General features: G+C 40.5%; 13 protein-coding genes and 1 long non-coding RNA gene across 20 annotated transcripts in view; 3 read left to right on the forward strand and 11 right to left on the reverse strand.

Annotated features, from left to right (window-relative positions):
• Positions 1–1085: 1085 nt before the first annotated feature.
• Positions 1086–2461, reverse strand: npffl (neuropeptide FF-amide peptide precursor like). Its single transcript, XM_089009823.1, has 3 exons — positions 2308–2461; positions 1842–1954; positions 1086–1452 (listed from the first exon to the last, which is right to left on the reverse strand). The coding sequence occupies exons 1-3, from the start codon at positions 2458–2460 to the stop codon at positions 1341–1343; spliced, it is 378 nt and encodes a 125-aa protein (XP_088865949.1). The 5' UTR covers position 2461; the 3' UTR covers positions 1086–1340.
• Positions 2462–4985: 2524 nt separating this feature from the next.
• hyal1 (hyaluronidase 1) lies at positions 4986–9175 on the reverse strand. Of its 3 annotated transcripts, none has more exons than XM_089009820.1 (5): positions 9060–9175; positions 6953–7842; positions 6761–6850; positions 6202–6539; positions 4986–5123 (listed from the first exon to the last, which is right to left on the reverse strand). In XM_089009820.1, exons 2-4 carry the CDS (start codon positions 7838–7840, stop codon positions 6213–6215), a joined length of 1305 nt encoding a protein of 434 aa, XP_088865946.1. In that variant the 5' UTR covers positions 7841–7842; positions 9060–9175; the 3' UTR covers positions 4986–5123; positions 6202–6212. The 3 variants fall into 3 exon arrangements, with proteins under 3 accessions (XP_088865946.1, XP_088865945.1, XP_088865947.1); XM_089009819.1 differs by having other exon boundaries at positions 5039–5179; XM_089009821.1 differs by lacking the exon at positions 4986–5123 and having other exon boundaries at positions 6266–6539; positions 6787–6850.
• An 886-nt stretch (positions 9176–10061) lies between these two features.
• LOC148890468 (hyaluronidase-2-like) lies at positions 10062–19124 on the reverse strand. The gene is made up of 4 exons (XM_089010392.1): positions 18977–19124; positions 16559–17531; positions 12463–12552; positions 10062–11151 (listed from the first exon to the last, which is right to left on the reverse strand). Exons 2-4 carry the CDS (start codon positions 17486–17488, stop codon positions 10747–10749), a joined length of 1425 nt encoding a protein of 474 aa, XP_088866518.1. The 5' UTR covers positions 17489–17531; positions 18977–19124; the 3' UTR covers positions 10062–10746.
• A 496-nt stretch (positions 19125–19620) lies between these two features.
• Positions 19621–35567, reverse strand: LOC148890469 (tumor suppressor candidate 2-like). Of its 2 annotated transcripts, XM_089010393.1 has the most exons (5): positions 35495–35567; positions 34369–34607; positions 33371–33491; positions 31799–31858; positions 19621–19674 (listed from the first exon to the last, which is right to left on the reverse strand). In XM_089010393.1, the coding sequence occupies exons 2-5, from the start codon at positions 34515–34517 to the stop codon at positions 19636–19638; spliced, it is 369 nt and encodes a 122-aa protein (XP_088866519.1). In that variant the 5' UTR covers positions 34518–34607; positions 35495–35567; the 3' UTR covers positions 19621–19635. The 2 variants fall into 2 exon arrangements, with proteins under 2 accessions (XP_088866519.1, XP_088866520.1); XM_089010394.1 differs by lacking the exon at positions 19621–19674 and having other exon boundaries at positions 29436–31858.
• A 1118-nt stretch (positions 35568–36685) lies between these two features.
• On the reverse strand, positions 36686–49148 carry LOC148890470 (ras association domain-containing protein 1-like). 2 transcript variants are annotated; one of them, XM_089010748.1, is made up of 7 exons: positions 48880–49148; positions 47075–47430; positions 45219–45343; positions 41244–41348; positions 39119–39410; positions 38910–39025; positions 36686–37912 (listed from the first exon to the last, which is right to left on the reverse strand). In XM_089010748.1, the coding sequence occupies exons 1-7, from the start codon at positions 48918–48920 to the stop codon at positions 37766–37768; spliced, it is 1182 nt and encodes a 393-aa protein (XP_088866874.1). In that variant the 5' UTR covers positions 48921–49148; the 3' UTR covers positions 36686–37765. The 2 variants fall into 2 exon arrangements, with proteins under 2 accessions (XP_088866874.1, XP_088866875.1); XM_089010749.1 differs by lacking the exons at positions 47075–47430; positions 48880–49148 and adding an exon at positions 43879–44423.
• A 1788-nt stretch (positions 49149–50936) lies between these two features.
• zmynd10 (zinc finger, MYND-type containing 10) lies at positions 50937–60056 on the reverse strand. Its single transcript, XM_089010891.1, has 12 exons — positions 59347–60056; positions 58384–58492; positions 58195–58311; positions 57563–57616; positions 55900–56052; positions 55732–55820; positions 54664–54758; positions 54393–54565; positions 52510–52635; positions 51526–51647; positions 51288–51413; positions 50937–51221 (listed from the first exon to the last, which is right to left on the reverse strand). The coding sequence occupies exons 1-12, from the start codon at positions 59433–59435 to the stop codon at positions 51116–51118; spliced, it is 1359 nt and encodes a 452-aa protein (XP_088867017.1). The 5' UTR covers positions 59436–60056; the 3' UTR covers positions 50937–51115.
• A 154-nt stretch (positions 60057–60210) lies between these two features.
• nprl2 (NPR2 like, GATOR1 complex subunit) lies at positions 60211–64915 on the reverse strand. The gene is made up of 11 exons (XM_089010892.1): positions 64400–64915; positions 63951–64042; positions 63702–63870; positions 62973–63081; positions 62420–62556; positions 61820–61917; positions 61478–61514; positions 61161–61254; positions 60790–60907; positions 60542–60684; positions 60211–60461 (listed from the first exon to the last, which is right to left on the reverse strand). The coding sequence occupies exons 1-11, from the start codon at positions 64469–64471 to the stop codon at positions 60394–60396; spliced, it is 1137 nt and encodes a 378-aa protein (XP_088867018.1). The 5' UTR covers positions 64472–64915; the 3' UTR covers positions 60211–60393.
• Positions 64916–65203: 288 nt separating this feature from the next.
• Positions 65204–70992, forward strand: hemk1 (HemK methyltransferase family member 1). 2 transcript variants are annotated; one of them, XM_089010090.1, is made up of 11 exons: positions 65204–65430; positions 66078–66251; positions 66325–66416; positions 66500–66593; positions 67142–67258; positions 67808–67872; positions 67973–68022; positions 68201–68234; positions 68324–68419; positions 68606–68716; positions 69755–70992. In XM_089010090.1, exons 1-11 carry the CDS (start codon positions 65368–65370, stop codon positions 69813–69815), a joined length of 957 nt encoding a protein of 318 aa, XP_088866216.1. In that variant the 5' UTR covers positions 65204–65367; the 3' UTR covers positions 69816–70992. The 2 variants fall into 2 exon arrangements, with proteins under 2 accessions (XP_088866216.1, XP_088866215.1); XM_089010089.1 differs by having other exon boundaries at positions 68129–68234; positions 69755–70985.
• A 2194-nt stretch (positions 70993–73186) lies between these two features.
• On the reverse strand, positions 73187–80157 carry cisha (cytokine inducible SH2 containing protein a). Its single transcript, XM_089010092.1, has 3 exons — positions 79494–80157; positions 77830–77996; positions 73187–73985 (listed from the first exon to the last, which is right to left on the reverse strand). Exons 1-3 carry the CDS (start codon positions 79511–79513, stop codon positions 73483–73485), a joined length of 690 nt encoding a protein of 229 aa, XP_088866218.1. The 5' UTR covers positions 79514–80157; the 3' UTR covers positions 73187–73482.
• Positions 80158–93405: 13248 nt separating this feature from the next.
• Positions 93406–101708, reverse strand: twf2 (twinfilin actin binding protein 2). Its single transcript, XM_089010366.1, has 8 exons — positions 101400–101708; positions 98492–98670; positions 98034–98129; positions 97846–97950; positions 97001–97126; positions 96781–96931; positions 96056–96177; positions 93406–95820 (listed from the first exon to the last, which is right to left on the reverse strand). The coding sequence occupies exons 1-8, from the start codon at positions 101494–101496 to the stop codon at positions 95653–95655; spliced, it is 1044 nt and encodes a 347-aa protein (XP_088866492.1). The 5' UTR covers positions 101497–101708; the 3' UTR covers positions 93406–95652.
• A 2369-nt stretch (positions 101709–104077) lies between these two features.
• On the reverse strand, positions 104078–109723 carry wdr82 (WD repeat domain 82). The gene is made up of 9 exons (XM_089010367.1): positions 109319–109723; positions 108710–108807; positions 107747–107813; positions 107575–107674; positions 105978–106094; positions 105748–105903; positions 105297–105366; positions 104447–104589; positions 104078–104237 (listed from the first exon to the last, which is right to left on the reverse strand). Exons 1-9 carry the CDS (start codon positions 109477–109479, stop codon positions 104208–104210), a joined length of 942 nt encoding a protein of 313 aa, XP_088866493.1. The 5' UTR covers positions 109480–109723; the 3' UTR covers positions 104078–104207.
• Positions 109724–110275: 552 nt separating this feature from the next.
• aurka (aurora kinase A) lies at positions 110276–118956 on the forward strand. The gene is made up of 9 exons (XM_089010191.1): positions 110276–110515; positions 110737–110802; positions 111267–111648; positions 111722–111764; positions 111843–112034; positions 114562–114700; positions 114799–114947; positions 116015–116189; positions 118460–118956. The coding sequence occupies exons 2-9, from the start codon at positions 110740–110742 to the stop codon at positions 118640–118642; spliced, it is 1326 nt and encodes a 441-aa protein (XP_088866317.1). The 5' UTR covers positions 110276–110515; positions 110737–110739; the 3' UTR covers positions 118643–118956.
• A 1788-nt stretch (positions 118957–120744) lies between these two features.
• slc32a1 (solute carrier family 32 member 1) lies at positions 120745–128097 on the reverse strand. The gene is made up of 2 exons (XM_089011050.1): positions 127370–128097; positions 120745–124341 (listed from the first exon to the last, which is right to left on the reverse strand). Exons 1-2 carry the CDS (start codon positions 127763–127765, stop codon positions 123154–123156), a joined length of 1584 nt encoding a protein of 527 aa, XP_088867176.1. The 5' UTR covers positions 127766–128097; the 3' UTR covers positions 120745–123153.
• Positions 128098–128482: 385 nt separating this feature from the next.
• Positions 128483–140075, forward strand: part of LOC148890479 (uncharacterized) — a 22707-nt gene continuing 11114 nt past the window's right edge. For both annotated transcript variants that reach the window (XR_016116756.1, XR_016116755.1), the window contains exons 1-2: positions 128483–128591; positions 136021–136130. This is a non-coding gene — a long non-coding RNA (uncharacterized LOC148890479). The remainder of the gene's footprint in view (positions 128592–136020; positions 136131–140075) is intronic.

A 140075-nucleotide genomic window follows, 5' to 3' on the forward strand; every position in this document is an offset into this window, starting at 1 on the left:
GATGGATGAAGTATATCACACAATACAAACAAACATTTTTTAAAGCCAAGCACAGTGCCACCCTTTCCACTCTCTCTTTCCTTTGTCCTATTTGACTCTGCATTTAAACCCCCTGTAACAGAAAGCGTTACAAAGTGTCAAAGAAATGTTTTGTATTGTTTTTTTTTTACTTTATATTTTTTTCTTTGTTTCATTTTGTAAAAATTCTAGGCTACATTATATTGTAATGGGGTAATATATGTTGAAAAAATCCATTACACAATGAAACATCCAAAATTGATCTGCGATAATAATTGTTTGTTTATTACTTTTAATTGTTACTGTTTTACTCTTTGTTTTATTGCATTTTATTTTAGTTGTTCATTGATTGATTGATGAAAAGGTTTCTTCAGCCGTCATCTGTACTTCTTTGAAGGTGTCGGACGTTTCGCTTCTCATCCAAGAGGCTTTGTCAGCGAACTAAAATTTTGCTGGTAGCTCTGGCCCTATATATATAAAACTCTACTGTCCAGAGGTGGTGGTGTCAGACCTCTGACCTCTGTCCGACACCTTCAAAGAAGTACAGGTGACGACTGAAGAAACCTTTTCATCAATGGACCACTCCTGTATGACTGAGAGCTTACACAGACTCATGTATTGATTGGATTTTTATTTTGTTTCTTTTTTTTCCTGTAGCTTAGCAATTATTTCTGAATTAACGTATAACACTGAAGACAAAAGAAGATGATGTATTTTTTTTACTGGATTTCAACAATTGATAAATCCCCGTATTTTCAATACAGTAAAGTCTCGTTATATCGATATCGGATATATCGATAGTCCCGGTTATATCGATACTATTTCTGTGCACGCACGGAGAAAATTACATGCAAACAGGGTCGGATATATCGATAGTCCCGGTTATATCGATATTTTTCGGACTCCCTTGAATATCGATATAACGAGACTTTACTGTATTTTTACTCTGTACCTTTGTTTATCTAGACTTTGACAATGGAGAGGTGCCTGGGGGAATACTTTTTTAACAATCATTTATTTGTTGCTATGGTTTTCTCATACGAGAATGAACACATGGAATATACTCCTGCGGGTTCAATGCCTTTATTATTATTTAATTGATTTATGAAATAAACACTTGCCTTTTTTGGCCCAAGAATTTACTGCAATCAGTATCATGTTGGCGACATTCAAGTTTTTTTTTAAGCTTTGTTTTTTTAGCTAAATATATGTGCGGTTTCAAGGGAGGAAAAAAAGTGAATTTCCATTTCAGTTTCATTTGATGGACAGAGGTCGCCCTTGTCAGCTCGTTGCCCTTCAAGTGTTCTCTTTGCAGCAGGATATTATTTCTTGCCAAACCTCTGGGGCACCGCCATGCTCCAGATATGGCCGGTAGCCTCCTCCCAGTCAGGCGAGTTGATGTGGTCCTCCAACACGATAGGCCCTCGGGGCAACCTGCCGTGGAGGTGAGAGGTGAGGGGTGAAGGGTTTGGGGCCGCAGGAGGATTTGGAGACACATGGGAATTAAAGGGTGATGAATGATGGGAAGATTAAAATGAAAAATGCTTTTGTCTCTTGATGGATGGTAAGAAGTATAAAAAATGATTTTGATGAGTGAGTCGTGCAGCTGTGAAAACAAACTTGGCCAACCATCTTTTCAACATGGTTGTCCATACCCCCTTATTTAGTAATAATAATAAAATAATAATAATAATAATAATAATAATAATAATACATTTAATTTACAAGCGCATTTCAAAGCACCCACAGACTACTACACCAGTGTTTAACCACTTTTTTAATGAAAATTTGTGTAGCTGGGAGAAACAAGAATTTGCACCAACCTCTGCGACTCATGGAGCGCAGACCTCCGGGCTTCCCTATGAGATCCCAGCAGCAGAGCTCTGAGCATTGCCATCAGCAGATGATCCAAGCTCCTGTCCGCTTTGAAGCTCTCCTGATGGTTGGAAAAACAAAAAAGACATTGGAAACAGTGATATCACAAATAACAGATGTCACGAAAACACACTTTCTCAATGTGTAATCTCGTAATGTTGGCGCTGGATATTCAAAACAAAAAATCGTGCATTCCGTGTTGCATCTGAACTTAATTAATTGAAATATATTTCATGTATTTTTATAATCACGCCATATGGGACATGTAATTGTCCATTTTTGAATTGTTTCGACAGGAAAGCAAGTTTAGCTATGTTTACACTAAAGTAATTATTTGTAGCTATTTTTGAGAAATAGTACAGATGCAGCCGATGTACATGCAGATGATGTGAGGATTTTGATTGGTTGTCTCACCATTGCCAGCAAGCGGTTGTCCATGCTGTGCACTGAGCTAGCCCCTTTTATATCTTCGCGCTCCTCCGGTGGACCTCCAACGCGAAGCCCGTGGCTGACGCCCGCCAGTGCCATTAGCACCACCAGAATGGTCACCGCTGCACCCGTGTCCATATTGGCTGACCAAGGGAAGAAGACAACTTTCCAGAATCTCTGAAGGCCTTACAGGCAGTAAGTGAAGGATGAGGGGCACTGACCTTTTATACACCGTTTGCCCATATGCCATCAAACCTCAGGAGAGCTGAGGAAAGATGTCACGGTGCAAATGGGGGCGAGGGATGGGATGGAGGCTGGAAGCCAGGCCATTTAAGCTCAACAACGGAGTATTTAGTGACGACAGGAGACAGAGGACAACCCGCGGCACAATAGTCAAGACTTATTAAATAGAGAAATCCTCACAAATAGACTGTGATCCATTAACCCCCGATAGCAGAATACAAGCCAGGACACGGTGGAGGTAACTGTTCCATTCATCAGTTCCGTAATCAGCACATACTGTCGGTAGCGATGTCGGTCTGATCAAAAACAAAGCTGGAACATTGCCTTCTGATTTCAACGAGGCCCTGTGGAAGGGATCGGGGAAATGGGAGTTCATGTGTTTCAAAGTCTTGAGGGACCCATGCCCAGCAGAAAGTTATTTTGGTCTGAGTGCTGGCATGCGATCATTGCCCAGTCAGTTTTTAGGTCATCAGTGGGTCAGTGTGTGCGTGGGTCGTTCAGTCGGTGGGTAGATTGGCGCGTTGGGGAGTCTGTGAGTTTGGGCTGGGAGGGTGGCGGTCTGTTATTTGGTCGGTGGGTCAGTTGCAGGGTCAACAGATATGGCGTTCAGCCTGTGGGTGGGTTGGTCGGTTAATGAGTCGCAGAGTCTGTGATTTTTGATCAGAAGTCAGTCTGTGGGTGACTGGGTGAGTGGGTCGGTTGGTGGCTGGTCGGTTAGAGCTTGATCAGTCAGTCGGTCAGTCAGGGGGTTGTGGAGAGGTAGGTCAGTGGTTGTTCAGTCTGTAGGAAGGTGGTTCAGTGTCTTGATCAATGATTCGTTCATTTGATGGGTCAGTCGGAGAGAGTCGGTCAGGCGGTGGCTTGACTGACAGGGGTTGGTCAGTCATTTCTTCAATTGTGTGTTGTAAAGTCAGTGAGTGGATTGAATCTGTCAGAAAGTGTGTCGTCAGTAAATCAGTCAATGGTTCCGTGAATGAGTCGGACAGTGATTTGTACAATAGGATGGTCAGTCGGTGGAACATTGGGGGAGTCGTCATCTGTGGTTAGTCTGTTAGGAGTCAGTCAGTCTGTCTGGCTGGTTTTTGGGTCAGTGGATGAGTCGGTCAGGCTGAGGATTGATGTGTTGGTGGGTTGGTTGATTAGTCGGTTGGTTAGTTACTGGGTTGATAGGCCAGTTGTTTGGTCGGTTAGTCCAATTGCTTGGTCAATTGGACATTCAGTGGGTCAGATGGATTGGCAAGGGCTCATATTTTGGCTAATTCAAATAAGTGCAAGTGTAGGCAGTTTAGGGCCTAAACTAACTGTACAAATCACTCAAAAGCAGCCCCCTTGCAAGAAAGTTACACGCTAAAGCCATGTTGCTCATTCTGCTTGTTCGCCATCACATCACTCAACATGAGTAAAATGGCTTTGAAGCTTGACCAAGGAAATTACTTTAGGTATTGCATTTGTTTTTAAATAATACACAGTATGTCATTATTTAGACTCCAGTATGTGCTAATAATTCCAGTAGCTCACAACATATTGTGAGCTAACAATTCAGAAAGAAAGGTTTTTAATAAGCAATGTCATATTTGTAGGAGAAATTGTGTTGATAGTGTGTGCACTGCGCGGTAATGAATAATCCCCAGTGTCCATGCTTCCCTGTCACACGTCTAATGGTTGACAATCGGACGACACAAACGCGCACACACAGTCAATGTTTAACTGCCATGGCAACCAGCATGTCATCAACACTTTCTATTTTAAATTACAGATCATAAAACTTGGCGTGAGATAACATTTTAATTTCCCCTGACACAATAATAAAAAGGTGTCTGTCTTTGAATTATTTTTACTGGCAATGCTAAGATTTCCAGCAACCACTAATAAGTAATTATAATAATACATCAAAGCTGAATCACTAGAGCAAACAGTAAAAGATAAGATTGTTTGGACATTTTGGGAAAAAAATGAAAGTGTGCACCGGTTTAGGTATTAAACTCCGACCAAAACGTAACAAATAAACACCCGGTTGCTTCCCAGAATGAAGTAAAATGACAGACAACTGTGCCAATGAGATCAAATGTGCATCACTTGGTAAATTTTGTTTACATTGGAAATAAATGAAACAGTTGATAGATAATATTCATATACAATGAAGATATAATATTTTCAGGGCAGCTGCATCTTGTATGAAGGCCTGCTTGCGCTGAAATTAATTAAATAGGAATATAATAAATAAAATGTATATGTAGTTAAAAGCTGGATTGATGAAAAATCAGCTTCAATTGTCCGTTAAAATAAATAAATAAATGCAAAAAAAAGCCTAAATGTTCAAGTTGCTGAAAAATCATGAGGTCCAACGGTAGTGGGAAAACCATCTTTCGGACACCATGGGGTCCCCCCCAAAAAAAAATACAAATAAAATGCTGACCTGACTCGGATGCATTTCCGTGTGCTTTATGACATCACCACCTGCTGGTCAACAACAATTCTACACAGTCTTCAGCAGTCGTACTCGTAGAAAACCCACACGGGAACGGAAGGGGCGAGCATGTAAACTCCCCACAGGAACGCTGGAGACCAAACACATGCACTGTAAGGTCGACACGTCAACCACTGAAAGGCTGAGCTGCTCAGCAGTTAAACAAACAAACAAACATTAGGAACGTGTCCATGATAGCCATTAAGTGCAGCGTCCTCAAGTAAAAATATTGATATTATCGTTCAACCATTTACATACATTATCTCCACATTTAAATTTAAAATTTTAAATGTTTGTTTTTCATTTTCAGCATTAGAGTGCAATAAACCATGACACATCACTTCAAGAATCTAAGAATGTGACAGAAAATAGCTCCCAAAATTGACAAATCATGTAAGCTGGTTGAAATGTATGTGGAACTGCTGCAGCTTGGAATTGAAGCGGATTTACGTGGGACAGGTTCATCAATGGAGGCTACAGTTTTGTGTTTGCTTTCAACATTTAGCTTGAGGCAGACACGCACATTCCACCATCACGTCCCAGATTCACAGGTGAAAAGGACATCTCGAACTGCTTCATGCAACAAAGAGAATGCAGAAAGTGCTGAATGACTGGTTGTGTCTTTTCTGTTGTGTCACATTATTTATTTATTTATTTATTTATTTATTTATTTATTTGGGGGGGGGGGGGCTTCAAGATGGCACTGAGAGAGTGGCTGCCTTTACAGCAGCTCCTGTATTTTGTTTTTTGATTAGATTGGATTTACCTTTATTAGTATTACAGTGGAGACATTTACATTTGACAGCAGCAATGTTATGAAAGGAAGATAAAAGGAAAGAAAGAAGTAGAAAAAAACTACTTATTTTCTTTTCTTCTTCTTCCTTTCACTTCACAGCAGCAAAGTAATGAAAGGAAGATGAAAGGAAAGAAAGAAATAGAGAAAAACCCGACTTGTTTTCTTTTCTACTTCTTCCTTTCCTTTCCTCTTACTTTCATAACTTTGCTGCTGTGAAATGTAAATTTCTACACTGCGAGACTAATAAAGGCTAATCTAATCCAATCCAAAAAAACACACAGCACGTATACATACACATTAAGGAAGCATAGTAAGAGAACGCACACGTAATGAATGCTGGCAAACTGGTCCCATAAATATCAGCATCACTTACTGGATAGGCGTTTATCCAGGTCGGGGCGTGGCGCATTTATCGCCAACCCATCCTGGGTAGCACTTGCACTCAAAGTGGGACATCATGAACATTTCCTCCTGCCTGCTGAGTTGCCCTTGGACCGTGTAATGACGTCCGCCCTGCATCCTTTGCTCGGACGTCACCTTCCAGTGGGAAGGGTGAAGATGGAGGTAAACCTGCGACTCAGCATCCCGCCTGGCGCACCTGCCCTTGGATGAGCACAGGGTCTGACTGCAGAGGACGGCCGCCGACGTCACGTTGACCAAATAAGGGCCGAGGGTCTCGTCTATGTACCACTTGACGCCGTCGCAAGAGGCCTGAGGAGAAGGAATCATGGATTTGTCATTGTGGTGGTTTTAGTTTGATAACCAAGTGCGGGAATAATAGGATTCGACCCAATCTGCCTTGAATTAGGTGCTGATATTTCACCCTGTGACTCCCAAACGGGCACCAAAGACACTTCCTTCCATAACTTTGCCGCTGTGAAATGTAAATTTCTCCACTGCGAGACTAATAAACGCTAATCCAATGGTAAAACCTTAGATTTGGAGAAAACATGGTCACCCCAGAGCACAACCCCTGCAGATCCCAAGGCAGCGCTCTCTCCAACAGTGTAGACCAGATGCTCCTGCATGAGGCAAACAATCGGGTAATATGTGTTCAAAAAACATTTCTGTTCATTAAAACCTCCTGATATTAAAAATCAGGACAATATTCGTATTGAACTCACCTGGGAGAGAAACTGGAACGAATAGGTGTAGACAATAGTGGCGTAGGGAAAAATGGGCCGAGGTTGTGCCGCCACTCTGAAGGCCTCCAGGATGCGGTGACGAGTATAGAGCGACACGACCTTGTCCAAGTTTCGCAACTCCAGGCTGAGGTAGATGTCAGGATAAAGCGCAGATGAGACGTTCCACAGCCACGTTAACTCGTCATTCCTCTTAGACTCCACAGTGGGACATTGGCCTGTGTAGTTGCTGCTTTTGTAATAGTTGTAACAGTTGGGGAATCCATAAAAGCCCCACAGTCCACCAGGGCGTTCTTTCTGACCCAATTTCAGCGTCTCCTCCATGAAGTTTCTGCCTGCCGCTTCAAACTCCACATGAGCTAAAGTGTCCACCTGCTCAGGCTTCCAGTCTGGATGCCTGGAGCGGACCAGTGCTCGTGATCCTTCCCAGTAAACTTGCTTGGTGTCCCAGTTCCTCTCCCACACCGGCCTCCAGTTTTCCCAGTCGACCACAGCCAAGCCCTGGAAATCCCCATCAGGGATGTACTTGTGGATATCATTTCTCGCTGCCTTCAGATGCTCATCGAGGCTAGCGTTCTGCGGGACGCCGCCGTTTACGGCCTTGCCTTGGCTATAATACGGGTATGCACCCAGCTTCTCAGTGTAGAAGATGGTTATAGCGTCACCCATGAAAGTCTGGTTTTGGTTCTGGTCGATGCTGAACGTGCCAAGGTCGAGATCCACGTCGTATTGGGATAGGCAGGCGGCCGAAGGAGCGTTCCACACAGCCGTGAATGGGAAATGGGAGATGGGCGATGGCGCCATGGTGATGCCTGGAAGGTTACTAAATAAGCTGCACAAGAGCAGCAGGATAGGATGAAAGCAAGGCATGCCTATGAGGGAAAAAATAAAATAAAATAAACAACATAGGTAATCCTGTAATAATTTGTAATATCACCCCATCAGTGAAAATCCTTGTATTGTAGTCTCGACATTTGGTCACAATTCAAAGGCGCTTTTAAATTAAATGTATTATTATTATTATTATTATTATTATTATTATTATTATTATTATTATTATTGTTGTTGTTGTTGTTGTTATTATTATGAATTGAAAGTAATGTCATTACGCATTATTTGGTATGCAAGCAAGTTCTCAAATTTAACTCCTACTATTAACAATTTGGGATTTTTTTTTTCACTAGTTTGATTTTTTTTTTCACTAGTTTGTCAAAATGTTTTTTTCACTAGTTTTTCAAAGTACGTCAAAATGGCCATCTCCGTTGTATACTCTTTTTCATATAAGTTGTTTTCATATAAGTAAATACTGCATTTATTGCTTCACGGCTCTGAATGCTACATTGAAAAGAAAATCACGCTGATTATGTTGTGGGTCATTTTACTCCTGTGTAAAAATCCACACAAAACAGTCAAATAATGGGTGACATCAACAACAACTGTTTCTGAGATGTTATAAACATATGTAACGGAGTTGGTCAGATGAGTGACAATAACACAGCATTCTTGTACATCCTTGCCCGATAACCTTGTCTATTTTGCCTGTTGGTCTTTCTATTGTCTTCCGTGTGTATGTTGCCTCACTTCTGCCATAATTTAATAATCTAGTCCACAACTCCGTTACACATACTTGAAAAGAGAGACAACATATTTTCGATCCCATTGGGATATTTTACAACTGTTTTGAAGAAATGAAAAGGACAGGATATCCAGTGCTTTCGTTAACACAAAAATGGAAACGGGTCAAATTGAACTATTAACATAATATGGGGGTTAAAGAACAGAACTGCGTCGTAAAACAAGAAAATCATAGTTCAACCACAGCTACTCTGTCAAAGTTCATGACATCAAATGACCATTTCTTGTGGTCGAAAGCGTTGGCGGAGTACTTTTTCTTCTTAAAGAGTGGCGTTGCTAAATAAGGCAATTTTTCGTCTTCTACTTCTTAATTAATCAAGTCGCAGTGTTTTACTTTGAAAGTTCTCGTTGTGACGAACCTTTGGAGTAAATACACACTTGTCAAAAAGTAACTCAAGAGAGGAACTTAAAACGAAGTACAGGTGTTGTGTATTTTCTTCAATTTCGCACTTACCTACATTCGATAAAAAAGTATTTGAGTGGATAAATTAATAAATATCATCAACTCATGCTGGAAAAACAAACAAAAAATATCACAAGACTCGTGACTGGAATAATACTGTTTCCGGAACAGGAAAAGGGGAAGAGGAACAAAAACAGATGTGGGTTGATGGGATTTGTCACAACCAATCAGAATGGTCCTTGCTTTGTCTTAAACCCCGCCCTTCGACACGCCAATCAGAGGGGTGGCAAAATGCAGTTGAGTAGTTGAGCCTTTATTTATGTGACGGACAGCCCAAAAACGAGTCGGATCATTCAATATTTATTAGTGATTATACTATTTGCGTACACAAAACCAAAAATATATATTCTTACATTCATTCAGTGATTATCCCAACCGCCTTATTCTCACGAGACTACGCACATTCCTATCCCAGTTGATGAGCTGGTGCCAAAAGTGGAGCATATTCAATATAAAATAATGCACGGTACATTCATTTGTCATCTGAGCAAATGAACAAACAGAATTCTAATCAATAAAAGAAAAATATGTTATTAAATACAACACTTGAACTCTCTCTACCCAAAAATGGAAATGGAAAACATTTTGGTTCGTAAGGGGAACAAGGGAAGTTGGAGCAAACTATAGCTCCCTCTACTGGTCATGGGTCGTCTTATCTCCTGTATAAGATAAGAATTATTACTCATTCATTTCATTTATTCCTCACTCGGGTCGCGGGGTAGGGGGTGCTGGAGCCTATCCCAGCGGTCTTCGGGCAGTAGGTGGAGGACACCCTGAACCGGTTACCAGTCAATCGCAGGGCAGACAGAAACAACCATTCGCACATTCATATCCATTATTTTTTAAACCTTATTATTATGATTGTGGTTGAATAAATGATCATACAGTGGTCATGAAAATTGTCATTAAATTAAAAAAACACAGTGACCCTTGTGAACCCATCATTGATGAACGGATTTAAAAACCGAAATATGATGAATACAAAAAACTCAGTTATCTCAATGAATCTATTTATTGCTCAGAAATGCATTTGCTCTTGACAAAAGTTGTGCTTGATTTGAATCATCTTTGTTTTAAACAATGTGCTTTTACAATGTCACTCTGAAGTAGTAAATTAGTAGTCGTCATGGCGTTTCAGGCACAGAATGTGAAAACAGCTAAAATACATTCAAATAAATACTGCAATGGCCTCCATCGAAATCAACTCAGCCACTGACCGCTTATCTTTCCCTCAGCAAACATCAATTCATCTCATCCGCTGTGGGGAACGTGGAATTTGACACCTTTGGGAGACACAGCAAGGGCCAGGAAACCTCGAGCTCTCGCTCGCCGTAAAAAAATATTACACTTCCCTCACCCTTCCTTCTCTCCATCTTGTGTAACAGTGTTCTCAAGATAAAAATTCACTTTTCCATCCATTTTTTACAGCATTTGAATGGCATCAGACAGGTGTGGGTGGGTGTGTATATATATATATATATATATATATATATATATATTCACAAAAATATACAAAATTCTCAATTTAATACCATAATTGCATTGTTTTCAATGTTGAATATTTCCCATGTTCCTCGTCTTAACTTTCCATGAAAATTTACAGTAACATTTCCTAAGGTCGCCCACATAGCATCATGGTAAGTGATCCTGGGACCCAAAAACTTGAAGAACCCCTGGTCTACAGTATGTGTCGCACCCAAACATAAAAAAGCAGAAAGATAGCACACTGTAGAGCCGACCCCGAGGTTAGACTCGCCGCTCCTTTCTGATACAGAGGGTCCATCTTCTCGCATCGCTCCCCCTCAAAACCACGATAGCATTGGCACCGGAACATGGAGCCGAAGCCCACCAGCTCCTCGCGGCCCGGCTCGCCGACCACCTCCAGTTTGCCGCCCGGTCCGACCCGCAGGCTGTGCGTGGCGGGGTTTAGGTGCAAGTAGACGTCGGCGTCGGGGTCTCGGCGTAAGCAGCGGCCGTGGGAAGAGCACAGAGTCTGGCTGCATACCTCGGCTGCCGTGGAGACGTTGAGGAGGTATTTGCCTAGTGGACCCCGGAGATACGCATCCAGCTCCGAGCAGGTGGTCTGAAAAAGAGCAAAGACAAAGGGGACAAAAGTTACAGCTTGTGGACAGGGTACTTGATTTATGCACTGGGAAATAAATGTTGGCATTGGACAAAAATAAAATAGTCACACTCCGAGTTATCTGGATTTTTTATATGACATGCAGTGTCTGAAACTCATGACAAAAAGTTAGTGGACACCTGGGCAGACAACTCTGAAAAGTTGCCTACCCAGCCATAAAGTTGCCTGTCCCATTTTTCACAACTTGAAAACCAATAAGACGACTATCGCAAAAAAAAAAAACAACAACAATTGTTGCAAAGTATAAAGGATTTTTTAAATTAAGGAAGTACCTACCACAAATGCTCCCTTGCTTAATTTGTGGTAAATATTCCTTGCTGAAGAGTTTGCTCCAGTTGTCGTTTGTTGTCATGGTGCACAATGCAATGTTTACGTTGCATTGTCTGCTCAAAGCCATGTGGCCTCCTCTTTCTAAGCGGCTTTCAAAACTCTCAAGGACACTTTTCAGTCACGGTATAGTCCGAAGCACGAAACAGGCTTCTGATTGGCTGCCATGCAGAGTATGCAAATTACCAAACAAACAAACGTTCGTTTGGCAATTTGCATACTAGGCACAGCAGCCAATCAGAAGCCTGTTTCGTGCTTCGGACTATACCGTGACTGAAAAGTGTACTTGAAAGTTTTGAAAGCTTAGAAAGAGGAGTCCACGTGGCTTGTAGCGGTTCGCTTGTAGTTTTTGTTTTATTGAACAAAACAAACGTTTGATTTGTTTTTTCTTGAAGACGTTGTCGGCCACCCGCGCCGAGACGTTTTGAAAGTTGTACGCCCGACATAAAAGTTGTACGCCCCGGGCCTCCGGGCAGACGTTATTTCAAACACTGGACATGTTTCAGTTTCAGACATTTTTTAATGCTGTTTTTTTCAGTGTCAACTTCCACTTGAGCTTTTTTTCATTTTTCATGTTACATTTTCAAGACAAAAAAACATGGCAAATTTCAGTTTTTAATTTCTCCTGCTTTCCAACATTAAGACACATCAAAGCCGAATCACCCAAGCGGCATTTATTTTATTTATATCTTTCTACATTTGAAGTATCCTGCCAAGATTAAAGTTTGTTTTTCTCCCAAACAACTAAAGCTCCGGCCATCAAAGAAACGTTCGGCATTACCATGTGACCCTTTTTCTTTGAAGTGGTGACCCCAAAGGAAAAAAAAATCAGCCAATTTGACAAGAGCAGCTGCTTGAAAGCGATGACATCACATTGCATTTACACAGCACACGTGCGTCATCGCGAGTTTGTCTGAGGCTTACTTTGTTGCTGGCGTAGGCTGCGTCTCCCCACAGGATGATGCCAGCTGCTCCCAAAGCCACGCTCTCACCGATGGTGGACACCAAATCCATCTGGGACACAAGAACCATGATGGATCAAGCTCATACGAGCAGCCAATCATTCTTCCAAAAGAAGCTTCAAAACATTTGCTGTCGATCCCACTTCACTCATTCACTACCATTCATGAATTTATTTGGGAATTTAAAATATGACGTAGAGCGCAATTCCCGAATTTGTTCGTTTTTTTTTTCATGCTTGGGTGCCGATAAAGTGCTGGCCATGGCCTCTAGCAGTGTTTTTCCCTTCCACAAGGGGGCAACATTTAATTGAAATGTTGAATATGTATTTACCAATTTTAATGTGAATTGATGAAATGATCTAATGAGAGCAGCTGGTATAACTTGGGACTGACTAATATAAATTTTGTTTTTGTTTTTTTCATGCTTGGGTGCCAATAACGCGCTGGCCATGGCCTCTGCAATGTTTTTTTTCCATTCCACAAGGGGTCAGCATTTCCCTTTTTTCCATGTTAGCGCTTTGTTCCAGCATCAGCTGCTGTTAAAGCGCTATATTAGCTTGTAGTAGACGTGCACATTCCACCATGACGTCCCTGATGCACTGCTGAAAAGGACGCTTTGATCATCTCCTCTTTCATCTAGAACTGCTTCATGTCACAAAGAGGGTGTATTATTATTATTATTATTATTATTAGTAGTAGTAGTAGGAGTAGTAGTAGTAGTAGTAGTAGTAGTAGTAGTAGTAGTAGTAGTAGTAGTAGTAGTATTAGCATTAGTATTAGTATTATTGTACAGGTAACATCCGACTTACGACCAGTTCGACTTACGACCACAACCTCCAGACCTTATTTTTTAGATTTTAATTCTACGCTTGGCCCCGCAACGCGCTAGCAGGCCGGCAACGTGTACAACAACCAGCCAGCATCTCACTCTCGCACAGCAATCGACCATGTGATGGCACCAGAGGGGGCAGTTTGTGAGTCATTTAGCCTCTGAGTCTCTATTCAACATTTTTTACATGGATTTCGACTTACGACCATCTTGACTTACGACCGTTTGGTCGCAACAGAACTCGGTCGTAAGTGGGATGTACAGTATATGTATTGCATTGTATTTTGGGAAGCCGTCCAATTTCAAGCTCATATAACTCCAGACCCATATAATTTAGGAATTAACTCATTCTTTCTAATGAAAGAAGAAAGTCTAAGGCAGGGGTCGGCAGCCTTTACGACTCAAATAGCCATTTGGACCCATTTCCCACAGAAAAGAAAACACTGGGAGCTACAAAATCCTTTTGACATTTAAAATGAAGACAACACTGCATCTTTTCATCATCGTTTTTTACCTTTATATATGCATAAACAAACTATAGTGTGTTGCATTTATGAATCAATGAACTGTTACAGAGAAGCGAAATTACATTTCTGCACGCAACAAAAACATTTTAAACTCCGAAAAAAAGACGTTGGGTTGAAGATTACTTTTCCCTGATTTTCTGCACAATTTCACTCTTGTTTTTAAAGTCTGTGAATAGATGTTCTGACATCTTAATGAATGATTCTTTTATATATTCTCCGTCTGTGAACGGCTTCCCGTGCCTGACTATTTCCTGAGCGGCCACAAAACTAGCACGTGTAGCTGAATTTGTAGATTTCATCCATTTCATAAAATGATTTTTGCTCTGATCAGCCTTCCGCATCAGTTCCGAAACGGCTCTTTTTCTCTCATCTCCATCAGGATATTTTTGAGCAAATGCTGTGTGTTTGTTCTGGAAATGTCTTACGACATTTGACTTTTTGTTGTTTGCAAACTTCTCATTACATATGAAGCATACCGGTAAACCCGTCTCGTCAGCAGTGAAGGCGAACGAATCTGCCCACGTATCATTAAACCTTCTGTTTTCTTCAGACACTTTTCTTTTCTTAGATTTATCCATAGTTGGCCTACCTGGGGGTCGAAAAATTCAAGAAATGTTGCGCAATTTGGCGGTTGTGACCAGATATATGTCCACTGTCGATGGTTGTGACGTATATTATGAGCGACAAAAAAATTGAATACGTTTTATTTTATATTATTTATAATCACCATAATCTTCAAATTTAGAATTACATTTTAAAAACGAACGAACTAAAATAATATACATTAAATTAAATACTCATTATTTATTTTCTAAAGCCGCAGGGAGCCGCAGCTGGGGGGGTGAAAGAGCCACATGCGGCTCCGGAGCCGCGGGTTGCCGACCCCTGGTCTAAGGTTTCTAATGCTGTATTGAATGTTTATGTAGTCCTAAAACTCAATATTCTCTGGGTGCTGCAATGTAAGTGAAAATGACAAAAACCATGGCACTGGAGTGGACACATTTTTGCATATGTCTGCCAGTGAATGAGTTAAGCAGAATATGCTACCAGGAGGAGTTACCGGAAGGTCTCGGTGAATGTCATGAAACATGACATCACGCTGTGGTCTTCAAACAACAAACAAGGCCTCATTTAATTAGGATAAGCATCCTTTTTTTACCCTCCTTCGCTACTACATGTGACCTTCTGTTTTTTGTTCTCCTATCCTAAGGAAGCCATCAACAGGGTGTTAGCGAGCTTTTCAAACGGACCAACACCCATCCGCGCACAAATGTGTTGGATCAGCACAGGAAAGGACTGCGCTGGCTGATAAAGTCGTGTGAAGCTCCTCCAGATCAGATGAGCTGAGATTTCAATTGGTGGCAGAAAAACTGAGTCAGAGAAAGCCAAGTTTTGTTTGCCCAAAAGGTCAAAAGGAGCAAATACACACCATTTTGGAATTGATGGGAAAACCTACAGGAAGGAGTGGTATCGTAAAGAGAATCCTGAACTTCAAAACTTTGAGGTTCAAATTTCAGCTCCAGCTTTCATGTGTGGAATTTGCACTTTAGGTGTAAATTGGAGTCTGTATTAGGCCAGGTAGATTTTGAAAAATGACCCATTGTTTTGTTTTTTATAACTTCTCATTCACTGCCAGACGACGTGCAAACATGTGTCCACTCCAGTGTCAGGGTTTTTGTCATTTTGACTCAAATTGGAGGATCCACAGAATATAGAGTTTTACGACTACATAAACATTCAATTGCAACGTAAGAAACCTTACTCTTTTCTTTCATCACAAAAAAAAGTTAATTCCTAAGTTATATGAGTCTGGAGTTATCTGAGCTTGAAATGGGTGCAGCGGTACAAAAGGCAATTGCTGCCCCCTCGTGGGAGGGAAAAACATTGCCAGAGGGCTGACCAACGCTTTATCGGCCCCTCCGCAAGAAAAACCAAAACCCGAACAGATTCGGGAATTCAATTTTCGGGAATGGCAGTGAATGAGCGAAGATTATGATTGTGGTTTAGTATGGATTCTTTTTTCAAGGTTCTCTTTTTCTCGATTCAATTTTATAAATGATGCTAAATAAAGGCAAAAAAATCATGATTTAATATGAAAAAACATTGACTGTCTTTGAATATAATTAATGTTTCAGTCATAGTGTGAATGTGACTCGGAATTGGAGCGGATTTACGTGCGACAGGAAATGTGAAACAATCTCTTTTCGTCAACGAATGCTACAGCTTCATTTTGCTTTCAACATTTAGCTTGTAGCAAACATGCACATTTTACCATGAGGTCCCTGATCCACTGGTGAAAATGACGCTTTGATCCTCTTGTCTTTCATCGAGAACTGCTTCATACGACAAAGAAGGTGCTTAAGATTGAATGACTGTGTCTTTGCGTTGTCATATTATTTGTTATTTAGTTATTTTTGGGTTATTTTGACGTCAAGATGGCACCGCCAGAGTAGCTGCCTCTACAGCATTTCCTATATTTTGTTTTTCTACTTCTTCCTTTCCTTTCATGACTTTGCTGCTGTGAAATGTACATTTCTCCACTGCGAGACTAATAAAGGCCAATCCAATCAATCCAATAGTCTCGTCATCTGTATATCCTGCTTCACGTGTCCAAAATGTATTGGAATAGGCTACAGCTCACCCGTAACTCTTAAAGGTGCTTGCTATAAAAAAATGAAGCGATATTATAAAGAAGTTCTCACCTCTGTCAACTGCTCCAGAGAGTTCATATAAGTGGGTCGAGTGTACACAAAGACGGGACGCGCTAGCCCATCTCCAGATGATGCCAATCGCATGCCCTCCTTCACTCGATTCCTCACGAATTGGCGTCCGGAATCAGACGAGCGCAGAACTTTGCCCATATAGATGGACGGGAAGAGAGCAGTACTCTCGGTCCACAGCCAATTGAGCAGCTCGTTACGGGCCACCTCCACGTCGGGGCAGCGACCGGTGTAGCTCTCCAGGGTCCACCTGTAATCGTGGTTGTAGCAGTCCGGGAACAGGTAGAAACCCCAGAGCTGGTTGGGTCTCAGGTGCTTGGCAAGCTTCAACGTCTCCAGCATGAACTTCTTAGCAGACATCTCAAACTCTTGAAGGGCAACTTTGTAGACCCTCTCGAGCGGCCAAGTGGGGTTCTTCTGGCGCACCAGCTCTCGAGAATGTTGGCGGTAAATGTCTTTGGCCTCCCAGTTGCGTATCCAAAGGGGGCGCCATTCTTCCCAGTCAATAACTGCCAGGCCTTTGGCATTGGGCTCACGTATGTACTTCTTCACCCCTTCTGGCATCTTTTCCAAGTGCTGTGACAGACTGGCAATCTGCGGCAGACCGCCATTGACAGGCGTTCCGTCCGGCTCAAAGTGGGGGTACAGTCCCAGGCGGTCACTATAAAAGATGGTGAGGTTCTGCCTCACGAAACCCTCATTAGGGGAGGCCACTATCTGGAACTGGTCCAATTGAAGAGAAACGCGATGCCGTGGGGAGCAGTCCTCCGTCGGGGCGTTCCACGCTAACAGCAGGGGCTTCTGAGCGTACAGAGGCCATACTGTGGCTTTAAGTCCCAAGGCTCTGGTTTCATCCCATAGGAGAACAATCAGCAGCAGCAGAGCTTTGCAGTCGGCCACCGTACAGTGCATGTCTCCAGATGGGAACGGCCCGAATTCACTGTCACTCTCTGCTCTGTAATTAGCACAAGACAGATACAGTCCATGAGGCTTTTTTTTCCGCTCAGGTACAAGTGACCTGATATCTGAGTTTTTAAACTTATTCTCTGCTTTGACTTATGAACACAACCTAGGGATACAAGTGCTGTATGAAGGCAAGTGGTTCTGTCTAATCACTTCGCATCAAGTGGCAGTTTGCAGAGAGTAAACAAGTCTTGAAAAAGTAGCTTCAAGCTGTTTATCGCAACTCTCAAGTGAAGGCTACTGTTAAACTAAGAATAAAACAGAGACAATTACACCTTGTCTAACTGAAAGAACCACATAGCTCCTACTCGTACAGGACATAGAATTAGCATCTGGAGATGGTGTTACCGTTCAAGCAACGGATATTCTGAACACAAAGGGTGGAGCAACACGTGCAAAGCGATGGTAGAACAATATTCAAAGATAAACATTCTTAATCTTTGGGGAAGAACGACTTGTGAGTGTGAATGGCTGTTAGTTCAACTGCGCACCGCGATTGGCTACCAATCAGTTCAGGATGTATGTCACCTACTTCCCAAAGACAGCTAGGATGAGCTAAAGCAGGCCTCGTGAGTATAAGCAATTAAGCGATGTGTATGTGGAACTGCAGCGGCTTGGAATTGAAGCGGATTTACGTGTGACAGGAGATGTGAGACAATCTCTTTTTGTCAATGGATGCTACAGCTTTGTCTTTGCTTTTAACATTTAGCTTGTAGCAGACGTGCGCATTCCACCATGATGTCATTGATCCACTGGTGAAAAGGATGCTTTGATCCTTTCATCTTTTATCTCAAACTGCTTCATACGACAAAGAGGGTGAAGAAAGTACTGAATATTGAACGACTATGTCTTTTATGTTGTTTCACATTAGTTGGTATTTTGACTTCAAGGTGGCGCCATGAGAGTGGCTGGCTGCCTTTACAGCAGCTATGTATTTTGTTTTTCTACTTCTTTCTTTCCTTTCATATTCCTTTCATCACGTTACTGCTGTGAAATGCAAATGTATTCACAGACTAATCTAATACAACCCAATTCAAAAATAAATATATTTAAAAAAACGTTGTTGTTTTTTTTTGGGGGGGGGCTTCAATTGAGTTTTAATTCATTTAAATGTGGAAACACGAGTAGCCAGGACAATGCTGCGTTTCCACTTGTTTAAAAATAGAAATATTTATTACATATTTTATCACGGAAACATGACACTTGCATCACTATAGTGCTGGTTTCTCATAGATTTCAGCTTTTGTTAAGGCATGATCTGCAAATTTTCCCAATGTGGGACAATTAAAGGCTTTCTGGTTCTGATTTAAGACTGATCTTGAATTGAATCTTAGTACATTCAGAAGACTTTCGCTTGTTGATCACAAAATACATGTTGTTATATTCCACACATCAATGCAAAATTAAGTCTTTACCGGTTCGCTGGGCTTCACTCACCTTTCCCGACACTGTGGACGAGCATTCCCCCCAAAATCCCCAACAAGTCACGGCGCTTATTTGGGGATTGTTGATCGGCTCAAAGCATGAAAAAAGAACAAATGAACATCGCTGCTCCTTCTTTTGTGTGTAAAGAATCTGGGGAAGTGTCGTCCAGGTCGAGAGGCTGATCGGTTGGCCTCCCAGCGGGTTGAAGACACGAGCTGCTGCCCCCCTGCGAGGATACCAGAACCACCACCACTGGACGGTACCATTCAGCTACAAGAAACGGGGTGAGCCGTAGCTTATCAAAATCATTGAATCCTATAAAAACACGTCTTATGTCTAACATCAACACAATTCGTATTCTTGAGTTGCTACAATTATTCAGCTTCAGAATTAGACGCCATTGATGTAAAAATAATTATCCGAACGCCCCCGTGGAATAACGGCAGAATGGGCTGCTCCGAAAAGTTTGTCACTAGCCATATGAAGAAGATAACGTGAGATTCATGCGAGGTCACAGCCACGCTGTCTCATCCCTAAAAATAAAAAAGCAGGGTCAGAAATGAGCAGTTGTTCCGGGGTGGCTTTTTAAGTATAGGTATACTCATTTACAGTCAGATAAATACATGGTAAATTGGGTTAAAACTTGCCTCAAAGACCTCGGGACAATGTATTCATGCTTTTCCTATTACTTGGGGAAACAGTGATTTTGCCTAAAATAAACACAAGACAAATGGTTGCAATTTGTTCAGTTTTCACAGCAGATTTCTTCAGGAAAATTGAAATGTTCCTTTACAGCAGGGGTTCTGTGCTCCGGGGCTTTTTGTAGTTCATAAAAAGACAAATCAGCCCAGTTAATGGAATAGGATGTGGAATCTTTTTTTTAAGTCATGGATGTTGTCAGTGCAAAGTGAAAACCTTCCATTTCAAAATGTCTACTTTTCCACAAATAAAAATAGTTACATTTTGTTTGGATTATGCATCTTTTCATCAATTTTTCTGAGACATTATGTCACCTCAAATTCAAAAGTCTGGATGCTTTATAAACAATAACAAGGTAAAATAGTCCCTTCTGATTTCCACTGGGAGACATTTTGCTGTCAATTACTTACAAAGAGCGTCTTTTTGAGAAAAGAAAACAGATAGTTTAGCATGTCACACTGCTAAAATGTAGCAATGTCACACTGCTAAATAACATTGCGACAGTGTTGAAAAGCAGCGGTGACGTCACGCCCGCAGGTAGACGAACATGGCGGCACAATAAAGACGTTGACAAAGCAAGAGTTCTCCTCTCGTTCCTTCGGACACAATAGATACATTGAATGCTTTGGGGGCAGAGGGAACTTGTCAGCCACAAAGATTTGTTTCATATTACAGGATCGTCAGCTCATTGTTTTATTTATTGGATCGCCCATGATTGTTAGGCGTTGGAAAATTAGTTTGAGATGATGGTGAGCCCTTAGCATAAGCACAGATTGACGTTGATAACTTCCACCATCTTCAACTTTTAACTTTTAATCCATGACAACAATACAAATTGGTGAATATTAAATTTGTGATGAAACATGATTTTGGAGTGGTGTTAAATTGATGTTGGTATGTAATGGCATATCATCGCAATGTTAGATACAAAAACCAACTTGAATTACACTGCATCTGTGATTCAAGCAAGATGGCCTCCGTTTGATTTGATGAAAAGTTGCCATTTTGAAAAAGTGATCATTTTCTCTGTTAATATTAATAATACATATCATTTCTAAGCACCTTTCAAAACTCTCAGTCACTTTACAGTCACAGGATAAGTTTTTCTGTGGGTGAACAGCGGTAACTCAAACAGTTAGAAAGCTACCTCGCAAGATAATAGATAGCCACCTAGATAGCAAATAGAGAGCTAGATTGCGAGCTCTGTATTTGCGAATACTAGCTATGTATCTAGCTATTAGAGATCGAGCTAGCTAGCTAGCTCTCTATGTACTTGTGTAACGGAGTTGTACACTTAGGTTATTAAATTATGAAGGAAGTGACGCAACGGCGCACAGTGTGGCACTATGTCCCGCCCATAGTTTCCAGAACAATCTCGAGGAGATTCAGGGTGAGTCGCAATTTTCTGTTGGTCTTGATTAACGCGCATTTTCATGACAATATCTTATTTTGTTTCCCCTTTTTTACTGTCTAGTGTTATCTAATTAGTTCCCTTATTCATTCGAGTCCAGATTACTTTTTGTGTCATTATTTACTTCACGTTTTGTCGAGTGGAACTTAGCTTCATAGTGCTTTTCTACTGCGCAGTTAATCACAAGACGAAACCCATGCGACTTCACCCATCCCTTCTGCCATACTGTGTTGCAGGTAATAATTGTTTCATTTCGTTTTTATTGAACAATATTTAGTTTCTTGTGTCGTGTCTCATTTGCCCGTGAGTGTCCGTGGCTGGTTGAACTGTGCGCCAGCCATCACAAGCGCACCGCGTGTTCTGCTGAGTCTCCGCCCATGATGCGTTCAGGGACATCTTGTAAATAACAGTGAATTTGTGTTGTATTCTCTTTTTCTGTAAATAACCACTATACGATCACACGTTGTTAATTCTGTTTTGTTATCTACAATGTTTTGCATTTGAGAACAATCTCGAGGAGATTCAGGTTAATCACAAGACGAAACCCATGCGACTTCACCCATCCCTTCTGCCATACTGTGTTGCAGTGTTGCAGAAATAAAAGAAATAAAAAGACACATCCACGCGTCTCGTCTTCATTAATACGGCAGCATCGTGGAGATGAAGACAGTCACTGTTGTGACACCCGTCACATTGGTGCCGTGACCCGGATCACAAGTGACTCTCCACTTCGGACCGGGACCGCGATGCTGCACAGTGTCTTCATCCCATCACTCGGTGGACGGTGTGTCGACCCCGTTCTTTAAATTGTGTGTTGATTGTCTGAGCTGCTGTTTTGCAATTGTTGTGCTTCTTTTTTTTCCTGTAAGTTTGTTTTTGTGTGTGAAGGCTAAGAATGAGCTCCTTACATGTAACAAGTAGCACACCTTTGAATGAGTGTGTTGGTAGAGGTAGAGGCTTCCCAACCGTGTAACAGTTGTGTGGTGCAATCCAGAGTGGTGTAGGTTGTACAGAGGGGTATGGGCAGGTTCAAGCTGAGGCCACTTATGTTAGTGGGGACAGAGTTCCTTCCCAGACCCAGTGCAGTGCATCTACGACGAGCGCACAGACAACTGATACACCAGCAACAGATCCCTTTCTCCAGTCTGTCACAGTTATGTAGTGCTATGCAGGGTGATGTAGTTTGTACAGAGGGGAATGGGCAGGTGCGAGCTGAGGCCACTTATGTTAGTGGGGACAGAGTTCCTTCCCAGACCCAGTACAGTGCATCTCCGACCAGCGCACAGACCCTGACACACCGGCGACAGATCCCTTACTCCAGTCACCTGACGTAGTTGGTCAGATGAGTGACATAATTAGACAGCATTTTTGTACATCCTTGCCCGATAACCTTGTCTATTTTGCCTGTTGGTCTTTCTGTTGTCTTCCGTGTGTATGTTGCCTCACTTCTGCATAATTTAAGGGGGGTGTATGTAACGGAGTTGTACACTTAGGTTATTAAATTATGAAGGAAGTGACGCAACGGCGCACAGTGTGGCACTATGTCCCGCCCATAGTTTCCAGAACAATCTCGAGGAGATTCAGGGTGAGTCGCAATTTTCTGTTGGTCTTGATTAACGCGCATTTTCATGACAATATCTTATTTTGTTTCCCCTTTTTTACTGTCTAGTGTTATCTAATTAGTTCCCTTATTCATTCGAGTCCAGATTACTTTTTGTGTCATTATTTACTTCACGTTTTGTCGAGTGGAACTTAGCTTCATAGTGCTTTTCTATTGCGCAGTTAATCACAAGACGAAACCCATGCGACTTCACCCATCCCTTCTGCCATACTGTGTTGCAGGTAATAATTGTTTCATTTCGTTTTTATTGAACAATATTTAGTTTCTTGTGTCGTGTCTCATTTGCCCGTGAGTGTCCGTGGCTGGTTGAACTGTGCGCCAGCCATCACAAGCGCACCGCGTGTTCTGCTGAGTCTCCGCCCATGATGCGTTCAGGGACATCTTGTAAATAACAGTGAATTTGTGTTGTATTCTCTTTTTCTGTAAATAACCACTATACGATCACACGTTGTTAATTCTGTTTTGTTATCTACAATGTTTTGCATTTGAGAACAATCTCGAGGAGATTCAGGTTAATCACAAGACGAAACCCATGCGACTTCACCCATCCCTTCTGCCATACTGTGTTGCAGTGTTGCAGAAATAAAAGAAATAAAAAGACACATCCACGCGTCTCGTCTTCATTAATACGGCAGCATCGTGGAGATGAAGACAGTCACTGTTGTGACACCCGTCACACTTGCGCACCAACATAATAAACAATACTTCCTGATAGTTATGTCACCAATCCTTAGTTGAGCTATTCAAATGTTTTTCGTGTACAACGCAAACTTCGGCATCATTTCTCGAACAGTGTACAAGTTAGGATGTGGACACAGTTAAACGAATGAATGCCGCTACGCTGCAAGCTAGGTCGAGCGTCTCTCAGCCATCTACAATTAGTGGCGGAAGAAGCATTCGGAGGGCCTCACTTAAGCGTAAGACATGAGGTAAAAAAGTTTCGATTATCGACCAGCATGAAGCACAAAGTTAAAGTGAAGTTAAAAACAGTTCACTTTCCCTAAAAAAAAACTTAATGGACATACTAAATAAGAAAATGGCTGAATGGCTCCTTTGTTTGAGATTTCCGATGCCGGTGTTTTATTGCTCTATAATTAGCGGTTCTTTTTTTTCCCACTTTTAATAGACTTGCAACTTAAGTGGTTGTTGTTTTGCCACCTCTGCATTGAGACAGGGGGCATGTGTTATGCACATGTCCTCCATTTCTGGAGGGCGGCGATGACAGCCGCTGGCATTAGACCAGCAAAATCAGAAGATAAGAAACTGGACGTTGTGTGCAGTGGTAGGGAAGAAACTTGACCAATGAAGCACATTTTATGTTGACTTTTTTATTGCTGATGAGTCCACTTAAAGGACAACCGACGGCAAGTTGTGTCCATAATTTGTAAAATCACTTCAAATGACTTCTACTGAGCATATTTTACAAAAACTCCACGGGATATAGCTATTTTTACATTTTAAGACTTGCGTTGAATATTCCGGAAGTTTTGTTTTCGAGTTGATGACGTGACGTCACGAACAAAGGACCTTCTGAAACTCGTCATCTCCGAGGTCATATTGAAGTAGTTTTGGGACACTAACTCATTTTTATTGTTGTTTTGCATTTGACTAAAAATATCAGCCTGCGTGTTTTGGGTATTTTAGATGCATGTCAGTTAGGAAACAAAAAAATAGTGTCCTTTAAAGGGCAACCAACGTAACTTTTTTTGTTTTTTAACTGACATCAGAAAAACGTTTTATAGCATCTAAAATACCCAAAACACGCAGTATGATATTTTTATTCAAATGCAAAACACCAATAAAAATGACTTAAAGTGTCCAAAATCTGCAAAAAATTGAGCTGCGAATTGGGCATTTTCAGAAAGTCCGGCCCCCAGTTCGTGACGTCACTCCAAGACATTTGCATTGCTGGAGAATAAAAACAATGGCTTCAGATTCGGAGAATATGCTTTCTTGTTACACATCCAGTTATGAATATGATTCAAATAGTTCTGAAGAGGAAAGCATACATGTTTGCAATCGATTAAAGAATTTATTCCGTGTCATTTTGAGGCAAACGGGCGGGGGCGAATGTCTCACCCAAAAAGAGGCAAGAAAATGGCCACCAAGCTGTGAGGAATGAATCAGCCTGTTTCCACAGGCTGATAAATTCGTTCCATGGAGTTTGGACTCCCTCTGCTGGCGGCTTTTGGATGTAACACACGGTTTAAAAAAAAAAAAACAGTACAGCAAAATACATTGACGTGATGGAAAGACGCTACAATGCGTCTTCTTTACGGTCAGGAGGTGGTCCTTTTCTGACGTCACGTGAGGACTCGTCACCAACTCAAAAACAAGACTTCCTGAATGTTCAGCGCGAGTCTTAAACCGTAAAATATAGCTATATGCGGTGGAATCTTATCAAAATACGCCCAGTAGAAGTCATTTGAAGCCCTTTTACAAATTATGGACACAACTTGTCCGGGGACGTCGGTTGTCCTTTAATGTTGCTGGAAGGATTAAAAAAATGTTAACTCATAGAAAATAAAAGTTCATAAATTGATTTTTATAATTAAATAAAATAGTAGACTTATTTAATCAGCATTTATTTAATGCAGTGGTGGGCTGTGGTTTTTCATCGCCGGGCCTTCAGTAGTGCTATGTCTGAATCAATTCCATCATTACTCTTGTCAGTTTTAGATGTTACAGTAGTTCATGGAAATTCTAAATATGGTTGATTTTTATTTGTAGTGATTTCACTGATAGGTATTTAACATACATTTTTAAATGTCAATTTTTTTTTTACACATTTAGATTTTATCATTTTATTTAATACATTTCCTAATTATTATATACTGCATTTTTAATGCATCATTTCAATGTTGACTTTTAATTTAATGCCTTTGTTATATGTTCATTCATGACATCTTTCTACTGTATATTCAATATTTCACTTTATTTAATTGTTTTTTTTTTTTTGGGGGGGGGGGGGGATAATATCATTTTATTTTAATTAACAGATTTTTACTTCACTTTTGTGAACTCAATTGGTTCCCAGAAAGTGTGTATAAGGCAAAAGGTGTGTCTTCCAAACATTAATTTCCCATAGCAAACCATTAAAAATGAGAATAATCCATTTCCAGGTCCCCATAAAACATAATTTTCGACTAAATACGCCTTAAAACTACACAAAATATACCTTATTTCATGTATAATAAATGTGCTATTGTGTTGTAATTAAAGAAATAAACTGTACTGTATAATAAAGTTGTTTTATTTACCTTTGTGATGGTAGTTGCCTCTTGATGTTATCCGAGTGAAGTTGCCGTGCTTTCTCGGCAATAATACCCTCACACACTGTCCCCTGCTAGCTGCTTTTCGTTAATCCAAATCAACTGAAGTTTCTCAACCTCTTCTATTGCCTGAGGCCGTTGCTTAGACAACACAGAAACACCCTTAGCCACACGTAGCAATGGTCGAAAGGGTATAAGGAAGAGTGGTCCTGCAGCCACGGTGGCACTGTTTGGCCGTGTGGTTTGGTGTTCTTCCGCCGAAAACTAGTCCGCCACCATTGTGGCGCTCCGTGTGTTTCCTGAAAACTAGTTCGTATGCGGAGATTATATTCTCGTGAATTTAATGTTCGTAAGGTGAAAAGTTTGTTAGCTAAAGCGTTCGTAAACTGAGGTATCACTGCATTTGCATTTGTTTATTTGATAGACATTTGTATTCAGATGGTAAGTTGTCATTGGTGTTGTTGGACACCGTTCCCTGTTGCTACGAATGAACCTGTGTGGAAAAACTGCGCCGGCAAGACTTTTTCGGAATGCACACGAGGTGGAAGTGAGACGTTTTCCGCCTTTTGTTTTTCAGAGCCTTTGCTGACTCACCTTAAGTGTCATCGGGGTCCCTCCCGTTGGGAGTGCCCTTTAGGAAAGAAAGTGCCTGTATGAATGGAAGATGGTTGAGAAAGGGAACAAAGGCATGTTTACTGGTTTCCCCTTGGGTGGAGGGTTTCTCCGCCTCCTCATTGGACCTCCGCTTCCCGAGTGTGACATCGGCAAAAGACAGGAAGTCCAAACAATGGCAGGGAAACGTGAAACACACCCCATCACCTTCACTTGGGCCCCCACCACTCGTTGATTGCATTGGAATGCAGATTTGTGGGAGGTGTTCATCCACTCAATGGAATAAAACATCTACGGGCACAGAGTTCCACTCTACTTAACACAAATGACAGATTGTTTCTAGTAAAAGTTTTAGTCTTAAAGGACAACCAACGCCAAGTTGTGTCTATAATTTGTAAAATTACTTCAAATGACTTCTACTGAGTGTATTTTACAAAGATTCCACCACATATAGCTATATTTTACGTTTTAAGACTCGCGCTGAATATTCAGGAAGTCTTGTTTTCGAGTTGATGACGATGCCTGACCTGACGTCACGTCTGGACCGCCCCTGACCGAGAAAGTGACACACAATGCATTTTGGGTACTTTGTTTGGTCTGAAAACATCGTGTTGATCGGTGTTGATGGCAAAATTAGAAGGAAAACACATAAATAACGCGATGGTGAATAGTTGTGTGTTGCACCAAGACTACTATTTGATACGAGTTGACACAAATTCCCAGCCGACAAATCAGCCCATTTCCAACAGAGCTTAGGGGCCATCTTGTGCATTTTCTGAGACGCTACATTGGAAAATGCAGAAGATGGCGCCAGAGCTCCGTTAGAAATTGGTTGATTTTTCACCTTGGAATTTTTGTCAGCGAATATCTAATAGTTGTCTCGGTGTAACATACAACGATTCACCATTGCGTTATTTATGTTTTCCTTCTAATTTCGCCATCAACACGGATCAACACGAAGTTTTCAGACCAAACAAAGTACCGTATAATGCATTGAGGGGATGCAAGGTATGTCCTTTCTCGCTCAGGGGCGTTCCTTCAGTGACGTAGGGTGAGGACTCGTCACCAACTCAAAAACAAGACTTCCGGAATATTCAGCACGAGTCTTAAAACGTAAAATATAGCTACAGTAAAGTCTCGTTATATCGATATTCTCGGGAGTCGGAAAAAATATCGATATAACCGGACTATCGATATATCCGATCCTGCGGCATGTACATTCTCTCCTATTTCTTCATAGAAATAGTATCGTAATAAGCAGTACTATCGATATAACTGATATCGATAGAACGAGACTTTACTGTATATGTGGTGGAATCTTTGTAAAATATGCCCAGTAAAAGTCATTTGAAGCCATTTTTAAAATTATGGACACACCTTGTCTGGAGACGTCAGTTGTCGTTTAAGCAGGCAAGAATCCTGGATGCACACTTCTGGACTCTAGACACAAACGGCCTGATAAAGCAAAATGACTTAATGTGACAATACTGGTCACATAATTTACATCCCGCGTTATGATAAAACTTTTTTTTCAGTTCTTGTCACTAAGCATGTGTCAACCCCACGAGCAGTTCCTATCATACGGATGTCACATATATCCAACGTGGTAATACCGGATGGCCCTCAAAGAACAGGGGGTTATCTTCCCCGAAGCACATCAAAAGAGGCTCGGAGAGGAAGCACATGAAAGTGAGTGACCTCTGGCACCGGACCACACCCAACCGCATTCCACCCAATTACAGACGGCACGGTAGCCTTGGAAAAGAACAGCGGGCCATTTATTGTCTGCGAAATAGGCTTGAGAATGTTTACATTGCCATTAAGCCTTGGTTTGCTGCCAAAGCGGTCACAGCCAGGCCACAAATTGTCATGGTTGTAGTCTTAGTGCGTGAGTTTGGCCCTATCATTACACATAGAGGCACAAAAGCAGAGGATTGTTATTAAGAGAGGAGGAAGCCAGCTCAGTCAAGGGGTTTGTTCAAAAGAGTGCTGCTACTGCTGCCATCTGCAGGTAAAACGGTAACCTCAGACATGAATGTCATAACAATTAAACATTTTCTTGATATTTTTTGGGGGTATCCAAGACAAAATTGCGTGTGAGGTGGAAAAAGTGTGACAAATTAATTGTTAAAGGGAAACTACAAAACCAGTTTTTGTGTTTTTTTGAAACACATTTGTCAGATTGATCCTTCTATCATTTTTTTACTCATATAGTGAGGAACATGGGTGCTTAAAGATCCACCCACATTACACAGCTTTAATGCTAATTGTTCTTAGTATAGCATTAAGTATTGAATTAATTGTATTTTGTATTTGGTTCATTAAAAATATTGTAATTTATTTATTTAATGAGTTAGTACGTTAGTTGGTTAGCTAGCGTAGCTAGCGAGCGAGTTAGCGAGCGAATTAACGAGCTTGTTTTGTATGTATTATTATTTAACATTAAAACATGTTTATAGTATTACTTGATGTTAACTGTTTTGTTAAGCACTTTGTTACAGCTTCAGCTGTTGTGAAAGCGCTATATAAATCAACATGTATTGGATTGTATTGTATTGTATTATTGATGTGTTTATTTGTAGAATAAAAATAATCATCATCATATTTTTTTAAACATCTTGGAAATATCAAAAGGCAACTAATGAAAAAAAAAACTAAATTTGAAATTAACTCATTCACGGCCACATGTGCAAAAATGTGTCCACTCCAGTGCCAGGTTTTTTGTCATTGTCACTTGAATTGCAGGACCCACAGAATATTGAGTTTCAGGACTACATAAGAGGTTGAAGAAATCGCACTTTTGAAAAATAAAATAAAATAAAAAGATGCATTAGACACAAAGTATGATCCAAGAAATTCAACTCATGAAACTATTTATTCAAGTATTTCCAACTAATGCATCAGAATTGTTGACAGTGTAACGATTTAACAAGTGCAGGTCTGAGCTCACGTGACTGAAAACGGCTCATATTATATCGAACGTTTATTACGATAAAACATCACTAGCCAGCCAGTTGCCAACGCTTGCACATTGACACATTTGTTCATTCAAAGATAAGCTGCACGCAGACATAATGCATACTCACACACACACACACTCACACACACGCACACACACACACACTGCCTTTGTGCAGCTCACTAAAGGCAGATACTAACTTGTGTTACCATTTTGTAGAAGTGACTATGGAGCCACATTGAAAAGAAGGAAAAAAACTGTAATATTACAAGTAGAATCATGTCTATTTTGGGGGGAGGGTGTTTAAATGTCATTATTGTTGTCTTTTGCTACAATGTGTTCACGTATAAAAATAAAAATAAATATATAAAAAAATCATTATTAATTATCATTATAAATAAATAATCTTCAATCAAAACGTTCTGCTGCCTTTTGCTAGTTTTAAAAGCGCAAATATGGACCAATTAAATTGGCCGGCCAACTAATCGGTCGAGTCTTACACAAACTATCTCGACAAAAATTGTTTATATGAAAACATAATTTTAATTAATTACACTATGTATTTCCTGATAAATCTGTAATAAATGATATTCTAAAAGAAGCCTAATATTTGGAGAACACTTTTTAAATATTTGCATTCATCTGTGATAGTCATAAAAAAATTGGTAAAGAAAGAAAACGAAAAATATTTCACAAGAAATGTTGGTAAAAAAATAACTCCTACACTTATGAGGTCAATGTTCAACCACAGCAAAAAAAGAAAAAAAGATGAATAAGTTGAACTATATCCCCCTAAAAAAAATAAAGACAGAATATTATAACATTAACTGGTAGGTAATAATATTGTAAAAGTGTCTTATCACAAAGATGTACAAAAAATAAAATAAGTGAAAATATTAACAAGTTAAAATTGTCTTTCTGGAAGAAATCTGCCAAATAGCTGCTTGTTGTAACATTAGTTAAGTTTACTCCTACCTAGCAGGGCTTTTGTTGAAAATTTTTGCTTATATAAAGGCACAACTGTACAAGAAATAGATAAGGGGAAAAAATGATGCTATGTCTTGACTATTCTTTACTCTTAAATGTATTTTTCCCTCCTTTCAGTGGGGCTCAAATACTCCTTTTGTATTTTTTCACAAATAACACCGCAGGGTAGAAATACAGCATAATGTGATGGGTTATTTTTAAAGGAGACATAATATGCCTTTTTTCCGTTTTATTATGTTGTCGAAACTAAATGATTGTACAATTTTCAGTCGTGTTTTCTAAATTTGAATTTTTTAAATTTTCCATATGTCCCATTTAATGTTGGCTTACATATTACAGTGATACCTCAGCTTACGAACTTAATTGGTTCCCAGAAAGTGTGTGTAAGGCAAAAAGTGTGTCTTCCAAACATTAATTTCCCATAGGAAACCATTAAAAATGAGAATAATCCATTTCCAGGTCCCCATGAAACAATTTTCCACTAAATAAGCCTTAAAACTACACATAATATACCTTATTTTATGTACAATAAATGTTCTATTGTATTGTAATTAAGGAAATAAACTGTTGTGAAGTTGCAGTGCTTTCTCGGTGATAATACCCTCATTCACACTGTCCCCTGCTAGCTGCTTTTCGTTAATCCAAATCAAGAGAAGTTGCTCGACCTCTTCTATTGCCTGAGACCGTTGCTTAGACGACACAGAAACAACCTTAGCCACACGTAGCAATGGTCGACTTAGCATATTGGTACTGGGACGCCAAGTCACACAAACGTACACCTCGTTCGTGTTTTTCGATGATCTCCTTCTTCTGATCGACCGTAATTTTCTTTTGTGTCCTCTTTGGCTGAACACTAGCCTGTGGTGGGGTCTTTTTCGGTTCCAAAAAAGCAAAAGTATCCACTCTATAGCAAACCATGTATGCGCTCAGAGAAAAGGATTGTGGAAACATAGTCCGGCAGCCACGGTGGCGCTGTTCGGCCATGTGGTTTGGTGTTCTTCCGCCGAAAATTAGTCCACCAGCCATTGTGTGTTTCCCGAAAATTAGTTTGTATTATTTTCTCACGAATTTAATGTTCGTAAGGCGAAAAGTTCGCTAGCCGAGGTATCGCTGTATATCATCTAAACAGAGAAAACGTTACAAACATATGTAGTACCTGCCGTCAGTTCATGTTTGAACACACAGATTAATTCAAGTCAGATTTCTTTTAGTTGAAGAGGAAGCATTTGCGGCAGTTTTTCAAATGAGATTATAAAAAAAAAAAAAATCACACCTCACAGAGGACGATGGGGAAGTCCACATGTATACAGGGATGCTGCAGCTTCACTATCCCCTATAATGAAAAATTACATCATTAATCATTAAAAATACCAACATCTGCCAACTGACTGATTAATCTGCTGGAAATTTTCATATTACCCCTTTTGAAAATGCCAATTATTTTTATTTTATTTCCATCACATTAAAACAAAGACAAATATAACACAATTCAAACATTGCCCAAAGTGCTAAGGGACAAAATATTGTAAAACAGTCAAATGTTGCATGAACTCATTCACTGCCAGACAAGTGCAAAAATGTGTTCACTCCAGTGCCAGGGTTTTTGTCATTGTCACTTGAATTCCAGGACTCACAGAATATTGAGTTTTAGGACTACATAAACATTCAGAATCAGAATCATCTTTATCGCCAAGTATGTAGAACACAAGGAATTTGTTTCCGGTAGAACATGGTCCACTAGTATAATAAAATTAAAAAAATGAGAAAAATGGAGCCACGATACAGTTCTATTTGGGTTACTGTTTAGAGAGTTCAATACAGCATTAGAAGCCTTTGACTCTCTTCTTTCATCAGAAAAAAAGTTACTTCCTAAATTAAATGGGTCTGAAGTTATATGATCTTGAAATGAGAGCGGAAGTCCAAAATACAATGCAATATTGGTTCATATAGCGCTTTAAAGGACAACCGACGTCACTTTTTTGTTTAACTGACATCAGAAAAACGTTTTATAGCATCTAAAATACGCAAAACACGCAGTATGATATTTTTATTCAAATGCAAAACTACAATAAAAATGACTTAAAGTGCCCAAAATCTGCAAAAAAATTGAGCTGCGAATTGGGCATTTTCAGAAAGTGGTTCTGAAGAGGAAAGCATACATGTTTGCAATCGATGAAAGAATTTATTTCGTGCCATTTTGAGGCAACATTGGGGGAAAATCTCTCACCCAAAAAAAGAGGCACAAAATGGCGACCTCCAGTGACCACCTCTGTTTCCACAGGCTGATAAATTCCTTATATGGCGCTTGAACGCCCTCTTCTGGCCTTCTGGCGGCTTTTGGGTGCAACACGAGGTCCCCAGACCAAACAAGTACAGCAAAATACATTGATGTGACGGAAGGACCGCTACAATGCGTCTTTTTAACGGTAAAGGGCGGTCCTTTAGTGACGTCACGTACGGACTCGTCACCAACTCAAAAACAAGACTTCCTGAATATTCAGCGCAAGTCTTAAAACGTAAAATATAGCTATATGCAGTGGAATCTTATTAAAATACACTCAGTAGAAGTGATTTGACGGCATTTTACAAATTATGGACACAACTTGTCTGGAGACGTCGGTTGTCCTTTAACAACAGATGAAGCTGGAACAAAGCACTAACATGGAAAAAGGGAAATGCTGCCCCTTGAGGAAAAGAAAAAAAACAATGCCAGATGCCATGGCCAGCGCTTTATCAGCAAGCATGTGTGCCTAATGGTCGTCTTGGCCATTCCCTCTTTGAGCACCATTTTCAAATATTTGTGAAGCGATGACCTTTAGATCCCTGTTACCAACACTGAGCTTACCTGTGGAATTAGATTCTTTTGAATCCTCTTCAATTTGGACTTTTTACGGCCGTTTTTTGTCACCACCGTCTCCTCGTAGAATTCATGGGCAAGGTCCCCATCCTCGTCGTAGTACAGTGAGCTGCAAAACACAACACTCACATGACACAAAATGCAACCTCAAACTTCAGAAAAAAGTTTAATCAACTTTGGGAATTCAACTGAAACCAGTTATTTTTTTTTAAAGGACAACCGACACCATTTTTTTGTTTCCTGACATCAGAAAAACGTTTTATTGCATCTAAAATACCCAAAACACGCAGGCTAATATTTTAGTCAAATGCAAAACACCAATAAAAATGACTTAAAGTGTCCAAAAACTGCCACCAATCAGCTCGAAACTGGGGATTTTCAGAAAGTCCCGCCCCCTTGTTCGTGACGTCACGCCAGGTCGTCTTGCCTTGCTCAAGAAACAAAACAATGGGCTCACAGAGTTCAGATTCGGAAAAGATGCTTTCTTGTTCCTCATCCAGTTATGAATATGATTGAAATAGTTCTGAAGAGGAAAGCATAAATGTTTGCAATCGATGATAGGAGTCCTCCCATATCAATTCGAGCCGTCAATGACACAATGTAGCGTGCCAGAAAATGCACAAGATGGCGCCCAAGCTCTGTTGGAAATGGGCTGATTTGTCTGTTGGGAATTTGTGTCAGCGAGTATCAAATAGTAGTCTAGGTGCAACACACAACTATTCGCCATTGTGTTATTTATGTGTTTTCCATCAACACGATGTTTTCAGACCAAACGAAGTACCCAAAATGCATTGTGTGTCACGTCAGGCATTGTCATCAACTCGAAAACAAGACTTAAAACGTAAAATATAGCTATATGCGGTGGAATCTTCCGCTCAGTAGAAATAATTTGAAGTGATTTTACAAATTATGGGCACAATTTATCCGGGGGCGTCGGTTGTCCTTTAAATCAATTTACAACAAACATTCATCCGTGTTGTTTTTACCTCCTTCTCGTAAAAACAAAGGGTGTTGCATTTCTGGCACTTTTGAGGCGGGTCACCGACTGTTCATTGCCATGAGCGACAGAGTCACCCCCGGCTCCGCTGCCTGAAAAAGGCCAAGAGCTTTTGGCTTTGGACCCGCTTCCTCCCATTATCTTCACGCATAAGGCATCGTTAGTTCTTCATGTGAAGCACTAATCTGGTTCTGGGCCAGTTTGGTGATTTCTTAAGGAAGGCAGGACCTGAGTAAGTAGAGAGAAGACATAAAATCAAATGTTATTCGTGCTCTGCCTTGGTATATAGGGTGAGAAGTTTGAACATCTGGGAAGTGCCCAGAGGAGCAAGATGAGGTGGCTCAGGTATCTTCTAAGGACGCCTATACGTGGCTTCCCTGGTCAGATGTTTCGGGAATATCCGATCGAAGGAGGTGGACGACATAGAATGTGCTGGAGGGTCTGTCTGTTTGCTTGCCTGGGAATGCCTTGGAATTCCTCAGAAGAACTCAAAGTTTATCTTTTTAAAGTTCCGAACGCCGACTGGACTTCTTTGAGATTGTAAAGCACTTATTTGATGAACTGTAATATGAGTTGTCAAAAAATAGCAGCGTTACACAAAGTACATAGTTGACATAGTGTTGAATTCAGAGAAATGCCCAGTGAGTGGGAACTAGTGCACACTTGACACAACACTCACTAAATGCAACTATTTCAAAGTACAAAATAACTACTTGTCGTCACATTGGAAGTCGTCTCTTGTTAAACCATAGGGTAGATTTATAATCAGGGGTGCTAACTAACCGGTACGTTAAACGCAGTACTGGTGTAATAATTATTAATTGCCACAATTTCAGGGATTTAACAACCACCCCAAGCCTTTCATATTTTTAACATACACATTATAATATGGACTCAAGTACTTTAACTGGAATTGTGGGACAGTTAGCAAGGTGGCTAACCGAAGCTACTGCTAGGTAAACCATGCTAGCTATCTCTTCAGCCTCCTATAACGTATTTGACCAACACAAGCGAAAGCGGACAAGGCACGTGTCATTTAAACCCCCTCTATTCTCCTTTGAAACAGAATTACTGTACAAAGTGGTGTCATCCAGTGTTTCCGTTTTAAAACCTACCTTCTTTTACGACCTTTAATCTCCATGATGGTAAGCATTTGTTGCTAGGGCGATTGCATTGATGGGATTACGAGAACACACCCCCAATGGCTCACTCGTGTATTTACTCATAGCATAACTTGATACATATAACGTGACACGTTTTTTAATTAAAAAAAAAACAAAAACATTCTGATAGAAATTGTATTTAAAATACTGCACATATGTCACATTTAAAGGATGCGATGAAGCCACTTGAATGTCCATTAGGCATTAGGTCAACAGTCCTGCTATTATTCTCTAATTAAAATATACTTTTTATCAAAAACATGTAATGACATCATTTCAATTTAACACTGTCATCGATTCTATTGCACCAATGCTCACATGGTTGCTAAGTGAGCTTGAGTTTACCTGGCGAGAGATGCACGACTGGTTTCTCTGGGTAACATTTGTTGAGAGAAAAGGGGCATAACACAGGCGAATCAGAAATGTACGTATAACTGGAATTGGAATTGAAGCGGATTTATGTGGGACAGAAGATGTTAGATAATTTCTTTTTGTCAATGGACACTACAGCTGCATGTTTGCTTTCAACATTTAGCTTGTAGTAGACGTGCACATTCCACCATCACATCCCTGATCCACTGCTGAAAAGGACATCGATCCTCTCCTCTTTCATCTAGAACTGCTTCATGTCATAGAGGATACAGCAAGTGCTGAAGAATGAATCACTATCTGTGTTTTTGTGTTGTCATATTTGTTTTATACTTCAAGATGGCACTGTCAGAGTGGCTGCCTTTCCAGCTGCTCCTGAATTTTGTTTTTCTACTTCTTTCTTTCCTTTCATACTATGCTGCTGTGAAATGTAAATTTCACAACTGCGACACGAATAAAGGTACATCCAATCCAACTCATATATCTGCAATTAAATAGCTTATATTATCTGTTGTATTGGCAATCAATGATTCTTGAAAGGATCTAAGTAATAATAATATTGTATTTATAAGAGCCTTGCAAAACTCTCACGGTCACAGGATGTTTTTCTGTGGGTGAGCAGCGGCAGCCACACGCGCCACCGTTCACTCAACCCGGAAAAACTCAAATAGCTAGGAAGGTAGCTACATACATACTACATACATAGCTAATAGATAGTTAGCCAGATAGCTAACTAGATAGCCAGCCAGCCAGCCAGCCAGTAATCATCCGCAGGACAGTTGCATTATTCTTTATGAACCTAATAGTATTGACCAACAAGTGCTTGGGTGAATTCAACGAATACAATCACAGTGAAGATATGAAACATGGAAAAAGTCAACATGAAATAAAGAACAGCTCTCAGTGAACTTCCACCCATTATATGAACAGCTTCATCCTTGTGTACATTAGAAGAAGAGATAGTCAAAAACATAAAATACAGACCTGCTTTAAGTGAGGTTGTACAGTAAATATTCATTCACAATCACAGTCGATCCAAGTGATTTTTGACACTGGTGCTTTGAGACATTCATCATCGCACAACAATGTCCAAACAAACGCCTCGCTCACAAATTGACAGTGAAAAAAAAACAACAGAGTTGCACCCTTGAAGGGTGATAGAGGACATGACAAGACTGGCTACTTCCACCAAAGAACACCTATTGATATTTAAGAATTTAACATTGCGCTTTTTGATTGTGTGTATGATTTTGTTTTCAAATTGAATGTGTGGTTATGTTGTTGTGGCACAATTGATGTGCAAAGAAAAGCGAATTAAATGAAATACAGTAAAGTCTCGTTATATCGATATTCAATGGAGTCCGAAAAATATCGATATAACCAGGACTATCGATATATCTGACCCTGTTTGCATGTAATTTTCTCCGTGCGTGCATAGAAATAGTATCGATATAACCGGGACTATCGATATATCCGATATCGATATAACGAGACTTTACTGTAATTAAAAACCGTTTACTGTAGGGTCATCGGGAAGTAGACCGACTTCATCCGCCGGTTAGTCTGTCAGTCCTCATTGCTCTCAACTCATTCTCTCAGGCGCATCAGACTCTCCAGGTGTCAGGCACAGCTCCTCGCATCATTTCACACGCACATTCGTGTTCTCTCGCGCACGCTCTCATCGTTTCGCGCCTCTTTCACACTCTCGTTCATCGAAAAAGGTGTTTTTAGTTTTCGTTTGGTTAACGGGAGCGTCACGTGCATCGGTGACTTGTGTTTTTTTTTTCCAAGGCCACGGTCATCCGGAGATGTGCTACGTTCCAGGTCTCCCCGTCAGCAGGGGTTAGGGTATGCTCATCCCGGCGTGGAGCCACTTAAAGCCTCTTGCATCTTAGCTCGAGCTACTTTGTAGCGCTCAATGATCTGCTTGATGTGCTCCTCTTCCTCGCGCTGGAGGATGAGCAGGAAATTCTTCAATTCCGGTGTGGTGAAAGCATCCCACTGCAAACAGAAGGAACACTGGATTAGCTGTAGCTAAGTGTTTTTTAAAAGTCATCGAAGGACAAGGTCATAAGGGTCTCCCATATCAAGGTACTTACAACCCCCTAGTGGTGTTCTCAAGGTTTTTATTTTATTTTTTTGCATCGGTCTTAAAAAAAAATTGGTGGGTGTGTGTGTGTGTGTGTGTGTGTGTGTGTGTGTGTGTGTGTGTGTGTGTGTGTGTGTGTGTGTGTGTGTGTATATAAGGTGCTTTGTTTCATGTTATTGATCTAAAATATTTATAACCATAAACCAAAAGTCCTAAATTTAACTCATTCACTGCCAGACACGTGGAGAAATGTGTCCACTCCAGTGGAGTTATATGAGCTTGAAATTAGGGCAGCTGTACAAAATACAATACAATACATACATATTGATTTATAATAATACTAATAATACTAATAATAAATACATTTAATATACAAGTGCCTTTCAAAGCACCCTAGGACACTACAATTAAAAGAACAACAAACACTAAAACAATAAAACCATAAACAAAATTATAAATAATAAAAGAGCTGATTAAACTAAAAGAGTTAATTCCTAAATTATATGGGTCTGGAGTTATATAAGCTTGAAATGAGGGTGGCTGTCCAAAATACAATGCAATACATACACATTGGTTTATATAGCGCTTTATCAACAGCTTAAGCTGGAACAAAGCACTAACATGGAAAGAAGGGAAACGCTGCCCCCTTGCGCAAAAGAAAAAACATTGCCAGAGGTCTGGCCAGCGCTTTATCGGCACCCCAGCAAGAAAAACCAAAACCCCGACAAATTCGGGAACGGCACTCGACGTCACATTTTCAATTACCGAATAAACTTGTGAATGGCAGTGAACGAGTTAATTTATATGCAGGTTAAGAAGTTGAAATATGAAACCATTCCCATCAAGACTATGCATTCGATAGCTATGAAATTTAATGTCAACCAATTTAATGAGCAATGAAACACTTACATTGACTTCTCCAGTCTCATTCTCCTTCAAAACAAAGCTGAGCACTTTCTCATTGGGTCCAGCACACAGTCGCAGAGGTAGCGGCCGCTCGTTGTCTGACAACTTGCGAATGTAAACTGCAAACACACAAAAAAACTCAGTTTAAAAACAATTTAAAGAACTAAAATGAGATTGAAGGTTGAATGATTCCTGGCGAATATGCGCAATACCTTGGTCGTGGCGCTCACTGCGCTCAAACAAAGCAAACTTGCCAGGGTTGTCGACCACGGTGAACTTTTTCAACAGGGCCTCGATGACTTCGCGAGCAGACGTGCGGGAGCTGATGTGCAGGTGCTTGGACGCGTCTTTGGGAAGGTAGAAGGAGGTGCGCCGCTTCACACCTGCACCTTTCTTGGAGCCGCCGTTCTGCGCACCTCCTGCTTTCTTCGGGTGCATCACCGACACAGGTCGCGCTAACTTGAACTGAACTTTGATGAAGCCGGTGTAGGAACCATCTTTGTTCTGTGGAAAGGAACAAACCATTATCACCGTGGTACAATCTTAACACTAAAATATATCCAGTAGATGTAAAGATTAGTCTCCACACACTTGTTCATATAGAGCACAGGTGTCAAAGTCAAGGCCCGCGGGCCAAATCTGGCCCGCCACATCAATTTTTTCGGCCCGCGAAAGCAAATCAAACGTATGAAATTCCATGATGCTTGCTAAATTCTTAACCAAAATGTCATATTTTTGGATATAAACCACAATAACAGTCATTATTCTTGACTTCAGATTTGATAACTAGTTATTCATTCATTTGTTGTGTGCTCTATATGTAATATGTGGATCGGATTAAACATTCTAATGGCTTCCCCAAATTCATAACAGCCCTCGGGAGGAAACCATACCTACAATGTGGCCCGCGGCAAAAAATGACTTTGACACCCCTGATATAGAGCTTCTTATAAAAAGTAAAATGACTCCGGGTCGGGGGATGAGATCTCACCCCAAGTTTGAGAACCGTATATTCTGGAATATAACGCGCACCTTCAACGAATGACATATTTAAAATCATTTTCCATACATAAAGTGCACCGGATTATGAGGCGCATGGTCAGCTTAAAAAAAACATATTTTCGGTGCGCCTTACAGTGCAGAAAATACGGTATTTTTGGCTGTTGTTCACAAGAGATGGCAGGATGGAGCGAGAGATTGAAAGTCAGATCAGTGCAGTATGTGCTTTGATGCCGACTTTGCATTGGTCTGTCGTGGTGAAGAAGGAGCTGAACTCAAAGACAAAAATGTCAATTTACCCATTCTGTTTTTTTTATTATTCATAAGCGCCTCTCAAAAAAACTCTCAAGGACACATTATGGTCACTGATACGATTTTTTTTCTACCGTTATCTAACGAAGAAAAGGTTTCTGCAGCCGTCATCTGTACTTCTTTGAAGATATTGGACGTTTCGCCCCTCATCCGGAGAGCTTCGTCAGCGAACTCAAGTTGTGCTTTTAACTCTGGCCCTATATATAGCCCTAATGGACAGAGGTGGCAGTGCCTGTCCATATCACCTCATCGGCATTATCAGGTGATACCAGAGCTAATGGGGCAATCAGAGCCAAGGATAGAACATTAGAGGTAATCAGACAGAACAAAAGATTAGCTTCAGGGAGTAGTCTACTACTCCCCTAACCTTAGAGCAACTATCAGAGCAGAGGTCTGGCACCGCCGCCTCTGTCCATTAGGGATCTATATCGGGCTAGAGTTCCAGCACAACTTTAGTTTGTTGACGCAGCTCTCCGGATGAGGAGCGAAACGTCCGACACCGACAAAGAAGTACAGATGACGGCTGAAGATCGATGGACCACTCCTGTACGACTGAGACTCGACACAGACGTACCCTAGTCTAAGACTTCAGGTAGATGATACAAGCTGCCAGAATGAGTTTCCGCCGGGCTCTGATTAGCGATAAAGTGAGAAGCCAGGTCGGTCATCCAGACGGGGCTTAGAGTCAAGCCACTTCTCCTTCACATTGAGAGGAACCGCCCAGATTAGGCAGGCATCAGATTAAAATGCCTCCTGGACGCCTCCCCGGTGAGATGTTCCAGACATGTCTCAGTGACAGGATGCCCCGGGGATGACTCAGGACAACAAGTAGAGATTATGTCTCCCTGCTAGCCTGAGAACGCCTTAGCATCCGCCGGAAAGAGGTGGAAGAAGTGCCTGGGAAGTGGGGAAGCTTGTGTTTCCCTACTAAAACTGTTACTCCCACGACCCGACCCCACATAAAGCGGTCGGAAATGGATGGATGGATAGGGTGTGTAGACTTTTTATATCTATTGAAACACTCACCATGTTCATGAACAGATTGCTATTGATCTGAGTGTTGTATTCCTTGACCTTCTTCTGGGTATCAGCTGTTGTCAACACCTGCTTTCCACATTCAGTTGGTTCATCCTAAGAAAGCAAAGCGAAAACAGGGATGACACAACACAAGACTTCAAATGTTTCATTTCCAAACAATCAGGAAATAGTATAATATATTTTTTTATGAAAATACTCCCATTGTTTTTTCATTTGATTTAATATTCACAAATGACAGAATTATGGTTATGACATTACAAGTTCTCACACCATATGTTGACTTCATTCTCACAATTACCGTATTTTCTGCACTATAAGGCGCACCTAAAAGCAAATATTTTTTTCAAAAGCTGACCATTTGCCTCGTATATGGAAAGTGTTTTAAAATATGTCATTCATTGAAGGTGCCCCTTATAATGTGGTGCACCTTATGTATGGTAAACATTTTAAAAAGTGTTATTCATTGAAGGTGCGCCTTATATTCTAGAAAATACGGTACTTTATTCTTGGATGTTTTTTTTATTTTACATGTGGTCAAAATACTCTCAGGTTTTTCGACTATGCATGACCAGAGTATAAACACAAAACCAATCATACTGTGTTTGTTTTTAAATGACTTCAAATTGATGGTTCCAAGTGGCGAATGGTCAAGTGTTTGTTACAAGACAATATAACGTCTTTGTAACATCAAGCATTGAAAAGACTTTTTTGTCTATTGAATCTGGCATGCACTGGTTGCATCAGACTCACATCCTGCCAACGCAGGCAAAAGTGACGCCATCCAATCTTGTTCTGCGCCTGCGCCTCACAGCTGTGGGAGGGCTAATGGGGAGGATGAGGGAAGGGCGGTGTTGCAGCTGTTTGCACGACTGTGAGCAAAAACTCGACAGTGCATTCCTCATGTAAAAATAGGCCCCCGCCGATGGGAGATACAAAGCCCGCCCTTGTACAGCAGACATCCTGTGAGGTCAGCTGACTCCTCGGCCAGTCACGTTTCACTCATTACTGCACCGGCAGTTTGGTGAGCATGAAATAGGCTTTTTCCTGTTTGCGCAAGCCGCATGGCATTTCCTGCATCGGAATACATCCAAACAGCACATTTTATTTCCACACAAGCTACTATGGTAGTAAAAATCCCAACAATATTCCTATTAAGAATGTGGGCAGGTGTCTTTCCCTTTAAGTGAATGTATTCTGAATATCAAATAATGAGCTTTCCAAAAAAATCAGCAAGTAATGTGTTTGTTGGACTACTACAACACTAAATTCCACAACATCCCATGAATCATCTATGATGCAAGAATGACTGTAAAAAATGATGGGTGTATACACACGGAAATAAGAGAGGAGCTTATGCGTCACTAAACACACCCTTCTGATGCAAACTATTGGCTTATTGTTTTTTCAAAAGTACTTTGAATTATGCCCGTGTGCTTCATTTGCCTAACACCCAGTCCGTTCTATTGCTTCCCAATCATTGCAGTAAAGGGGAACTGAACTCAAGATGCTTGAGGAACCGAAAAACACAAATCGTATTAATACATTGCCTTGCTATCAACACTTAACATCACCAACATTGTTCATGTAGGAGAGAGCAACTTTTGAATAGCTCTACTCTGTAATGACTACTGTCATGAAAATGGGTAATAATGCGTTTATTTATTATACAGTCATTGACTATGATGAAACACAGCACTATATGTCCACGCCAGTCAGAGTTCCAAAACCTTTAAAACAGTTAAAAGGCAGATCAACCACGTTGTGCACATTTTCAGGGTGACTTCCACAACCCACTTTGATCCTCTCCTCTTTCATCTAGAACTGTTTTATACAATAAAGAGGGTGCAGAAAGTGGTTAAGATTGTCTTTTGTCTCATATTATTTTGACTTCAAGATGGCGCCATGAGATGAGCTGCCTTTACAGCAGCTCTTTTATTTTGTTTGGCGAGTGGCTGCATTTACAGCAGGTTCACAAATATTAATAAAAAATAGCCCTCTTTGAACTAAAGCAATAAAAATGATGTAAGTAACAGCCGATTAAAAGGCAGAGACAACTGGAAGGTTTGAGAACTCTCCTCTGGTGTCATTGCAGTTTGAGTTTTTGTGGTCTCATAAGGTAAAATCCCAACGATCACTCTAATATTTTACATGGGGACGGGGGGATAACCTTTTAACAATCAGTTGTTGGGAGTCTTGCTTGATACGTGAAACGTCATAAAAAAAATTGTCAAATACTGAACTAACCACCACACTGAGTGATAGACTCACAATTCTGAATCACAATAATAATGTAAACACGGTTTTCGGTAAAACACCATGACAGACGGTCAAATGACTTCGTTTGAAACTCACAATCTTAAAGTAAAAAGTCTCATTTTACAAAACGACGCGCGACATTAAACAGACAAAAGAGCTTTCATCTTCAAAGGAAATCTGCTTTCGAAATGAAACACTACCAAAAAAGGTCACGCGCATTATTTCAACTGTCCGTTGAAAATACATTCAAGGACAAGTGTGAATTTCGAGTAGTACGGTCGAAAGCGATGCACAACTTTCACGTTTCAATCGATTTTGTTCATCGTTGATTTTTTCCCGGAGTTTTCGTATGTTTTTAGCTTCTCACCTTCTTGATGTGAGAGTTCGCTTTGCGGACCTTGGGGAAGAAGGACGTGCGGGCCGTGAAATACTGCTCGAACTCGGCGTCGGAGTCTGCCGCTTCGTCGCTGCAGTATCCGCTACTGGTGGAGCTGCCCCATGTTTTCTCGAAGGAGGGCGACTTATCTGCGCTTCTGGTCGTAGACATTGTGACGATCCCTAGGCTACTTATGGTACGATCAAATTCAGAACTTCTTGAAAGTTGTGTTGAGTTTTAGGCGAGCCAAAGTAAAAAAAAAAAACAGGCGACTAACTACCTCAAACAATTTCATCGACAATTACGAGAAATGAATAAATATGAACTAATCACTCTATAAAACGTTTTTTACCGGCCTCGTTTCCGCTCGACAGAAGTGTTAGTGTGTGAAACAGGATGGAATTGGGTGGAGACCCCGCCCGGCCCGTTGCCTCGCCCATTTGGCCGTTGGCTTTAGAAAATACACAAATCCAACACGGCCTTTTCTGATAGGATGCCATGCCACCCGGAAGCGGCGTCAAAGACCGGCATGCTTCCTGATTGGGCGAGAGACAAAAAAAGGCGGGGTGAAGAAAAAAAATGCAGATATTCTGCGCGTGCGCATTGAAAAGCCGCGCAGTCTCGTGCTCCCCTTTAACATGGTCACGTGTCGAAGCCAACGTAAATGGCGTCTAATCAACTGTCATTTCGCCCATCAATGATTTTGCTCATTGTCCAACTAATGACGAATGTTTGTCGTGGGTTTCAACACGATTTAGGTTGTAATAAACAAAAATGTCTTGCCATTTTAATTCTGCAAAATTATACACCCTACTACAAATCGAAAATATCAAAAGAAAATGTGTTAAAACCATCGGTATTATTGGAAAAAAAACAAGGACCTCCTCAGTAAGTATTCCGTTTTTTTACATTCTGTTGTTCATTATTATTGCCATAACTGGCATATCGAGTGGAGACATGCGATAAAACCAAACTAAAACTCAGTTTATCTTTAAGACCAAAAATAAATCAATAAAGTTGCCATCCTCTGGCTGTTGCTCGACGGGTTTCATCAGTTTGTTTATTTTGTAAATAATTCTGTCGAATCCTAAATCTAAAGCAATGTCTTATTTTCCTCGTTGTTTCTCCATTATTACCTTTGTCAGATTCAAATTATTTCTGTGACTACCAGTAATGTGAGTTTTTCTTTCCTTAACATAGGTGTAGCAACAATTTTTGTCCATGTGCGTCATCAATAATTAAATGCCCTCCTTGGTGGACGTCATGAATGAAATGTGACATCTATTTAAGAAAGGTGGAAAAGTCATACTTTGTAAGTCAAGGCTCCTTACCACATTTGTGTCGGTTTCGATTGTGTGCTCCACAACCAATGTGTGGTCAGTGGAAGAACCTCGATCCCAGCTGCAGTCCAAGCGGATCAGGGGGCGACAGCGGTAGTGGCATGTGAACTTGCAATCTAAAAAAAAAGGAATGTTTCAGACACAAAAGTAGAATTACATTATGTATACTATACAAACAATTCATTGTCATTGTTTGTTTCGTCTTGTCATGTTTTAATCATGGTTTTGTTTGCTACTATGGACATTTTTGTTCTGATGACTTTGTTTGCAATTTTGTTCCTGCTGACGTTATTTAATAGGGAGGAATACACCCTATTCCTCCCTCCTGCCTGCATTTTTGGGGTCCACCACCACCACCTTGCAAATCGAGATATCAGTAATGTAAAATTTTATGTAAAATTGTACTTTTTTATTTTTAAATAAATTTAATGCTGCTTTGATAGGTGTGACTTGACATGATTTTTTTTTTTAAATGCGATGTACTTTATCCATTCTTTTTAGATTAGATTAGATAACCTTTATTCATCTCACAAGAGAGAAATTCACAATTCACATCACCAACGTTATGAAAGAAAGAGGAAATGAAAAAGAAGGGATAAAATTGTATCCTTTATTTTTTTCCTTTAATAATATGGTGATAATACTGATCATTGCGGAAATTTTGGTCATGCTAATCGTGGCATGAAATGTTTCATCTCCAAGCACACTTTTTGTTTAGAATCAAAATCAGTAACAGAAAGCCTTTAATAGGCCCACAATGGGGGAATTTGCAAAACCACCATCTTATCTTTGTGTGGGCTTCTGCTGAAGAACAGGAGTTAAAGACTTTGTCATTTTGAAGATAAACTCTTAAACAAGAGAAACATACAATATAAGGGGGCCTGACATTTCTTTAAAGGACAACCGACGCCTCCGGACAAGTTGTGTCCATAATTTGTAAAATCACTTCAAATGACTTTTACTGAGCGTATTTTACAAAGATTCCACGGCATGTAGCTATATTTTACCTTTTAAGACTCGCGCTGAATATTCAGGAAGTCTTGTTTTCGAGTTGATGACGATGCCTGACGTGATGTCACGTCTGGAACGCCCCTGACCGAGAAAGCGACACACAATGCATTTTGGGTACTTTGTTTGGTCTGAAAACTTCATATTGATCAGTGGTTGATGCGAAATTAGAAGGAAACAACATAAATAATGCGATGGTGAATCGTTGTGTGTTGCACCAAGACTACTATTTATAATAATAATCCATTTCATTACTAAGCGCCTTTCAAAACTCTCAAGGTCACTTTACAGTCTTGATACTATTTGACACAAATTCCCACCAGACAAATCAGCCAATTTCCAACGGAGCTTGGGCGCCATCTTGTCCTCAAAATGACACGGACAGACTTCTTTAATCGATTGCAAACATGTATGCTTTCCTCTTCAGAACTATTTGAATCATATTCATAACTGGATGAGTTACAAGAAAGCATCTTCTCCGAATCTGAAGTCATTGTTTTGATTCTCAAGCAAGGCCAGACGTGCTGGCGTGACGTCACAAACAAGGGGCCGGGACCTTCTGAAACTGAAACTTTCTGAGGTCATTTTGAAGTAGTTTTGGGACACTATAAGTCATTTTTATTGGTGTTTTGCATTTGACTAAAAATATCAGCCTGCGTGTTTTGGGTATTTTAGATGCTATAAAACGTTTTTCTGATGTCAGTTAGAAAAAAAAAAATGTGTCGGTTGTCCTTTAAATGTCTGCCAAAGGGCTGAAGAAAGCTGTTAAACTTCCAATGGTCATTTTATTTCATGATCATGCATCTTCTCTCCACACAGACGCGCATCGGTGGACTCACTGGCACAACGCAAGCTCTGTTTGTAGAGACCCCAGATGAAATCCCCACACAGGTCGCACCACGTGGGCTGAGCATGGCTACAGGGATGGAAGTCGTGACCCTCCCCGGTCTCCTCCGCCAGGCTCTGGTCTAGCTCGCAATTGCTCAGAACGCGGATGATGCCCACTCTGAAAAGGAGATCCGGCACCTTCCCCGGGCTGATCCTCAAAGCGTTGGCTCTCTCCAAACGTGGCGGGGAGCGAGGCGAGCATGCGCTAGTCAGCTGGATCTGCTCTCCGCCAGGCGTTAGGTCGCGCAGCTCGATGCACTCCCCCATGGACATTGTATCACTCACGACATCTACAACTCCATAGTCACTAAGAGGCAGTAAAACACACTTGAAAACACAGAACTATTAAGTTACTGATAGAGAATAGACAGAATACAAGTTATCATATTTTAAAGTTTCATGCTGTTGTATGCTTAGTTGATGGAACACAAGGCCCACAATGGAAGCACAGAAAATCTGGGGTCAATCTGAGGTGAACAGACAGAGCCTATTAAACTCTTATCCCTGGGTAAGAAATCTAGCCTTGGGTGGAATTTAGGACTTGGTAAACTCCTTCACAGGAAGAGCTCACTAGCCAGGTTACAAATCTATCAGTTCATAGAAAGACAACCCATTAAAATGTCAACGTTCTGTTGGTTTATGGATCTTAGTGCTTGTACCATGGGAGTGTGATATTAAAAGCAAGAAATCTGTGTTTTACTAATGTATCGCTTAAATTTGCATATACTCTCAATAAATAGCTTGACTAATTAATATGTGCTCCTCTTATGTCGCAAACAATAGAAATCACTCCAAATCATGATAATATTGGGAACTTTCTGTGTGGATTTGCATGTTCTCCTCTGCATACCTGCATTGGTTTGGAATTGCAATTGAGTGACAACTAGTTCAGAATGTACCCTGGGTAGGACTTGAAATCAACTGGGATAGACTCCAGTGAGGATAAAGCAGTTCAAATCATGGATTTGATGGATCTTTCCAACTATTTCATAACAATTCTGCATCACTGAATTGCTTCCAGGACGTGTTCACAGATGTCAGATTTTCAGCCTGTGTATGTTGCCAGGTTACGAGGGCCTTCAGAATAAGTTGTGAAGTGTGATGTAACTTCAACCTAAAATTAAAACTCAAGTTCATTATTGGTACACAACTTCCTCTAATCACAGAACAGTTCCGTTGTTTGTGACTCTTTTTATCTTTATGAACTCTTTGAATCAGACTTTTATATGGAGTGGATTTCAATTAAAAGTGTTTTTCTTTTGATTTTCCTATAGTTATATGTAGTTTGAATGCGAATACAAGGCATAATGTTAGTAAAAGTATGTTTATATTGGTGGTTTACACCAATAAGTACTTGATATGTACAGTACATAACGACTTTCCTCTCGAATAAAACATGTGCCTTGGCTAGATAATCGTTGGGGAACTGTTTATGCATTCACGTTTAAACATTTTCAATTTCTAGCTAATTAAAGTCCTTGTTTGTTGTCTTGTTAGTATAGTTATGTCAATGTGACAAAGCAAGGGGCAAAATGAGATCAAAATGTTGTAAACGTTGAAACCATTGTGTCGCACAGGACACTAAGTGTCCAAAAATAGCTTCGATCAGTCGTGATGTCCGCAGACTGAAAAAAAGTATCTCACAGCAACTAAGATTATGAACAAAGAGATATCATGGATATATTAAACTAACCGAAAAAACAGCTTTTTCAAGATATTTAGTTTGTTCGGCGTGTTTTCGTAGAGTACGACTTACTCAGTAAGACAAGAAAGATAAACGCTTTGTTTGAAAAACATCTTCCATCCGAAGAAGAAAACTTTCCGCAGCAGACATCTCCGTCGGGTTTGGATTCTTCTCTCGGCGTCCCGTCTTAAAGAAGTACGCAGTTAGCACCGGTCGTTTTGTCACGAGTCTGTCTGGTGCCGTAGCGGAGAATAACACTCCATTAGAAACATCTGCGGAGGTTCGAAGTGGTATGAAGATAGCGGGTCGAAGTTAGAGGCGGAGGAAGACGAGGGGGAAGCATCAGCAGATGAACTGCAGCAACATCCGGGATGTTTGCAAGTTGGTCGTGAAAAAGCTCACTTTAATGAAAAACGAACTCAACACGGTTTACACTGTATGCGGCAGACCGTCAAGCCCAGCAAAGCCTTCTCTGCTGGCTTAAAAATATCACGGACCGATGTATATATTTTGTCCATGAAACCTTATTAAATCATTCCAAATTGTCTTTCAGCTTCCTTTCATTAGTTTTCCCCTATTCCACTGCTTCCAGACATGTTTTCGGAGTTAAGCATTTAACCAATCACAATTCAGCCATCATTTGTTGCCAGGGTCAAATATCGATGAAACTGTTGCCTTAACCAATCAGAGTTCGAGTTGGCAACCCAAGGCCTGCTCGAAGGCACTGGAAACGTCAGAGCCAATCATAGTATCACTAGCCGCTAGTGATAAGAGCATATTGGCCAGAGCTAGCATAAGCAAGCTGCATAAGCAAATAAATTGTGTCGACTTAATCGCAGTTTTGTTAACTCACAATAGTTGGAGAATAAATTTTTGTTGGAGATTTACTATTAAAGCCATTTGAAGACGGACTTTTCAAGAAAAAATTGATATCATTAACATGATGTATGTCAACACAAATCATATGAATGAATTTGCCCACAGCCATTTCACACAGAGCACGACTGAGTTCTCAGGTCAAAACAGTTAAGAAAGTCCATTATAGCCCTTAGAATGGAAAGTACAGAGTGACCCAAAACGATGCGTACCCACGAAAATATCGATTGTGGCTCTGATTAAAAAGCTATTTATTTCAAATTACAACCACACATTATTCAGTTTATGGAAGACCATTTACCAGAGTTTCAGCAATTTCTGTCAATTTTTAGTCAATCCCAAGATGTGTTCAAAATGTCCACCATTTTGTTGCAAGCAAAATTGTACGCGTCTGACAAAGTTGTCAATCACTTTGACACACTCCTCTTTCGGGAGAAAACATTGCTGCAGTCAGGGACTCCGTAGGACGCATTTTTTTGGGTCACCCTCCCGAAAGAGAAGTGTGTAAAAGTGATTGACAACTTTGTCAGACGAGTACGGACGGGTTTGCTTGCAACGAAATGGTGGACATTTGGAACACATCTTGAGAAAGCCACAAATTGACTAAAAATTGACAGAAATAGCTGAAACTCTGGTGAATCGTCTTCCATAAACATTAAATATGTGCTTGTAATTTGAATTACAAGCACAATTACAATCACAATGGAATTAATTTGATTTAATTACTCATCCAGTTATGAATGATTCAAATAGTTCTGAAGAGGAAAGCATAAATGTTTGCAATCGATTAAAGAAGTACTTCCGTATCAATTGAGCCATCAGGACACCAATGTAGCGTCCCAGAAAATGCACAAGATGTCTGCAACACACAACGATTCACCATCACGTTATTTATGTGTTTTCCTTCTAATTTAGCCATCAACACGGATCAACACTACGTTTTCAGACCAAACAAAGTACCCAAAATGCATTGTGTGTCGCTTTCTTGGTCAGGGGCGTTCCAGACGTGACGTCAGGTCAGGCATTGTCATCAACTCGAAAACAAGACTTCCTGAATATTCAGCGCGAGTCTGAAAACGTAAAATATAGCTATATGCCGTGGAATTTTTGTAAAATACACTCAGTAGAAGTCATTTGAAATGATTTTACAAATTATGGACAGAACTTGTCCGGAGGCGTCGGTTCTCCTTTAATGTGACAAGGCAACGGATGTGCAAGTTAAAAGAAACCAAAAAAATCTTTTTAAATTTTAAAATTTCTTCCAGAACAGAAGAAACAGTTTATTAAACATTAATCAAGAAGTTGTTGACAAACACATAACAATTGAATAGTCCCAATCAGAACTATATATTTTTAAGAGATCACCTCATAGATATTCAATAGGATTTAAGTCTGCGTTCTGAGTCCATTTGTAAACCCTCTTTTTAGTTCATCATTCTTTGTTGTGACAGCTCAGTTCAGCCTGAGTCCTCTTGTTGGCTTCCATCATGAGCTGGCAGGCCTTCTTGTGTTTTGGCCAGTGTTTCACTTGACATTCTCTGAAAATGAAAGATGAACGCAGGTGCCATCATAACACAACTATCAACAAATGTCGATGGCCTTACCTGTGACAGTACCACTCCCCCTGACATCTAGAGCATCTTTTCGGAGCGTCCTTCCCACAACAGCCACACTTTGGCTTCTCTGGAAGTAAACTCTCCATCACGTCCAGATTGTATGTCTGAGCCAACCTAGTCCAAGACAACCATTATTCGTGCCCATGTAAAGGAAAGTCGTTACTTTTCATTTCCTTGGAATTGTTTTTTTTGTTGTTTTTTTGGGGTGGGGTGGGGAGTACAGTACCTCTGTGCCTGCAACCTCAGGTCTTTTTCAGAGGCGTTGAATGTTTGTTTGACTTGATATTTGGCGATGGCCTTCCACTTACTGGAATTCTCAGTCATAATGTGGTTCCACATTTGAGGGATCTACACGTGAAGAGAAGCGGAAGAGGAAGGTGAATAGCATTTTCACAACCCCGCTTTGTTCAGCGGAAAGGTTGGTGCTGTTGGACACCCCGTGCCGAGAAGTAAGGACTGTCAGCGCAGAGCGCCAATGCGTATGTGGAACTGTCGCGGCTTGGAATTGAGGCGGATTTATGTGGGACAGGCCTTGTTAAACAATCTCTTTTTATCAATGGATGTTCCAGCTTCATGTTTGCTTTCAACAGTTAGCTTGTGGCAGACGTGCACATTTCACCATGACGTCCCTGATGCACTGGTGAAAAGGACATTTTGATAATCTCCTCTTTCACCTAAAAGTGCATCATACAATAAGGAGGGTGCAGAAAGTGCTTAAGATTGAATTGTCTGTGTCTTTTGTGTTGTATATCATATTGTTTGTTATTTAGTTTTTATGTTCTTTTGACATTCAAGATGGCGCCGCAAGCCTGGCTGTCTTTACAGCAGGTCCTGTATTTTATTTTTCTACTTCTTCCTTTCCTTTCCTCATACCTTCATCACTTTACTGCTGTGAAATGTAAATTTCTCCACAGATAGACTAATAAAGGTTAATCCAATCCAATCCAATGTTTCATTTAGAATGAAGTAGAGTATTATCATGCTAATATATCGCTTTATTTGGGGGGGGGGGGTGAAAATAATTGATACCTTCTAAAAAAGTTTATAATTGCCCATAGTTTCCTTTAGATAACACCAAAGGATTACCTTTTTTAAAAATCTAAATCAATTTCTTCAACTCACATCAAATCCTTTGCAACAACATGCCAGGAGATGGCAGCAAAACATAATTTTGGGCCATGTATTCCAAACGGTATCACTCCTAACGTACCTGCTCTAAAACGAGTTCCTTCTTTGGAGGTTCAGGTTCTGTAACTGCCAGATGAGCCAGGACGCGCTGGAGCTCAGCCAAGTTGGGAAGCTGGTCGATTAACACTTCAGTCAGGAAACTGCGCAGCTGTGAAATATAAGAGGAGGGACTATAGTGTAAAAGCCGACATCATCTACACAAACACGACATGGAACACTAGATAGAATTAGGAAGTTGGTGGTGACAGTAACAAAGTTTGTCTGTTTGTGTCATCAACAGGAAGTGGCTGAAGATGCGTATACTCCTTGGTCAAAAGAGTTTTGAGAAAGCAAACAATGCTCCCAAAGTCATGAGATAAACAAGTGCATTTTAATCAATCTGAATATTGTGTCAATATATCTCAGTAGTTTGAAAAATCTCTTATTTATGAATAAAGGTGCAACGCTGACAAAGTACAAATAAAATACAAGAACCCAGAATAAAATTAGAAAAACAAAAAGAAAAAAAGAATACGTAGAAAAACAACAAATAGGAGCTGCTGTAAAGGCAGCCACTTTTTACGGCACCATCTTGAAGTCAAAATAAATAATATGACACAACACATAAGACCCAGACAGTTACCGTATTTTCCGGTGTATAAGGCGCACCGGAGTATAAGGCGCACCCCCAATGAATGGTGGATTTTCAAACTTTTTCCATATAGAAGGTGCACATTCAATTAATGAAAACAGTTTTCCAAATATAATGTGTAAATATATATTTTTTTCCAAATATAAGGCACACCACATTATGAGGCGCTACAGTAGAGGATGGGGTTACGCACTACTTCTTCTACAGGGGAAAATGGAGTCGGTGGCTACTGACAGTAGTTGCGAGACCTGTTGTGGCTCAATATGACTTCACATATAAGGCACACCTGCGTATAAGGCCCAGGGTCATCTTTTGAAGAAAATCAAGGCTTTCGGGTGCACCTTATACACCGGAAAGTAAGCTATTAAATCTTAACCAGTTTTATGTACCATCTTTGTTGCATGAAGCAGTTATAGATTGATAGATGTTGCTTCACCATCTGTGCTCAATTATCCATTTCTTCCAGAGGAAAACAATACAATACAATAAATATTGATTTATATAGCGCTTTAACAACAAATATATATCTACGGATCAACGGCTCAGATCTGTAAAAACCAGCATAATAATAATAATAATAATAATAATAATAATAATAATAATAATAATAATAATAATAATAAAGCGCCTTTCAAAACTCTCAAGGTCACTTTACAGTCACAGGATATGATTTTCTGTGGGTGAGGAGCGGCAGATACACGCGCCAGCTTTCACTCAACCCTGAAATAGATAGAAAGCTAGCTAGTTAGCTAATAAATAGCTAATCAAAGTCAAAGTCAGCTTTATTGTCAAATATGCTAATATGCATGACATACAGCACAGATGACACTACTAATAGACTAATAGATGGATAACAGATCGTCCATTAGATAGCTAGCCAGCTAGGTAGCTAGTCAGCTAGATAGCTAATAAAAAGCTATAGCTAACAGATAGCAAATCGCTATTATTATTATTATTATTATTATTATTATTATTATTATTATTATTATTATTATTATTATTATTATTAATAGTAGCCTAATCCTAAAATAAATACAGAGGGTTTTGTCAGGAAGGCCATCCGATGTAAAAGCTTGACCAAAACAATCAAAATCAAACCGCTGAACATGGGGACACTGATTCGCTATGGCAAACCCCAGAATGGAAAAGCCGAAAGGAAAAGAAGATCAATGAGTTTCACTTTACTATGGCTTTTACTTTCTACCCCAAAAGCAGGGGAACTTGAGTGATATTATAGCAGGCATAGAAGGCATCATTCATTTGAAATACGTTACCTTTAGAAGCTGACTCTTATTGAAACTGTTGAAGTCATATTTTCGCTGGCAGTCTTCTTTAAGGAGCAGATTGTACAGCGAAATCCAGACTTGCCCATCCAATTTGGTCATCTTAAGGCGGTCTTCCTCCGGTATCCTCTGCCATTTGCCATTGATGTACTTCTCCGTGTCGCCTGCGTGGGGATGGGGGGTAGATAGTGAGCAAGAGTATATGGATGGGTAGACTAAAAGAGGAAGGCTACATCCAAAAACGGGCGTGATAACGCTTAACCTGCTGTGCGGCGGCTCCACGGGCAGCACTCGATCAGGCGCACCAGTAAACAAGGCACGTTATGTGTGCAAAGCATTCGGTTAATGGCGCTGATACTGTCAACAGAAAAGGACACAGGCCTTATTACAAAAGAGTAAAAGGTTTACGTACAGGCGTGTGTTAATGATAGAAAATAGACAGAATAGAAGTTATCATATTTAAAAGTTTCAAGGTTAGTTGGCGGCCGAACACAAGGCCCACAATGGAAGCACAGAAAAACCTGGGGTCAATCTGTGGTGAACAGACACAGCCTGTTCAACTGTCATGTAGGAGACCTGGCCTAGGACTAATTTAGGACTTGGAAAACTCCACAGGAAGAGTTCATTAGCCAGGTTACAAATCTATCAGTTCTGGTCTACAGCGCAGAGTGCCGATGCGTATGTGGAGATGTTGCGGCTTGGAATTAAAGTGAATTTACGTGGAACAGGAGATGTGAGACAATCTGTTTTCGTCAAGGAATGCTACAGCTTTGTGTTTGCTTTCAACATTTAGCTTGTAGTAGATGTGCACATTTCAACATGACTTCCCTGATCCACTGGTGAAAAGGAGGCTTTGATGCTCTCCTCTTTCATCTACAGCTGCTTCATACAACAAAGAGGGTGCAAGAAGTGGTTAAGAATGAGTGACTATCTGTGTCTATGTGTTGTCATATTATTTGTTATTTAGTTTTATTGTTCTTTTGACTTCAAGATGGCGCCGCGAAAGTGGCTGCCTTTCCAGCACCTCCTGTATTTTGTTTTTCTACTTCTTCCTTTCCTTTCCTCTTTCTTTCATCACTTTGCTGCTATGAAATGTAAATTTCTCCACTGCGAGATGAATAAAGGCCAATCCAATCCAATATTTTATTGAAAATGCACAATTATGTGATTATTATTCAAGGCTCTATAGAAAATGCATCAAAATTAGTAACTTCTATCTCATATACAAGTTTGAGGTGCCTGATCTGATCTTTATTTTAAAATGTAAATTATTATCGCAAAATGTTGACCAATAAGCTCTTTTATGGACACAAACGGTCCTGTACAGTACCTGTCAGTGTGGTCAGTGATGTAGCGCAGCACTGATAAAGCCTTTAAGGAAATGTCGAATTCCAGCTCAGCAGCTTGAATCTGCAACTCCTACGAAAGAAACAAAAGAGATCACCTTGATTTCATCACTAGATGTGACCTTAACTGACCTTAAATATCACTTGTTTACCTCTTTTGAGGACAGAAGCGCCTCCCCGGCCAACTTGTGGGTTTTGTGAGATATGTTGTCGTGGTTACCGCTGTTGGCGGCCACCAGGGTGAGCTTCCTGTGGCAGTAATCCACCAAGTCAAGAATAGAGTCGTCGCTAGCCTCGCAGGAGTCCTACACAAAAAATGTCAAATTGTTTGTGAAGCTGGCAGTTTTTCCCTTCCACCAGGGGGCAGCATTTCCTTTTTTTCATGTTAGCGCTTTTTTATAGCTTCAGCTGTTGTTAAAGCGCTATATAAACCAATACAGTGATAACTTGGCTTATGAACTTAATTGGTTCCCCTAGAGAGTATTTAAGGTGAAAAGTGTGTATCCCCCAAAAAAATTTCCCATAGGAAACCATTAAAATGAGAATAATCCGTTCCCAGGTCCCCATAAAACAGAATTTTCTACTTTCTAATTTACTAAGCCTTAAAACTACACAAAATATACATTATTTTATGTATAATAAATGTGCTATGGTTTTATAATTAAAGAAATAAACTGTACAGTATAATAAAGTCGTTTCATTTACCTTTGTGATGGTCGTTGATGGCTTGATGGAATGGAGTGGCCGGTTTCATCAGCATTAAACACTTGATGAGGAACATAGCCTTCTTCTTTCACGCTCTTGAGGAATGATCCCTTGTAGGTGCTTTCTCTGTGATTATATCTAGTTCCTCATCAATTGTGTTCTGTTTAGCTGGGTTGATTGCTTTTTGCATCAAGTGTACAGATTTCTCCACTGTGAGACTAATAAAGGCATATCCAATCCAATCCAATCCAGATGGCTTGTGCGGGTTGTTTTAAGAGCCTGATTGATGGGATATTTTAACCTTGCAGTCTAAACTCTGCCTTTGAACTATCAAAGTTGAAACTCTCTCACTGTCGTCTGCCTGTCTTTTTAATGTTTAAACCATCTCCCCTCACTGCTGCGTTCTTGACCAATCATGTGGCTTTAACCGAAGACTGGGGTGGGCAATAGAGGACAAAAACAGTCGGCTGCCATTTTGTTGTTAGAAGAACAGTCTCGTTCGCGAACGACACATCACTCATTGAGGCAGCACAGTGTACGAAAAAAGTTTGTATGCCACGGTAAAATTTTCCTAAATTTAACGTTCGTAAATCAAAAAGTTCGTAAGCCAAGGGGTTCGTAAAACCGAGGTATTACTGTATGTATGTATAGCATCGTATTTTTGGACAGCTGCCCTCAGTTCAAGCTCATATAACCCATATAATATCCACACCCATATAACTTAGGAATTAACTTTTTTTCTGATGAAGGAAGAGAGTTTAAGGTTTCTTACGTTGCATTGAATGTTTATGTTGTCCTATAACTCAATATTGTGTGGGTCTGGGAATTCAAGTGACAATGACGAAAACCCTGGCACTGGAGTGGACACAATTCTAAATCTAGCCACATCCCATTTATAGGAGGCTATGAACACTTGTGCAACTACATTATACCAGCTATTTATTTTTAGGACATCTTTTGAAGTATTTTTTATTTTTTATATCAATTGAGTCATACATGCTTGTAGGTGACATATATGTTTTGAAATAGTTTGTCTCTGTCCCATTTTTTTATAGAAATAAATGGCATTGAAAGTTTATATCCATAATGATGCTGCACTAAGGCACTGACCTTGTGAAACATGATGGTCTCCAGCAAGTTGATGATGGTGGCTTCATGGTGGATCTGGGAGGAAGACAGAAGAATCTTAATAAAACTGATTTCTTGCATCCCGAATGATTTCACCATTAATCAACGGACTAAGACTCAGAGGGCTGCAGTTGCAGGTGTTGAGAAAGCACGACATGAAAACTGTAAAAATTTATTGCATTCTATGAATGTAAATATTAACTCCTTTACTACCATTCCCATATTTATTCGGGAATTGAAAATATGACGTACAGCGCCATTCCCAAATTTGTTCGGATTTTGTTTTTTCATGCTTGGGTGCCGATACAGGGTTGGCCATGGCCTCTGGCAATGTTTTTTCCCACCAGGGGGCAGCAGGCAGCATTTCCCTTTTTTCCTATGTTCCCGATTTGTTCCAGCTTCAGCTGTTGTTAAAGCGCTACATAAACCAACATGTATGGATTGCATTGTATTTTGGACAGCCACCCTCATTTCAAGCTCATATAACTCCAGACTCATATCATTTAGTAATCTCCAGTTAACGAGTTAACGATACACATAGTTCATTCTTAGAAAGTTATTCTTGGAATCACTTTGATTCAGACTCATGATGAATTGCATGACGATGCACTCACCACCATGTAAAGAGGAAAAGTGTTCTTTGGTGTGAAGTCCTGCAGTTGGCATAAAATGGGGAATATTTTTTGCTTCCACACTTCGGTCAAGATCATCTCATGCACCAGTACTGAGATCTGCAAAAGACATTCCTGAATCGTAAACAAAAAGAATCAACCTTTCTATTCAACAATGAGTTCGTACATCACCTTTCCGTGAGACACTAGCATCTCCTTGATGTACTCATTCAGTGTGGCAGAAGCACTCAGTATAGCCTGCATGTTGAGCTTCTCAATGTGCTCATGTTGTCTGAACCACCTAGGAAAGGAGAACATATTAAAAACTCATAAAAAATCACTGTTCTGCTGTTTCGGAACCACTTTAACCCTCATATTATGTAAAAAAAAATATGTTGGTTATGTTGTGGGTCATTTTTACACTTATGTAAAAATCCACTCAAGAAAGTCAAATAATAGGTGACATTAGCAAACAACTGTTTCTGAGAGGTTATAAACATCCTTGAAAAGAGAGACAGCATATTTTGGATCCCATTGGGATATTTTACTACTATTTCGAAGAAAGGAAACGTAAATGCAAGTAAAAATTATTCAAATGCTCATTCATGCCAGTCTATTCCATTTTACGTATTATGCATGCGCGGACACGATTTAAGATTCTTGAAACTTCACTGTGGGGAAAATTAAGTATCTTTGCAGCAAGAAGAAAAGAATGACCGCAGAGGATACAGTGGTGATGAAGTGAAGAGTGTCACAATTTGTGCTTTTCACAAGTATAAAAAAGTATTACAAATATGTAATGGGGATTCATGTTCATGCCAATTACTGATCATGATTCACTTATGATTGGATAATAATCCTGATGCTGAATTTTAAGGACTTCATTTTGCTCAGGGAACAGGAACTTTTTCTCACATTAAAATTTTGTATTTGATGACAAGCATGAACATGAAAACTATTACAGGTCATTCTTTTTTTTTTTGGGGGGGGGGGCGCCAAATTATTAATATTGAGTAACCGTATGTGCACGTGACAGTTCAATTGGCATTACGACTATGAGGGATCATGTGAAAAATTGAGCATCCAAATTGAGAACTGGCTGTTTCTAGCCACTTTTACAGCTAACACTAGCTAGTTAATTCGACTCGAATTTACCTCGTCGAGCCCACGTCTTTAAGAGAAAAAAATTCCAAACTTTCTATGAACGCCTCAGCCTCCACTGGCAACAGCACCGAACCGTCCATTTTGGTGTGGTTGACGTCTCCAGTGTAAACTGGTTAATTACGTTGTATTGGGTTTGCTAGCGACTGCGGTCAGTCGTTCGTATCAGTGTCGTTTGTTGGTCGTCATGGCAGCAGCGTAAAAGCGACGGCGCAGTACCTCTGTAAACGTCACTAAGAGGCGCCACATCACAAAGATGTGGAATTCTAAACTCACAATTCATCCGGGATAATTCAAGAGCCGAATCTCAACTAAACTAGAGACTTCGCAAAATGAAAGAATAGTAATTTCACCAAAGTACAAATTATAATATATATAATTAACAATTAATGAGGAAAGAAACAGATTAATGCATTTGAAAATGAATTCATCTGTTCATATGAACCCGCTCGTCGTAAATGGGTGAATCCATTTACACACGTAAGATCGCCACGTTGTCCACATTCATCAAAAATCATGTGTGTAAATGTTTTTACCTTCCAAAAATTGAAAATAAATCGTCTTGCTTTATTTAACTCCGCTGAATTTTACCTGTATTTTCTTCAGCAATAAATTTTTAATGAATTAACACTGTAGAGAGAGATGTACTAACCGCTACGGCTGCATTCCGCTAACACATATATCCGTATTTTCCGGTATATAAACCCAAAAGCCTTCATTTTCTTCAAACGACGACCCTGCGCCTTATACGCAGGTGCGCCTATATATTATATATGGGAAAAGTTTGAAAATACACCATTCATTGGGGGTTCGCTTTATACACCGGAAAATACGGATTTAGAAGAAAAAAAACAAGAGTTTTAAAATATTTTCATTCATCATCATCATTTGTTTTGTACACAAATATTTCATCTTGAGCAGGTGTTTTTTAAGTTTTTTTTCTATGGTGAATAACTGTCCTTTGCTGGAAAACATCTTTGGTTGGGCGACTCTTCATTTGTGAATCAAACAGTTCTCTTATTTATGATGGCACATGGAGTATCACTTCCAGCACACAACAATATTGGGATCATTCTCCATACGCTCATCCAGCTCCTTATAGCTGACACCTGCAAAGTGAAAAGAGCATCATGAGTACGTACACCATCTGTTTGATTTCCCCTCAGTGAGTCACAAAGTTAATACTTGCCAGTCTTGCAGCAGATCTCATCATAGCTGTGACAGCCCGTGGAGAAGCGAGGTGGCCTGCTCCGCTCGTCGCGCGTCACCTTGACTGGATATTTCTGCAGCCGTCGGATCAGAGACTTCATAAGGCCAAATTGAATCAGCCTCCTGAAATGGTGACCACATGACAGACCTAAATCTCATCTGACCTTGTCTGTCGTGTGACATCATGTTTATTTTATTTTTTGTTTGTTGTCCCCGTGAGCCACTGACCTCTCGTCAACTCTCTGCAGCTGCTGTGAATAGCGGGAACAGAGGTCGCGGACGGTGGTTCCTGGACTCAGACCGCAGTATAGCTGGAACACATCTCGAACACTTGGACGCTTTTGACCTAATGGTAATGACAATATCCAGTACAATTAACATAAATACAGCACTCCATTGAATAAGGCGCACCCACAATGAATGATGGATTTTCAAACCTTTTCCATATATAAATAAAGCTAACCTTCAATGAATGAAAAAAGTTTTCCAAATATAATATATGAACATATAAATGTTTTCCAAATATAAGACACACCACATTATACGGCGCTACAGTGCGTTATACGTTACAATCTTTGTAAATTTTTTGGCTTGTTTACCTTGCTTGGTGACGTAGTTTAAACATTCCTCCTGGATGAGTTTATCATCGATCAGGCTCTGCACTTTGGGGGTGGTACAGTAAACATTGGAGTACTAAAAGAGGGAAAATAATAGAAAAAAAACATCGCTACAACAACAAAAATAGATAGTCAACATATTTTAATGTCTGCATGAATTTACTTTTCAATGCAAATGAATATGCAATGATTTGTCTTCATTCCATGTCAGTTTTCCTAACTCCAAAACAACAGAAACACAGTATGTACTACAGTATATAAAGTCATAGTATCAGTGATGATTTCAATTTCTAGAGTACCTGGAATATGGACACTAAGGTCACGACATCATAGTACCTGAAAATAAAACGGGAAAATATACAGTATGCATGTCAACTTGTGGGAGTCAGTGAAACACATAAATGGAACAGTGAGTGATGATCTTGGCAACGTATAAAGGAATCAAGTTACTAGACTTGTTACAACTGTTTATTAAACTAAGACCCCCCCCCAATAAAAATAAATCACAACAATGTTTACATATACATAGCTAGCTAGCTCGTTCGATAGCTAGCTGGTTCAATAGATAGCTCGCTCGCTCGATAGCTAGCTCGCCCGATAGACAGATAGATTGATTTATTGATTTAGCGAAGTGTACTTACAATAGATTCTGCACAGCAATACGAACTATATTCAACTCCACGTCCGCTTCCGCTGAGATTTTTTGCACATGTCGAAAGCCATCGATGTAGGGTAGAATCTGAAGGCGGAATAAAGAAGACGACTTCCAACATCTAGAATGATCACAGTTGCAATGGCAGCTTTACAACACCACATTATCAGTGCCTCATTGTCGGTCGTGAGCGCACGTATATCATGGAGAAAGTGTGTGTGTGTGTGTGTGTGTGTGTGTGTGTGTGTGTGTGTGTGTGTGTGTGTGTGTGTGTGTGTGTGTGTGTGTGTGTGTGTGTGTGTGTGTGTGTGTGTGTGTGTGTGTGTGTGTGTGTGTGTGTGTGTGTGTGTGAACTAATAAGCTTCAAACACACCCCTGCAATAGAGCAGGTGAAATTTTCATCCATATGGCTTGACTTTCTGTGTCCGACAATAGCTTCCTCATGCTAGACAATTGTCGTTTTCCAGGAGCTGCCTGTCAACTCTTTGACGATCCCCTTGATCTGATAAGAGGTATTATCCCAACATTTCTTAGTATTTACAGATGCTTTATCTGATGTGGCTCGACATTGGACGTTACACTGGCGCACCTGCTGCGTGGTCAGATCCCACTGAGAATGAATAAAGTGGTCTTTGCTCTGAATGAAAACCGGGACATCATACTCCTGGACGACTTGGGGATCCTTCCGCAATGGGATCAGTTTTAAGTGGATGGTGTTGGATTCATCTTGAAAAAAAAAACAGAGAGAAAAAAAGGCAGTATGATTATCATAAATTCCCCCAAATGTCCTTCAACAGCAATATCCAGACAGATTTGTATTTTCAGTAACAATGTTGCAATCAATCATATACTTCCAGAACTACTTGTACAAATAACAGACTGCTATATTTGAATTTTACCAATGCAGATTTATCATTTGATATAATTGAAAACTTGGGTTGGGACAAAAACTCACCGTCATGCCTGGAATTAGAATTTGTGGAAATTGTATTCAGATGCTCAAAGATTGTACACTATGTTACAATACATATCATAAATCTGCCATTGCTTTTGTGAGAACAAAAAAGTTCAAAGCACATTTGCATTTGCAGAAACAATCAACAATGTCACTTCTGTAAATACGGTATTATATTGAACCGTACCTATGGGTAAGGTGCAGGCCCCAGTAGCGTTGAGCTCTTCCAACAAGGTTGACATGATAGGCAGAAGCTTTTGTTTGCTGTCATCAGTGGATATGAATCCACTCTCCAGCTGCAGCAAACACATGCATGGGGAAACACAGTATTCTGTAAAGGTTGGTTTATTTTTGCGAGTATACAAATACATGTAGTTGTGTCTTTGGAAAGATTTTGCCAAATCGTGGACAAATTATTTTGTTGTTTTAGGGGTGCTTACCCCCCCCCCCCCAAAAAAAAAAAAAAAAAAAAAAAAAAAAAAAAAAAAAAAAAAAAAAAGAATGCCATTGACTCCATTTCATAATTATTAGCATGGGTGGAGTAACTAAGGACCAATATCTGATTATGCTGATGTTTAACAGTATCAACAGCAAAACAACAAAAGTACTTTCTTCTCAGAAAATGATTAGCTACTTCCCTGGAAGTTTTGCATATCCTTTTTCTACAAAGCTGCGGTATATCAAAAAAAATCCCAAAAGAGATGACTTTGTCAACAAAGGCAAACATTGTCAAGTTCACTGACTTCTGGCACCGGCAACAGGAGAGGGAGGGTTGTGACATTTTTCCAGCACAGTTGAGTCAAAAAAGATGATAATACCATATTTTCCGGTTTGTGGCTCACATCTTTTCAGAGAAAAGTTTAAATTACAAAACCCATTACACTATACTGAGGTATAAATATATAAACTATCTTACCTCCAGTGTGGTGAGGTATCCAGACAGCTTTTTGACAATCGGCTCGAGGGCACACGTGTTAGTTTGTGCATCACAAACAAAGCCCAAATTAAACAAGAGTGCGTTTCGGCTGTACTTCTTATGTTCGATGCACACTGGACACCCGATTAACTTTTTGCCCATCGCTGTGCTACAGGGAGGAAAACAGGATGACTATGCATCACACAGTGACAGAACAAATGCATTGTAATAAAACAATCAACTCCATACACTGTTATTAATTTGTTCTGCAACTCCTGTTTGGTAATAATATAAACTTGAACCGTGTCGAAGAGTTCCCGTGAAATGTACTCTTCCGGAACCTGTAATAAAACAAGAGATATAATCAAATATGTTTATTGCATTTCACTGCACACTTTGAGCAGTACATTCAAATGATCAGCTCATCAACAAGCGTTGAAGAAGCATAATAATGAACCTGATAATTTGAATCAGGAACCCAGCGGTGGCTGTTTTAATAGACTCAACAAATACATACGTTGAATTCAGTTGAGAAATATACAGGTTGTCTGACAGAAAAAAAATGGACATAAGGCGGGACAGAAAGACAGATCCAGGGGAAATTGATTTTAATGACAGAACGGTCAGCACAACGATTGATAGAACGATAGATGGATAAATTGATTTTGTATTTTACTCACCAATAATGTTTCACTCACCTGATATGTTATTTTGGGACCCAAAGTCGGGTGAAATTCGCTAAAGAATATGCACTCTATTCGAGAATCCATGGCTATCACGCACCTGGCACTGAGTGTTTATTACTTGTACGCAATTAAAAAAAAGCATTTCAAAAATATGTTCGATACTTTCTTTTTAAATTAGCTGGTGAGCTAAGCTTGTTTCGACGCGAAAATTACAATATCACAATAAGAAATATCAGTACAACAACATACATGCATCATAAAAAGTTCGCTGTTGTACATTTTTCAAACACTATTTGACTTTTGCTACTGCACCAAAAAAAACATTTTGCAGACGTACCACGCATAGTTGGGAAAACAACGATGACGCATTAAATGTATCTCGTAAAACATCAAAGATTGAACATTTTAGTTTTAAATGTATTTACAAAAATTAACGACTACAAAAACAGAATTTTATATTTGTAAAATACAATAGTACTTCATATCTCTATTTTTGTTTTATACTTCAGTTTATCTGTCCGTTAATATTGTTATCGATGTTTTCACGAGTGTCTTTAAATGCAACACTCCTCAAGAGAGCCAGCGCTGCGTAGCCTTTTACGCATACAAACGAGTGACATCAAATTTAACGACTATAAAAAAACAGAATTTTGTATTTGTAAAATACTATAGTACTTCATATCTCTATTTTTGATTTATACTTCAGTTTATCTGTCCGTTAATATTGTTATCGATGTTTTCTCGAGTGTCTTTAAATGCTACACTCCTCAAGAGTGCCAGCGCTGCGTAACCTTTTGCGCATAGAAATGAGTGACATCACTAAATGTCGTCAAGAATTATGCCACTGCGCCGTCCACACCGGTAACAAACCCCGCAAACAACGTGAATGTCAAATAAACGCCACACTAGATGGCTAAAAAGATCGTTATCGTAACGTATGTCTTCCATTCAACCCAATAAGACCCTAAACGGGATGAAATATGTGGAGAAAGTCTGCGATCAAAGGATACTTTTGTTTCGTTGGAAGAAGTGCGGGGTTGAAGGTAAGTGGGTCAAAAACGACATTTTTAATGACTATCTACACTTCACGAATTTATCAAATACATTTTAATTTCGTAAATCTTTAACATATTCATATTGTAAGTAAAGTTAGTATCAAAGCAGAATTAAGGGTCCAAAATATCACGTTTCATAGAAGGAAGGTTTAAACTAAAACGTTGAAGTTAAGTTGGAAAATAAGGATTCTGGCCAAGGTTAAGTTTTGTAAATGGGCTTTCAAATGATGTCGAAGCCAGCATTTGCGTTTCAAGACCGGGTGTTGGATCGTGTGTCAAGACCACAAAAGTGGCAGTGAGCCCCTTTCATTCAAGAGGGATTGCCTTTTTCGATCATTTCATGTTTCTTTCTGTCCTTATTTCATAATTATATGTCATTGTTTTCCCTCTTCCATCATTGCCCCATTCTTCTTTTCCTGTGTCTTCTTTTCATCTTGCTTATCTACTTTTGTGTCACTTAGTGTATACAGTATATTGTATCACCACTAACTAATACTTTGCATTAAACGAGTTGTCAATATGGGTCCAAATATCACATGTGCGTCTGAACAATTTTGCACCACAAATTGTCATGCTGATGTTGGCATGAATAATGGTTGTAAATGTGTTAAATATTTTTAAATCTAATGTTTTAGGAATATTTGGGCACTTGTGCAGTGCGTCCATGCAGTTCCCAGGCGTCACCCTCAGACATATTAAGTGCACGGCAAGCAGTGGATATTTGGAGGACACATTTTGAGTTGAATGGGGTGACTGAACCTGACCTCTCCAGCCGGTACATCATCGCCCATGTGCTCGGGGCTAAAACCGTGAGTTGCGGCTTTTCCTCGATAATCTCGTCGCTGACTGTATGTGGCTCAATTGTCCTTCTGTAACTGTCAGATAGAACGTGTCGAGAAGGTGAAGTTGTCTGCATTTCTCACACGAGAGGAAAGGCAAAAAATATGGAAGCTCTGCAAAAAACGCCTCGCCAGGTCTTGTGTCGATATTGACATTAGATGTACGTATTTTCTCTCCATACATAGTAACTTAACAGTGATATGTATGAATCTTTCAGGATGCCTGTTCAGTATGTGATCGAGGAGTGGGACTTCAGAGATATGACGTTAAAGATGAAGCCTCCTGTGTTCATCCCACGACCTGAAACGGAGGTTTGAGAGAACTCTGAAGCAATGCTGTCATTGATTTACTCATTCAGTGCCATTAATGAATTTATTTGCAAATTGAAAATATGACCTAGGGCGCCATTCCCGAATTAGTTCAGGTTTTATTTTTTCATGCTTGGGTACCGATAAAGCGCCGGCCATGGCCTCTGGCAATGTATTTTCCCTTCCGCAAGGGACAGCATTTCCCTTTTTTCCATGTTAGCGCTTTGTTCCTTCAGCTGTTGTTGAAGTGCGATATAAACTAATATGGATGCATTGCATTGTATTTTGGACAGCCACCCTCATTTCAATCTTATATAACTCCAGACCTATATAATTTAGGAGTTAACTTTTTTATTCTGATAAAAAAAGAGTGTCGAAGGTTTATTACCCTGCATTGAATGTTTATGTAGTCCTAAAACTCAGTATTCTGAGCGTCCTGGAATCTGTGTGACAGTGTGGAATCTGTGTGACATTTTTTGCACATGTCTGACAGTGAATGAGTTAATCGAATTTGGCTCGGGATTCATCACATTTTGTGCGTGTGTGTGCAGGAATTGGTAGAATTGATCCTGAGTGACCTGCAGAGGAAAACTGGCTCACTTCTATGTTTGGAGGTGGGATGCGGCTCCGGTGCCATTTCTCTCAGCTTGCTGAAGCATCTACCAAAGGTTAGCGTTTCACTCATTTATTGAGTGTGAAGCATTCATTTACTGTGTAACACAATTTGTATTCTCATCCATGTTAGCGATTCATAGTCATATTGATCTCAATTATTTAGCTACTTTGCGCCTTGTCGTAGCTATAATTTAAAAAAGAAGCACAATTGCAGGCAATAATAATAATAATAATAATAATAATAATAATAATAATAATACCGCATTTTCCGGTGTATATAGGTCCACCAGAGTACAAGGTGCAACTTCACTGAATGAAAAAAAATGCTTTCCAAATATAATATATAAATATATAACACATTACTCATTATAAGGCACACCACATTATAAGGCAGCTGACTGTAGTTGTGAGACCTGTTGTATCTCAATATTACTTCACATATAACACACTGGCGTATATAAGGAAGAAAATCAAGGTTTTTGAGTGCGCATTGTACACCAGAAAATACGATAATAATAATATGAAAGAAGTCAACATATTCCAATACATAAATAAAAATATTTTTCATATATAATAAACAATAATTGTGTTTTCCATTGCAGCTTAGAGCCATTGCAGTAGACCAAAGCGCGGAGGCCGTGGAGTTGACAAAAGAAAATGCATTCCGGTAACGTGTAATTACTGTCATTAAAATCTGTTTTTGCCTGCATGCATGTCTGTGTTTTTTTTCTCAACATCCATTATGTTGATTCCCATTATTTTGACAGGTTAGGACTTCAGGATAGACTAATGGTTTATCAAGTAGATGTTACAAAAGGTAATTGAACGGTGATCAAAACAATATTCATTGCACACAGGCACACAGATACACACACGTACATGAATTGTTGATAAATGAATTTCTGGTGTGATGTTTTTACCAGATGCCGAGACTGTGTTGAAGCTGTGCAGCAATGTCGCCGTGTTAGTCAGTAACCCTCCCTATCTCTTCTCAGAAGATATGCATTCGCTGGAACCAGAAATTTTGAGGTAATGAACCAAGAGCGAGAAAAGAGCAAATCGATTATACTCTGTTAAACATTTGAGAAACAGGAAGGTCGATTCATTTATGTTGGCAGGTTTGAGGACCACGCAGCCTTAGACGGTGGAAAAGACGGCTTGAAAGTGATCCGCGAGATTTTAACCCTGGCACCCCAGATTCTGTCAGATGATGGGTAATGTCCGGATGTAACCCCCTCCCCCACCTCCCCGCTCCTCACAACCCATGTACGGTTTTGCCCCTAAGCCTTTTTAATAAGCCATGTGCTCGTGTTCTCCACCCCAAAGCTGCTTGTGATAATCTTGTGCAATTCTAATTGCATTTCAATCAATCCTGTGATCTGTTACCACAAAAACAACAGCTGCGTTTACTTGGAGGTGGACCCCAGACACCCTCCGCTCATTCAGCGCTGGCTGGAGGTCAACGGAGAGTGGCTGCGTTTGGCAGAGACATGTTACGACTTCACCAACAGGTCCGTCCACGAAAGTGCCATGCTCAATGCAATGGAGTAATAATAATAATAATAATAATACATTTGATTTATAAGCGCCTTTTAAAACTCTCAAGGTCACTTTGCAGTCACAGGATAAGTTTTTCTATGGGTGAGCAGCGGCAGCCGCACGCGCCAGCGTTCACTTAACCCGGAAGTAACTCAAATAAATAGAAAGCTAGCTAGCAAATAGATAGCTAATAGACAGCTAGCCAGGTTTCCAGATAGCCGTATAACTAATAGATAGGCAGCCATGCGCCAACGTTCACTCAACCCGGAATAACTCAAATAGATAGAAAGTTAGCTAGCTGGCTAATAGATAACTAATAGATAGCTAGCTAGATAGATAGCTAATAGATAGCAAATAGCTAGTTAGCAAATAGATATCAAATAGATATGTAGCAAGGTAGCCAGCTAGATAGTTAGATAGATAGCCAGCGAGATAGCGAGATTATCTGGCTAATAAATAACTAATAGATAGCCAGCTAGAGCGTTAGCCAGGTAGCTAATAGATAGCCAGCCATGTGCGAGCGTTCTTTCAACCTGGAATAACTCAAATAGATAGAAAGTTAGCTGGCTGGCTAATAGATAGATAGCTAGTTAGGTAGTCGGGTAGATAGCTAATTAGCAAATAGATAACAAATAGATATGTAGCAAGGTAGCCAGCTAGATAGCTAGCTCGATAGCCAGCTAGATAGTGAGATTAGCTAGCAAATAAATAACTAATAGATAGCCAGCTAGAGAACTAGCCAGCTAGCTAATAGATAGCCAGCTAGGTAGCCAGCCACATAGCAAGCTAGATAGCTCAAGTGAAGCAACATGATGTCAACAAACCGTGACATGAACAACAACAACAAACTGAGTAGACCTGTGACTGTGCATTTAAATTTCCACCGCAGTAACAATTTTAACTTGATTTTAAAATTCGACACCAAGTGCGCGTTAAGCCCAACGCTGCCTTCCCAGCCGATGTTCACATTTGGAAAGGATGACATTTTTTTTTTTTTGTGTGTTTCCCAGGCCGAGATTTTGCATCCTTCGTCAAGACAAGGCCAACGACCGCAAGCTGCACTTGGGTTGAAAAAAAATGAGATCCTATTATATTGGCTTTACACCAGATCGCCGGAGCCCTTGATGACCAGCTCCCCTCGCCACCTTCCACTCCTGAGCTGGCAAACACACACCGAGCTTGAATCGCTCAATATTCTCCTGTATTATTTCCAGCAGAAATCATCCAAATCAACCCGCTGCAGCGCTTTTTAATCCCCATGCCAAGGTAACACAGAAAAATGCGTATGCCATGGCACAAGAGCGGCTAAAAAGCAGAAGGTAATTACCAAGGCTTTTCTTAGAAGCCTCTCTCTCAGAAATCGTACCCTCCTCCCTGGAAGCATTTTGTAGTTCTGTGAATCGCCTGATGAACGGTCCTCCCCTTTGCCCGTCCACTCACTGACTCAGATGCTGGAGCGCACGCACACATGCAAGCACAATGTGGCCATTACTGCCTCATGCAATCTCGAGCACACACTCCAAGCTCGCAGGAACTAATGGTCTCTTTTTTTTTATTCCTGAACCCGTCGAATGGCTGAAATATTACCCGTATGTCGCCAAAATCCAAACAATCCTCATTTGGGAACAACAGTAAAATTGTCATTGTTCATGTGCCTGAATATCAAAGGATTAAAGTGGAATATTTCCTAGAAATCAGTCAAGCAGTTTTACTATAATCCATTTTAGGACGAAGAAAGGACCAACTCTTCAAGACAAATTATGGGTGCCACAACAGCCCTCGTCACCATATATCTGTGGTGCAATATTTCAAAATAAATGCTTGAATTTCAGACCGAAGAATTTCATATACATATACAGTGAGACCTCAAATTACAAACACCTTATTTTACAAACTTTTCGTCTTACAAACTTCAAATTTATGAAAATTAAACCTTATAATAAGCACTATTTTCATAATACACACCCACCACGGCTGGCGAAGTGATCTTCGGCGGAAGCGCACGACCGAACAGCACCAGAGGTTAAGTTATCAACAGTCCTTATGGAAGGTGACTCTCCTTCCATAAGCCATCAACGACCATCAAAAAGGTAAATAAAACTTTATTTTACAGCGCAGTTTATTTCTTTAATTACAGTCCTCATGTAATGCGCCTCTCTTTCCAAATAACAATTCCCTTTGACCTTCGACCTCCAACGCCATTCCATCAAGCCATAAATGACCATCACAAATGTAAATAAAGTGACTTTATGATACAATGCAGTGTATTTCTTTCATTACAATACAATAGCACATTTATTATACATAGAATAAGGTATGTTGTGTGTACTTTTAAGGCTTATTTAGTTGAAAAGTATATTTTATGGAAACCCGGGAACGGATGATTCCCATTTTAATGGTTTACTATGGGAATTTTTTATTTTAGATACACACTTTTCGCCTTACACACTCTGTCTGGGAACCAATTAAGTTCGTAAGTTGAGGTCTCACTGTACGTAAAGTGTCCTTGAGAGTTTTGAAAGGCGCTTATAAATGAAATTTATTTATTATTATTATTATTATTATTATATTCATATACATGCACGGCCGAGCTAAGGCTGTGGTCAATTAGACCACTTCATATACAGTATATGCGCTGGCATTTAAAAATCTGGGGATCACATATAAATGTCCTTTATAAAAAAAAAAAAAAATTTAGCACATTTTTTTGGTGTGATTAATGTAATGTTATCTTCATTGAGAAAGAAACATTCTATTTAAAAAAACAAGTCAGACATTTCCAAATGAGCCCAAGGTTTTCAATTGTAGTGTATAAACAGTTGTGGCTGTGAGATCAAGAAAAGCAATATTTGGATGGAAAAAAGATTCAAACGAAACTAGGTACCGTATTTTGCAATCGCATGGTCATCAAAGAAAGAAAGAAAATCACAAGATGGTCCCCCTTTCAGTCATTAAAGATATTTTCCGAATAATTGCCCATATTTTACAAATTCTGCCAGTGAATGTAAATTATGCTTTTCTTTCAAAAAGCACGTGGTTTGCGGGTGACATCAAACTTTTGAACGTTCGTGCATATAATACGCAATTCTAAAAACAAATAAAAACCTCATAGGATTTTTTTTTCACCTTTCACCCACAAATCGTACACATGTATGCTCTGGAAAAAATATTCAAATTATTCCTATTAAAATTCCCGACCACCAAAGCGTCACTAATATCCAAATAAACAGAATTGTTTTGTCATTTTCTACCAACACGTATGACAAATTTTTACTCTGAGAACCACCTAAAAAAATACTTGTCTCTCACAAGTACCACTAGCATTATTAAAATTGTATACAGTAGCATATTAGGCCTATGTGTTCATGAAAAGACAGACAGACAGACATTTTATTCCTAAAACACAAGTATTTGATATTATGGAAAAATGAAAAAAAATATTTATATGATAATTTAAGTTTTAATTAAAAAAAATACCTGCAGAAAAAATAAATATAAAAATACACAATTCTTACAAATTGTATGCTAATCCTTAGCAGTTAAAAGTTAAATACAACTAAACTGTGTTTTTTTTTCACCCTTCCATGCTATCAGAGATATGACAGTCATATACTGTGGGCAAAGACTTGAAACCAGAAAGATTGTCCCTACTGCTGGCAGGAGACGCAGCCATTCATGACAGACGTCTGAATTCTGCGGCCCTCTGCCAAGCTATTTATTGAGAGTACATGCAAATTAAAGTGATACATTAGTAAAGTAGTAGTTTTCTTGATTATAATACAATACCCCTGGAACGTACTGAGCCCCAACAGCTGTAAGCAATAAAACATTGTCTTTTCCATGAGCTGATAAATTTGTAACCTGGCTAATGAGCTCTTCCTGTGCAGGATGTTCAAGTCCGAAATAACTGGTGATAAAGGAGTATCCCAAGTACTAAATTCTGTGCAAGGCCAGATGTCCGAGATGAAGCTGACAGCTTAACTTGCTGTGTCTGTTGACCTGATTGACCCCAGGTTGTCTGCTTCAATTGTGTATTCGAGTCACAAGTGTTGACTAAGCATATAACAGCATGAAACTTTTAAAGATGATAACTTCTTATTCTGTCTAATCTCTATCACATGCGTACAACCAAGGAAGCCCGCACCCATGAGTGGTACTATAATAACATTTTTACAATTGTTGGTAAAATTTGTATGTTTGTGATGAAGTAGTAGAGCTAGCATATTGGCCCGAAAGACCTTTGACCTTGATTTTGAAGTCATCTTTTTGTTTTTTTGTGCAGAGGAGTAGTCACTTGTTTTGGATTGGTTTCTTTTGTTTGCTTATTTCCAAAGCTAAACATACTGTATGTTATTGAAAAACCGTAATTATAAATATTTTATGTATTTTTTTATTAGCCATGGTTAAAAATGTAATGGTAAAAAAAACACATTGCACATGTAAAAGGTAGAAAAAGGATTTTACTGAAAAAAAAAATAAAACAGCAAAGTTACGTAAATGGAATCAGTGTATGTACATCTCATACAATCCAGTCCAAATGATATAAGCGCACAGTCATACACACATGCACACACGCACTCACGCGCGCTGATATCAACTTCTACACCTTTAAAAAAATAATAATAATGACCCTGTGTCCAAAGTTCTGAAGCAGCAAATGTCATTTCCTTGTGAGGGGGCGGGTTAAAGTGAAACGGTTTGTGTGTATTTGTCCTTCTTTTGAAGTTGAGATAAGCCCTCATACCTTGAAGGGGTATTCCTGTAAGAAACGCAGCAGCGGCCTCGGGAGTGGTAGCTGGTCATGGCGCTCCGAATGCCTGTTGATGACCAGCCGGGTAAGGTGCTGCAAGGTGGGCAGGCTCTGCGGTTTATACACGGGCCGCCTTAATTTTAGCACCACAGACGCCGACGCCTCTTGAATGGTCACTTTGGAAGTCGCCTCATTGGCCGCTGTGCCCCCGTCGTCGTCTTCCGAGCTCCTATCCGGTCCCATGTAGTGCTGGACCAAGCTGGGGACGTTGGGGAAGGACGACAGGTTGGGCCGAGCCGGCGAGCTGCAGTCCAGTAAAAAGCGGGTGCAGCTGTACTGGATACGTATGCTGGTGGGGCCGCGGGCCGTCTTGACGGAGAGGGTGAGCATGTATAAAGGGTGGCTGCTGTCTCGGACCAGGAAAGCCCCCTCAGAGGCCTCTTGAAGTGCACCGTGCGCCTGGGCCGCACTGATCGCTCCCCAGTACCACCCTGCACACGTGCCGCCATGTTAGGATATCATTCAAAACATTCAATTGACAAAGTGATCCATCCAAAAATTCTTGGAAAATATGCCTCAAAAGTTGAAATCATTGTCATGTGAGATGACTAAAGAACAATTGTCAAAGAGCCAAAATCTGGAAATAATGCCGAGAGGCTTCGGGTTGAGACGTTACAACAATTTTTGAGGTTATGAATCGCGCCCAGTCTCGAATACATTGTCACGCAATGGGATTTGGAGTTTATTTTTTTTCATATCTGTGACATCGATGGATTTTTCATCCAGTCGATTTGATCAAATATGGAGTATGATAAATTTTCGCCAGAGCAGAGGCAGGAGAACACATCTTGATGAAGCACAAGTAATCACAACAACCAAGAAGTTAGTACCGGATTATCACTTTTATTACATTTGATTTGTATTTTATTGACTGCCTTCAAGCGTCTTTCAAACAAATTGTCACGTTTCGGTTTGCGACCAACGAGTGGCACTGTAGGGCCCCTCTTATAGCTGCACAGGTGTTGGTCGTTTTAATCAGTGGCAGTCAAAAAGGATTCCCAGCACGACCATTCAGTGTCAGGTCATTATTTTGTTTCATCCTATCAGGTTTGTTTCGTCTTGTCATGTTAAACTCATGGTTTTGTTTGCTACGTTGGACCTTTTTGGTCTGATGACCTTGTCAGCTTTTACTCATGGTTTTGTTTGCTACTTTGGACCTTTTTGTACTCATGAGCGTGGTGTGTTTTACTCATGGTTTTGTTTGCTACTTTTGACCTTTTTGTTGTGATGACCTTTCATGTTTTACTCGTGGTTTTGTTTGCCACTTTGGACCTTTTTGGTCTGATGATCTCGTCAGGTTTTACTCATGGTTTTGTTTGCTACTTTGGACCTTTTCCGATGACCTTGTCGTGTTTTACTCATGGTTGTGTTTGCTACTTTGGACCTTTTTGTTCTGATGACCTTGTTATGTTTTACTCATGGTTGTGTTTGCTACTATGGACATTTTTGTTCTGATGACCCTATGTTTTACTCATGGTTGTGTTTGCTACTTTGGACCTTTTTGTTCTGATGACCTTGTCATGTTTTACTCCAGGTTTTGTTTTGCTACTTTGGACAAATTGGCATGTTCTAATGTCTACTGTAGAAGACCCCTCAGATTCAAACATTTATGATATGATTTTTTTCTTTTTGACATGTGATACCTAAAGATTTTTTCCATGATTGTCTTGGTCAGATTTGTTCAGAAACAAAAACACGGGCAGTCATGACAAAGTTTATACATTTATGATTTCGCAGTTACTGTATAACTGAGGGCAACTTTAATGGCAATGTGGCCTCTGCCACAAAATAACAAATTAAACAGCCCAAATCCAATTCCATGAATGTGTTCTTTGTCTTTTAGATTATGTAAAGCCATCATAAACAACACCAGTAGCAGTAAAGTGTCAAAAGTGTTGCGCTGGCGACGAAACACAAATGTCATTGATCGCCTCTCAGCACTCTATACGTACAATTACGTAACGCAAATACAAGTGGCGTCTTGGTTTCCAATTCCTATTGCTTAACCCAAATTTGAACCTTAATCGGAAATTTATGATAGCAGTAACAGATGGAAATTACATTTAAGCCATGAATATAACACAATCAAATGAAAAAGTGCAAAAACAGTGACAACTGAACATTGGCAACATATCCTTGTTACGCTGCTGAACAAACTAGTCAATGGCGACCCTTCATAACCTCAAAATGTTGTAATGTATAACCAAGCACCCCCTGAGTCCATTTTACCAAGCACATGCCCTTTCACTTACACATGTAGTCAACTATTTGATAAAAATCTACACATCCTTGTTCAAATGGCAAGTTTTGGTCATAAAAAAATTATAATAAGAATAAAAACTATGTGGCCTGTACGCTGTACAACTCTTTTGAATGTTTCCATGAATACATTAAAACATTTGGAGCTGTAATCTGACTTACTGTATTTTCAGGTGTATAAGGTGCACCGGAGTAGAAGGCGCACCCCTAATGAATGGTATATTTTCAAACTTTTTCAATAAATAAGGCGCACCGGACTGTAAGGCGCACCTTCAATGAATAAAAAACGTTTTCCAGATATAATATATAAATATAAAAAAAATCCAATTCTGCTGACAGTAGTTGAGAGACCTGTTGTGGCTCAACATTACTTCACATATAAGGCGCACTTGCATATAAGGTGCAGGGCTATCTTTTAAAGAAAATCAAGGTTTTTGTGCGCGCTTTATACACCGGATATTACAGGAGTTTGGTTGCGTGTGAATGCCTCATCTGGGGATGTGGCGATGTTCACAATCAACTAATTACAGGGTACATTCAAAATCTCTCTCTGTCTCTCTATTTTTTAATCATAAAAGCATCTGACAGGTGTGCACATTTTGTATCTCCCGTCAATCGTGTATAAGGCTCTTGTGGTGTCAACAATTCATTCCAGCAGTACGACAACCACAGGTAACAGCCCCTCTACATTCCATGTCTCGATGACATTTTCAAATGAGTACAGTATTTTTTGGTGTATTAGGAGCACCCAAAAGCCTTCATTTTCTTCAAAAGATGACCTTGCGCCTTATACTCTGGTGCGCCTTATATGTGATGTCATATTGAGGTACAACTGGTCTTGCAACTACTGTCAGACTACACAGACTCAATTTCCCCTTGTAGAAAAAGCCGTACGTTACCCCAGCATCTACTGTAGCGCCGTATAATGTGGTGTGCCTTATGCAGTGATACCTCGGTTTACGAACCCCTTGGCTTACGAGCTTTTCGGTTTACGAACGTTACATTTATTAAAATGTTACCTTGGCATACGAACGTAAATTTACCTTGGCATACACACTTTTTCGTACACAGAGCTGCCTCAATGATTGATGTGTCGTTCGTGAACGAGCCCATTCTTCTCACAACAAAATGGCATCCGACTGTTTTTGTCCTCTATTCTCCGCCCCCAGTCTTCGGTTAAAGCCACATGATTGGTCAAGAACGCAGCAGTGAGGGGGGTGGTTTAAACATTAAAGAGACAGACAGACGACAGTGAGAGAGTTTCAACTTTGATAGTTCAAAGGCACAGTGTAGACTGCAAGGTTAAAATATCCCATCAATCAGGCTCCACAAACAACCCGCACAAGCCATCTGTATACTTGATGCAAAAAGCTATCAACCCAGCTAAACAGAACACAATTGATGAAGAACTAGATACAATTATGACAGAGAAAGCACCTACAAGAGATCATTCCTCAAGATGGTGAAAGAAGAAGGTTAATGCTGATGAAACTGGCCACTCCATTCCTTCAAGCCATCAACGACCATCACAAAGGTAAATAAAACGACTTTATTATACAGTACAGTTTATTTATTTAATTATTATACACATTTTTATACATAAAATATGGCATATTTTGTGTAGTTATAAGGCTTAGAAAATTAGAAAGTAGAAAATTATGTATTATGAGGACCTGGGAACGGATTATTTGTCATTTTAATGGTTTCCGATGGGAAATTCATTTTTGGAATACACACTTTTCGCCTTACACACTCTGTCTGGGGACCAATTACGTTCGTAAGCCAAGGTATCACTGTATTTGGAAAACATTTTTATACTGTATTTATATATTATAATTGTAAAACTGTTTTCATTCATTAAAGTTGCGGCTGATACTCCGGGTGCGCCTTATATATGGAAAAAGTTTGAAAATACACCATTAATTGTGGTTATGCCTTACACACCGGAAAAATCCAGTAGTTTTACTTTATTTTAGTTTTGTGAGGAAAAAGTTGGTGGATGCTCATCTAACACACCTGATGTTTCTAAGTGGCAGAAGTTGCTCGCAATGGCCTGAAGATCTTTGGTGGGATCCCATAATGACGTGCTGCTCTGCAGGCAAGGCGTTGGCGCCACCGTCCCTGCCCGCATGCCCCTGTGGGGGGCCTCAGTCGTTGGAGCAGTGGGCAAAAGACCTCGGGGACTGAAAATAGCATGATAGCTTTATTAGGGTAAACTCATGAACAAACAAAACCTGAAATTTGTTGGTTGAAATTTTCAATGCATCTGGAATGAGATCAGTGTAACCGCGAGTGACAAACACAACAAACGGGCTACTCCCAGGAGACAATATAATACGTTTAACTTTGTCATGATGAGGCTAATGCAATAATAGCAGTTTGCAAATGCAATAAATGTTTACATCAGAGCTAACTGCCTATAGGATCAATTTGTGTCATTCAGTTTTCAACATGGCCCTGTACTTCTTCATGAGGAAAATTTGTCATAAAAGTTGAATGTTCACAGAAGTCGGTATGTTTTGGAATTAACAGTGATGAGATCAATTGAAACAACAACAAAAAAATAGATTACAGTTTTGATCCGATGGCAACAATGTTATTTTGTCTTTTATGAAAGGTCAAGATGTCATAAAATATTAAAAAGCATTGCTGCTTTGAAAGCTTTTTATAAACACAACTGGTAAAAGCCGAGTTTATTTCCAAAAGTCCCCATAAAGTGTAGTTGGACTTTTAAAAGGTCAAATAAGGACAAAAATGATGAAAATATATGTTAAAATTCTCTTTGCAAAGAACAAATGATCACATCAGAGTTACACTATGTGTTGTTAAGATTTTGTTTATTAAACGACCTATCACGTCACAAAATTGGGATTAAACCGTTTGAAAGTCATTAACAGACACAGCAAGGGTCCAACAGTTTCCCGTAAATGCGTATACTGTATTATACTGTACATGTATTTGTATTTTTTTTTTGCAAGTTCGAAATTAATTTTCGGGTAAAAAATGCGCACGTGTTTGCCAGTGCCGTGGGTGATTTAGTTTCGTGTATGTCGTTTTTTTTAATACAGAAATATTTTCATACTGAGCGTTAATAATAGCCGTTTAAATTGTATAAACATACCCAAGACTTACTTAATCGCTAAACGTCTAAATTAATGCGTATTTGATTTTTTTAAGTCGTAAACATAATTTCCTTCATATGTACTTCATGCGAGAGTTGTCGTTTTTGGGTCGAGTGGAATTGTTTGTTGGTTTATCATGCACGCATTCAAAGTCACAGTACAAATATAAAAGAGTATCATCCCTAGAAATGTAAACAATCCCTTATCGAAGCACAATTTTAAAACGAATACAATCGTTCAAGGGTAGAACCAATACTTACGGCTTTGTACAGTATTTATCACTAAATAACTTACATTACAATGGACTTCTTGCGATTGTGATGAGAATCACTTTAGCTATTTTCAAATTAGAAAACTGCTTCTAATGCAATTGGTGGTGGTGAATTTATACATATAGCGCACGCACAATTAATACATAAATAACGATCTTATTCTACTGTATTAAAATAAGCACTGTGTGTATGGAAGCGATCGAATAGTAGATTGGTTACATCCTTGATTCGAACGGAGGTCTTTTGCGGTTGAGTTAAAAAGCAAACAAAGACATGATGTACTCACCCTGGCACACAGAGAATCATACTACTTCTTCAAACCACACTCCAATTCCAGTCGTAACGCAGCCCTCGCTTTTTGTTTAAAAAAACAAAGATAATCTACTGAAGAAAAACTCGTAAGAAAAACATGAATAAAAAAACATACACGCGCTGGTTCACAAAACCAGTTCCGATCAACGTGCGTCACTGTCGCTAGCCAAAATATACGACGTTTATCCAGGTGGTACCTTTTTAAATAATAAAGATTCCGGTTTAGCGCCCTCGATTTGTGGAGTGTTGTTGTCGCCAGAATCGGGAGCTTCCAATGTGCGAAGGGAGCGCAGCGAAAAGGCTTGTCTTTTTAAAATTGACTATTTCCTAGAAGTCTATTCTGAGAACGCCTTTCGGCACTGGCAGCTCTGACGTCACTGACTCCGGACGACGAGCACGCGCCAGAGCGATTCCCCGACACACTCTCCTTGCACATTTTTTTAACAAAACAATCGTACAACCCCAAACGCGATTCTTCGTGACGAATAATCCACGTAGTGTTTTTTTTTTCTTTTTTTAAAATTACGATATCCACGCGCGTGCAAGAATGGATACATTTCTGTGTGCGCGCCCCTCCTCTTGTTCTGTGCGCCCGCCCGCTGGCTTCTGCGTTCGTTGAAGCGCCGCGCGCTCCCGAGAATCGAACGCTGGTTTCTCTCTACCCGCTTTCCAGGAATAAGCTTGCCTGCGTTTTGACTCCGCCCCGCCGAGCCGCCCCCGGTGCGGGCTTCATTCTGGGAATTCACCGCCTTGACATTAAAGATACTAGTCGTGCCTGGCAGGGGCGTTTCTTCACCCCTCCTGTGGGTTCAAATAAAATGGACCATGGATGTACACTTTGACAAGCACACCACCACCTGAAAAAAAGAATACGCGGCTCGGATAATGGGTAGAAGGAATGGAAAACAATGTTTTAATAATTGCTGACGCCATGTTCTTAAGTCTACATTACAGTGCCGATGCTTTTTTTTTTCTTTGCTAGCTTTAGCTTGTGCAAAATCGCCGCGTATACTGCACGTGTTTCCGTTTCAGTCGTTGATATGGATCAATATTGGCTGTTTATCTAAGTCATCGAACCACCAGAGAGCAGCAACAAGCAAAGGCGGGGGGTTCAGACGCCTTGTCGTGTAGTGATATGATATAAATTGTCCCCATACGATCACGCGATCATAACCCGGAAGTGGGAACATAATCTTACTTTTTTGTTTATTTTGAATGAAGCTGACCGTGTGTCTCTTCTTCAGCCATAGTACAGTACACGGAATTGTAGCTTGTGCTCGAAAAGACCTCAATGACCTTTCAGTCATCCGTGCCTTGTTGAGTGAGGAGCAACACCCATAGAATGAGATGTGGAAACAGGGGCGGAGCTACGTGGTGGCCACTGGCCTAAGGGAACATTTTGATACCTGTAACTTTTTACTTTGATGCAGTATCCTTAAATGTCTTGATAACCTACCACAATGCATTTATAATAAAAATAATACATTTCATTTATAAATGAGAAGGTTATTTCAGCCGTCATCTGAAACCTTCTCATCGATGGACCACTCCTGTACGACTGAGAGCTTACACAGACGTATTTCATTCATAAGCGCCTTTCAAAACTCTCAAGGTCACTTGACAGTCACCGGATAAGTTTTTCTGTGGGTGAGCAGCGGCAGCCACACGCGCCAGCGTTCACTCAACCCGGAAGTAACTCAAGTAGAATAGTAAGACAAATAGATAGAAAGCTACCTAGCAAGCCAATAGATAGCTAATAGCTAGCCAGCTAGATAGCTAGCCAGCCAGCCAGATAGCTATTGTAAGACAAAGAGAATAGACTTAGCACAAAAGTTCTTACATATGTCTACATAAAAGTAAAACAACTAAATAACAGATAATATTTATATTTACTATTTTATTTAAAGCACAAATGTACCTGAATGAAAACACTTAGAGGGTCACTGTTTTTGATTTTTCAATACTTATTTGAAAACCCCACTATTCAATACGTTAGCAAAAAAAATAATAAATATATATATATGTTCTATCACACTAACTTAAATTTTTTTTAATATAATCTTAAGTTTAATATTCAGCAAATATATCACTTTGGTCAAAGCTAGCATGTTTCATTTTCGTTGTTCTACTTTGGATACCCAATAGGCCAGTGGCAGGCCGTGGATTTCATCGCTAGGCCTTCAGTAGTGCTATGTCTGAATCAATCCAGACTGAAAAAAGAGAGGTGTATGTGATTTATTACAAGTACACTGGAGGGTACCATTAGCCAGGAAATAAATGTCTGACCTTTCTTAATTATGCTCCAGGGCCTGCAGAACTGATTGTGAAGGCGTCCAGGTCGACTTCTGACCCCGGTAACAAATGATGGCTGAAATGTGATTGGTTAAATGCTTAAATATGAAAACATGTGTAGTTTTTACAAGTGTAAAAGTAATGAAACGACGCTGATAAACAATTTAGAATTATTATTTAATATGAATTCACGGGAAAAAAATAATTAACATCAGTCCGTGATTCTGATATTTTAAGGCCAGCACAGAATGCTTTGCAGGCCCTGACGGCCCACCATTCTTATATAATGAGTGGGTTAAGCAAGTTTCTGGATATATGAATTTTATTTCATGAAACTATGACGTGGATGCTATGATACACAATGAATTCTTGGTTACGGAGTACTTTCCGGTAACGCAAAAGTACGTGTGTGCGCGTTGTAAGCATGTAAACTTAATACACTGAAACGTTGTGTCATCCCAGCTGCTGTGACACATTAAAACAATTAACCTTCAAATAGAATTCTAACTAGCGAAAAATGATTTCATGACACGCAGACTTGTGCCCACTGGTTACATTTGACAAGGCAATTAATCAAGAGTGTCTGTTTTTGGATGAGTTGCGTACCAAGCAACCAGCCACGTTAGTCATTCACTTGAAATAATGACGTATGTCAATTGTTTACCACAAACCTTCAAGGGACATTTTTAATTGTTTTCTCATGAACCCATTAAACTGCCATTCCCTGAATTTGTTCTGGATTTTGGGTTTTCCATCTTTGGGTGCTGATAAAGCGCTGGTCAGACCTCTGGCAATAATTTCTTTTCCACGAGGGGGCAGCATTTCCCTTTTTCCATGTTAGCGCTTTGTTACAGCTGCAGCTGTTATCATAATAATAATACATTTCATTTTTAAGCGACTTTCAAAACTGTCAAGGACACTTTACAGTCACAGGATTAAAGCGTTATAGAAATAGATTAAAACGGAGTATATAATTAACAATAATATAATTGTATATACCGTAATTAACAATAATTAACGTGGCAAGACACAACATTAATGCATTTGAAAATGAATTCATCTGTGTTCATATGAACACGTTTGGCGTAAATGGATTAATAATATCGATATGTTTTGTCAATCAACTGAACCAATCATCTAGTTACTCAATAAGGAAATACATTTCAATATTATTAAAAAAAAAAAAAAAATGTATTAACTCATTCACTGCCATTTCCAAATTGATTCAGAAATTCAAAATATGATGTCGAGCGCCATTCCCGAATTTGTTCGGGTTTTGTCTTTTCGTGCTTGGGTGCTGATAAAGCGCTGATCAGACCTCTGGCAATGTTTTTTTTTTCCCTTTCCACAAGGGGGCAGCATGTTCCTTTTTTCCATTTTACCAATTTGTTCCAGCTGCAGCTGTTGTTAAAGTGCTATATAAATAGCTTAAAATGGGGTATTTAATTAACAATAACATAATTGTACATAATTAACAATAATTAACGTGGCTAGAAACAACATCATGTTTGGGTGCTGATAAAGTGCTGGTCAGACCTCTGGCAATGTTTTTCCCTGCCACGAGAGGCCTCATTTGCCTTTTGTACAGCCACCCTTATTTCAAGCTCATATAACTCCAGACACATATAATTTATGAATTAACTTTTTTTCTAATGAAAGAAGAGAGTCAAAGGTTTTTTTATGCTGCAATGGATATTTATGTAGTCCTAAAACTCAATATTCTATGGGTCCCGGAATTCAAGTGAAAATGACAAAAACCCTGGCACTGGAGTGGAATGTCTGGAAGTGAATGAGTTCATATGGACCGATATCAACGGCAGCTTTAGTGCTCATTTCCCTCGGTGGAAGAACACTGGCAGACTTTTTGACGCAGCGTCACTTGTGAAAACCTGTCGCTGTTACGTGTGCCAACGAGGAAATGGAATAGGTTAAAAAGGCCCTGGGCCACTTGTTTTGGAACGCGTCAGTCCTCAGTTCTCTGCTGAGGCGTCATAAGGTTGAGCATGCACTCACTGACCTCACCCCTTACCCCACTTGCGTTTTGTTGAAATGTGATTTTGAGTTCACATACGGTATGGAAAAACCCCAGACAGTATTTTGTGGCTTTCTTCTTTCAAGGAAGTTTACTGCTCGCGAGCCAGTGGTAACGGCGTAACCTTGTCATGATGACTGTCTGCCTTGCAATTGAGAGCACCCGGTTGGGCCTCCCTTGTCTGAAGATTGCATGTTTTCCTCGTTGTTGTGTAATATTTTCTCCCGACGTGTGGATGCGCATGTGAGTGGTTGTTTGGCAATGCGGTTCGCGTATGTATCTCTCTCATAAAAGATGATTTGAGATGTGAGCAATCCAGGCTTTAGTTTAGCCCGATGTCAGCTGCAACCCTCGTGAGGACAAACTAGAAAATAGACTTTTTTTCATTCATTCATTCATTCATTCATTCATTCACTGCCAGACAATCTATCTAAGATTAGTTAACTTTAAAGGACAACCAACGCCTCCAGACAAATTGTGTCCATAATTTGTAAAATGGCTTCAAATGACTTCTACTGAGCGTATTTTACAAAGATTCCACCGCATATAGCTATATTTTACGTTTTAAGACTTGCACTGAATATTCAGGAAGTCTTGTTTTCGAGTTGATGACGATGCCTGACGTGACATCACTGAAGGAACGCCCCTGACCGAGAAAGCGACACACAATGTATTTTGGGTACTTTGGTCTGAAAATTTCGTGTTGATCCGTGTTAATTGCGAAATTAGAAGGAAAAAAAACATAAATAATGCGATGGTGAATCATTGTGTGTTGCACCAATACTACTATTTGATACTAGTTGACACAAATTCACAGCAGACAAATCAGCCCATTTCCAACAGGGCTTGGGCGCCATCTTGTGCATTTTCTGGGCGCTAAATTGGAGTCCAGATGCCTCAAAATGAGACTGAAGGACTTCTTTAATCGATTGCAAACATGTATGCTTTCCTCTTCAGAACTATTTGAATCATACTCATAACTGGATGAGTAACAAGAAGACATCTTCTCCGAATCTGAAACCATTGTTTTGATTCTCGAGCAAAGCAAGACGTCTTGGCGTGACGTCACGAACAAGGGGGCGGGACCTTCTGAAACTGAAACTTTCTGAGGTCATTTTGAAGTAGTTTTGGGACACTTTAAGTCATTTTTATTAGTGTTTTGCATTTGACGAAAAATATCATACTGCGTGTTTTGGGTATTTTAGATGCTATAAAACGTTTTTTTGATGTCAGTTAGGAAACAAAAAAATGGTGCCGGTTGTCCTTTAAGTTAAGTTCTCAAGTTTATGTAACTTTTCTTGGATAAGATTGTTTTTCTTATCTTAGCTCGGGGGTCGGCAACACATGGCTCCGGAGCCGTATGTGACTCCTGCCTAGTGGTTACTTAGGCCTTTGAACTCATTCACTGCCAGACGTGCAAATATGTGTCCACTCCAGTGCCAGGGTTTTTGTCATTTTCACTCAAATTTCAGGACCCACAGAAAATTGACTTTTAGGACTATATAAACAATCAATGCAGCGTAAGACACCTTAGGCTAAACTTTCAAAAAAAGTTCATTTTGAGCTTAATTGAGTTATCTGCATTGAAAGTGGGGCCGGCTGTACAAAAGGTAAATGCCGCTCCCTCGTGGGAGGGAAAAACATTGTCAGAGGTCTGACCGAAGCTTGAAACAAATTTCTTGTGTTTTTTCTTGTTTTCAGACAACGTTGAAAAAAATGACTTGTACTTATGTTCTTAGGCTAACAAAGTGGATGTTTACTGTGTGCTAAACAACTGATTGTAGGGCCAGAGCTACCAGCACAATTTCCGTTCGCTGACGAAGCTTTTCGGATGTGAACCGAAACCTCCGACACCTTCAAAGAAGTACAGATGAAAGAAATCTTTTCATCAACTGACTGTTTTAAATCCTGGGGAGAAAAATACACAATGTACCCCTTAAAAACTAAAGAGTAGTGTGTTGAAAGAGCCAACAACTAAGATGTTCCGCACGGCTCCCATGGAACATAAACACAGGCACGCAGAACATTATGGAACTATCACATGTGCGTGCGTTGGAAGCTTTTATGAGCACTGAGGTTTGGCTCTGAAACTATTGTCAAGCCAAAATTAAATAAATAAAAAGAGTTTCTTAAAATGTTAAAACGTAGCCTTGATGATTGCAATAGTTTAACAGGAAAACTAATATTTTTATCAAAGCTAAGAGAAATAATCCAAATATTTCAAATGAGTCAGTTTGATCAACAAGAATTTATTTTTTTACACTTGATGTCATCTGACAGTAACATTAAGTTTTATGAAGGCCATTTGAACTCATTCACCACCAGACAACGTGTAAAAATGTGTCCACTGCAGTGCCAGGGTTTTTGTCACTGTCACTCGAATTCTAGGACCCACAGAATATTGAGTTTTAGGACTACATCAACATTTAATACAGCATGAGAAACCTTGGACAATCTTCTTTCATCATAAAAAAGAGTTCATTCCCAAATTACATGGGTTTGGAGTTATCTAAGCTTGAAATGAGGGTGGATGTCCAAAATACAATGCAATACATACATATTGGTTTATATGGTGCTTTATCAACAGCCAAAGCTGGAACAAAGTGTTAACATTGCCCGAGGTCTGACAAGTGCTTTATCAGCACCCAAGGAAGGAAAAACCAAAATCATGGACAAATTCAGGAATGGCGCTCTATGTGATATTTTGAATAAATCCAGGGAATGGCAGTGAATGAGTTAATGAGAAAACAATCACAAATGTACCTTGAAGGTTTTTGGTGAACAATTTACATACGTCATTATTTAATATCTTTAATCCAATGTATGATGATGTATTTTATATATATGTTGTTTTTTTTTGTTGTTCTTTTGATTTCTAGATGGTGCCGCGAGAGTGGCTGTCTTTCCAGCAGCTCATTTTGTTTTTCTACTTCTTTCATTCCTTTCATCTTCCTTTCATAACCTTGCTGCTATGAAATGTAAATTTCTCCACTGCGAGAGTTTAACAACAGCTGAAGCTGGAACAAAGCGCTAACGTAGGAGAAAAAAGCAAAATGCTGCCCAGATGTCGGGCCCGCGCTTTATCGGCACCCAAGCAAGAAACAACAAAACCCGAAGTAATTCGGAAATGCCGCTCAATGTCATATTTTCAATTCCCGAATAAATTTGTGAACGGCAGTTAAACTCTCTTAAAATCTACTTTTCTATCATGGAAAAATCATCAGAATAATCCAACACATCGGATGTTGATATACAGCATTTTTAATTTCTGTGTTTATAGACAAAGTATACTCAAAGCCTGTGGACTGCATTTTAGTCTTATAAACAAGCAAACACCTGTATTTTTTAAAGGCCTTCCGTGGCGAGTTCCTCCCCTTAACAAAACTTCCCCCCCACCCCAAATATTCCCGCGCACACGCATGTGGTAGATTGGCTTCGCACCAACAACACATGCAACTATTTAAGAGTCTTCATCATTGCCGTTTGCACTGAAGTGCGCTGATACGGTACCGCTTACTGGGAAGCCTTTTCCTAGAAATCCTAAAGCGAGCTCTGTTCTCAGAACGCCTGTGGACTTTTGTCTATCCGGATGCAGTTAAGCAAATATGTTTTCTAGTGTAAGAATACAAGAAAAAAAAGGCTACGAAACCATTGGTGCTGTTACATAAATCTGTCGGAGTTAGTGTCAAGTAAATGCATTGTTGTATCCAGGCAAAAAAAATGCATGTCAAGCTGACCTCATAAACGTGCTTAGCCCGATGAATAACATTCATGTATGGGACGTCGCCTATTCCGAGGAATTCTATTTCCCTTGATGCGTTTTTTTTTTCTGGCAGGGATTTTCAAAAGCACTTGAGATGGTCTTGTTATTGAATCTGCTTCCTTCACAATATGAGGTGTCATTTTTTTCCATGTTCTGAATGCATAAGAGCAGATTCTGGGAACATAAGAGATCATCCGTCTGGAAGATCTAACAGGCTAGCGGGACAATGATTTACACAGTACACTGGGTGTGTACCAAGTATCTTCGAGGGAAAATGGTGCTATTGGTAAGTGGGGGGTGGGGGGTAGTGGTGGTGATGGGCGGGGTTACATTTATGACTAATGTGTTTATGAATGTCTGTTAGTGTGCAGCAGGCAGCAATAAACTCACTTGTACTGAGCAGACGAGCTGTCTGACTTACCCAAAGCAAAGCAAACACAATTGTCATGGTTTTGTACATCTGAAAAAAATATTGTTTTTCTCAGAAATGTAGTTTTTTGAAAACATTTTTAAATCACTTTATGCCATTTCACCCGACACTATTTTGCTCAAATTGTGTAGTCCATCTCAAATCCATATGGGATGCTTCACCTATTTGGAAATTCTTATTTCCAGGAATCAGGAAGTATCTTGCTAAATGTTAAAATATAATAAATGTCGTGTTTGACTTATGATGCAATAAACAAACATACACACCTTCTATTTTCTGTTGTGTCTTGCAATGTAAAGTGTTCTTGAGTTTTGAAAGGTGCTTAAAAATAAAATGTATTATTATTATTATTATTATTATTATTATTATTATTATTATTATTATTATTATGCCGGTCCCAAGCTCGGATAAATACAGAGGGCTGTGTGAAGGGCATCCGACGTAAAAGCTTGCCCAAAACAAACATGCGGATCAAACCTCTCAAGATGGAGGACACTGGTTTGCTGTGGCGACCCCTTGAAGGGAAAAGCCAAAAGGAAAAGATTATTATTATTATTATTATTATTATTATTATTATTATTATTATTATTATTATTATTATTATTATTATTATTATTATTATCATATTTTCTGGTGTATAAGGTACACCCAAAAGCCTTCTTCAAAAGATGACCCTGCGCCTTTTACGCAGGTGCGCCTTATATGTGAAGTAATATTGATCCACAACAGGCCGTTTGGTGCAGGGCTAAAGAAATAACTTACATGACTTCCGTTTCCTTCATTTCTGAATCAGAGGTCGTTTTATTTTGAAACATTCTCGGATTCTCTATTATATCCTTCTACAGTATGTCACTCTTGACACAGGTGAAAGCGACGCTTCTTGATCACGTGACAGGTCACTGCTAAAATAAAACGCAAGAGCTAGCAAAATAAGTAAAAAAAAAAAAAAACAAACACACGTCTTAGAAGTTTCCCTTGGGAAGTCGAATAAACCCAGCAAGGAGATATTTGAGAAATAGAAGGTTACATTTAATAAAACTGAATCAGGAGTCCTACATAATTGAGGATTCCCACGGACCAAGCCCACTCAGCAAAAAGTACAGCAATGGTGAGTCGTATTTTTCATCCACTTTTCATTTGCAGTGTATGTTATTTTGACAGCACATTTTAACATTGCCATTGCATACCTGTCAACATTGACTAATAGCTGCCCTTATAAATGATTACAATTCCTGTATAAACGTTGTAGTACGCCGTACATTATTTTAAAAGATTTTTAAAAAACGCTCACACAAGCGGAAATGCACCGTTTACTGCGCATGCGCACTTTATGCTTTTATTGATCCGACCGCATGCAGTGATAAAAATATAAAAAAATATATAAAAAGGATATATTTAGACGAGGGCGGCCCGGTAGAGGGGTTAGCATGCCGGCTTCACAGTGCCGAGGTCGCCGGTTCGCGGCCCGCTCCGGCCTCCCTGTGTGGAGTTTGTATGTTCTCCCCGGGCCCGTGTGGGTTTTCTCCGGGTCCTCCGGTTTCCTCCCACATTACAAAAATATGCATGGCAGGCAGTGTGAGTGTGTGAGTGACTGTTGTTTGTCTCTGTGTGCCCTGCGATTGGCTGGCAACCAATTCAGGGTGTCCCCCGCCTCGTGCCCGAAGACAGCTGAGATAGGCTCCAGCACCCAACCGCGACCCTAATGAGGAATAAACGGTACGGAAAAGCTTGGTCGCCATTTTCTGCCTCTTTTTTGGTGATACATTTCCCCCCAATGTTGCCTCAAAATGGCACGGAATAAATTATTTAATCGATTGCAAACATGTATGCTTTCCTCTTCAGAACTATTTGAATCATATTCATAACTGCATGTGTAACGAGAAAGCATATTCTCCGAATCTGAAGCCGTTGTTTTGATTCTCGAGCAATGCAAGATGTCTTGGCGTCACGTCACGAACTGGGGACGGGACTTTCTAAAAATGCCCAATTCGCAGCTCAATTTTTTTGCAGATTTTGGACATTTTAAGTCATTTTTATTGGTGTTTTGCATTTGACTAAAAATATCATACTGCGTGTTTTGGGTATTTTAGAGGCTATAAAACGTTTTTCTGACGTCAGTTAAGAAACAAAAAAGTGACGTCGGTTGTCTTTTAAGGGTTACTTTTGCTGGTTTGCCGTAACAATAATAGCTATCGGCGGCAGCATTGTCGTTGGCTACTGGCAGTTGAGATCAACTGGATTTGAGCCAAGATGGTCTTTGTAAGGTCGGTTCACAGTTTTTAAAAAAATATCCCGTATAAAGGTTGTAGTACGCCGTACATTATTTGGAAGGATAAAAACTGTATAAAGTATGGGGAAAACGTATAAGTAGACAAGCATGCCATAGAGACGAGAGCGTGAAGCGTCCGCATCTGATGTTCCTCGTGTTTCTTACTATGTTACGAAAATACCGGTTTTCCTGCAGGGCATATCATATTGTTTTGAAAATATTGTCTGACATTAATCCTTTCCGTGGGGGGAAAAGGTTAGGGACCACTGCTTTGAAATGTAATTAGGTCGGAGGCGTGGCTTTGGAGGTTGACGGACACCCAGCAAAAACAAAATGAGACGTGCTCAAAAACCGAAAACCTGCATACCACACTGGTGGCTGTATTTCACCCCCACCTTTGTATGTTGCACTTTTTTGTGGTATACCAAAAAAAAGTTTTTAAAGCCCATGCTTTGAGCATCAAAAAGGGTAATAAACGGTCCCGAAGAGATGATTCTGTCTCTCAGGCTTTAATTAATCGTGTTTATCTTCCTTTGATCTTTTTTTTCCCTGTTGCTTCTGGGAATTCCGTTCCAATTCAATAATCCTCATGATCTCAAGCTGATAGCAGTGAGGTAATAACCTAGGTGGATGCAAAAGGCTATTTTTCAAACTCACTTCTTATCGGTGGTATATTATATAAGAATGCGGGAGATTATTATTGGAAGCCATCACTGCTGACACCACAATCACAGTTATAGAAAATACATCTGGGAGCTTTTGAATAGCTTGATAGTCACTGATTCATACACCCTGGGTTCATGCCACAGCACTGCAAAAATCCATTTGTATGCCATTAATAAAACCATTTCTCAACGTGATTGTCTCTATTTTTTTATTTTTTTTGCTTTATGACCATCACGACATAACATTGGATTGGATTGGCCTTTATTAGTCTCGCAGTGGAGAAATTGTTGTTTCCAAATGTTTTCTGAATGTAAATGCTGTGTATCTAATAATAATAATAATAATAACAATAATAATAATAATAATAATAATAATAATAATAATAATAATAATAATAATAATAATAATAATAAATTTTATTTCTAAGCGCCTTTCTCAAAACTCTCAAGGACACTTTACAGCAGGGGTGTCAAAGTCATTTTTTGCCGCGGGCCACATTGTAGTTATGGTTTCCTCTCGAGGGCCGTTATGAATTTGGGGAACCCATTAGAATGTTTAAATCCCTTCAAATATTACATATAGAGCACACAGCAAATTAATGAATAACTCGTTTTCAAATCTGACGTCAAGAATAATGACTTTTATTGTGGTTGACATCCAAAAATATGAAATTTTGGCTCAGATTTTAGCAATCATCATGGAATCTAACAAGTTTGATTTGCCTTCGCGTGCCGAAAAAAAATTATGTGGCGGGCCGGATTTGGCCCGCGGGCCTTGACTTTGACACCTGAGCTTTACAGTCACGGGATAAGAACTTTTTTTTTGCTGCGGGTGAGCAGCGGCAGCCATTCGCGCCAGCGTTCATTCTACCCGGAAGTAACACAGCAGCAAAGTTATGAAAGGAAGAGGAAAGGAAAGGAAGAAGTAGAAAAGCAAAATACAAGAGCTGCTGGAAAGGCATCCACTCTCACGGCGCCATCTTGAAGTAAAAAAAAAAAAACTAAATAAATAAAAAATAATATGACAACACATAGGGCGGCCCGGTAGTCGAGTGGTTAGCACACCGGCTGCACAGTGCAGAGGTCGCCGGTTCGCGTCCCGGTCCAGCCTCCCTGTGTGGAGTTTGCATGTTCTCCCCGGACCCGCGTGGGTTTTCTCCGGGTCCTCCGGTTTCCTCCCACACTCCAAAAACATGCATGGCAGGCAGATTGACCACTCCAAATTGTCCCTAGGTGTGAGTGTGAGAGTGACTGTTGTATGTCTTTGTGTGCCCTGCGATTGGCTGGCAACCAATTCAGGGTGTCCCCCGCCTCGTGCCCGAAGACAGCTGAGATAGGCTGCAGCAACCCCTGCGACCCTAATGAGGAATAAGCGGTACGGAAAATGAGATGAGATGAGATGACAACACATAGACACAGAGTCATTTATTCTTCAGCACTTGCTGTACCCTCTTTGTGACATGAAGCAGTTCTAGATGAGAGAGGAAAGGATCTTAACCGCCACAGGCCGAGTGAAATAATCTTTAGAAGTCAAAATATTTTTATTTGGATTTCATTTCAGTTTGTTTTTACAAACATTGCTGGTACAAAATTGTGCCTTTAAAACTCCACTGCAGCTTCATTGTGTAACTAACATGCGGTAAACAAATGACTATTCTTAGACAGTTCAACAGAATGGGGAAAAAACTCAAAACCAAAATAAATAGAGTGGGGTCATCTCACATCTGCTCTAGTTTGCACATACAGATAATTTCAGAATAATTGTGGTTTATTTTTACTGAGTAAAGCTCTTAATCCTTTAAAAAATAAGTTTTTATTTGCATACACACCTGAATACAATGGGAACTATTCAATATTAAATACAGAAAAATAATGTCATTATGTTACAGAAATGGAAGAAAATTAAATATTAGGCAATCCACAATTGAGCTGCATATCACGGTTAGGCCTCAGAAACCACAATCTTAAAGGACAACTGATGTCTCCGGACAAGTTGTGTCCATAATTTGTAAAATGGCTTCAAATGACTTCTACTGAGCGTATTTTACAAAGATTCCACCACATATAGCTATATTTTACCTTTTCAGACTCGCGCTGAATATTCCGGAAGTCTTGTTTTTGAATTGGTGACGAGTCCGTATGTTACGTCACTGAAGGAACGCCCCTCAGCGAGAAAGGATATACCTTGCATCACCTCAATGCATTTTGCAAGACTTTGTTTGGTCTGAAAACTTTGTGTTGATCCGTGTTGATGGCGAAATTAGAAGGAAAACACATAAATAACGCAATGTTGAATCCTTGTGTGTGACAGCGAGCATCTATTTGATATTCACTGACAAAAATTGTAAGGAATTAATCAGCCCGTTTCCACTGAGCTTTGTCGCCCTCTTCTGCCTCTTTTCGGTGCTACATTCCCCCCCCCCCCAGATGACACACATTCGGTGCTACATTTCCCTCCTCAAAATGACACGGAATAAATTCTTTAATCGACTGCAAACATGTATGCTTTCCTCTTCAGAACTATTTGAATCATATTCATAACTGGATGAGTAACAAGAAAGCATCTTCTCCGAATCTGAAGCCATTGTTTTGATTCTAGAGCAAGGCAAGATGTCCTGGCGTGATGTCACGAACATGGGGGCGGGACCTTCTGAAACTGGCCACTTCTGGTTTCAAATTGAATTACTATTTACACACTTTAAGTCATTTTAATTGGTGTTTTGCATTTGACTAAAAATATCATACTGCGTGTTTTGGGTATTTTAGATGCTATCAAACGTTTTTCTGATGTCAGTTAAAAAACAAAAAAGTGACGTCGGTTGTCCTTTAAATGTCACCCCCGCTCGCTGTCTAGAGATTTTTATCAGTGGGACTAAGCTGGCCACTTTATAACATTCATCTTTGGCTCCCATGTTTTGAAAAATTGAAAAATGAATACTATAGGCTATTAAAAACGTATTTTCCAGATAAACTCAAACCTGCTGAATATTTTCTTTCTCTGTGTATCACTGATTGAATATTTAGCATTTCTAAGAGCCGCATGATATCTCTGTTGCGTTGAAATGAATTAAATCGAATTGAATCGTGATGCTTCCATAATTGTCTGCATTTAATGCTTTGACCCCCAGAAGCAGCATTTTTGCTAATTGCCTCTTGCTAGTTCTCTATTGGATTCAGCTCTGGAAATGATTCATTTTGTCTGGAAGCAAGTTTGATGGTGGTTGTTGTTTGTGTCACCATGCTACATTGTCTTCACACGCCTGGCTAACCTTTTTTTTTTGAAAATGTGAAACAATCCCATGGCATTTGTCCATCCATCTCATCCATTTCCTGATCCGCTTACCCTCACAAGGGTCCCAGGGCATGCTGGAACCTATCCCAGGTGTCTTCGGGCAGCAGGCAGGAGACACCCTGAACTGGTTGACATCCAATTGCAGGGCAGACAGAGACAAAAAGCATTCACGTTTACACTCACACTTGGGGAAATTTTACTCGAGTGTTCTATCAGCCTCCCAGGCATGTTTTTGGAATGTGGGAAGAACATATCAGAGTATCCGGAGAAATCTACGAACGCATGAGGAAAACTCTCAAATTCCACACAGGAAGACTGGATTTGACCCCATTGCATTTATGTGCATGAAAATAAAAGTAACTAGATGGGTGTTGAGGGGTTTGTTTTCCATACATTTTTAAAGGACAACCGACACCTCCAGACAAGTTGCGTCCATAATTTGTAAAATGACTTCAAATGACTTCTACTGACCGCAGTTTACAAAGATTCCACCGCATATAGCTATATTTTACGTTTTAAAACTCTTACTGAATATTCATTAAGTCTTGTTTTCGAGTTGATGCCGATGCCAGAAGTGACGTCGCTGAAGGAACGCCCCTGACCGAGAAAGCGTCACACAATGCATTTTGGGTACTTTGTTTCATCTGAAAACACTGTGTTGATAGCGAAATTAGCAGGAAAACTACATAAATAACCCGATGGTGAATCGTTGTGTGTTGCACCAAGACTACTATTTGCTACTCGATGACACAAATTCCCAGCAGACAAATCAGCCCATTTCCAACAGAGCTTGGGCACCATCTTTTGCATTTTCTGGGATGCCACATTGGTGTTGTGGATGGCTCGAATTGATATGAGATGACTCCTTTAATCAATTGCAAACATTTATGCTTTCCTCATCAGAACGATTTGAATCATATTCATAACTGGATGAGTAACAAGAAAGCATCTTCTCCGAATCTGAAGCCATTGTTTTGATTCTCGAGCAAGACAAGACGTCTTGGCGTGACGTCTCGAACTGGCGGCGGGACTTTCTGAAAATGCCCAATTCGCAGCTCATTTTGTTGCAGTTTTAGCACATTTTAAGTCATTTTTATTGGTGTTTTGCATTTGACTAAAAATATCAGCCTGCGTGTTTTGGCTATTTTAGATGCTATAAAACGTTTTTCTGATGTCAGTTAAGAAGCAAATAAATGGTGTCGGTTGTCCTTGAAACACACCAATAGAATTCACAACCATACATACAGCAAGACCAGCCTCAATATCTCCAATGTCTTCCACAAAGAATTGGACATTGAGCTTTTTGTTTTGGGCCTGACAATGTATCTGTGGTTATTTTACTCAATTACATTACTCAAGAAACACCTCAGCGAGACATTTTGTCAGTCTTTTAGCCATCCTGAACCGCCTCACCCCGGCCTTTAATAAGGCGCTTGTGTCCCCTCTTGCCCGCGGGGCCGCGTGGCTTGGCAAATGCCTGCTTGAGCGCGTGCTGTTTAGGATGAAACTCTTCATACAGAAACGCCTCCGTCAACTCATTTCCATCATCGATTTCCAACTAAATAGAGAAAAACAAAACATTTTAATGTATTTGCCACGCCGCATTTTGTGTCGCTAGTTTTATGAATCTGTAAAATCCTCCACAAAAATACAAAGCATGCTATGTTTCTTTGAGCATCAAATTCCTAGAAAATAATTACACTGCACACATGACCTCAGTTCTCCTCAAAAGACTTTTTTTTCTTACAGCTATTCAATTCAATGTTCTATCCGTGTCCAACTGCGCTTTTCACCTTTTTTGCAACCTGCAGCTGGTAATCTCTCTCCACCTCCTCCAAGAGTCGACTCTTGCAGCTGGAGTAGAGCATTCGCTCCTTGATGCTGCAGCTGTATCCAGGCATGGAGTAAATGAATACTAAAAAAAAGAATGACAGATGTTTAACTCATTCACTGACTTTGAGCTAAAGAAGCAAGGTACACCCTGGACCGGTTGCGGGTTGAATCTGAGGCCACATAGTGGATCGATAAAATAAAAAAACCCATTCAAATGCACATTCAAGTGTATAGAAAATTTGGTCTCTTTGATGAATGTCAGAGCCAATATGTCAACCCAGATCTCACTATTTGGTCACAGTGCCACTTTGATCATGCAGAAAAATTATTTCTCAGAAATCCAATTAGCGCAAGTTTGTCTTGTCCATCTTGCCACATAGAGGATCGATAAAATTAAAATAAATTATGCAAATGCACATTCACGTACGTGTATAGAAGATTTGGTCTCTTTGATGAATGCCAGAGACAAGATGTCAACCCAGATCTCACTATTTGGTCACAGTGCCACTTGTGATCATGCAGAAAATTATTTCTCAGAAATCCAATTACTGCAAGTGTGTCTTGTCCATCTGGCCTATTTTAGACAGCTGAACTCGTCTGACATCTGCGACCAAATATAGACCTGTTGTTGGGGCGGTAAAACATGGAGACACATCAACAAGCATAAGACTCAATAATGGCGTACCGACGGATTCGAAGGAGTCGCCTTCGTAGGAGTGTTTGTAGAGGAAGAAATGATATCTTGGCGTGTCTTTGGGAACTCTGCAAGGCAAGTCCCGTATCTCCGTGTGGTGGAAATGAACCAGTTCAATCGTCTCTCGCTCCACGTCAAGTCTCTGGAAAAGTGGAAGTGTTCATTCAGTGAATTATTTTTGTTTTCAAAGTGTTTGTGGTGGGGTACTGACCAGCTGTAGGTAATTGATCTGCTTCTGAGCAAGCTTCCGGAGGGCTTGTCTGGCCGTCTCCTGCAGCGGGAACGACAGGCCTTGAAGGGTTTGCTGCTTACTATCCACGCTGTTCTCTACTGTCACCTGCAAGGGGCAGCAAGCACACATCTCACCTGTTTGTCATGCATGAGGAAACCGTCCCTTTCAATCATAATCACCCGTTGGTCTGAAACTGATACCGAACTCAATGTTTTCCCATCCTATCTTGAGGCAATTCCATGAAGCATCTCCAGCTGGTCCAGAATGCTGCTGCTCGCCTCTTGACTGGTACTCGTAACAGGGAGCATATAACTCCTACTCTGGCATCCCTCCACTGCCTCCCACTGACTTTTCAAGATCTTATTATTTGTCTTCAAATCTTTAAATGGCCTCGCTCATCCACCCATACACACCTTCCCGACGCTTCAGGTCTGCTGACCAGACATTATTACATGTGCCAAAAACTAATTGGAGGCTCAGAGGGGATCAACCCTTTTCTGTTACTGGTCCCACTCTCTGGAATGACCTGCCACTGAACATTCGGCAAGCCCCCTCGCTCCCCATCTTTAAAACCCGTCTCAAAACTCACTTATACTCTTTGGCATTCTACTCAGCATGATTCCGACTTGATCTTGGTTTCACTCCGTGGTACTTTTTACTAACTTTGTGACTTCTTCATTTCCTGTATAACGCCTGTTGTTAATGCGCTATATAAATCAATATGTATTGTATAAGTCACACATTCTGTACTGTAAAAATGTTCAAATGATATCACCAAAACAATATTGATGATAACATCACAAAATAGATTTTGGTCATCTCACCTCAGTGAGCTTGATCCTCTGCAACTCCTTCTCCGCTAGCGTGAGCGGTGCAGGGCCAGAGTACGACAACACATGGCGCTGGTAGCCCGACAGGCAAACGTCCTCCTGTGAGGAGGGGCGGAAAAGTGTAAAGAGTCACTTTGAAACACAGAACGCTGCTGCATACTCCCAACAAAATAGACTCTTACCTGCAATGTGCCAAACATCTCATATTTCACATGGCCACCGCCAAACTCCTTCTTGACGGTGGCACGGGTGGCAGCATACAGCATCTTGTCCTTGACCTGCAAACAGCAGAGAAACACAGACCCACCCCGCCGCCCCAAAAAATGGTCCGATTAAAAAAAGCATGAGAACAACTGTTGATACATTAGGTGACTGCGGGCTTTTACTCTCACAATCCAAACAGGTTATGGAAAAGACAAATGAGCTCAAATTGCTAACTATCACATAATATGTGACAGGTTCTGCTAAAAGAAGTCAAATGTTATTTTTTAAGCTTGATTAGCTAAACAGCAGATCAAATGGTAGACCCTAACATTACAACTTTCTGTGTACAGTACTGCACATTAGTTTATGTGTACAACCCGAGTACATTCTGAATATCCCTGCCAGTATCAGGAAAGTTTGAAGGTCTGTAACATACAGAAGACTCATCAGGTGACCAGGATAAGAAGAGCCACTCAAAGCCCAGTGCATTGTGGGAGTCCAGGCGGTAGAACACATAGCAGGGCTCCTGCCGGTCCAGCAGAGGTAGAAGGAAATGGTCGTAATCTTTGTCCCAACTCTGCTCTGGTTCCCTGTAGGCCCCCAGCAACAGCTGTTCTGAAAGTTACACCAGGCGGACATTACATATACATTAGCTTGCGTTACGAGACACATTTACAGAATGATGTTCTCCGTTTCTTGAAAGTAACCTTTTATTTATCTAGCTACTTAGCTAGATAGCTAGCTCGCTGTTATCGAGCAGGAAATGCTGATTTTGCTTTGCTTTTAGTGCAGCATATATGCTATGTCATATCTACTGTATAGCTGCTCGATAGCTTATTAAGCTAATGTCACATTGAGGGGTGTATGATACAGTACATTCATTTGTTTATCTTTTGTGTAATGTGGCGGTCCATTTCTCTCAACTATCTATCTGTATCTGTTAGGTAGTAAATTCAGCATTTGCCATGATAAGATGGCCATGTCTATCTCTCTCTACTTGTCTGTCTGTCTGTCTCTGAGCTGTCCACTTATCTCTAGTCCCTCCACCGGTGTCATTTTCTCCTTGTCTGTCAAACGTTCTGTCTCAATATACCTCCTTCTGTCTCTCCATCTCTGTCCCTGCCCATGTCTGTTTGTTTGTCTCTACCTTGACTGTCTGTCAAATCAATCACGCTCATACTGCTAAGTCCTTAGCTTTCTAACATGGGATTTCAGACATTGTCTTTCCAAAAACTGATCTGCTCAATAGTTAATCATTAATCGAGCTAATGTCATTTTTAATGTTGTACGTTGGTGATTTTCTATTCATGAAGCTAGCATCCAGATAGCTCATGAAGCTAAATTCATGTCCTTGCAGGATACTGTTTGGCTTTGCTCACTCGCCTCCTGCAAACAGTTTCTATTCTGAGGGGTAACAAATTCCTGTTCTGCATATTTTCCACCAACTATCCTTCTTGAACCATGCTTTTGTTATGCGAATACAGCAGTTCTGTTGAATGACCACCACATTTGGAAAAAGAGTGAGTTAGATCCAGTCCAAAATATTGATTTTATAAAGATAATTATGCTTAATTTTGATCGTGAAACTTGACTATGTTCTTATTCAAAAGACAGGAAGTAAAACGCTTCCTTCACTGTTCCTTGAAACTTTTGCAATCAGTGTGTTAACAATTCAACTTCAAACACGTGGGGATTTTATCAATTCTCCATTTTAATAACACCTAATTACAGTACATAACATGATTTAAAAAGGCTACCAATTCACCTCAACACGTTTTGCACTCGCAATGCGAGCTTGCGTATGTTACCATATGTTCGAATTTCAGACACAGCGACCGAACAACATTTTAGGGTTTATATTATGTACAGTAAAGTCTCGTTATATCGATATCGGATATATCGATAGTCCCGGTTATATCGATACTATTTCTATGCACGCACGGAGAAAATTACATGCAAACAGGGTCGGATATATCGATAGTCCCGGTTATATCGATATTTTTTCGGACTCCCTTGAATATCGATATAACGAGACTTTACTGTATTTATATCAGCATCATCATTAGTTTAGCTGGGCCGCATGTGTTCCTATCCTTGCTTCAGATTGCACAAGGGTCAATAATGAGTCAGTGATACAATGTGATGAAAAGTAGTCAAAGCAATATGTGCCACCAGGCAGAAACTGTTTCAAATGACTCTGCCAAAAAAACAAGGTGAAGCACAGGAGTGATGTCACAGATGATAAAATGCGTTCGTACAAATAAACAAGAGTCACAAGTAGTGTGACAAGAGTCAGATGCACACACCACATGAACATACCTAGAAAACACTGGCCTCACTGACCTTTTTCTCACTTGACACTTTAGCAGTTACAAATCCCTTTTCCTTTATTTCTTTCCTCTAAATCTTTTTATGTATGTGTTTATTTTCTTAGAACTGTCAGATCAGACCTTTGTCTTTTCCCGTTTTTTTTTTCCAAAGAAAACTATCCGTTTTGAAATAATTACGATGATTAGCACACCGTTGTACTCAAGGCACCATGGGAATAATGCTTTCGTTTCATTCTATATATTCCTTTTGTTTGCTATTACATGCATATTATCTGAATCTGTAGTAGACTAGCAACATGAAATGTTTTAAATATCAGAGAAAAACATAGAAATGTTTACATTTTGGCTCAGTCCCTTCAGGTCAGGAGTTTCACATTATTTGTTATTTAGTTTGTTTTTTGTTCTTTTGACTTTTGTTTATGTAGACATTAGTAAGAAATACTGTGCTAAGTCAATTCTGTCTTTTCTGTAATATCGTACAATAGCTATCTGGCTGGCTAGCTAGCTATCTAGATGGCTAGCTATTAGCTATCTATTGGCTTGCTATCTATTTGTCTTACTATTCCATTTGAGTGACTTCTGGGTTGAGTGAACGCTGGCGCGTGTGGCTGCCGCTGCTTACCCGCAGAAAAAAAAAAATCCTGTAACTGTAAAGGGACCTTGAGAGTTTTGAAAGGCGATTATAAATGAAATGTATTATTATTATTACATCGATCCATCCATCCATTTTGTAATTCGTTTACCCTCTCGGGGTCGCGGGCATGCTGTAGCCTATCCCAGCTGTCTCCATTCTATTATCGGTTAATATGAAAAAAAAAAAAAACAATTTGTGTCAAATGGTAGATCTAACATTCATGTAAAAACTACTGACTGAAAAACTTCCAAGAGTTCAACTTTTAGGTATGTCACTGACAACAATAGAGAGCCAATCACAAAGAAGCAAAGCCAGTGAAATAATTAACCAACACAAAATTTTATCCTGTCATCACAGTCCTATGTTGTAGGGTCACTCACCGTCTTGTATGCGCACCTTAATGAGGCGCACCGCTCCTCCTCTCGCTTGAACCAGAAACTCCCTCAGCTCTGGCGTCACCACAAGGGCTAGAAACATGGCGGCTCAAGCGACAGCAAGAGAGTAGCAGGGTCGTCCTCCTGAGAGGCCCCACTAAAATGTCACTTTGAGTCACGAGAACGCAAAAAGAAAAAGAAACTGCCAAAAACAAACTAATCCTATGTCTACGATTTACTCGTTCAAGATGAAAATGTCTAGATACAGTTGTGTGGAGCTGTCAGGGGCATCACAGACCTTATGAGTGTGTGAGATAGGGCATCGCTCAAGTGACCGGGACAGTATCATGTGCACGCAGATAGGGAACATGATCGCCCACACCGACTACCAAATTTAGCACCCACTGATGGTCCAGTCTTGGAGCCGACCATAAAAAAAAAAAAAACATTCACCCAATACCACAAGTGAAGGGGCTTGACGTACATATGCTGTCACAATCCTGTTTAGACAAGCTTTTCCATGACAAATATTGTGTACACACATGCAAAAATAAAATTTGATCGATAGACAGACAATGTAGCTACATAGATAATGTAGCTGGCTAGCTAGAAAATGTAACTAGCTAGATAGCATAGCTATATATAGCGTAAATATTGTTATTTAGTTTTTTTTTTTTGTTCTTTTGACTTCAAGACGGCGCCGCGAGAGTGGCTGCCTTTCCAGCAGCTCATGTATTTTGTTTTTCTACTTTCATTCCTTTCATCACTTTGCTGCTGTGAAATGTAAATTTCTCCACTGTGAGACTAATAAAGGCATATCCAATCCAATCCAATCCAAATAACTATCTATCTAGCTAGCTTGGGGTAACTTCAAAAGAAGAAAAGAACCATCGCTAAGCCATCACCTTATTGTGGAAGTCAGCTAGTTAGCTATATAGTGTAGATAGCTAGTGTAGATAGCTATCTAGCTATATATATCTATGCTATATATAGCTAGATAGCTATATAGCTATAGCTATATTTATTATTTTGAAGTGACCCCAAATTCTAGATGAAAGGGAGAATGTTGAAGAGACACTACAAGTCATGTGTCAGCAACAATAGCCTGCTTGTGTCAATGTTTGTTTCCTTTATTGTCTGCCAACACGAAATTCATTAGATTTGGAGAAGTGCAGGATCATCACGAGCAAGCATTTTAAAACAAAAAAAGAATGAGAAAGGCATTAAGATTAAGGAGTCCACGATGGCGCCTGAGTAGGCAGCCGTCAGCAAGTGCTCTCTTGAGCCTTGCTTTTTTTGTTGTTTTTGTCTTGTTTTTCTTTTGTCGCTTTGTGTTGTTGTGCGTCGTGTGGAATGGATACGGATTGTTTTTCAGCGTTTTTTTTACCACGACATTCATCAAGGAGGACACTGAGCTGAGCGGTTGCACATTTTCGGCAGCATGAATATGCCAGTACTGTTTTTGAATGGGAGGAATGTCGGTGCCATTCGACTGTCATCGCTGGACACCAAAGGGGCCATTGTGCTTTTTTGCGCCTGTATTGGGCAGCATCTTCACAGCCCCGCTTTGTTCAGAGGAAAGGTCGGTGCTGTTGGACAGTTTGGAGCTGGATGAATGCAACGCTTGAGGAGCCCGCGATAAGAAGGAGCGTCTGCGCAGAGCGCCGATGCGTATGTGGAACTGTCACGGTTTGGAATTGAAGCGTATTTATGTGGGACAGGAGATGTGAGACAATCTCTTCGTCAATGGATGCTACAGCTGCGTGTTTGCTTTCAACATTTAGCTTGTAGTCGACGTGCACATTCCACCATGATGTCCTTGATCCACTAGTGAAGAGACGCTTTGACCCTCTCCTCTTTCATGTGGAGCTGCTTTGTGTAACAATGAGGGTACAGAAAATACTTAAGAATGAATGACTCTGTGTCTTTGTATTTTTTGTTCTTTTGACCTCAAGACGGTGCCGCAAGAGTGGCTGCCTTTCCAGCAGCTCATGTATTTTGTTTTTCTACTTTCATAACTTTGCTGCTGTGAAATGTAAATTTCTCCACTGCGAGACTAATCCAATCCAATCCAAGATTGAGCCTAATGGTCACACTGATGTATATCTACTGGTGATTGACTGGTTAGCACATCCACCTCAGTGTCAAGGTCCGGAGTTTCATTTTGGACATGGGCCTTCCTGTGTGGAGTTGGCATGTTCTCCCGATGCTTTTGTTTTTTTTCCCAGCTACTCCTGTTTCCTTCTACATTCCAAAAACATGCAATGTAGGTTAACTGGGCACTCAAAATTGTCCCAAGGTGTGTTTGGTAGTCTCTGTGACTGGCTGGTAACGCTTCATGGTGTCCCCCGTTGACTTCCTGAAGACACCTGGGATAGGCTCCATCACCCCTGGCAACACTTGTGAGGGTATGCGGATCGCAAAATGTTTTGATGAATAGATGGGTGTGTGAAAATGTGTCCACACACACACACACCACACACATTTTTTGGGCATCATTGGTACTTAGAGCTCAACTTTTAGGTATGTCTGACTGTAAAAGTTGAACCGATCATTTATGAAGCCCAAAGGGTCAGACTATAAAATAATTCACTATTTTTATGAAATAACATTCTTCAAGTATGAAACTCTGGGATAATTTTTAAAAAATATGGACAAACACCCAAACGATTTCATTGAAATTTTTAATATAAAATAAAAATATATACAAATATATATAAAAAATGGACACATACTGTACTAACAACACACGACATATTTACAATTGGATCACAGAAAAAGGGATACCGCCCCCTCCTGGCGCCATTTCGCACTTCAGTCGTCTATGGTGGGAAGCCAGAACGCCTGAAAAGACAACGTATATAATTTAAAGCCACTTGTGTGCATTTCTATTTTACGAGCATTGAAAAAAAGTGTCGTCTGATATGCCCTAAAGCTGAACTGAATGTCACGCTTCATCACTTTGCCTCCAGTCTGCCGGAAACAAATAAAACCAGTGTTGTTTCTGCATTCCACAGAGAGCGTGAGCATGTGATGGCGCGGCATTTGCTCACCATGTTAGAGCAGGCGCTGGCGAATGTCATGAATTTGGGGTTGAACTGGAGGCATGTGATAGGCCCTGTGTGCTTGCCGTCCAGCACGGCCACCTTCATGCCGCTCTCGGCGTTCCACACGTGAATCTTGCCATCCTCGGACCCTGAGACACAAACAAGTGTAAATTTGAGCCCAGCCAGAAACCAAACGTGAACTAGATCAGCAAATGACTCATCTGCAACGCTGAGTGGGTAAATCATGAATGGCTGGTTTGCCAATAAACTACAGAACAACAAGTTTTCGGGATTTGTGGGGAGTATGTGCTATTGACTGCAATTTGTCTAGACTAGAATCTTTTCAAAGCGTTTTATAATGATTTCAAATATTATCATACATGACCTTTACGGGGTTTTATTTTTTTCTCATCTCATCTCATTTTCCGTACCGCTTATTCCTCATTAGGGTCGCGGGGGTTGCTGGAGCCTATCTCAGCTGTCTTCGGGCACGAGGCGGGGGACACCCTGAATTGGTTGCCAGCCAATCGCAGGGCACACAAAGACATACAACAGTCACTCTCACACTCACACCTAGGGACAATTTGGAATGGTCAATCTGCCTGCCATGCATGTTTTTGGAGTGTGGGAGGAAACCGGAGGACCCGGAGAAAACCCACGCGGGTCCGGGGAGAACATGCAAACTCCACACAGGGAGGCCGGACCGGGACGCGAACCGGCGACCTCTGCACTGTGAAGCCGGTGTGCTAACCACTCGACTACCGGGCCGCCCGGTATTTTTTTCTTTTATAAATTATTTTAACATGTATAATATATGATTTCTGCGTGAAAGGGGCTACACAGGACTGTAACTTACCAATGACAACAAACTGCGAGTCAGGTGTGAATGAGGCCTCTAGTGTGACACCTTTATTATTGTTGTATCCCTGCAAAAACAGAAACAACACTTAGTAGTGCTGATCGCCCAGCTCCAATTCATCTTAACTGACCCTGAATTCCATTCTAAAAATAATGCCCCTTTGTGGAAAAAAAAAAAAAAAAAAAACACTGCCAGAGGCCATGGCCAGCGCTTTATCGGCACCCGAGCATGAAAAAACAAAACCCGAACAAATTCGGGAATGGCGCTCCTTGGACCTTAAGATATTGAAAGCAGTTTGCAACACTCAGTATATTACAGTTCAACTGTCAAGTAGAAACAATAACAAACTAATTCAATTTGTGCCACCAAGAGCTCTCTGACAGCTTGTTTTCATGCCCCGTTCTATTGACTTTCGCGCTGAATGAATACAATGCTGTGTGCTTCTCACCCCGAAGGAATGCAGCACGGCCCCTTTAAAAGCATCTAAGATGCGGAGGGCACCGCCGTTGGTGGAAAGGAGGATGAGTTTGCCATCGTTGCTGAACTTGAGTCCGGTCCACTCGCACGTCCTGTCGTACTGCAGCTTGAAGGTCGCGAAGGGACCCTGCAGACCGACGGGTAGGATTTCATGTGAAACTCGCTCAATGTCACTAACACATTGAATCGTCGGGCGCTCACCTTGTCAAATGACCGCAGATCATAAAGCTTGACCATTTCTGAATTGATGCCCGCCGCGAAAATGAGACCCTCCGGATCAAACGAGCACACTGGCTTCCCCTGGAGGTGCATGAGACCCTGTGCGCGACAACCGGTGGACGACATAGTACTTTAAAAGGGGGTAGAGGGGCGAACACCGATTTTCTCACAGGTTGTATACCAAGATAGTCTTCGACAATGACTTTGGAACGCACCGAAATAAACGCAAGGTGATTATAACTCGATATCGGTAAGGCAAGCTGGCCGATGACGAAAGTAAAAACGTCTTAAGGAAAACAAACAGTTTCAATTGCCGTTTAACTAAATGTGTTTCTTTAGCTATTGTAACAGAAGTACAGTGATACCTCGTCTTACGAGCGCTTTAGCTCACAAACATTAAATTTGCGAGCATAGTCTTGGCTAACAAACTACTTTTCGGCGGACGAATCAAACCACACAGCTCCACGGTGGCTGGCGGACTAGTTTTCCACACCCACTTTCCTTGAGTGCAGATGTGGTTTGTTATCGAGTGGATTACTATTGCTATTATGAGACCGAAAAAGACCCCACCACACACACACCACTGTTGATTTGGATTAACAAAAAGCAGCTAGCATGGGACAGTGAGTGAGGGTATTATCGTCGAGAAAGCACGGCAACTTCACTCGGATATCATCAAGAGGCAACCACATCAAACACCATCAAATCATGTCATCATGTTTTTCTACTTTCATTCCTTTCATAACTTTGCTGCTGTGAAATGTAAATTTCTCCACTGCGAGACTAATAAAGGCAAATCCAATCCAATCCAAAGGTAAATAAAACGACTTTATTATACCGTACAGTTTATTTCTTTAATTACAATCCAATAGCACATTTATTATACATAAAATAAGGTAAGGTATATTTTGTGTAGTTTTAAGGCATATTTAGTAGAAAATAACGTTTTATGGGGACCTGGGAACGGATTATTCTAATTTTTAATGGTTTCTTATGGGAAATAAATGTTCGGCAGATGAACTTTTCGCCTTACACACTTACTGGGAACCAATTAAGTTCGTGATTTGAGGTATCACTGTATGTCATATGTGGCGCAGATCATGTAGCAATATGCGCTAATCGCAATGGACTTCCGCCAGTGTTGGCCCAATGGAGTTCCAAAGTTGCGCTAACGGTTGTCAAAATTAATTTAATTTTAAGCAGATTCTTCACTTAGACAGTGTAGGTGTTCAAATACCTGACATGTTTCGGCGACTACTTCTGTAAGTAAAGAATCTGCTTAAAATTAGATATCAAGTAGACAGGATGAACAACAACGGTTGTCAAATTGCGTAAATGGAGCAAGAGCGCAGGCCAGATGCATTCCTGAAGTGGTGGCTAGCTTGACTGGCTTCATGCTACATTCGCTGCAAGCGAGTACGGAAGAGCTGTTATCTCTAAGTCGTCCGTAAAATCATGTCCTCACTACTCCCACAAAAAAATGATTGGGAGTTATGTATTGTATTCTATTAATCATCGTACAGCAAACTGTGAGGAATAAATTTTATTGTATTGTTTTTTTATCGGACGCCTGGCTTACCTGGCAGTTAGGTGAGCGTAGATCCCACAGTCTGATGGTTTTATCCAAAGAGCCGGAAATGAAGGTGTCGTCCACGGGAGACATGGACAGGGAAGTCACTCTGAACACAACAGTTAAGTGAATAAAATCAACGTGACCCAACTGATGGGAAGACAGCACTACCAGAACTCACCTTTTACTGTGCCCAGGGAAATAGCGGATGTATTTATTGTCGTGAAGGGACAAGTATCTGATTGTATCTTTGGATAGGATAAAATGGAAAAAAAGCCATTGATGAGATTAGTTACACCAGATTAGTTACATCCAATTTGACACATTTAATGAACAGAATCAGGCCTCGCTCAGATGGAGGTGAGTGTGCTCGGATATGGGCAAGGCAGTCATTTGTACAGTTAGCTCCAGTGTGGGAACAATCATAGACCCAAAAACTGTACAAACAACTACCTCAGGCCAGAGCGAGCAGTCGTGTGGTCAGCATCCTGCAGACACATACAAACACGCGCACACAGATTCTAGCCCAAAAATTGAACCGATACGTATGACAAAACACATTGTATTTGAATTGATGCTCATATTATGTGGGGAAACTACAATCAATCGAGTTTCTCCCAGTTCAAAATGTTTGTCCAAAACTTATCAAACCACACACAAATGACCAGGGAACAGACTCCTATTACCTTTAAATTGCCTTTGCTGTTGCCATTTTATAAATTAATGAATAGAGACAGATGTTCAGATAAAACAACAGCAACAATTCATTGTACACATGTGGTAAATATCAAATAGCTGTAAAAATATACATAATACATCGCCTACCCATGGATGGAAGGGCCAATTGTTTAAGTTATTAGGGCGGGTACTAGGACCAGGCATCTCACCCAGCAGATGCACAGGAGGGGGCGGGTTTATGTGACATATATTTCATTGCATTTTCTATGTTTGAGTTAGATCCACTTGTTGGAATAAAGACATACTCCAGTCAATCGTGTGTTCTCCTTCCTCAACTGCTACAATACCATATTTCCACCATGAGATGACAGTGACACTTTTACAAAGTGAAACAAAAAAAAACAATTGATCACACAATTGGCTTCCAATAATAATAAAAAAAAAAAAGAAACTTGCATCAACATACCATCGATTTTGTTGGAACTGTAGACCACCGTGTTGGCTGCGTGGGTGTACCGGATCAAATCCACTCCATACTTTTTACTGTAGAGAGTCCTTTTGGGTCTGGTAACGCATTTTAGAGAGAAAACAATGAGAACTGTCGTTACATTGTCCAGTCATTCATCTAGTGTCGTTTTCAACAGTTTCTGACAGTTGAAAGAAGTTGGATCTTCAATTGGATGCAATTCATAAAGCACTTTAAAATCAATCACAGTTGCATACAGTCTTGTACAGCATATGAAATAAATTACACCCTGGAATGATCGACAGACATATGCAGGGCACATATCGATAAACAAGCATTTTCCCACAAGAGCCTTCAATCCCAGCCTGCTCTGTCAAAAATCGGGGGATTCGAAACCCGAACCTCAGAATTGCTAGGCACACGTTTCTCATCGTGCTATAAAGGTAACACGATAACTGCATTTATTGATCAACCTTGTTTTTATTTACCTTTGCTAAACTCGCAAGTGGTTCTTCACACAATTATCACAGGCCGTGACATGCTAACTAGCTTTAGCATTTGAGCTAATAAAACGGCGAGAATGCGATCGGGCGACTCCGTCTGACTTACTTCCCTTCTTGGCAGTCGTACAATACGAGCGAATCGTCGTCACTGCTAGAGATGATCGATTCCCCGTTGGAGCTGAAGTCGAAGCAGTTGATCTTGTCCGTGTTCTCCCGGAAAACCTTCGCCACCCTGAAGCTCCGCAACACATTGTCCGTCAGCTTCATGGCGGCCTCGCACTCTCACTCTGTCTTCTGTGTATCCTGTCAGGGCTTCCACGAGCCTCTTTGCACACCTGCAAACTTCTTAATACACCTCGCCTCCAAAATATGCTTAGAGACCAGTAACGGCGATAATCGGTGTTTTATATGAGAGTCAAGGAATTATATTATTTCTTTCGAATCAACCATTACTTGCTGCAACGCCCGCGTAATGTCGGTGTCGCGCATGCGCGGGTGGCTGCCGACCACCCGGAAACAACGAGTAGTTCGTTTGATCGCGAGATTAATATACATCCCGTGGATCACTTTCCTTTTCTGTTCAACAACATAAACTATACCATTCCGAAACACCACGACCGTTCTAAGGTTTATTTTACGAGCTCATTGAGTTGTTATTATTATCCATACGCGACATTTCAACAACACACATATCTCATCTTTATTGTCCACCAATCACACACCATCTAGCACTCAAATCTCGCGTGGTGTTACTTTACGCGTAACCGTTTTTACCGTATCACCACAATGTGCAAACGTATATCTTAAAATCGTGATGAATTTTACATAATATTGATTTTATGGCATTATTTTTTTCCACACTACACAACTTGGCATTATTTTTTCCACACTACACAAGTAACATGTTCATCTTTCTGGACTCATCTCCGGTTACGTCACATTTCCAACTATTGTCAGCCAATGGGGAAGCGAGCAGTGCACTTTCTCAGCCAATAGAAACGCGTTATAATCTTAAAGGTTCGGACGCGAGGGATTTTTGAAATTAAACGAACGAATCGGTCGATGCTATGATTGTAGCCATCGGACGCCACATTGTTATTTTAACCCTCTCTCAATAGACGAGCGTTAATAGCGTTGAATTTTCAAGACGCCGAACATACAGTCAGTCTTGAATTACTTGATTTCTGCTATCCGCTACAGTGAAATAATTGTAGAATTAGCAAGGTTAACATTGCGTGCAATCGATATTTTTCTCCCCTCTGGAGTGGTTCCTCAGGGTCGCTGTGTAATTTCCTACACTTTGGTAAGTTTGGCTTTCTGTATAATACTGTATTGTCATGACATTCATTGTTTATGACGCCAAATATAGTCATAGTGGGACAAAAAAAAAACACAGTTCGTTTATTTTTGCCGCAAACACAACGGCAATACATACTTGGGTATCGTCAAATTGGCTCTTTCACATGTCGACTTTGCAAACGCGCAAAATTATTACGATTTATGTTTTTGTTTTCCCCCTGTCAGACTATGGAGACCGCTACCAGGGTCAAACTACAAAACGATCTGAAGGTTCAGAAGCCCGAACTGAAGGTAAATTGCATTGCCAAGCTAACACGTTCTCAACGTTAGTTAACATAATATTATGGGACACTAAAGGTGTCACACACTGTACTTAAGTAGTAGAAGAAAAAATAGATATGTCGTTGGTGTTATTTATAATCGTTTATGCCGGCAGCGTCATAGTTTTTGTAGGAAGACAATGTTCACGAGATTGGATTGCTTGTTGGCATGATAGGTGCAAAGGTTGCCAAGGCGTAGTTTTGCACGTCCTTGAGGAAAGTTTGAGGACTTACCTAAACTGTTAAGAAGTGTGTGGGAACTCTTATAGATAGCCAACAGGGTTGACAGGAAACAACATCTTGATTAAAACTTAAAACAAACAAGCAAATGACACTGATTGTGGGTTCACACAAGCGCAATTAATGTGCATTAAACTGATTATATCACAACATTTTGTCTTTTTGACAATTAATTGTGTTTTCCTTTCATTCCAGCAAGCTGAAGATGGCCCAATGCGTATCCCCATCTCCCACCAGTCACATATGGCTTCGAAACATTTCGTAGGCCCGCACCAGCAACCTCAACGTATTCTGTCAATGTCGAATGGCCCGCAGCGGTGCATGCAGCAGCCATTAAAACACAATAAGTCTGCACCTCAACACCTCAGTGCCACGAAGTCTGCTCAACCCGCTGATCAGAATCTCAAACCGACGACTGCAAATGTAAATCTGCAGCCCAAACTTGCTGTCCAGCGAAGCCAGCCCAAGATAAATGAACCCAAAGGGAACCCGGGGATGAGAAAACCTGCTGTAGGGTGCACCAAACCAGCTTCAGCACTATCTGCAACGCAACCGGCAAAATCTGAGATACCACAGAGTACGGTCATTTGATATAAATGTTAGGTGGTATGCTATACCATTGCTGACATATATACTTTTGTTTTTATCAGACAAACTGTCCAAAAAAGATTCTGCAGACACACCATCATCAAAGTGCGTCCATCTGCATGAATATGCCATTTTTTATTGATTGTGCCTAATTAACTTTTGTTTGTCTCTGGCAAAGAACAGGAAGAGATGGAGTCTGGATAGCTTTGAAATCGGCCGGCCACTGGGAAAGGGCAAATTTGGCAACGTCTACCTAGCCAGAGAGCGCCAGACCAAATTTATCCTGGCACTGAAGGTGCTCTTCAAAAAGCAGTTGGAGAAGGCCGGTGTGGAGCACCAACTCAGGAGGGAGGTGGAGATCCAGTCTCATCTCAGGTAAAAAAAAATAAAAAAAATAAGAATAATAATTTGAATTGCTGTTTTATTTTTAGGTTTTTTTTTTTTTTTTTTGAAAATTGTGATCAGGGGGTCACAGAATGGTGCGTTTTAGTCCTTGACTGATCAATACTCTCTGTGAGGTTAATCATCCTCAGTTTACAGCTTCCTACACTAACAATTTAACCATACATAATTGGCAGTTGATCAGGGACACAATACATCCAAAAAGTTTCAACAAAGTGTCAACAGTGTCAAACTACTGTATATTCCGATGTATAAGGCGCACCAAAAAGCCTTGATTTTCATCCAAAGATGACCCGGCGCCTTACACACAGGTGCGCCTTATATGTAAAATCTTATTGAGCCACAACAGATCTCGCAACGACTGTCACCAGCCACCGAAAAAGTAGTTTGTAACCCCAGTCCCTACTGTAGCGCCTTATAGTGTGGTGTTCCGTATATTTGGAAAACTTTTATATATTTCTATATCGCATTTGGAAAACTTTTTTCATTCATTGAAGGTACACCATATAGTCCGGTGCGCTTTATATATGGAAAAGGTTTGAAAATACACCATTCGATGGGGGTGCGCCTTATACTGCTGTGCGCATTATACACAGGAAAATACAGTACTTCACTGTTTCCATATTGTATTCAGCCTTATTCCAGAATTTAAAGGACAACCGACGTCACTTTTTTGTTTTTTAACTGACACCAGAAAAACATTTTATACCATCTAAAATACCCAAAACACGCAATATGGTATTTTTAGTCAAATGCAAAACACCAATAAAAATGACTTAAAGTGTCCCAAATCTGCAAAAAATTGAGCTGCGAATTGGGCATTTTCAGAAAGTCCCGTCCCCAGTTCGTGACGTCACGCCAAGACGTCTTGCATTGCTAGTGAATCAAAACAATGGCTGCTTTCTTTTTACACATCCAGTTATGAATATGATTCACATAGTTCTGAAAAGGAAAGCATACATGTTTGCAATCGATTAAAGAATTTATTTGTGCCATTTTGAGGCAACATTGGGGGAAAATCTCTCACCCAAAAAAAGAGGCACAAAATGGCGACATCCTGTGGCCACTTCCGTTTACACAGGCTGATAAATTCCTTATATGGCGCTTGGACGCCCGCTTCTGGCCTTCTGGCGGCTTTTGGGTGCAACATGAGGTCCCCAGACCAAACAAGTACAGAAAAATACATTGACATCGTGATGGAAGGACCGCTACAATGTGTCTATTTTTAACGGTCAAGGGGGTCCTTTAGTGACGTCACGTACGGACTCGTCACCAACTCAAAAACAAGACTTCCTGAATATTCAGGAAGTCTTGTTTTTGAGTTGGAGTCTTAAAACGTAAAATATAGCTATATGCGGTGGAATCTTTGTAAAATACGCTAAGTAGTAGTCATTTGAAGCCATTTTACAAATTATGGACACAACTTGTCCGGAGACGTCGGTTGTCCTTTAAATCTATTTATTTAATCTCATGTTGTTTTCACAAGTCTTGGCATTGACTGGCTTATTTTGGTATCTCGGTGATGGTATTTCATGCCATATGGAACTGTGTGTTGGTGCGATAAAAGTCACAGGATTTTGGAAACGATGCATGTAATATCTTGCGTGTTTCATGAAACTTATTGAAGCTCACTCTGGGATGGCATGATCTCAAAAGCTATGCCCATGCTGCGTAAACAGCATGGTGCATACAGGTTCTTTCACAGTTTTTTTCTTCGATTAACTGATTCACTGCCAGACGATGTGCAAAAATGTGTCTACTCCAATGCCAGGGTTTTTGTCATTTTCACTCCAATTCCAGGACCCACGGAATATTGAGTTTGAGGACTATATAAACATTCAATGCAGCTTAACAAACCTTCGACTCTCTTCTTTCATGAGGAAAAAGAGTTAATTCCTAAATTATGCGGGTCTGGAGTTATGTGAGCTTGAAATGAGGGCGGCTGTCCAAAATACAATAGAAGACAATACGTACATGGTGGTTTATATAGCGCTTTAACAACAGCTGAAGCACTAACGTGGAAAAAAGGGGAAATTGTGCACGTTGTGGAAGGAAAAAAACACCAGCAGAGGTCGGGCTGGCGCTTTATCGGCACCCCAGCAAGAAAAACCAAAACCAAACAAATTTGGGAATGGCGCTCCACGTCATGCTTTTCAATTCCCGAATAAATTTGGGAATGGCAGTGAATGAGTTCGTTCGTGTTTTAAAGAGTATCATAGTTCTAGTCGTTATTAAAAAAAATGATGAATCTACCACCTCCAACCACCATAATTTGTTTTGAACACATCTTTCAATCTTAGCCTTGCATCTGAAACGTATCGCACATGATAAATTATAGTTCTCTACACTTACGTCTGTGTAAGCTCTCAGTCGTACAGGAGTGGTCCATCGATGAGAAGGTTTCTTCAGCCGTCATCTGTACAATTTTGAAGGTTTCGGACGTTTCGCCTCCTATCCAAGAGGCTTTGTCTCTACACTTACTCCAAATGCTTCTCTTCAGGCATCCCAACATCTTGCGCCTTTACGGCTATTTCCACGACGATTCCCGGGTGTACCTCATTCTGGAGTACGCCCCCAAGGGCGAGCTCTTTGGGGAGCTGCAGCGCTGTGGCTTTTTCTCTGAAGACCGCAGTGCCACGGTAATTTGCATTTTGGATGGGGGGAGAGGGGGGCGTCTCTGGAGGGTGTAGTTGGCATACTCTTCGTAAAACTGCCTATGATCACTGTGCTACACTAGTACATCATGGAACTAGCGGATGCTCTGGACTACTGCCACTCAAGGAAGGTGATCCACAGAGACATTAAGCCCGAGAACCTCCTGCTGGGCGCCAACGGGGAGTTGAAGATTGCAGACTTTGGTTGGTCTGTTCACACGCCATCATCCAGGTGCTTCTTGTGCTACTACTTTTAATGTGTGTGTGTGCATGCGAGTTAAATCATTCACTGCCATTCACGAATTTATTCGGTAATTGAAAATATGACAGAGCGCTTGCTATTCTTTAATTGCTTGGGGTTTGTTTGTTTGTTTTTTTGCTTGGGTGCTGATAAAGCACTGGCCAAAGCCTCGGGCAATGTTTTTCTCTTCCACAAGGTGACAGCATTTCCCTTGTTTTCCATGTTAGCGCTTCATTCCAGCTTCCGTTGTTGTTAAAGCACTATATAAACCAATGTCTGTATAGCATTTTACCCTGTTTAAACTAAAACTTGAAAATTGGGTTTCAAAAATGGGTTAGGAGTTGTAGTTTGAGTTTCGAATCATGGTTTCGAGACAGATTTCAAATTTTGAATTTAGATATACAGACACTCCCCAACTTACGAACGAGATACGTTTCGTTCGTAAGGTGAATTTGTTCGTAAGTTGCTTCAGTGCTATATTTTGTAAGGTAGTTATGTTTAGGTTTATATTAGTATGTTTAAGATTTATATAAGTATGTTTAAGGCTTGTATAAGTAACCTATATTGGTTTGTACTAAAAAATAAACATTAAATAAAATATATGCTCTATAAAGATATATACATGTACAACTGGAGAAAATACTACAAATGTTACTACAAAAATGTTCGTATGAACCATTGTTCATGACTCGAATGGTTTAATTTCCCCATAGCGCTTTGTTCCAGCTTCAGCACTATATAAACCAACATTTGCATTGTAGTTTGGACAGCCGCCCTCATTTCAAGCTCATATAACTCCAGACCCATGTCGTTTATGAATTAATTCTTTTTTTCTGATGAAAGAAGAGAGACTAAGGCTTCTTACGCTGCATTGAAAGTTTATGTAGTCCTGAAACTCAATATTCTATGAGTCTTGGAATTCGAGTGACAATGACAAAAAACCCTGGCACTGGAGTGGACACATTTTTCCACGTCAGGCAGTGAATGAGTAAAGGTGCCATATGACTGCCCCTCCCTCCTCAAACCCGCACGCACACCTCCTGCTCTTGCTTTTGCAGGAGGTCGACTTTATGTGGAACACTGGATTATTTGCCCCCGGAAATGATCGAAGGAAAGACCCATGACGAGAAGGTGGACCTGTGGAGTCTGGGTGTGCTTTGCTACGAATTCCTGCTTGGGAAACCACCATTTGAAACCAAGTCTCACGCGGACACTTATCGTAGGATATCCAGGGTAAGTCTACTCTGTGTCAGTTGATATTTATTGAGGCGATTCCGATGTTTGGAAGAGCAATATTCCCAATGGCCATTTCAAAATGGAAACATTCCTTGTGGGGTTGCATAGAACATGTTATTGTTAAAACGACTTAACTTATACGCTGCCATTCACAAATTTATTCAGGAATTGCAAAGTATGATAGGAGCGGCATTCCCGAATTTGTCCGGGTTTTGGTTTTTCTTGCGGGGGTTCCGATAAAACGCTGGTCAGGCCACTGGCAATATTTTATCCCTTCCACGAGGGGACAGCGTTTGCCTTTTGTCCATGTTGGCGCTTTGTTCCAGCTTCAGCTGATGTTAAAGCGCTATATAAATCAATATGTATTACAGTAAAGTCTCGTTATATCGATATTGGTTATAACGATATTGGTTATATCGATAGTAGTGCTTATTATGATACTATTTCTATGAACGCAAGGAGAAAATTTACATGCCGCAGGATCGGATATATCGATTGTTCGGTTATATCGATATTTTTTCCGACTCCCGAGAATATCGATATAACGAGACTTTACTATATTGTCTTTTTGTTCAGCCGTCCCCATTTGAAGCTCAGATAACTCCAGACCCATATAATTTAGGAATTAACTTTTTTTCTGATGAAATAAGAGAGTTCTAAGGGTTCTAACGCCGTATTGAATGTTTATGTAGTCCTCAAACTCAATATTTTGTGGGTACTGCAATTTAAGTGAAAATGACAAAAACCCTGGCACTGGAATGGACACATTTTTGCACATCGTCTGGGAGTAAATGAGTTAAGTTGACTTGGTTTTTCAACATTATGTTGTAACGTTAATGTGTTGAAAAGCACTAACCTACACTAATGCCAAAGTATATCCATCCATGAATAAAATGCTGTGAACCGTCAAGTTACAAATGTCTTTTTTTTTTTTTTTTTTTTCGCAATTTGGGTTACCATCTAAAACAGTTCATCTAAAAAAGACAAATTGTCAAAATAGCAGTGGTTTTAACATGGTTCACTATCAGGCAATATTTTCAAGGGATCGTCCTTAGAACAATATATCAATTATGAGCTGAATGAAAATGTATATGTTCAAAACGGACAGTTAGGACGGCGGAAAAAAAAATCATTGGCACCGTCCTACCCATTCTCGAGGACTTGCACACTGCAAGAATCCAAACTAGGGTGTGGAAAATCCTACTGGACCCTCCGCACCCTGTCCACTACCTTTTCCAGCTACTCCCCTCAGGCAGGCGCTACCGATCCCTGCGCACCAAATCCAGCAGACATTTAAACAGCTTCTTCCCCCAAGCCATTAACTCTTTAAACAGTAACCCAAATACAGTGATACCTCGGTTTTCGACCATAATTCGTTCCAGAAACCTGTTCGAAAACCGATTTGTTCAAAAACCGAAACAGGACTTTCCATTATAATCAATGTAAAAAAAATTAATCAGTTCTAGGTCCGGGAGACAACTGCTTTTTTTAATCTTTATTGAACAATACTAATCTGTCTGCTAACAATGGGCACTACACGAGGAAGCGTCTCACCAAACACGACTGCTTTGTTTATCTTTATTCAACAATACTAAAACGTCTGCTCAGAATCGATGAGAAGGTTTCTTCAGCCGTCATCTGTACAAAAGTGAAGGTTTCGGACGTTTCGCCTCCTATCCAAGAGGCTTCGTCAGCGAACTAAAGTCTGACTGGTCGTATCGGCCCCATTTATATATCCCTAATGTCCAGACATGGTGGCGCCGGACACAGCTATGATAGGTCCCTACTCTCAGGTTGGGAGGGGCCTCTTGGATGGACCACTCCTGTACGACTGAGAGCTTACACAGACGTCTGCTCAGAATGTAATGCTACATGAGGCTAACAGTCCGATTTGCATGGAGTGGTGCATCGCGGTGCGCTCAGTTTGGTTGAGAACCGAATTTCGGTTGTAGACGGGGCATAAAAAAAGACAAAATTGAATGAGAACTGGGACGTTCGAAAACCGAGGTTTGACTGTAGAACTGTCTAATGCCTCTTTGCAATTTTTTTTATGATGATACTTGTGCAGCGTGTTCTACCGTAAACAAATTCCTTGTGTGTTCTACATACTTGGCAATAAAGATGATTCTGATTCTGAAAATATAATAATAAAAAACAGACCATGATGTCCAATCTGTCCGCATCACCTCAGTTGAGGGATTTTCACCTATCGCAGAGGGTTCTGGTCCCCATTAAACCATCTTTTATCATCTCTTTTCCTGGTACAGGTGGAATACTCGTACCCGTCGCAGTCGAGCGTCAGCGCACTGGCCAAAGATTTCATTTCTCTCCTGCTGAAGCACAACCCAGCGCACAGACTACCCATACAAGGGGTACTCTCTCATCAATGGGTGGTCCAAAACTCCACCAAGAAACCCACGACCCACTCTACTGAAGAGCCCATACACTGATGCAATCATTTCATGCTGACCGTATTGTGTACAGGCAACTTGAACCGCGCTTTTCTTCCCGTTTCCTTTCCTGTAAATATTTCACTGTTTTTTTTTCTTATTAACTAAAAATATTGACTCTTGAGATGTCGTTACTTGAAATAAAATGAATTATCCACCTGCACTCCCCCCCCTTAATAACCTCCAGATTGTTTTCTTAGGAGTGTTATTTTCGTCTTTGGACAGCAGGGGCCGCCAGTGCACCACTATCGCTCATACGGATTGTGACGCGTTTCTCTCTTTGTTTTTTAATTGTATTTGAAGCTCCAATAAAAGTCTATCAATCTAATTGCACAGTATTTGTATTAATGTCCACCGAATATGTTGGATTTTGATTTTTTTTTCGGGGGATAAAAGTGTTTGTTTTTTGAAAAGTGAATACATTTGACGTGAATGGTTGTCTTGTCAGAAATGTACTCGATTACAAGTGACCTGTCTTTGTACGAGTTAATGTTAATGTAATTTTTAATTTTATACACATTCATGAATATACATAATCACATTTAAATTAACATTTCAGTGCTACGTTGCAGGGATGATAACGCCGGTTTAATAGACACCCTTGCTCAAGTAGCAGGCTACGCAGTGATCAAAAATCTGATGATTTTTTTCTTATTATTCACTTGACCAAAACCTAATAGAGCACAGACCTATGTTCCTTTTGTGTGACTTTTGTTTCTGGACATGTTAGGGCGAGAAGTGGGTGTTTGCTCTCACCCTACTCACATTTGTAATGCATTACCGAGTTCAACTATCGAAATTGTGTGTCTTTGAAAGGCAAAGATCAGATTCAAAAGAACTTTTAATGATTTTTAGTAAACCCCGACAACCCTCGCCACGACAAACAAAAACTCTCGGGGGGCGTTCGGGTATTTATTCGAACGCCAGGCAGCGCCGACTTCCCTTTCTGAAAGCAGCGACAGTTTTGAACCAATCAGCAAGTTCGTTGTTGAACTGTTTCCATCGAAGGCACCTGACGGACACGCCCACCTTGTGTCCCTCGAAGTGGTTGAGTGTTCGAGTACATTCCAGAACGCACCTTCAGCATGATTGTTCTGTTCAAGGAGCCCAAGGCCAAGTGCTGAACAGGCGTTCAGTGATTTGTTATGTAAAGATGTGTGACGTTTCAGTGAGGGAAAACACGATTAAATTAATAAAACCACGGAGGTAAAATAGGTTCTTTTTTTGGGGCAAAAAGCCAATGTCAGGTGAGAACCAGCCTACACCGAGTTTCATCCTTTTTGACCCATTTCGCAAAACTTTCAAAATAAATGTAGGTATCTAATTTAGATATAGGTATATTTTTTTCCAATTGATTCGTTTTTTTTACGAATGAATGCATTTTTTCTTCCTGCCACCTACACTTGTCTAGATTTTCAAATGGCCCGTACATCGAAGTGATCAATAGATTCACCGCATTATGGACTTTGTTTCAAGCACCATCACCATCTCCCCAAAACGATTCGATTTACATATCATATCTATATACACACAGAGACAAAGGAATGCAACTACTTTCCACATTATTTTCTGTTCTTTATTACTGAGAAAAAACATGTTTTAACCGTTTTAGTGTTACATCAGACCACACATGATTTTTTTTACAATATAATTTCACTTATTTTCATCAGTTATTCTTTAATATTAATTTTCCACGATATATGATAACGACTTTGAGATATACATTCCATCTGTTTTGAAACCACAATAATAATAAACACACTACAAGTACGTTTGTTATTTTTGACTCTTTTTTAAAATAACATTTCCACATGACCCCATTTGATTGCACAGAATGAAAAATGTCCATATGCACATATTCCTCTCTTTCTCTCGTCCCTTTTTTTAATTACGATTTTGCATACACCAAATTGATCATTTCATGTAACAGCAAGCCACGTGTTTGAAATGAGATGACAAACAGCATTTTTTTGTGTGGAGAGGGAGGTTTGGGATTTGGGAGCTGCCAATCAAAAGCAATGACTATTTTCCCACCAATTGATGAGCGTTTTTTATTGTAATATCCCCTTCTAACGTGTATTTTGTGTGTGTGTGTGTGTGTGTGTGTGTGTGTGGAGGTGTGCGCGTGTGTGTGCGAGCTAAATATCATACATTCAGTGCATAGTTTGAGTAGCTGCTTGTTAGGTCCAATCTTCTACTTTTTATTGACTAAATAAATTCCAACTCCGGAAATAAGCAAATTGCAAAGGCCCCTCCTCCAAAAATATATTTTTGAGGAGTATTCTAACTACATTTCATTTACTGCAAGAAATAAATGTTCCAAATATAGGCATTTACATTTGGAAATTGAGAGATGTGTCCGCAAACAAAATAAAATATGTAGTTTTGTCAAGTTAATTCTGTCTTCTTATCTAATTTGGAACGGATTCTTTCATTACAGACAGTGGTGTTTTAGGTTGTTTAATTACGTAACGTGTTTCGGCATGTACTTCCGCCTTCAACCTTGAGTGGGTTCAGCACGATGTCGACCGACAAACGTCACAAATTAAGCCATGGTAAGATTTCACCCAGCTGTTTATCTATTAGTAGTGATTGCATAAAAATGTTATTTCTTAACTTCTTTAAACCTCCTAGCTATCATTCTAATATATTTGCCGGCTAGCAAGGCGGAAGTACGTCCAGAAATATGTTAGTTAGGTTAATTAAACTGCCTAAAACACCACTGTCTGTAATAAAATAATCCGTTACAAAATAAAAGAAAATATGTATTTTATTTAAACCGTAAAGAGGAAAATGAGAGAAAAAATATTTAGTTGTGGTCACCTCTTTTTTTATCTTCTAAAATTTCTACCGATGTTTATTGCCGATTTTGGCTGTGGAGGATTCATCTTATTGCAACGGGCCTTCAGGAAATTCGTAATATGTCAAGCAGACAAATAGGAAGAAGACACAACATTTTTTTTTTGCACGGGTGTACACTGCCAATTTGGCACACCCACGTTTAGACAAATGCATATTGTGTTTATTTACGCAAGGCATCTTCGCAAAGGGGGGGGGGGGGTGTTCGAGCATACGTATTTAAATTCAACCGTGAAGCGCGAGTGGAGTGGGAGGGGGGGGGGGGGTGTTCATTTTATTACATCATGCCCGAAAAGAAATTAGTACTTAATGTTTGTGTCAGTCGAGCAGATTTTTTCCCCATGGGTGTAGGCTGCCAGTGTAGTCGGTACACTCACTTTTATTGATTTTTATTTTGATATGCATAAAGATGCGAGCAAAAAGAGGCCCGGATGTCTAATCTTATATCTTGCCCTCAAGAAGTGAGTATACTTATCAGTCAAGTAGACTAAGGGGGATAACTGTTACTGGGGGAGGGGGAGGGGTCTTAGATTCACACAGTCAATTGATTAGGTACAGATGATCATATTTTCTGATATTTCTGTCGTATGTCAATGCAAGGCCTCGTGACAGTGACAGGAGGGTATGGCCGGGGTGGTGCGCAAGACTGGGTGGTTGCAATGAGCGTGCACTTTTAACTCATTCACTGCCAGACATGTGCAAAAAATCTGTCCACTGCAGTGCCAGGGTTTTTGTCATTGTCACTCGAATTCCAGGAACCATATTATGTTTTAGGATTACATAAACATTCAATGCAGTGTAAACAACTTTAGGGCACGGGTGTCAAAGTCAAGGCCTGGGGGCCAAATCTGGCCCGCCACATCATTTTTTTCGGCCTGCGAAAGCAAATCAAACTGAAATTCCATGATGCTTGCTAAAAATCCTAACCAAAATGTCATATTTTTGGATGTAAACCACAGTAACAGTCATTATTCTTGACTTGAGATTTGAAAACTAGTTACTCGTTAATTTGTTGTGTGCTCTATATGTAATATGTGGAGGCGATTAAACATTCTAATGGCTTCCCCAAATTCATAACGGCCCTTGAGAGGAAACCATAACTACAATGTAGCCCATGGCAAAAAATGACTGACACCCCTGCTTTAGGCTCTATTTTTCATCAGAAAAAAAAGTTAATTCCTAAGTTATATGGGTCGGGAGTTATATGAGCTTGAAATGGGGGTGTGTATCTGAAATACAATGCAAATATTAGTTTGTATAGCGCTGGAGCTGGAACAAAGTGCTAACATGGGGGAAAAAAGGGAAATGAAAGTTTAGGTTCTCTTTTTTCATCAAAAAAAGTTAGTTCCTAAGTTATATGGGTCGGGAGTTATATGAGCTTGAAATGGGGGCGGCTGTCCAAAACACAATGCAAATATTGGTTTATATAGCGCTGAAGCTGCAACAAAGTGCCAACATGGAAAAAAAGGGATCTCTTGTGGTTAGGAAAAACATGGCCAGAGGTCTGACCAGCGCTTTATCGGCACCCAAAGAAAAAAAAAACTAACAAATTCGGTATGTCGCTCGATGTCATATTTTCAATTCTCAAATAAATTTGTGAATGGCAGTGAATGAGCTAAAGCGAGAAGAAGAGGAGGAGGTGGGCCGGGACTCTACTCCTCAATGTTGTACTTGAAGGCCTCCACAAGGCCCTCCATGGAATGGATGAAGCCGGAGATGCTGCATATCCCGCCGATGACAAAGATGGCCACGTCGAAGAAGACCTGGTGCCATTGCAACTTCCTCCACAAGAGCTTGAGATGGAAAAGGCTGGGCAGCAAGAAGCAAAGCCCCGCCCCCGTCAGACTCCCCGTCAGACCCATGAGCAAGGCAAAATGCGGCACGTAGATGGCCATGAGCAGCGTGAACACCACCAAGCCGCATCGCAGGCTCAGCCCCCACGACTTGAGGCGGCCGTCGCCGCCGTAGCAGTCCGGGAAGAAGGCGCGGCCACCCTCCCGAAAGAAACTCTTCTCCAGCACCTCCACGGCGGCGAAGAAGGGCAACGGGTAGGACAGCAGCGCTTTGGCCACCAGGAAAATATTAACCACGGCGCGGATGCCCGGCGGCAGGTTGTCCGTGATCACCTCCTTGGTGGCGTCGGCCCACGTCAGGTAGGCCACCAGAGCGAAGAGGCCCTTGAGGATGCAGGCGGCGATGTGCGTCCAGTTCATCATGCAGTGGAACTCGCCGGGCTTCTGCATGTTGCCCTCCAGCGACGGCAAGAAGATCTGCGACGTGTAGCTGAACACGATGATGCCGATGGAGATGGGGAACTTCTTGACGTCGATGTAGAACTTCACCTTGTCCCACGCCCAAAGCCGCGCCCGCGACAGGCAGTAGGCGATCACCAGCACGTTGATGACAAAATGGGCCAGCGTGCACAGCAGGCTGAACTTGGAAACGGCCTTCAGGTTCTTGAGGAAGGCGCACGGCAGCAGGGCGGCCGTGGCCATGATGGCCCAGGACTTTTGCGAGATGGGCATGTTGGGGAAGCTGTTGTACATCAGGTTGCCGCTCACCACCACGTACAGGATGCATGTCATCACCAGCTCGATGATCTGCGCCACGTTGACCACGTGGCCGCCCAGCGACGGGAAACGCGGCGCGCAGCAGGCGTTGGCGATGTCCACGTACGAGTCGCGAACGCGCACCGGTCGGCCGTCCTCGTCTTCCTCGTACAGGCACGCGATCAGGATCTTGCCCGTGTAGCAGCACACCACCGCCGCAAAGATGATCAGGAACAGGCCCAGGTAGCCGCCATGCAGGATGGCGTACGGAAGGCCCAAGACGAACATCCCCTGCGAGGTCAACAAACGCTCAACCACTTTGCATCATCGGGTCAAAACCAAAATGAGATTTGAAGGACAACCGACGCCTCCGGACAAGTTGTGTCCATAATTTGTAAAATCACTTCAAATGGATTCTACTGAGCTTATTTGACAAAGATTCCACCGCATGTAGCTATATTTTACGTTTTAAGACTCGCGCTGAATATTCAGGAAGTCTTTTTTTTGAGTTGGTGACGATGCCTGACGTGACGTCACGTCTGGAACGCCCCTGACCGAGAAAGCGACACACAATGCATTTTGGGTACTTTGTTTGGTCTGAAAACTTAGTGTTGATGGCGAAATAAGAAGGAAAACACATCAACAACGCGATGGTGAATCGTTGTGTGTTGCACCAAGACTACTATTTGATACTAGTTGACACAAAGTCCCAGCAGACAAATCAGCCCATTTCCAACGAAGCTTGGGCGCCATCTTGTGCATTTTCTGGGACGCTACATTGGTGTCATTGACGGCTCGAATTGATATGGGAGGACTCCTTTAATCGATTGCAAACATGTATGCTTTCCTCTTCAGAACTATTTGAATCATATTCATAACTGGATGTGTAACAAGAAAGCATCTTCTCCGAATCTGAAGCCATTGTTTTGATTCTCGATCAGGGCTCCTAAACTCCGGTCCTCGAGGGCTGTAGTCCTACATGTTTTCCAAGTCTCCCTGTTGCAACGCACTTGAGGCTGTGTTGCAACAAGGAGACGTGGAAAAGATGTCGGATTGCAGCCCTCGAGGACCGGAGTTTGAGACCCCTGTTCTAGAGCGAGGCAAGACGTCTTGGCGTGACATCACGAACAAGGGGGCGGGACCTTCTGAAACTGAAACTTTCTGAGGTCATTTTGAAGTACTTTTGGGACACTTGAAGTTTTGCATTTGACTAAAAATATCAGCCTGCGTGTTTTGGCTATTTTAGATGCTATAAAACGTTTTTCTGATGTCAGTTAGGAAACCAAAAAAATTGTGTCGGTTGTCTTTAAATCAAAATACGTAGGAACAGGCGTCAAATTCATTTTGTTGGCGCGGGCCACGTGGTAGTTATGGTTTCCCTTGGGCGGCCGTTATGAATTTGGGGAAGCCATTATCCACATATTACATGTGAGCGCACAACAAATTCAGGAATAACTAGTTGCCAAATTGAACTCATTCACTGCCAGACAATGTGAAAAAATGTCTCCACTCTTGTGCCAGCGTTTTTGTCATTGTCACTCGTATTGCAAGACCCACAGAATATGTACTGAGTTTTTGGAATACATAAACATTCAGGCCATCGTTAGAAATCTTAGACTCAATTCTTTCTTCACAGTAGCGGCGCGGGAGTGGCCGCATTTCCAGGAGCTCCTGTATTTTATTTTTCTACTTCTTCCTTTCCTCTTCATTCCATTCAATGCAGCATAAGAAACATTAGACTCAATTATTTCTTCAAGATGGCGCTGCGGGAGTGGTTGCATTTCCAGGAGCTCCTGTACTTTGTTATTCTACTTCTTCCTTTTCCTTCCTCTTCCTTCCATTCAATGCACCGTAAGAAATCTTAGACTCTCTTCTTTCATTCGACAAAAAGACTTAATTGCTAAATTATATCGGTCTGGAGTTATCTGAGCTTGAAATGAGGGAAATGCTGCCCCCTTGTGAAAGGTAAAAAAAAGATTGCCAGAGGTCTGGCCAGCGCTTTATCAGCACCCAAACAAGCAAACACAAAACCCTAACAAATTTGGAAATGGCACCCTATGTATTTTGTACAGCCGCCCTCATTTCAAGCTCATATAACTCCAGACCCATGTAATTTAGGAAATAACTATTTTTTTTTCTCATGAAAGAAGATAGTTTAAGGGTTCTTACGCTGCACTGAATGTTTAGGTAGTCCTAAAACTCAATATTCTGTGGGTCCTGGATTTTGAGTGAAAATGACAAAAACCCTGGCACTGGATTTGACACATTTTTGCACATCTGGCATGCAGTGAATGCTTTGTGATTTAAAAAATGCAGTCAAATGCTATGACAAACCTGCATTCACCAAGCCCCCATTTAACGGGTACATGATAAATTTGGTGCTTTTCAACATCACAAATGTGTTGTTTAAACAAAAGGCATCCCTGAATAGCAAATCTATAGTTTGGACACGGTTTTGATCCAGATTGCTTCCACATTTATCCTTAGAGGCCATATATTGCAAATGTCGCCATTGTGGGACTATTCAAGGCTTTCTGATTCCGATTCTGATCTTCTCTCAATCACTATCCGGACTGGAAGTGGTTCATCCCGTCACTTGCGTTTATTCCACCTTGGTGGAGGGCGACAGTCTTTTCAATCATCTTGTAATACGAAGTGACGTTCCTCATGCTTCCGCCCCACCCCCCTCCGACCCCCCTTCATGTTTTGACGTACGTGGGTTTTCTACTTGGCTTTTTGAGCGCGTCCGTCTTCCGTCCCACCCCCTCACGTCACCAACGAGTCGTCTCGGAGACACCGTGACGTCAAAACCTGCCCCCCGAGAAAGAAAAAGAGCGCCGAGCGATGTATTTCTTTATTTTTGTCGCAGATCTTGCGAACGAGACGTACTCTGGGGTGGTTGTGGAGGTGTGGGTGACTTGCTTCGTTCACGCCCACATTTCCCCCCAACCACCCCTCACGCCACCCCTTTGCGCGCCTCCATGCGCCATCGTTGTGCGTAATTACGCACAGAATGCATTGGTAAAGTAATGTATTCGATTAGATTAGATCAGATTGGATGAAAAATGTTAAATTATTATTTTATTAATGCATTTTATTTTAACTGCGAGGGTGAGGGGGTTGGAGGGAATAGAAAGCTTGTGCTCATTGATAAAATGCGAGGAGCAAGGAGATCGTCGTATTAGAGTTTTTTTTTTTGTTTTGCGAATGATGAGCAGCAATCGGATCGATTCGCTTGAAACTTGATGATGTGTCCCTCTCACATTGTTTGGGTAAGAGAATAAGAAAAATGGATAGACAACGAGGTGCGCGTTCGTACCTGTATGGCGTTAGTGACGTTCCATCCCGCCTCCCAAGCCGTGATCTTGGGTCTGACCTCGGCCAGTTCGTTGGAAGCCCCTTCCTTGGAGGAAGAACGCGACACACCGGTGCCGTCCCTCTGGTAATGGCTATCCCCATCCAAGCCGCCCGCCCCTCCTTCCCCTCCCTCCTCCGACGCCTTGTCGTCGGTGGCCAGAATGTCCATCTGCATACCCTGCCGGTGGTCATAATCCAGGTCGTCGCAAGCTGCGAAGCCCAGCGCCTCCTCGTCGGTGGCGGCCTGGAAGCCCATCCTGGCAAACATGCCGCTGACTTTGGCCTGGGATTTGTTGGTGACGGTGGTCGCCGCGTTCGACAGTTTATTGGACAGTTTGCTCCGGATTAACGTCGCCATGTTTGCGCTTCAATTTCCTCCTCTCCTTTATCTTAATCCACAAAAAGAGGCTACTTTGGGTGACGGCGTCCGCTTCGTTTGCATCCACAAGACACGAGAGTGGGTGTTGGGTGAAAAAGGCGGGGGGAAGCGCGAGCTCCGATTAAGACACCGACGGTTTTAGTCTTCTTCTTATTTTTAATTGCTATCTCCACTTCTTCCTCAGTGTGCTTCTCCTCAGGATCATTTCACCTTCAGACGTCGCTGCTCCGCTTCTGCATCATCCACCCCCACCACCTTTTCTCCTTCCCTTGTCCTATCTTCTCCTCGATGGTTCTTCGCTGTCCGCCTTTTTTTTTTTTTTTTTTGGGGGGGGGGGGGGGGCTCCTGACGCCGTGCGTAAAGCTTTGCGCACCGACCGCAAAAAAAGCGTCTCTGTAAGGCCTTTTTGATATCCTTTTTTTGCGCGTAGGGTGGGTGTGAGGTGCGTTCAGGTACCTTCACTGATGCCAATGCGGTACTGTGGCGCTCAGGGGGGTGGGCTTCACTCCCCCCCTTATCCTCCCTCCTTTTTTAGTAGATAGAGCCCCGCACCAGGAGAACACGGGAGAGATTTGCTGCATTTCTAGGGGAGGTGCTTGCGGTACCCCCTCACCATACACCCACCATCACCCGATTCACCCACTTCCTTTCTCAGCCCCCCCCCCCTCCCGGAGCCTTGATCTATAATACTTCAGAGCGACGTCCAATGACATTCCGGCGGCCTCCAATCTCGCCCAAGTTTACGCGTATAAAAAGGAGGCTGAGATCCGTGCCAAAAGCCAACCTCCTTGGATCACAACCAAATGTAGGATTTCTTTATTTTTTTTCTCTCTCTCTCTCTCTCTCTCGCTTGAAAAAATAGGAAAGAAACATTTTGCTTATTTTTAAGAAGAAAAGCACGGGCAGCATTTTATCCAGGTTTTCTTTGGGATATAGCTGAAAAAAAGATTTTCGATCCAAGCAGTATCGTTTGGAATATTATCCCTCAAATTTGGCCCTTTTTATATCTTTATATCATTCATGCATTCATCCATCGAGGGATTGCTATCTGGGGGCGCGTGCTCGCGCGTCTGCCATTGTGAAGAATTGTCGCCCGTGCAAGAAAAAAAGGAGATTTTAATAATTAGTGGAGGGAAAATATTGCGGTTTTCGTTTATTTTAATTATATCATTTAGACAGTAATTTTACTGTTTTGTACTCTTCTTTCACGCAGCACTGATTTGCTTTTATTTTTTTAACCCCATTTGTTTGCGCACAATTTCTGAAGACATTTGAAAGTACTGTAGATTTTTACAAACGCACACGCATACACACACACACACAAAATTTCTGCAAGCCCACGACGCTGAATCATCATCATCACCTTGCAACAAAGCGGCCTCGTTGAATGTGTGTGTGTGTGTGTGTGTGTGTGTGTGTGTGTGTGTGCCTGCGTGTGTGTGTGTGCGTGTGTGTGTGTGTGTGTGTGTGTGTGTGTGTGTGTGTGTGTGTGTGTGTGTGTGTGTGTGTGTCTGAAATCTTCGAATGCAATGCAATGATATTTAATAACATTTCATAACAGATTTGCATCGTGGACGATCATATTATGTGCAGGATTCCCTTTACTTTTAATGCAAATACCTCACCCCCAAATAATTATGGTGTTAAAATATAATTCCAACACTAAAATCAAATTATTGAAACCCATTTAACTGAAATCTAAAAAAACAACCTTAAAACGCCTAAATTAAATCTTACAAGGCTGTCCTGCGTGGCCGAGTTAACGACCGAGGCTCTTATCAGCAGCACGCAGACAGCCTCTGGTTTGCACGATGAAGGTTACTGCGTGTGTGTGTGTGTGTCCTTTCCCATCCGAACACGCAAGACCCCCATTCATTATCACTGAAATGAAATGTATTCGCGTCTACATTCCACTCGCATTTGAGAAACCCCGCCAGAAAAAAATAAAGAATTATAATAAAATAGGTATTTATAACAGTGGGAAACAGGAGGAGGGGGAGGAGGGGGATTTTTCTGTCTAGATCCACCTCGGGGGGAGCCACGATGAAGATGGTGGGTGGCGGAGGTGGCCATTTAGGGGCGGGGCTAACTCCCATGGAGTTTTTACTCCCCAACCAATCAGAGTTGCGCATCCGCTTCAGTGGCAATTTAGGAAAGACGGAACCACACATAATGTTGGACTTTTTAAAATTATGTCCATGTGTGATGTTCATGAATCACACTCAAGGTGGGTTCACATATTCTTCAATTATTTCGCCACAAAAATCACGAGGCACATGTGATTCGAGTGAGTCCAGTGATTTTCAACCTTTTTTTTAAGCCAGGGCACGTTTATTTAATTTTTTTTGCGGCACACCATGAACGAAAAATGTTATAAAATGACAATCTGAATAGTATATTTAATTACAATATAATTTCTCAATGTATTTATACTAAATCAGCAGTGTGAAACTCGAGTTTGCCTGTTTCTCTGTATTGACATGCAGGCGAACAAAATAAATCTGTCGGCTTGTTTTGAAGGGACTGGTGTTTCGTTTGAAGATGGCGTTTAAGCTTGCTTGGCACCATGGCGGTGTTGGGTAGCTTCTTGCCTCACACCAGGCATAATGGAGGAGGTGTCATGTAATCCTAATCCATACGAAAGATAGCTTTCACCATATTGCATTGATCTCACCGTCTTTGCTATCTTATCCCCACCACTAATACCTTCATCCAGGTCAGAATCTTGTACAGAGCCCAATTTGGAGTTTGCATTGCCCTTTTTAAGAACTTCTCATGGGCTGTCACCATTACCTCTCACGTGCATCATTAAGACTCTCAAAGGAACGGACGAATATTTAAATACCCTATCAGTTTTTACAGCACAGACACAGGAAAATGATATATTTTCTGAAAATTATTAATACATGTTTTTATAAAATGTATTTTTTGAAGTGACAAAGGATAATTTATGTACACCCGAGGATCTCTCACGGCACACTAGTGTGCTGAAAAACCACTTGTTTCGTCCATTTCTACGGCGAGCCCTTGAGAACAGTTTACATGACAATTGCGTAGTACGTATTATATTTTCAAACTGTCGGTCAGAGTAATTTATAAAATTTTATAAACACGGGAATTATCCCTTTAAGGCGTTAGAATTCCAGATGTGTCATTTGTTCAATTGCTACCATATTTCCAACATTTTATCTATCCTATAGAACGGCTACTTTGATAGGTGGAAAATTGCATCGAAATTAGAGGAAACTGCCACCCCCTCCCCCCCACGCACACTTGGGTCCGTGCGCACACTACAGTGTCACTGCAGCAGCATTTCACCCCTCCCCCCTCAAAGAGTCACCCAACCCTCCTTTTCACATTACACACTTGGGTGAGCTGGCTATGGGTACCACCCCCTCATCATCATGGCACATCATCAACCCACATGTGGTCACGCCTGTGAATCAGTTCCTTGGGTGAACCAGTCAAAACGTAGAAAACAGAGGAAACACAATTTTATGCAAAGCCATTTGAGCATTTATTGGATGGATTTGATACACAGCTTTGGGTCCATGTACTATTGCAGTGTGTCCTCACTAGTACATTTCTAATTATTATGTCCATCTTCAGGTCCACAGTAATAATTATACAAATACATTTCATTTATAAGCACCTTTCAAAACTCTCAAAGTCACTTTACAATTACAGGATAGCGTTTTCTGTGGGTGAGCAGTGGCAGCCACATGCGCCGGGGTTCAATCATCCCAGAAGTAATTCAAATAGACAGAAAACTAGGTAATAGATAGCTAGCTAGATGGCCAGACAGCTAAATAGCCATATAGTTAATAGATAGCTACCTAGATAACTAGCCAGTTCGCCATTTTTCCTTTTTAGTAAGATTATTTCAGCGCAGTAGTGGAAAAAATGTATCTTTTACACTACTGGTATCACTTTTGATCTGCTATTACCGCGCTTGTACCACCACATGGCCCAATTCGTCAGCAGGCGTCACACCGACGAATGTTTCAGGGATGAAGCGTCGTTTGTAAAAATCAAGAACTCTTGTAACACCCTGAAGAGCCATGAACCAGAGGGAACAATCATTTTTAACCCATCACTTACATTGTGAATATTTTCTACTTTCTAATTGTGAGTTTTTTTCATTTGGTATTTGTGTGCTTGTTTGTCCCAGACAGTCAAATTCTCGGATGTTTGACTGGAGGCGTTATCTCATGTTTTCTTTTGTATGTGTGTGTGTGTGTGTGTGTGTGTGTGTGTGTGTGCAAGCCACATCAAACCTTTTTTCAACGCATTTGAAAATAATTTCAAAAGCATTTAGTGAGGTAACGTGATGAAATTACTCTCCCAGTGCGTTTGCGCGTCTATTTATAATGGTTGGATGGCTGGATGGATGGCAGAGAAAAGACCCCCTGAGACTGGGGAATGGGCACACATCAAGCTAATCAGAGATGCTGGCTGCAGTCTATTATGAACATTTGCATGACAATAACAAGAGTAACATCGCGTTGTCTGTCGAGAACATTGTGCTGGCAGTCTTACACACAGAGAAAAAAAGTGTATAATAAAATCCAATGTGTGTTTTTTATTTTACAATTTCAGCGTTTGACAGTTCAAATAAGTAACACACATGGACAACTGAGAGTGTGATAAATATATTCAGGTGAACCTTAGTGGAAATAAAACACTAAGAGACTTTTCATTAGCTCCTAATGTGCCTATTTAATGGCTTATTATGGGCTCCCAAGAGGAATTGTCCTGTGGGAGTCCTCCTGATGATGTGCTGCGTTGTCTTTTCTTACCTCAACTGGAAACGTAGATCGATAAATAGATAGAATAGAGCAATCTCATCCTGTTTTAGCTTTAGTTTAGCGGAGTTTATAGTCACTTAGCTTGGGTTAGCTGATGGGCTAAATCAGGGGTGTCAAAGTCATTTTTTGCCGCGGGCCACATTGTAGTTATGGTTTCCTCTCGAGGGCCGTTATGAATTTGGGGAACCCATTAGAATGTTTAAATCCCTTCAAATATTACATATAGAGCACACAGCAAATTAATGAATAACACGTTTTCAAATCTGAAGTCAAGAATAATGACTTTTATTGTGGTTGACATCCAAAAACATGACATTTTGGCTCAGATTTTAGCAATCATCATGGAATTTAACAAGTTTGATTTGCTTTCGCGGGCTGAAAAAAAATGATGTGGCGGGCCGGATTTGGCCCGCGGGCCTTGACTTTGACACCTGTGGGCTAAATCTTTATATGGGTTAGCTTCACACCTTTTTGTCTTATTGTCTTAATGTACACTGAGAGAATACACGTTTCGTTACAATGGTGGGGCATAGATTAGCCTACCTTGGCTGAGGGCGATTCATTGTATCATTTTAGCATCTTAAAATATTTCTTGTATTTTGATGGAACAAAAAAAATGCGCCTTTACCCATTCACTGCCATTTACGAATTTATTCGGGAATTGAAAATATGATGGAGAGCGCCATTCCCGAATTTGTTCGTTTTTTTTTCATGCTAGAGTGCAGTTAAAGCTCTGCCTAGACCTCTGGCAATGTGTTTCCCTTCCACAAGGGGGCAGCATTTCCCATTTTCTCATGTTAGCGCTTTGTTCCAGCTTTGTTCCACATGTATGAATTGTATTGTATTTTGTACAGCCGCCCCCATTTCAAGCTCAGATAACTCCAAACCAATATAATTTAGGAATTAACATTTTTTTTCTGATGAAAGATGAGTGTCTAAGGTTTCTTAAGATGCATTGAATGTTTATGTAGTCCTAAAAGTCAATATTCCGTGGGTCCTGGAATTTGAGTGACAATGATAAAAACCCTAGCACATTTTTGCACATCTGGCAGTGAATGAGTTAAGATGGGTGCAGAAATCAATCAAATGTGTTGTATCATTCGTTGTCTATCTTTATTCTTATCGTCTCATGGTTTCACGTCTTTTCTTGTCTTAGCATTGATACTTTTTGTTCTAATTAATTCTAGTATTTGATCACGTCTTTGATATATTCTTTCCATGCGGTAATTCCTGAAATATGAGTTCGTGTTTACTATTGTGTAGTGTTATGCTATGGCCAAGCGCTCCCCAGACGCCGTTTTGCTGTTAACCCCGCGTTGACTCGAGCCCTTTCCATCAAGCGTTGGACGCGTTCCTCGGGGTTGAGGCGCCCGCTGTGACACATTAACATTGTAATTGGCTTTTTTTGTGCAGCACAATAAACGGAGACGCTCCTATGGGACCTGCCGGAGCCTGCGGCAAACACAAAAGCTTGCGTCGGACATTTTTCACACAACCTGCGCTGCTTGCTATCGACAACACACATGAAATGTTTTCTTAAATGACACTCTGGAAAGGCGTTTGTTATTGTTACTGTTTCCTGAAAAAAGAAAGAAAGTAGAAGTCAGAAGTGAAACATTCTACGCCCCTCCCCCACCACCATCAATAAAATCTGTGATACAAAAATACCGTACAGGGAATTACTCCAAAAACATATTTTACAGCATTCATGGCATTTAATTTTAAAGTCTTTAACACACAAATATTATAAACACGTTTAAATTCATGTCATTTATCAAGCCTTAACAACAGTAGAAACCGGAACAAAGCACTTAACATGGACAACTATCCTATACAGGAAATAAAGCAGTCACAAAGATAGTAGAATGTGTCAATTGCTTCCTGTTGAGATTCAAAATAGGATTATAGGCAATGACATTCACTATTTTTAACAAAAGTGAGTCTGTTTGGATTTCATTGGGGTTAATATATTCTTTGAAATTCATTGTTTTTTTTCAAATTCACACATTTTCAGCACTGGACTGCACCTTATATATGGAAAACGTTTGAAGATACACCATTCTTTGGGGGTGCGCCTTATATTCCGGTGCGCCTTATACACCAGAAAATACAGCAATTACAAATAACTTTTTTTTCTTCGAAAAAGTAATTGAGTTATTGAGTGACCGACATGAAAAAGTAATTAATTAGTCATCATAGTAATTGTGTTTTTCTAATGTGATTTATCGATAGTGTAAAATATGTTTACGGTCGCTCTATGACTAAACGCTATACATGTACAGTACATTCCTTTGCATCTTGCCTCATGCACACAAATGAAAAAGTGATATTTAAAAAACAGAAAAATCACCATTTTTTTAAAGGGCCGCCAAAATTTTTCAAGCCCACATGGATGTAGCTTGAAGCTACAAACTCCAGTAAACATAATAATAATAATAATAATAATAATAATAATAATAATAATATGGGAGGCCCGGTAGTCGAGTGGTTAACACAGCGGCTTCACAGTGCAGAGGTCGCCGGTTCGCGTCCCGGTCCGGCCTCCCTGTGTGGAGTTTGCATGTTCTCCCCGGACCCGCGTGGGTTTTCTCCGGGTCCTCCGGTTTCCTCCCACACTCCAAAAACATGCATGGCAGGCAGATTGACCACTGTGAGAGTGACTGTTGTATGTCTTTGTGTGCCCTGCGATTGGCTGGCAACCAATTCAGGGTGTCCCCCGCCTCGTGCCCGAAGACAGCTGAGATAGGCTCCAGCAACCCCCGCGACCCTAATGAGGAATAAGCGGTACGGAAAATGAGATGAGATAATAATAATAATAATACATTTAATTTCTAAGCACCTTTCAAAACTCTCAAGGACACTTTAGAGCCACTGGATTTTTTTTTGTGCGGATGAGCAGCGGCAGCCATTCGCGCCATCTTATAGTCTCATTATACTGTATACAAAACAAATAACCACCCAGCTAAATGTTGCTTTATCATAAACACTAACTGGATTTAAAATGAATTGTTTAGCAGTATCTATATACTGTATGTGTTTCTGTGTGTCTGTGTGTGTGTGCATAAGTGCACACACCCACGTGTGTTGGGGTCGTGCGGAGTCAATAACGGCTGAGAGTTGTCACCCTTCGGTTGTCATGAAAGTTTAATGACATCATGTCTGCTCTCACTGGGATTGTCTCGTGTGAGCTGCACTGTGTTTGACCTTTAACATTGACTTGACTGACTGCATGTGTGCAAGCTACACAAAAAGCGACTCAGTATGCTCAGAATATACAGCAGTCGCCGCAATAATCGTACTACTAATATAGATCATAAACTTTTTTGGGGTGATATTTATATTTGCCGATGGGATAAATGGAGTTGAGATATTGCCAAGGCAACAATGACGTTTCGCTCAATTCATTTATTGTCTATGACTTATCAGGGTTTCAGGTGACGTGGAATGGATCCAAGCTGACTTTGGGCAACAGGGTCCATCCTTAACTTGGAAGAAGTCAGAGTACGTATCTGAAAAACCACCACAGAAGGCCCAAGGTAAGATTCAACTCAAGAACCCCAAAGTTGTGAGGCAGTTATATTAACCACAATGGACACCGTGTTGTACCATGATCAATCCTGTCCTTGGCCAAAAAAGTGTTTCATTGATCAACTCAGACAATAAAATCACGATGAAAAAGTGACATGATGCATTATATATGAATATAAAAAATGACTTCACTTCCGTTCGGATTGTTTATTTCAAACTCAAAGTTCTTTTAAAAATTTAGCATTATAAGGTAGACTATTTTACATTAAGGTGGGGTGAATGCAATCCACTTTGAAGTTCCCAAACATCGTTTTTTAATCTTCTGCAAAAATGTATTTTAATTTTAACATGTGTGCTATTAGGAAATGTATACTCAACATATTATTTAAATGTAATACATTATTATTATTATTATTCATAATTGTGTATGTATTCATTTCTTATTTGATATCACTTCAGTATTTATCAATTGTTCGTGTGCATTTGCAAGAGCATCAGGCGCTTTTAATGTGGATACTTTTAATTTCGGGGAACCCTTTTCATCAGGAATACAAAGTAAAATATAACTTGAAATTGTTTTTCTTGTTTTCATTCATTTTTTATGCTCGCAAGTTTTGCGAGTGTGTTGGAGGCTAGCCAGCCTGTTTTCGGGTAGTCGGTGGGGTACACTGGATGTCATTTTTTAATTCATTAAAAAACTGAATTGTGAGTATTCGTGGATGACGATGATGATGATCAAGGATTATCAATACGTTGATCGCGATCGACCAGTCAATCTTATTTTCAAGTTACTATTGGTTGATCGTAAGACAAGGTGATGTGACATTTTAATGGACTGACGCAATACAAATAAAGTTGAGTTGTTTGAAAGAAAAAAAAAACAGACGTCAGCCCATCAGCTATCCCTTCACTGATTGACACACCGGACAACCAATCAGATGACATCTCATTATACGGTACACTGCGTTGCAACGTTAACAAGCTAGCCTGTAGTTACATCTTATTTTTTTTGTTCGTTTTTTTCTTCTTAAACGTAAAATAGGGTATAGAAATAAGTTGGTGAGCTGGACCAAGTGAGAAGAAAAAGCATATTACTTTCATACGGTATGGGAGTAGAACTTTTTTTCACGATAACAATTTCAAAGAGTGTTCGTGTCATCTGCCAGTCATCAGAGTGCACTCAGGTAATGGCAAAACGAACTTTAATTATGTTGTGTTGTGAAACATAGACGGTTATACTAAAACCTAAATTGCAAGAATTCTCAATATATGTCTCTATAAATATAATAGGCAGATCATTTTGACATGGCCATTTAAAAAATAGCACCCATGCTGAAAAAGTGTGAGCACCCCTTATGTTTAAATTAAACATTAAAACTTGGTTAAAGAGGCTCAACTGTCCATACTTATGCATAAATACACAAAAAATGCTTTTCAATTGATTTAGGGCTAAAAGCTGAAATTGGTTCCTTATGCAAATAGATGTTTTATTCTTCTTTAAGCATCCTGTGTGTGTGTGTGTGTGTGTGTGTGTGTGTGTGTGTGTGTGTGTGTGTGTGTTATTCATAAAAAGGTTCCATTTCCTGCTCTTCATTGAAATGCACATCTTGTCTGCCTGCAATTGATGACATTCACAACCTGCTGAAAGGGGTGCTTGGGGCTCCCTGTGATGTGAAAGACTTTGATTTAATTGCGGGGAAAGCACGGGCCATAATGCATGTAGCTTGATGAATAAACACCCCCCCCCCCCCCCCCAAAAAAAAAAAAAAAAAAAAAAACACACATGGAAAGCCCTCCCCTAGAGTGGAAGTGCATGGCCACTTTGGACTGCTATTAACTGCTATTGTTGCGAGCAGGCGAGAGAGGTGATGTGGGGGAAGAAGCCATTATGAGCTCAGAAATAGCATGTACACACTCCTGATGCAACGGACACATAAGAAAGTAGACACCAGCAGAGAAGATGTTACTATTGATTTAGGAGCTGATGTGCGAGACATCACACAGATCACAAAATGTGTTTTTTTTTTATGTCAGAGTGGCTTTGCAACACCTGGACAATGACTACTTTGATTTTAAGCGGCAGCTCAATACAGTGGAAGTCAATTCGACTCACTTCACAAGGAGCAGCTGTTTGGCAGAGAGTAAAGAGTACTTTAAAAAGGTGCTTCAATCTGTTTATTGTCACTCTGAGTTGAAGTTTACTGTCAAACTAAACATAAAAAAGTCATGTTGTGTCAACGTTGTGTCATAAAACAGACGCAGCTTTTCCTGAGGAAGATTAATACAAGCAAAGCATGCAAAATCCCATTGACATGCTCACAGTGAGCATCAATAGTTGCAGTCTTACAAGCAATGTATATTTGCACACAATACAACAACAATAATAATAATAATAATAATAATAATAATAATAATAATAATAATAATAATAATAATAATACATTGAATTTATAAGCGCCTTCCAAAACTCTCAAGGTCACTTTACAGTCACAGGATGATTTTTTTCTCTGGGTGAGCAGCGGCAGCCAAACGCTCTCAACCCGGAATTAATCAAAAAGATAGAATGTTAGTTAGCTAGCGAATAGTGAGCTAATAGATTGCTAGTGAGATAGCTAGCCAGATAGCCAGCTAGCCAAATAGTCAGAAAGCTAGCTATCCAGCTAATAACAATCAAATAGATAGCCAGGTAGATAGCTAGCCAGATAGTCAGAAAGCCAGCCAGCTAGCTAATAGCTAGCCAATAGATAGCCATATTGATTTATCTTGTGCTGACATGGAAAAAAAGGAAATGCTGCCTTTTTGGAAAATATTTTTTTGCCAGAGTCAACGCTTTAACGGCACCCAAGCATGAAAAAATTAACAAAATTGGGAAATGGCGCTCTATGTCACATTTTCATTTCCCAAATAAATTTGTGAATGGCAGTTAAACTCCCTTAAAATCTACTTTTTTTCCCACAATTGAGCCACTGGAATGGGCCAACTCATTTTTTATCATTTGCTGGGGATACGATAAGATAAGAAAAGCTTTATTTGGAGAAATTTTCAATATAAAGCTGCAAAATTTGGAGGGAAGAATGTAAAAAAACACGATTCAAAGTTTTATGGTGGTATTAAAATCTGGGTGATTTAATAAAAGGATTAGTTCTACTTCGTTTTATTTTACTTGGTTTGATTCTAATTAAAATTGATTTTTCTCAGCTTTTGTTTTAACAGTGGAGAAAAACTGGCAAATAATTGAAATAGTCATTGTTAATTCATTATTAAATGGATCAAGTAATTTTTTGAAACATAATAAACATGTATTTATTCAGTACTTTGTTATGACTTCACTACAAAAGGCAAGTACATTCCGTTAATAGGTAATAGGTGAATACGTTTCTCACTGTGCATTTAGGGTGACCTCCTCAAGCCCACCCCATGCCTCAATCCTCCTTTCTTCCACACTGACAGAGCAGAGGTGACAAGTCAATGGTGAATACTAAGCCGCCGGTGGTGGTGGTGGTGGTGATGGTGGTGGTGCTGAATCCCAGGGGTGCGCTTGTAACACCTCTCTCATACAACATTGTCAATATTCTCAAGTTTTTCTCACTCGGCCCAACGCGTGCCCTCGGGCCACCGCGCTACATGGCCACAGTTCTTATACTGATTGCTTTCTCTCTGCTCTTTATGCTGGAACACAGTCGCACAAACGGGTGGGGGCCACAAACACACAGGACAGAGCTAGCTAGCGAGCAAGCTAGGTAGCGAGCAAGGTAGTGAGCAAACTAGCTAGCGAGTGAACAAAAAAAAAAGATTTAAAAACATAAAACCAGAAATATAAAAACTTTAGTACATATTCGCTATCGTTAGCGCGTTCAAAATGGCCACCAAGGAAACAAAATGATTGACAGTTCCATTCAAAAATAGACATGGGTCAAGGTCAAACTCCCTGCGGTCTGACCTAGCGTAAATCC

Source organism: Hippocampus bargibanti, linkage group LG12, assembly GCF_051943395.1.
Source record: "Hippocampus bargibanti isolate YZ-2025 linkage group LG12, ASM5194339v1, whole genome shotgun sequence".
Classification (NCBI taxonomy): Eukaryota; Metazoa; Chordata; class Actinopteri; order Syngnathiformes; family Syngnathidae; genus Hippocampus; species Hippocampus bargibanti.

What these genes read in the sequence shown, in the direction of transcription:
- npffl (XM_089009823.1), bottom strand. Translation starts at nt 2,460, where the DNA reads ATGGACACGGGTGCAGCGGTGACCATTCTGGTGGTGCTAATGGCACTG. An exon ending in ACAACCGCTTGCTGGCAATG is followed by an intron (nt 1,955 to 2,307) that starts GTGAGACAACCA and finishes TCCAACCATCAG; the next exon opens with GAGAGCTTCAAAGCGGACAG. An exon ending in GCGCTCCATGAGTCGCAGAG is followed by an intron (nt 1,453 to 1,841) that starts GTTGGTGCAAAT and finishes CCTCCACGGCAG; the next exon opens with GTTGCCCCGAGGGCCTATCG.
- hyal1 (XM_089009820.1), bottom strand. Translation starts at nt 7,840, where the DNA reads ATGCCTTGCTTTCATCCTATCCTGCTGCTCTTGTGCAGCTTATTTAGT. An exon ending in CGTTCCAGTTTCTCTCCCAG is followed by an intron (nt 6,851 to 6,952) that starts GTGAGTTCAATA and finishes TGCCTCATGCAG; the next exon opens with GAGCATCTGGTCTACACTGT. An exon ending in ATGTTTTCTCCAAATCTAAG is followed by an intron (nt 6,540 to 6,760) that starts GTTTTACCATTG and finishes CCTTCTCCTCAG; the next exon opens with GCCTCTTGCGACGGCGTCAA.
- LOC148890468 (XM_089010392.1), bottom strand. Translation starts at nt 17,488, where the DNA reads ATGCACTGTACGGTGGCCGACTGCAAAGCTCTGCTGCTGCTGATTGTT. An exon ending in CTCTGGAGCAGTTGACAGAG is followed by an intron (nt 12,553 to 16,558) that starts GTGAGAACTTCT and finishes CTTGTGTCCCAG; the next exon opens with ATGGATTTGGTGTCCACCAT. An exon ending in CAGCCTACGCCAGCAACAAA is followed by an intron (nt 11,152 to 12,462) that starts GTAAGCCTCAGA and finishes GCTCTTTTTCAG; the next exon opens with ACCACCTGCTCGGAGCTGGA.
- LOC148890469 (XM_089010393.1), bottom strand. Translation starts at nt 34,517, where the DNA reads ATGGGAGGAAGCGGGTCCAAAGCCAAAAGCTCTTGGCCTTTTTCAGGC. An exon ending in AAAAGAATCTAATTCCACAG is followed by an intron (nt 31,859 to 33,370) that starts GTAAGCTCAGTG and finishes TTTTCATTATAG; the next exon opens with GGGATAGTGAAGCTGCAGCA. An exon ending in TCCCCATCGTCCTCTGTGAG is followed by an intron (nt 19,675 to 31,798) that starts GTGTGATTTTTT and finishes TGTTTATTTTAG; the next exon opens with GCAAAATCACTGTTTCCCCA.
- LOC148890470 (XM_089010748.1), bottom strand. Translation starts at nt 48,920, where the DNA reads ATGTTTTTCAAACAAAGCGTTTATCTTTCTTGTCTTACTGA. An exon ending in ACAGAGCTTGCGTTGTGCCA is followed by an intron (nt 45,344 to 47,074) that starts GTGAGTCCACCG and finishes CTTTTTTTTTAG; the next exon opens with ATTGCAAGTTCACATGCCAC. An exon ending in GCAATCTGTTCATGAACATG is followed by an intron (nt 39,411 to 41,243) that starts GTGAGTGTTTCA and finishes TCCTTTCCACAG; the next exon opens with AACAAAGATGGTTCCTACAC.
- zmynd10 (XM_089010891.1), bottom strand. Translation starts at nt 59,435, where the DNA reads ATGGACGGTTCGGTGCTGTTGCCAGTGGAGGCTGAGGCGTTCATAGAA. An exon ending in TGCTAGTGTCTCACGGAAAG is followed by an intron (nt 58,312 to 58,383) that starts GTGATGTACGAA and finishes TGTCTTTTGCAG; the next exon opens with ATCTCAGTACTGGTGCATGA. An exon ending in CTGAGGTTGCAGGCACAGAG is followed by an intron (nt 51,414 to 51,525) that starts GTACTGTACTCC and finishes GTCTTGGACTAG; the next exon opens with GTTGGCTCAGACATACAATC.
- nprl2 (XM_089010892.1), bottom strand. Translation starts at nt 64,471, where the DNA reads ATGGATTCTCGAATAGAGTGCATATTCTTTAGCGAATTTCACCCGACT. An exon ending in GGCCTGCACCTTACCCATAG is followed by an intron (nt 62,557 to 62,972) that starts GTACGGTTCAAT and finishes TTTTTTTTCAAG; the next exon opens with ATGAATCCAACACCATCCAC. An exon ending in GGGATCTGACCACGCAGCAG is followed by an intron (nt 61,918 to 62,419) that starts GTGCGCCAGTGT and finishes TTCCGCCTTCAG; the next exon opens with ATTCTACCCTACATCGATGG.
- hemk1 (XM_089010089.1), top strand. Translation starts at nt 65,368, where the DNA reads ATGTGGAGAAAGTCTGCGATCAAAGGATACTTTTGTTTCGTTGGAAGA. An exon ending in TGCAAAAAACGCCTCGCCAG is followed by an intron (nt 66,417 to 66,499) that starts GTCTTGTGTCGA and finishes TGAATCTTTCAG; the next exon opens with GATGCCTGTTCAGTATGTGA. An exon ending in TGTTACGACTTCACCAACAG is followed by an intron (nt 68,717 to 69,754) that starts GTCCGTCCACGA and finishes TGTGTTTCCCAG; the next exon opens with GCCGAGATTTTGCATCCTTC.
- cisha (XM_089010092.1), bottom strand. Translation starts at nt 79,513, where the DNA reads ATGATTCTCTGTGTGCCAGG. An exon ending in ATGATTCTCTGTGTGCCAGG is followed by an intron (nt 77,997 to 79,493) that starts GTGAGTACATCA and finishes TGCTATTTTCAG; the next exon opens with TCCCCGAGGTCTTTTGCCCA. An exon ending in CTGCCACTTAGAAACATCAG is followed by an intron (nt 73,986 to 77,829) that starts GTGTGTTAGATG and finishes GCACGTGTGCAG; the next exon opens with GGTGGTACTGGGGAGCGATC.
- twf2 (XM_089010366.1), bottom strand. Translation starts at nt 101,496, where the DNA reads ATGTTTCTAGCCCTTGTGGTGACGCCAGAGCTGAGGGAGTTTCTGGTT. An exon ending in TAAGGTGCGCATACAAGACG is followed by an intron (nt 98,671 to 101,399) that starts GTGAGTGACCCT and finishes TGTAACTTTCAG; the next exon opens with AACAGCTGTTGCTGGGGGCC. An exon ending in GGTCACCTGATGAGTCTTCT is followed by an intron (nt 98,130 to 98,491) that starts GTATGTTACAGA and finishes TGCTGTTTGCAG; the next exon opens with GTCAAGGACAAGATGCTGTA.
- wdr82 (XM_089010367.1), bottom strand. Translation starts at nt 109,479, where the DNA reads ATGAAGCTGACGGACAATGTGTTGCGGAGCTTCAGGGTGGCGAAGGTT. An exon ending in CCGTGCTGCATTCCTTCGGG is followed by an intron (nt 105,367 to 105,747) that starts GTGAGAAGCACA and finishes CTGTTTTTGCAG; the next exon opens with GGATACAACAATAATAAAGG. An exon ending in CTCGCAGTTTGTTGTCATTG is followed by an intron (nt 104,590 to 105,296) that starts GTAAGTTACAGT and finishes TTTGTGTCTCAG; the next exon opens with GGTCCGAGGATGGCAAGATT.
- aurka (XM_089010191.1), top strand. Translation starts at nt 110,740, where the DNA reads ATGGAGACCGCTACCAGGGTCAAACTACAAAACGATCTGAAGGTTCAG. An exon ending in GCAGACACACCATCATCAAA is followed by an intron (nt 111,765 to 111,842) that starts GTGCGTCCATCT and finishes GGCAAAGAACAG; the next exon opens with GAAGAGATGGAGTCTGGATA. An exon ending in CTGAAGACCGCAGTGCCACG is followed by an intron (nt 114,701 to 114,798) that starts GTAATTTGCATT and finishes GTGCTACACTAG; the next exon opens with TACATCATGGAACTAGCGGA.
- slc32a1 (XM_089011050.1), bottom strand. Translation starts at nt 127,765, where the DNA reads ATGGCGACGTTAATCCGGAGCAAACTGTCCAATAAACTGTCGAACGCG. An exon ending in ACGTCACTAACGCCATACAG is followed by an intron (nt 124,342 to 127,369) that starts GTACGAACGCGC and finishes TTGACCTCGCAG; the next exon opens with GGGATGTTCGTCTTGGGCCT.